The 144179-nt window shown below is 39.5% G+C and overlaps 1 protein-coding gene across 1 annotated transcript; it reads left to right on the top strand.

The window, feature by feature from the left end:
- Positions 1 to 81268: 81268 nt before the first annotated feature.
- MTAP (methylthioadenosine phosphorylase) lies at positions 81269 to 129607 on the top strand. Its single transcript, XM_033122113.1, has 8 exons — positions 81269 to 81474; positions 95751 to 95837; positions 97026 to 97084; positions 99574 to 99741; positions 114698 to 114800; positions 121902 to 122141; positions 125896 to 126018; positions 128878 to 129607. Exons 1-8 carry the CDS (start codon positions 81442 to 81444, stop codon positions 128914 to 128916), a joined length of 852 nt encoding a protein of 283 aa, XP_032978004.1. The 5' UTR covers positions 81269 to 81441; the 3' UTR covers positions 128917 to 129607.
- Positions 129608 to 144179: the final 14572 nt, after the last annotated feature.

The raw sequence follows: 144179 nt of genomic DNA, 5'->3' as shown, positions 1-144179 counted from the left end.
GTTTGCTGTACTTAGTGGGTATGTTGTACTTCCTTGGTAACCATTAGTACCCCATCTTCCATGAGCCATCCAAAGCATGTACTCATTACACTTGGACAACTCTTTTTGGCCTAGTCTTAATTGGCTTTTCCTGTCTTCCCATATTTCTATTCAACTATTGGGGACAAAAGGTTTCTTACAACTTGAGAGTAAAAAGTCATTCCTTCAAAGAACCACCTGGAGATTCTCTCTGTAGTTGATTCCTGGGGAGTCTTTTATGAAGGAGACATTTTTTCACTTCCAAAATATATTTTAAATTTAGGATGTGGCACTGAAGGCTTTCAACCTAATTTAAGGGAAAGGGCAATGCAAGAGAAACTACAGTAACTACTGCTAGTGCCTTCCCCACCAACTATTAGCTATTAGCCTTAGGCAGGTTGTGTAACCTTTCTGAGCCTTCTTGCCTCATCTGTAAAATGAGGATAATGATACTTGCCTGAAAGTTGGGCACTGCTCCAGACTGTCCCTTGAGATTCCTTCCAACTCTCAGATCCATGATTTCAGTATAGTGTCAAGTCAAAGTATATAACAGTAATCACCATTTTGTATTTCTACATTCCTGGATTCTCTCATTTCTTTTCCTCTCCAATCTGTCATGTTGAAATCACCCATGCACACCTCTCCCTTATAACTATTTCTATTAAAAATGAATTCAGAACATCCTTATCAGAGACATTTACTTTCACCAGAAGTTTAAAACAACTTTGTATTTAAGATAATTAACCTGTCACAGTTAAAACCCCACGTGTCTAGTAATTATCTAGTTAAGTGGGTGCAGGTAAAATGAATGGGTGGGGATAAATAGCCATATTTGAGAAATTTAATAGTAGCCACTTAATTTAACTACCCACTGAGCTTATCTAAAATGCATGAGAACAAAACGGTAAGGTGGAGCCTCAAAGGTTTCACCTGCAGTGGGAACAGTGCAGCAAATACCATTAATGAATAAGAAATATGTAAAATTCAGTGAGTCACTGGAACATTCCAACTGGACAGATAATTTTTTATGTTCCTATCCGTCAAAAATGACCTGATCTCATCAACATTTGCTGAGTTAAATAGGACTAAAAATCTCTTTTTTCATAGATTCTAACATTTGAAGATTAAATAAGTTAATGCATGTAAATCCTTTACAACAATGCCTGGCACACTAATAAAGTATTAAAGATTGTTTATTATTATAATATTATTATTATCATTATTATTCTTGTTATTAAAGATGCCACAAAGCACTTACCATTGGCATATGGAGAGAAATATGTATGAGATAAATAAAATGAACTTCCCTTGTATGGTATAGAGGAAATAATTCAAAACCCTGTGCATGTATCTATGTTTGGTTACCCTCTGCTATATTTTCCAAACTGTATTCCATAGGATGCTACTATGCCTTCCATGAAAAACAAAGTGTTCTATGATCCTGAATTGGAGAACAGCTTTCAAAGTTAGCTTTCTTACTGTAGAACTTCTCAGAGCATTTAGTAAGTTAATATACAAGATCATATCCAAGAAGGAAATATTTTCTTTCCCCAAAATTATTTTACTAAAGTCTTGAAGAGTTAGAGTGAAAGGAAATAAAGTTGGGGCAATAATGATATTGGGTGGGGAGGTTTACCTTGGAAGGAACATAAAATATCATTCTCCATTTCCTCAACTGTAAAAAAAAACAAACCAAAACAAAAAACTTGAACTGGGAAAGTGACATGAAACTGGTCAGAGGACAATAAGTAAAGAGGAAGGGCCCAGTCGTATGCTGGAGCCAGCTCATACTGGCTTGTGATAGTCAAGGGTTAAATTTTCAGAAATTTTGAGAGCCAGTTTTTTAAACAAAGCCATTTTTTCAGCTTTATTGAGATTATAACTGACAAATTAAATTGTAAGATATTTAAAGGGTACAACATGATGATGTGATGTATATATAGTTGTGTAAGAGTTCCCACCATCAAGTTAATTGACATATCCATCACCTCACATTTATTAATGTTTTTGTTTTGGTGAGAACATTTAAGTTCTATTCTCTTAGCAAATTTCAATAATGCAACACAGTGTTAACAACTACAGTCACCCATGTCATGCATTAGATTTTCAGATCTTAGTCACTTTATAACTGAAAGTTTTTGCCTTTTTACCCACCTCTCCCTATTTCCCTGACCACCCAGCATCAACTACTTTCCTATTCTAGACAGAGCTATTATTTAAAAATAAATTATGTAAACTTACAATTAAATACATAATATTAAAAATGAACAAAACAAATATTGAAGAGCAATCACTTCCTAAATATTTTACTGAATTTTCTTTTATTATCTATATTCTTGAGGTTATTTACTTTTATTGTATTTGTAGTAGAAATACTATATAATGCTGTGGTATCATACATCTCTTTCCAGCTCTGTTCAGTGACCTCATGTTGCTTATTGAAATTGGCCATCATGAGAGCATTTGTACCGTGGAAATGGACAAATGCTATGGGTCAGGGCTTGATTTATAGGTTGTCTAGACTTAAGGATACAATGGAGAAAATGTTCATAATGCAGATTAAACTTAAAAGTGTGTCAGGTCTGCAGTGTACATTGTCAAGGAAATAGTCCTTCTGATTTCAAAAACTATCATCTGTTTCAGCAAAGAAGTCTCTCAGTTTAGTTGTTGACCAATGAGTGAGGTTTTGACATACATCTTCATTGTTTCACTTTTGTCTTGCTCATTAACATAAATGAAAATATGAACCAACGTTCATTCTGACAACGTTCATTGTCAGAACTAGTTGTAGGACTGACAGTTTATAGCACCCAGTTAAGTTAGGAATAAAAATGTTATAAGAAGAAGGCAATGTCACTAGTTATATGGAATAGTAGTGTAGTCTTTCCCTAAAGTTGTTTTATCTAGCAAATATTCATTTGTTTTGTCACTCTTTGAAAGGCCAAGAGTAACAATAACCTGAAAAAGGGTAAGGCTGCTCTTAAAGAATTTATTTTAGGGGCTCATAAGATGTGCTATTTTTCCCTCAGGATAACCCCTATAATGATTAATTTTATGTGCCAACTTGATTGGGTCAAGGGATGCCCAGAAAGCTGGTTAAACATTATTACTGGGTGTGTCTGTTAGGGTGTTTCTGGAAGAGATTAGCATTTGAATCAATGGACTCAGTAAAGTACCTTGCCCTCACCAATGTGAGTGGGCATCATGCCATCTATTGAGAACCTGAATAGAACAAAAAGCTGAGAAAAAAGGATTCGTCCCCTTCTTACCTGTTTGCTAAGCTGGGACATCATCTTTTCATCCCCTTGGATGGAGATTTATACCACTGCCTCCCCCAGTTCTCAGGCCTTCAGACTCAAACTGAATTATACCAATGGCCTTCCTGGGTCTCCAGCTTGCAAACAGCGGATTGTGGGACTTCTCAGCCTCCATAACATGAGACAATTTCTCAAAACAAACCTCTCTTTCTCTCTTTCTAGATAGACTATAGATAGATAGATGGATGGATAGATAGAGAGATAGAGATGAGAAAGAGAGAGAGAGAAAAAAAGGTTGTATTGTTTCTGTTTCTCTGGAGAACACTGACTAATACAATTCCCTTTCAGGTCTAGCCAAATTTATTTTATATCCCAAGTTAATGAGGCTATGTCAATTTTTCGGTCTGATATTTTCTTCCAGTTAAAGTCATACTTTGGATTCAATCATATGGACCCACTGGGAAGCCTATAGATTAAAAAACAAACTTGTAAATTTAATTTAGAATGTTTGATTTGAAGGGAACCTGAAAGATAGTCTGATCCATTGTAGATACTGGTTGGATTCAAATTAATTTTCATTACCTGCTTTTATTTTGTCTTCAGGAAGACTAATGGACACCAGGGATTTATTATATTCTTTTCTTTTGGTTATGTCTAAAATATTTCTCTATAAAAGAGATTGAAAGAAATCTAACAAAATATTATTTTCATAGAGAGGGAATGTTAAATTGTTTTTAGCAGTGTTTGTCTACCCTAAGTTTGGGCTTTGGACAGAAAGCCAATTTTGGAGCTGAAAATTAAAAATGACAATTAATGTTGTGTAAAAGTCTGTGTGCTTGTGTAGTGTTAAACCTATTTCACACTAGCTGGAAGGATTTACAACATTCTCTCCAACTCTTACCATCCCTTCCACTCAAACTCATTTGCTCACTTCTCCATCACCCAGGTATCCCGTGGAGTTACTTCAGTGCTCAGATTTAAGACCACGGGACACCTCCCAAAGTTTGAGTCCACAACAGTTATTTTAACTCACAGCTTTATTGATGACTAGTTTAACTCTGGAGAAATTAATCACTTGTCTTCTTCCATCTTGCCACCAACCTACCACCAACGCACTCTCCTGTTTTAAGGACCTCTCGTGCATTTCTACCACTGATAATCTTTCTATGAAATGTGCATTTTCCAAATACACGTGCTCATGGAAACTTTTTCTTAAAATACTATTTGGAATTTGAGTACCATGGAACATACTTTGGTAACACATCCTTGTATTACAGAAAAGGAAAACAGGGTCTAGAGGGCAGCTGTAACTTGGCTGGAATCCCTGATGTCTATATGGTAGCATAAAGCTATATAAGGTATACATGGTAGACTAGGACGCTTGAGTTCTTTTTCTCACACTCAAGTTTTCAGTATCTTTGTGTGGATCCAGCCACACCGCTTTCTTTTTTTCTTATAATAATTAAGAGAGACCATATGTAGTAAGTAAATCAGATATAGGTAAGACTCAAGGTAAGATTTGTTCTGAGACAAAATTCCTCTCCAGCTGTGAACCAGTGAGACCAGTTAATTTATGTGCTTCCAAAATATAATAGTGGAACAGTCATAGGATAGACGTTCCCATTTCGAAAGGTAGAAGTAGAAAAGAAGGAAGGGGTAATGGGTCCCTAATAAGTTCAAAATCCAGCAAGACAAACTTTACAAGATCTGAAGGCTGGAGTATAATTCTTTTTGGCTCAATGCTCTGCTTTCCAGATCCACTGGGGTGGTGGCTTTGCCCCCGACACTCTGCTGGGCAGGGTCAGCCCCCACAGCTTCGGGTTGCACCCCCCTACCCCACCTGCTCTGGGAGGCCTCACTTTAGGCAGAGGTTGTCTGGCTGGTTAAAAGTGAAGTGAAGATCCCCCTTTCTTGAAACTGAGGAAGTAGCCCTGAGTTGCCTTTGGGATCATTCCTCCCTTGTCTTGAAGAATCGCACACACATTTGCAGCTGACTAGCTCTATGGTCATGAGTTATAAAATCCAAGAAGTACTATACTCTTCTTTCATTACCTCCCATCTCCTTCCTCTTCCGTTCAGACTGGCACTTTTCCTGCTGGGGTGGCTGATTAAGTCTGGGGTTCACACCCACATCCCTTATCAAAGAAATGTTTGGCCACATCCTTAGTGTTCCCTTCCAAACACGCTTTCGCATTTTTGCAATATGGACAGGCTGAGAATTTTCCAAATCTTAAAGCTCTAGTTCCTTTTTACTTAATAATTTTGTCTTCAAGTCATTTCTCTCTTCTTGAATTTTACTATAAGCAGTCGGGAAGAGCCAAGCTGCATCTTTAACACTTTACTTAGACACTGCTTTAGCTATAAATCCAATTTCCCCAACTCCCTGCCTTCCACGAACACTAGAACACGAACACTAGAACACGAACACAATTCAGCCACCTTCTTTGCAACTTTATGACAAGGATCTCCTTTCTTCTGTTTTCCAATAACAGGGTCCTCATGTTCATCTGAGGCCTCATCAGAATGGCCTTTCCCGTCACTATTTCTACTGAAATTCTATTCAGGATTATTTAGGTGTTTTCTAAGAAGATTGAGGCTTTCTCTGCAGCTCTCCTCTTATCCTCTGAGCCCTCACCACAATTGTCCTTAACAGTCCAATCACAGCAATGTGGGCTTTTTCTAGCTTCAAACTCTTCCAGCCTCCGTTCCAAAACTGCTTCCACAATTGTAGGTATCTGTGACAGTAGCACCCCTACTTCTTGGTACCAATTTGTCTTAATTAAGGCTGCTATAACAAAATACCATAAACTGGGTGGCTTATGAACAATAGAAATTTATTTCTCACATTTCTGGAAGCTAGAAGTCCAAGATCATGGTGCCAGCGTGGTGAGGTTCTGGTGAGAGCCCTCTTCCACATTGTAGACCACTGACTTATGTGTTCTCACTCGGTGTTTGGCGGAGAGAGAAACAGGAAGCAAGCTCTCTCATGACTCTTAAGAGAGTACGAATCCCTTTCATGAGGGCTCCACCTTCATAACTTCATCACGGCCTAATTACCACCTAAAGGCCCTGCCTCCAAATACCATCCTAGTGTGGGTAGCGTTTTGACATATGAATTTTGGGAGGACACAAGCATTCAGTCCATAACAGCTAGTGATCAGTCAGAGTAGAATGGAACCTTGTAAAGGAGACTCAACACCACGTGCGTCACAATTTTGTTAATATAGGGGATAAAAGTAGGGCCCCAATACATCTCAGAGTGTTTCAGACAGTCCTAGTTTCCAAGGGTTTCTCCCATTTCCTCCATGAGGATATTCATATTTTTAAGGTCATATTTTTTCCCTTTTGTTTGGGAAAATCAAGTCACTATAAACATAAGCTATAAGAAATTTAGCACTAACAAAAGACATTCAAAAACGTATCTATAATACGTCTGGCACTGTATTAGGTCCTGGGGTTAAAACCACAAACCAGATACAATCCTTGGCATCATGGAACTTACTGTCTAGTGAGGGATATTTGCTAGTGAACAGGTGACAAGGCAGTATAAGTATAGAGTGATGCAAAAGCACAGATGAGGAACAACAAATCCAGACTTGAAAGGGAGAAGGTTGAGGAAGACCTCACAGAGGAAGTAATGTTCAAGGTGAGCCTCCAAAGAGGAGTAGGGCTTAGGTGAAAGTGAAAGAAGTTCAGCAAAAAACAAAACAAAAAAAAAGGTTCTAAAGTAAAAGAACATCCTCAAAGGCCCCGAGTCTAATGAGAACATGATATATTTGAGGAATTGATAATGTCTGAAGTGGAAAGGGTGAGAGATGCAGCTAGAGTGATAATGCTGCTAGATCACAAAAGGCCATGTAAACCACATTATGGATTCAGAGCGTTACTGTTACCGTATAGACGGGATTGAGAGTCACTGAAGTGTTTTAATAAGAGGAGCTTTGCATTTTCATTTAAAAGGCTGGCTGGGACGCAGAGTGGAGAACTGATAAGAGGGAACCAAGACTAGACGCAAAAGAGCGGGTGGCAGGCAGATGCAGGTATCTTAGGAAGAGGGTAACAGTGTGGATAGAGAGAAGCAGAGAGAGCTGATGATGCGGACTAACAAGATTTGGTGGTTGATATGTTGGGAGAGGTGAGACAAAGCAAGTCAAAGATGAGCTGTGTAGATGATGGACCATTCACAGAAAAAGGATTCCAGTAGGAAGAGAACATTGGAAGGAAGGGAAATAAGAGTATATAAATAGATATGTTAAGAGGAGACTGCTACATTTCTTAAGTTAGCACTCTGTATAAACCAAATATAAAATATATATTAAAATGTATTTATGTATACGTCATACTGTCATACTATTGTTATGCATCACTAGGGAATATAATAATAGAGAATTATTTAACATAAGTTAGCAAAATTTGAGAATAATCTTTGTTCCTCTCTTGGAAATTCACAGACTATTTCTAATTCTCAACTGCCACTGTATTATCCTGGTTCTCCTAGCTTTAAATGTAGATTTGAAATAATAAGAGAAAGGAAAAGTCCAAAGTAAGCAGATAGAAACAAATGTAAATTGTGAGCTATAAACGAACTCAAATTTCTTCATTTTTGTAGACACTTTATACTTTTGTTTCATACTTCCAGTTGCTTTGTGCTCTAAAATATTTTTCTAACGGTTGGTAAGAATCCCTCATGTGGGAATACCTACAATTATAGCAGCTGGTGTTTATAGCAAATGACAAGGCTGAATTAAGCAATTATTATCTCCATTTCAGGATGGTTTATAAAAACAATAAAACATTTTTAAGAAAGCACTGACTTTTAAATGAGGCCCAACAGAATTTGTGTTCCTATTTGGAGCTATAATACTAACTAAACTTGGGACCAAAATAGCATGCTACTAACATGCAAAAATGACCCCCCCAAAAAAAAATTTGTGCAAAAGTTTAAACAGCTCATAGCAAAACATACTCTGAAAATAAATTAAAAATTTAATGTTCTAGCTAAATTGGCAAAAATCTCAAGAATTTTCATAAAAGAACCCTGGTAAATTCCTACCTTTGAAAATCAATCAGAACTCTAAACCTTTATAATCAAGGAAGGACATCAAAAACAACAGGAATCCATTTGAAAAGAAAAGACATATTCCAAATTGAAACAGTGCTTCTTTATCATAATTGTTTTTTGTTTATTTGTCCCCATTTTTGTTTTAAAAGGCATCTCCTAATATTTATTACATGTTTTAAATGAAAATGGTAGAAAAATTAAAGAAAGGAATTCTTACTCAATTTTTTTCTGGTTATATAGGAGGTAGCTCCAGGCATATTAGAAATGTTGTTGAATGGTAGACAGAGTATTTTTGTACATCTCAGAAGTGTAACAAGCACAAGTTGCCAGCTGCCATGAGGTATTATGTCAGCAGACATAGCAAATTTCCTGCTTCTCCAGCCCTATGAAGTGTATATGACTTTTCTACTCCCATTTATAATTAGTTATCAATCAAAACTTAACTATGGGTGTGCAGATATTAAAGAACAACCAAAGCGGTAAGGAATGCAAGATGCAGAGAGATGAAAAATGCATTGTGGTAATCCTTTATTTGCTGCTATTTTTTTTCTTGGGAACTTGCTAATTCACAGCTCAGACCGCCAAAGCCAGAGAAGGCAGTGTTGTAATGTCTGTGGCAGTCTCACTAGGCTGAAAGATCAAAAATTAGAGTTCAGAGCAAAATGAAAAATGAATCCAAAAAAAATGAGGAATTTAAGAAACCTCTGGGACAACATCAAGCATACCAACATTTACATTATAGGGGTACCAGAAGGAGAAAAGAAAGAAAGCAAGGAATTGAAAACCTATTTGAAGAAATAATGACGGAAAATTTTCCTAACCTGGTGAAGGAAATAAATATATAAGTCTAAGAAGCACAGAGAGCCCCATACAAGATGAACCCAAACAGGCCCACACCAAGACACATCATAATTAAAATTCCAGAGGTTAAAGAAAAAGAGAGAATCTTAAAAGCAGCAAAAGAAAAGCAGTCAGTTACCTACAAGGGAGCCCCCATAAGACTAGTCATGCTGTTTTCTTAACAGAACCTTTGCAGGCCAGAAGGGATTGGCACAAAATATTCAAAGTGATGAAAAGCAAGGAACTACAACCAAGATGACTCTACCTAGCAAAGCTATCATTTAGAATCAAAGGACAGGTAAAGAACTTCCCAGACAAGAAAATCTAAAGGAGTTTATCAGTTTATCATCACCAAACCAGTATTACCAGGAATCTTAGAGGGATTTATTTAAGACTAAAAGGAAAAAAAGATAAAAAATGTGAATAATAAAATGGCAATAACTACATCTCTATCAACAATTACTTGCAATGCAAATGGATTAAATTCCCCAATCAAAAGATATACCTTGGCTGAATGAATAAGAAAACAAAACCCTTACATATGCTGCCTACAAGAGACTCACCTCAGTTCAAAAGACACACACACACACAAACTGAAAGAAGAATGGGAAAAAGATATTTTATGAAAACAGAAACAAACAAGCAAAAACAGCTGGGGTAGCAATACTTGTACCAGATAAAAATAGACTTTAAAATAAAGGCTATACCAAGAGAAAAAGAAGGACCCAGTAATCCCATTTCTGAGTGTTTATCTGAAGAAATCCAAAATGCTAGTAAGAAGGGACATGTGCATCCATATGTTCATTGCTGCATTGTTACAATGACCAAGAGGTGGAGGCAGCTTCAGTGACCATCAATAAATGAATGGATAAATAGGAGGTGCTACATATATAAAATGGGATATTACTCAGCTGTAAAAAAAGAATGAAACCTTGCCATCTGCAACAACATGGATAGACCTAGAGGGTACTGTGCTGAGTGGAGTAAGTCAGACAGAGAAAGACAAATGTCATATGATTTCACTTACATGTGGAATCTAGAGAACAGGACAAATGAACAAATGAAACAGAAATAACCTCATAGATACAGAGAGCATTTTGATGGTTGCTGGATTGGGGGTTGTTTGGGGAGCTGGGTGAAGGTGAGAGGGGATTAAGAGAAACAAATTTGGAGTTATAAAATAGTCATAGGGATGTGTAGCATCCTATATACTCGTGTATAGCATGAGTAACATAATCAGTAGTATTGTAATAACTCTGTATGGTATCAGATGGGTACTGGATTTATCAGGGTGATCACTTTGTATGTTACATAAATGTGTAATCACTCTGTTGTGAAACTAATATAATATTGTATGTTAACTGTAATTTAAAAATTTAAAAAATTTTAAAACAACAAAAATTATAGTTAAGGACTGCAAAGACAACCATTACTTAAAGGACCAATATTCTAAAGGAAATTAAGCCCAACATTCTGCATGCATTTTACCCCTAAAACATTTGCCAATCCCTAAGCTATGCCTTGGCAATACAGAGACAAAAACTAGAGTTCATATCCTGTTAAGACAAATATTCCAGGATTTCATGAATATCCTTAAAAGCTTAGGCCCTGGAAATAAATACAAATTATAAATATACCAGTTTCCACAAATCTTGAAATATAACTTCAAATTAATTCAGTCCCTCATTGAATCCAGGTATCTTACTTGTACTGTATCATCCTACCAAAAGAAAATTAAAATCTCTTTGGAGAAAATTAGCATGTCCTACAATTTTTCATATGCAATGTCAAACACACAATAAAAAATTAACAGGCATACTTGTATAAAGAATCAAATGACTGAAGGCCAAAAGCAGAAATAGACAATGGAAATAGATCAATAAATGATACAGACACTAAATTTATCAAACACAGGCTTTAAAACAATCATGATTAATATTTTCAAGAAAAGGGATTGAAAAATAAGAGAATTTCACCAGAGAACTATAATCTGTGAAAAAAAAGCATCCAATTGAAATTCTAAAACTTAAAAATACAACAGCCATATTTAAAAATTCAAATTCAATAAATGGATTTAATACTGTAAACAGCAAAATACAAGATTAATGACCTGGAATAGAGTTTAATAGAAAATATACAAATTGGTACCCACCAAGACAAAAAGATAAAAAATGCAGAAACTCATAGACACAGACAATAGTTTAGTGGTTACCAGATGGTAAGGGGGGTGGAGGGTGGGAGACGAGGGTAAGAGGGATCAACTATATGGTGATGGAAGTAGAACTGACTCTGGGTGGTGAACATACAATGGGATTTATAGATGATGTGATACAGAATTGTACACCTGAAATCTATGTAATTTTACTAACAATTGTCACCCCAATAAATTAAAAAAAAAAAGAACATAAACACCTGGGACTCAAAGAAAATATCTAACATATGTGTAACTGAATTTCCTAAAGAAGAGAAGAAATAACGGCAAAAAAAAATTCCAAAACTCATGAAAGACACCAGAATTTTAAGAAACTCTTTGTACCCTAAGTAGGATAACTACAAAGAAAACCATGCTTATACACATTATAATAAAACTACTGAAAGCCAAAAACAAAGAGAAAACCTTAAAAGCACTCAGAGGAAAAAGACAATATTACCTTCAAATGACTAACAAAAGACCAACAGCTGACTTTTCAAATTTTTCAACAGACATGTTGGAAACTGGAAGAAAATGAAGTGACATCAATAAAGTGATGAAAGAAAATAACTGCCAACTTAGAATCATTTAGCTAGGAAAAATAGCCTTCTAAAATGAAGAAGACAAAATGAAAATATTTTCAGACCAACGAAAACTGAGCAAGTTTTCTTGCCATTATAGAAATACTTCATGGAATTCTTCAAACAGAAAGAAAACGACTCCAGATGGAAGGTTAATCATACAAGAATGAACGAAGAGCACAAGAAAGAATAAACAGGTGGGTAAACCTGAAAGAATATGAACAGTAAAAAAAAATAGACAAAATAAATAAAATGATGTCAAACTACAACTTGCAGTTTGAAAAACAGTCCCTACCAGACTTTTGAACCATATATTCTAATTGTTTGGGAGTGATGGAGGTAAGCACATGATACTTTGGGATAAGAGAGCAAGGACATCCAGACTCCTCGGAGGTGCAGGAAAAATTCTCCTGAGAAAGTAATAGCATATAAATTATCTCTGATTATCCCCTTATTAAATTCTTTGCTCCAACAAATTAAGTAGTCCACAGTTTCACACACACACACACACACACACACACACACACACACACACACACCAGATCTGACAATTAAGTTTGCAAACTTGTTACAACAATATTGCTAAACTTTTTTTATATGAGAAGGATTATTCATTATGAATTTGTACCAACTGGACAAACAGCTAACCAAGTTTACTATTTGGAAGTGCTGAAAGGGCTGCGTGAAAAATATTAGACAACCTGAACTTTTCGCCAGCAATTCATGGCTCTTGCATCACAACAATGCACCAGCTCACACAGCACTGTCTGTGAGGGAGTTTTTAGCCAGTGAACAAATGACTGTATTGGAACACCCTCACTACTCACCTGATCTGGCCCCCAATGGCTTCTTTCTTTACCCAAAGAAAAAGGAAATACTGAAAGGAAGACATTTGAATGACATTCAGGACATCAAGGGTAATATGATGACAGCTCTGATGGTCATTCCAGAAAAAGAGTTCCATAATTGCTTTGTAGGATGGACCAGGCGCTGGCGTCAGTGCATAGCTTCCCAAGGGGAGTACTTGGAAGGTGACCATAGTGATATTCAGCAGTGAGGTATGTAGCACTTTTTCTAGGATGAGTTCATGAACTTAATTGTCATACCTTTCGTGTGTGTGTGTGTGTGTGTGTGTTCACTGTTTCTTTGCTTAGGATGTTCACTCATGATGTTCTGACTGAAATGCAAACATCCTCTTTATCTCACCTCCCAATCTCCATGTGTTCAAATCTTTCAGTTTGAACTTCAGTGCCTCTATCACCTGTAAGCCTTCCCTGGCCACGCAACACCAACCATCCTTCCTGACACTCACCCCAACTCAAACTGTAATAACCTCTGTCTTTCTTTTATAACAGGAATGTGTTTTTGTATTACCTTCCTTATTATGATTCAGGTTTTTAAAGAATATTACCTTATTCATTGCTTACCCTCTAATAAACATTTGTTGAATAGATGGATAAATGGATGGATGGACAGATGAATGAGAAAGACTACAACCATTTCTCAGGTGAGTACGGAATTTTCTGTGGTTTGGCACTTGCTTCACTATCAGTCAAGGCCCATTTTGTCATATTCTCTCCATCCCTGCCTGCTTTCTTCTGGTTTTACTTACACGTTTGCTGGGTCATGAAATGCTACAGAAGGAACATATTGAAGCTAATAAAAATTCCCAATAACTATTTCTGACCTTGAAGTCAGTTAGAAGGGTACTATACAAGGAGAAAGTGATAAGTCGTCGATACTGTGATTTGGTGAGGCGGCGATATAAAATACAGAATGTTTTTAAACATATTCAACTGGATTATAATTTGCAGAATAAAACATCAGCAAGTGTATACCTTGAAATCAGTGTTTCTCTTACATCTGGATCAAGATAGGAAAAGTGAATAATATCCATGGTAAAATGAAAACAAAATACTGAATTGTTCTTTTGTGCAATGCACTGGCCTTCATACAGATAGATGACATTTATAAAAATAATCTATGTTCAGTCATGCATAGCTAAAAATTGCAGCTAACACCAGCAATGCAGAAGAGAAACAGCCTGGACTTTCACGTACACAATGCTACAAAACTCCTCAACTGAACACTATATAGTGTTCTTGATATCTTTCTGGTAAGTATTCAAGCAGATGATCTAAGAAGGTCAGAATTAATCAGCAGTAAGTCTTGATTTGCTAATTGAAGGCGTTTTTAAAAAGACTACATTTTGGCATATGTGCATTGAGTGGGTTTTCCATAGCCCTTAGAAGGAAAATTAAGCAGAATTGATAACATGTCCCAAGGACTTTAAGTTCCCTCAATAGACACGACTAAATGCCTACCTAATATTCATTCTCTACTTCTTTCTAATATTCATGGTTTTGTTGGAAATCTCAGTGTGCTTAGTTTAAAACAAAACAAAACAAAACATAGGCATCTTATAGTCTTTCTTGAAGCTAAGAATAGGTCATGTGACATAGGTCTGGTCAATGGAACATAAGCAAAAGTCAGGTGCAGATACCTGACAATTCTTTTTCCTCTTCTCCTTTCCTCCTCTCTGTAATATGAACACGATGACTAGAGCAGTAGCTGCAACAGCTATCAGTTAACCTTGAAGAAAAAGCCAAGAGAATTGCAAAGACTTCTGTCTGATCTCTCAGGGTATGGAACCAATGTTAACAACTGCTCACCTCCAGACTTAAATGAGAAAAATAAACATGTATTTTCTAAACCAAAAAATTTAAGGTTGTTTTTAGTTACATTTGGCTGAAATTTAATCCTAGAATGAATCACCCCTCAAAACCATGAACCACTTTTTTTTTTATCAATTCCAGCCCTTAACTATCTAGCATAGGAATTAATAAATGACTGAATGAACTAAGCCTTCTACTGTTCACGGCAACATGTGTTTGAAATGCCTAAAAGAAAGGGAGTGTGAAAAGACAGTCTCAAGCTCTATGATGAGCAATGTTACCCCAATTCAAAACAGACTACTGGGAGTCATGAGTCAGAGAATACACATTTGGACAAATCGAAAATTGTCCTATCTAAGATCTCTCAATGAGGCATAGATCCCTGTGACAGCCAGCTTCCTGCATGAGGAGGCATTAAAAATGTGGAATCAGACTTGTTAGAATTAACTGCTTTCCTGTGATCACCTAGATCAGAAATGGAGAGGGAAGTTAATCCCGCCAGGGGAGAAAATCAATAGAATCAGTCTCAGTCCAATGGGGGAACACAGAAGCAGAGGAAATACAGTGAGTGAGTGAAAGTTCAACCCTTCTTCCTTCAGGAAGATCTCCAAGCAATACTCCAAGATTGACAGATAAGGAAATGAAGTTACTTCCCATTCTATTCAAGAATTTTTTATGTCAAGAACCCTTGCCCCCACTGGTCAATTTTTGACTTCAGAAACATAAAAAGTTGTTCTGCCTAATAGAAAGCTCAGAGACTTCTCTACATCGTGATCTTTAAAATGCAGGATCTTGGACCCCACCTTGGACGACTGAATCAAGTGCTTCCTTTACATATTAAAGTTTGAGATATACTGTATTAGAAGGTCTTACTAAATATTGTCTGTCTTGATGTTTGAGTAGTTACTTAACTATATTTAAGCCTGTCCTGACAATAGAAAATTCCTTTCCCCTTTGGTTTTTAAATCTTTTCATTAATAGTTTGTTCAGGGATTATAGATTCTATAAACTTTAGATAGCAAATTTTTAGAATGTCTCTCCCACAACTTTTCCGTACTATTTTGTAAAATGACTATGTTAGAAACATAATCATGAGATAATTTTGATAAATGAAAACAAATGAGTCCCCCTTCTTCCCCTGGTGGTTGAGAGGGGAAGAAGTTTCCATGCACCAGGAACTGTATTTACTAAATCTATAAATTGGTCCCTTTAGTAGTACTTTTGTTGTCTATGTCAAGGTGAGGTTTTGACTGTGTCATTTAAGAGCCTACCAGACCTTGGGAATTCGAATCATCCTTGTCTCCCTTTTGCTAATGTATTTTCACTTGTAGGGAAGTTCTGAGTGAATGGCATGAGGAAAGGCCAAATGACTTGCCTGGAAGGCAGACAATGCATATTTACAGTCATTTTCAGACATTCTTAAAGAAAATGAATAATGGCAAGGTTAGGAAATTGGAACTGTTTCTGCTGACCATGCGTATCCCAGAAATGACACAACTGTAAGTTATTGTCTCTACATTTCTTTAAAGGAAGATGTCAGGGTAGGCACAGGGTGTTTGATTTCCAGGGTCTTGGTCCTCCTGACCACAGGTATGCACATTCTCAGGAGTGGTGGTTGCAGTTTTAGACATTACACCCCAGATGTGCAGAGAAAATACACTTTCTTTACTTTCAATAGGGAAACCTATTGAATTTTCCTTAATACCTAGAAAAGCGGAGGCTTCAGTTCAATCTCATAAATTTAGTCTCATCCAATAAATAGTCTATTGGGGTAAATGCTTAACCTGTTTTAGGTAAAAGGCTCAGTCCTGCAGGTTCTGCCCGTACTCAGCTCCTCTCTCAGAAGGCCCTGGATGCACATTTTGTGTTGTCGTTTCCTTTCTTTGTTGAGAAGTGGCTGCTCTGGGCTGCTGCCTGGTGACTTTCAGGAACCACTAGGTGTGACTGGTTCCATCCCTGAGCTTGCAGACAACTGCTGCTAAAGTTTGCAACTGGTATAGCTTGTAGTGGCTCTCAGTTTTATCACATCCTACTCTCCCTGAATGATTTGGTCTTACTGTGGATCACACTGGTACTGCAGACCCCTGTGAGACTCTGGCATCTTCTTCATCTGTGTCTTGGCCTGGGCTACTCAGCCCACAGCCTCTGTCACAGTCACTTGATGCCTTGCCTCAGGTACCCATGGTAGACTCACTGCCCACAATTCAGCTTTCTTCACCATCTGCCAAGGGACAGGCCGGCACCCCTCAATTGCCTCTTTTGTTACCTTCTTCCAATGAGATATGCCATTGCCTTTTGTCATGATGGAAGTAGATGACACTGGAGCAGAATTCAACAAAGAGGATGTGGGGCATGGAGGTGTGGGAAGAAGGAAAGAGCCCTGTCTTCTTGCTCTGCTTCTCTCTCCTCTCCTCTAAAATCTCTGGGGCTGGAGGGTAGAGATGTCTGGCTTTCCAATTCCTCTGCAGCGGTGCTACTCTAACGGATGCTGATCCACGGACTGTTACTGGCCCACAACAAGATATGCACAGAAATTGAGAGTACAGTTTTTTGATACACTTAGAGCAACTTATACACTTAGAGTCATTTTATATCTGTTATAGCTAATAAAAATTCAGGGCTTTTATTTTATTTGTCTTTATTTTTCTATGTGATTTTTTTCATAATTCATTTTTGTTACGTTTTATAAAATCATAGGTGCAAGACGTATTGGAACTTTTAAAAAGTGGTCCTTCCTCATAGATAGTTTGGGAGGCCCTGTTCCCCATCATAGCACTTCCTATGCAGGAAGCTTTATGCCTAGAATCCTAGATGGAAGGGGCATCCTCTCTGTACTATGGAAGAAATGGGTGTGTTCACCCGACCAGAGCCTGGATATGCTTAAGATTTATGACGATGTTTTTTTCCTCAACAAAGCCTATATTTTGAGCTTATTTGCAAGCTGTAGACACAAACTAAAATCTAATTTGACAAAGCTGAGTAGACTTCCTGTGTTCTATTGGGGACTGTTCTGACAGTTTTCCCCTAAAGCACTGAAACCCATTGTTTCAAGAAGTGAGAAGCCCTGCTGCAGTGCAATCTAGAGGATGAGGAGAAGACATAGCAAGGGAGGAGTTATGCTCAAATTGTCGGTGTAAAAAGGGTTTGTTGGACAATGGCTCTATTTCAAGAAAATCTGAAAAGAATTTTTTTCATACTCTTAAAAAAAAGCCCACATCAGTGATCAGTACCATGTATCCCATGTGTTCCTGTCCTTTGCGAGAAAAGAAAACCTCTAGCAAACCGTCAGCATTCGTGTACACGTCGTAATACTGGCAATCAATACTGGGTCTCAGTCTTTTCAAGTCCAAAGACCAAAGAAAAGAATTTGTAGACCACATTTGAAAAACCGCAGATTGAGTGCTATTCCCTAGAGAAAGCTCACGCAAGCTGAGACGCCTGAAGCAGTTCTGGTATTAACTGGGTGAATATTATTCATGTTAATATTCCATTAAGCTTCTGATTGTGCATCCTGCTGAAAAGATCTCTAGAAACTAACCTAGTAACATCATTCTTCTGACAAAATAAGACCTAAATTAGGAAACAGGAGAAAGCTGTAGTTATTGCTCATCATACTGAACTACTTCAGCAGTAATGTTGAATCTCCTTGGAGTTAGGTTGCAAAATACAGTTCCTTTGTCACCACCCGATTGAGAAAAGCCTAAATTGTGCTTGAACATAATTAATTATCTTGCGCACAACAGCCTCCCTTGTGACTGCTTTTTTTGCTCTGCTCCTTACCATCACCCCTTCTTCACGGACCCAGTTTCCTTCAATGCGCCTGCCAGTCTTGGACTCAACTCCAACAAAAATGGGAAGGATCTGACGTCAGTTATCTACCCAAGCTGATGGATTAGCCAACTATACTTTAGGATGACTGTCAGTCTATATACTACTCGAGGAGTATTTGCCTCTCCACTCTCTGCCTTTGGCCTATGATTGTAGAATGGAAGGCTTTTCTTCCTATTCAGTAGGCTTCAGACAACTGCAAGTACTCTCATGTGAGAGGAGAGGGACTTTTCTTCAAGAAAAATTTGTGTCCCCTCCCCCTTCCAGATGGGCCCCTACTTCTTGAGCAGAATCCATGCTGTAAATGATGTAGGTAAGAGGGCAGTATCCTTCCTCCACAGCTTCTGGAATCAGGCAGGGCTGCTACCGCCCTGTTGCCTTTGAGGATGATATCCCTCGTCGTGATAATATATTCACATTGTAGATGAAATATATCATCTGTCATTAATCAGCTAATTTCTGTTGCAACAGACTGGTTGATATACTGTCATATTTTGTAGGAATTTATTTCATTGGATAGTTTTATTTATTTATGTGTTTATGCATATATTGTATATGAATACATAATTGTATATTTATTTATTCCAATTTGGTAGTTTTCTTGTTGGGCTGTCAATTTATTTTTAGCTCTCAAATATTTTTATTAGTTGTCTTGGGCTGGGTTCCCTAGGAACAGAACCTGAGATGAGGATTCATAAACAGGTGGTTTATTAGAGAAGTGATTCCAGGAGTTGGGAGAAGTGGGTGGGCACAAGACAGGGAAGAGGAAAAAGCCAAGCAGGGGTGTGATTTCAGAGAGAGTCCCAGCCTCAGTGTCAATCCTTGGGGAGCTCTGGAGCATAAATGACATAGCAGGGTTGGTCCTACCTTTTGAGACAAAGGAGCTTGGGCTTTTGTACCTTCCCATTAGTCAGTCATTGGCAGGCAGCTGGTGGATAAGAATATTCCCAGGCACTTCTTTTACTGGTAAGGCAGCTTATGTGCCCAATGGCAGTCCTCTGACAGAGACAGTGGAGCCTTTAGCAGCAAAATATATAGATGCTAGGGGACAGGAGCACAGTACCAGTGAAAGAAATTGCGGAGGGGGTCATCTGGGCAGGACAGTGTCCAGTACAACAGGCATTGAAAAGATCACAAGCATTTGCCTGGAGCACCTGAAGGATGTGATAAGCCCTGACATTAGATGGTTTCTGGCATATCACAGGTCAGTCCAGTGATAATTCTCGCTCAACCTAATCCCATCTTTATCTTCTCCTTTCCTCCTTTAGCCCAAGACTTTCTGAGGATAGGTTTGTGGCGTCTGGTACACCTGAAGAAGCTGCTAGGTCTCTGGAATTAAACAGAGCAGAGGAGTGTTTTAGCATCCTATCTGGTAAAATGAAAGAAACAACATTTTTAAACGAGTCACCTATTTTTATTGTTATAATTTCATATTCGCCTGTCTTATTTTCTGATTGGTTCTTACTCAACAACTGTTTCCCATATTTTAGCCTTGAGTTGTTATCTCTTATTTAATGAATCCAAATCAAGATGCTGAGATCCATTTTATAATATCATGCTTGTACTCTAATTGATTCTTTTAAAAGTGCAATGGTCAGATACAGATGTAAAGTTTTCTACTTCAGAATGTAGGACTAGTCCATGAAGGGAGGGAGACTCCACAGAAAAAAATCTTTTTGAAAACCCCTGCCCCAGATAGTGGCCTGATGTTTTCTGTAAAGAATACTTGGGGAACTTCAATACTATTTTAATTAGTACTCAGTAAAGAACCAAAGACAGATAAAGAAAACAGCCCCTCTGTGGAGAATTTGATCACTGGTGTTCAGATTTGCCAGCAGATGGTGATTATATAAAAAGCACATTGACTTGGATGGCCAGATGGCTCAGTTGGTTAGAGCGCGAGCTCTCAACAACACGGTTGCTGGTTCAATTCCTGCATGGGATGGTGGGCTGCACCCCCTGCAACTAAAGATTGAAAACAGCGACTGGACTTAGAGCTGAGCTGCGCCCTCCACAACTAGATTGAAGGACAACGACTTGGAGCTGATGGGCCCAGGAGAAACACACTGTCCCCCAATATTCCCCAATAAAATTTATAAAAATAACAAAAAGAAAAAAGAAAAAAGCACCTTGACTTTTGGTCAGTTTTACTATCTTTTTAAATTTTAAACAGGCAATGCGTCCCCCATTGCCTGCACCTCAGGTGGATCACTCCCACCATCTCCATCTCCCTCCACTGTGCTTTGCCAATGGGTGATGCAGTTTGCATTAATACCTGTAGTTCTATGCATAAAATAAATTCTTTGGGTGGAGGCTATATTGAGAAGAATACCATAGCAGTAAATAAGGTACCCGATAATCCAGGAATGCTGGTCGAGGCAAAAGTACTTCATGGAAAGCAAATTTGAATCTGGAATACGTTATCTATTCCACGAGGACATGTCTCTGCCTTCTCCAGGTGGCGAGCTGTTTTCCCTATGAATAATGATACATCAGGGGCTCAGGGTGGGCTTCTGTGCGGTAGCAATGGCTGTAGCCAGATCAGCCCTGGTGGTGTGAATTCCATGGTGTTGGCTTCATACGTAGCCATAGTCCTGCCATTGGAAAAGTTATCTGGTTCTTCACTCCAGCTTTGAGTTGGGAGTTCAAGGCCTAAACTTATTGTTTTCTTTTTTGTAAGCTCTCTACCACAATCAGATGCAGTTAACACACTCTATAATCTGTTAATCATACTGTTGCATTGTTGCATAGCAATCGGATATATCCTCTTCCTGATCACTCAAAACCTTGCTCTCCCGTAGCTCGTCAATGGACACCATCACCAGTGATAATCGAGAAATCATGACACCACTACAGGCCCCTCATTACCAGGGTTCAATTTCTACCTGGCAAGGAAGTCATTCATCTGATTATGAAATACATGAGCAGCCCTCGTTTCAGAATCCCCTCCAGAAGGTCTGTTTCCTGAGGCACGCGCCAGAGTATTCTCTTGGCAAGGGAACAATGGTGCCGAGCAGGGCAGAGCAAGTGGATAATGGAGATGAGGGGACAGGGAGGATCGATGAGACACTTAACAAAGGCCAATCACCGAAAACTGGGATTATTACTGTCTTCATTTCAAAAACTTTATAGAGTTGTATTTACAATTAGCAGAAGAAGTGAAAGAAGGTTAAGTTTAAAAAAAAAAATCTATGAAAACCTCACCCTTTGAAAATGTATTTATTATTAAATGTATTATTAAATGTATTTATTATTAAATGTATTAAGGACTTTTCATTGGGTCTGCCACTCTTCCATGCAGATATATATACGCATGATTCCGTCTAACCTCTGCTTTTCTTTCCCATAGTTCTAGCTCTATTTCCATCAATATCATACCAATTTAACTCAATTCCTGGCTTCAGTGCTAGATTAATAATGCTATAGAGTGACCACTACAGAAGTCTCAGGTGTAAGCACCTGTAACCATACCCACTGTGTACCCAGGAGCTATTTATTTGAGGCTCTAGGACAGGGGTGTCCAAACTGCGGCCCACAGGCCAACTGCGGCCCGCGATCCATTTTTTATTGGCCCGCAGCAAATTCCAAAAATATATTTAGTTTACTTAAATAAACCAGGTGAGGCAATACGTACTTCACCTCGAGTGAGTGGCCCGGCTGTTTGTGTATTTTACCACATATGGCCCTTGGTGAAAAACTTTGAAAAAAGTTTGAACACCCCTGCTCTAGGACAAGCTCTACATAGACACCTAATACTCTCGTTTCCTTAAAATTGTTTTCCACCATGTTCTGGGATACTGCTTGGCCTAACATGATGAAGCATGACATAATGGGTATCAAGAGAGTCAGGAAAAGGTAGGGGGAAATTTGTCAAGGAAAAAATACATAAAACTTTCTGCCAGATCCTTCATTGCTGACTTGCTAGGAACTCAGACCTACCATCATAGGCTTTGGTAGTCAAAGCAAACTTTGAGTGGTGCTAAGAAATGTTTGACATGTGTGAATTAGCAGCCTGTATTGCATCTGATTCAGCATAATTTCTTAAGCTGCTTGGCACGTTTGTTAGGGGTTATGAGGTACAAAAGCTCAGATCTCTTTTAGAAGAGAAGAGAGCCTATTTAGTGATTGTGACAACTTCCATGATGAAGAGGGCTAGCAGCTGTCATTGGCCACAGCTGGCAGCTCAGGACCTTGGTGGGTGGGGGTGGAGACCTCACAGTCCTGTTGTCCCATAAAACTAACACGCAAACCTCTACTTAGGGAAATCATAGTTCTACTTTAGTCACATGTGATTGCCTTCTTGGAGATAGTTCCTTCTTGGTTCCTTTAGATCTGAAGTAGATACCCAGTGTTTAATACCAACTAGAAATCTCAATGGTATCAGTGACCAATTGATTTTCTTAGTGAAAAAAACAGTTCTCCGAAGGCAGGGCTATGGTTCAGTCCTTTTAAATTTTAAACTCATAGTCTTTCATGATCCTAATTAAAGCCATAAACCCAACTATCCAACTCCCAAGTAAATTGCAGAGATGGGGCAAAAGGGTACAGTGGCACTAGCACAATTCTTCCAGAAATTAACCCCAAGTGTTTGTTCTCCCGCTCTGAAACACGGCATGCCATAGTGGACCTTAACACACCATATCACATCCTGTCAAATTTCCTAGCTAGTCTAGGAGAGAGCGGAGGAAGGTAATTTTAATCTCTGGCTTTGCTCCAAAATAAATCTTCACTGGAGGTATCTAAACTGCAGTCAGAAGTAACGTGTGTCTGGAAAGCATTGCATTTCCCAAGTATTTGTTGAGAAACTACTACATGTCCAGCACTATTCTAGGCACTGTAGATACAACAATAAACACATGCAAACAAAAAAAATGAAGCCTATATTCCAGAGGAAGAAGAGGACATCAAAAAATAGATATGTGAAATGAATGAAGTATGTAAAATAATGGTAAGAGTAATAGAGAGAAATAAAGTAGAAAGAGCAGTGTCAGGGAAGTCGGTGGGAATCAGTTTTAACTAAGGTAGTCAAGGAGGACGCTACAGAAGAGAAGTCAACATTTGAATAAGGACCTGGAGAAGGTGAGGGCGAGGCCCCATGGAGATCAGGGGAGTCCAGTGTGACAGGAGCAGAGATGAGCTCAGAGCGAAGAGGAGCCATAGTGCAGGACACTGCCAGCCCCTGTGGCCTTTATTCTGTGTAGTCATGAGAAAGCGTTAGAGGATTTTGAGCACAGCAATGGCTCTTTTTAAAATACATGTTGGTACTACCACTCTGTTAGAATCACACTGGCTGCTTTGTTGGAACTGACTGCAGAAAAGCAAAGGTGGAAGCAGAGAGTCCAGTCAGGAGGTGAGTGCAATGATCCAAATGAGAGATGATGGTGGCTTGGGCCCCGGTAAAAGCAGAGGGAATGGTGAGGAATGGTCAGATTTCGAATTTATTTTGCAGCTAAAGCTGACAGGAATTGCCGATGGATAGAATGTGGAGTGGGAGAGAATGAGAGGAGTCAAGAGGGATCCCAGTGTTTTGGGACTGAACATCCGCAGGGCCAGACCCTAATGTGCATATAAAATCACCCAGCAGAGAAACCAAGATGGACGTATGTGTTTATGTCCACATGCAAAAGGGAGCTAACGTGTGGCTATTTTCTTACATCCTTCATAAATCGGCATGAATGGACTACTGGGGTGTGTCATTTAAAGGACAGGATATGGTCTGTACACATTTAAGTTCCATAACAGTCAATACTATTCCTGTCCCGTTAATTGGGAGTTGACATCACCCTCAGTCAGCCTGTGGTTGGGCCTTGCAGGGAGAATGCCACTGAGTTTTTCTGAGCTGTAAAAAAGTAATGCAGGCTTTTACATAATCTAAAATCAGGAGCTATGAAAGAGAAAGTGCAAACTTGGATGCATGAGCATAAATGAAATGATGTAACAGAATACTCTAATGCTGAAGAATTAATACCATAGTTTATCCTGGTATAAACTTTTAGTCATAATATCTTTTCTTTCAAAATGTATTTTTCTTTCTTCCCCATAGTTCTTAGCACATTTTTGCCCTCAAACTTTGGGTAAAGCAACAAAAACAAAACAAAACAAAACAAAAAATGGTTTAAAAAATTTGGAAAAAAAATATATCAATTATGTTATCTCTCTCTCTCTCTCTTTTTTTTTTTTTTTTTTTTTTTGAACCATTAGGTCACACTTTCCAAAAACAATCCCAATATGTCATTTGACTTTCAAGGTAGTACGAACCTCTGGGAACCTCAGGCATCCCCATTTTGCTTTACTATTCTCATGCCCTAATCAGTTTCTTGCTATGAATATCTAGTGCAATACTTTTGAAATTATGTGGAAGAAGTTTTTTTTTGTTGTTTTTTTTTCCTTTCTTTCCAATCTTTATTCCTTCTTTCTTTTGTTTAAAATCATGCTAAGTTCTCCAGTGCAAAACTGAACTTTTGAAAGTGGAAAAAACCCAAGCACGCAGACCCTATAGCAAATCAGAGTGGAGAAATATGACCATGGGAAAGTGATTAAAACACTCTAAGCCTCAATTTCTGTAAAAGATAATAATGGATAATATTACTAAATGATAATATAGGGCTATTGTAAGGCTTAAATTAATTAACATGTATAAAACACCTATGTAATGCTCAACTTCACAAGCTATAGGGAAATTAAAATCAAATCACAATGAGATACCACCTCACACGCCAGAATAGCTGCTATCAAGACAAGAAAATATAAGTGTTGGAGAGGATGTGGAGAAAACTGAACCCTTGTACACTGCTGGTGGGAATGTAAATTGCTGCAGCCACTATGGAAAATAGTATGGATGTTCTCCAAAAACTAACAATAGAGCTACAAAATGACCCAGTAATCCCTCCTCTGGGTATCTATCCCAAAAATTTGAAAGCACTTATTCATAAAGATATATTTATCCCTATGTACAGTGCAGCATTATTCACAATGACCAAGACATGGAAACAACATCAGTGTCTTTTGAACAATGATTGGATAAAGAAGATGTGGTATATATATACAATGGAATATTACTCAGCCATAAAAAAGAATGAAATCTTACCATTTGTGACAACATGGATGAACGAGAGGGTATTGTGCTAAATGAAATAAGTCAGATGGAAAAGGACAAGAACCATAAGATTTCACTCATATGTGGGATATAAAACACAAAGCAACAAACAAACAAACTCTTAGACACAGACTACAGTATGGTGGTTACCAGAGGGGAAGGGAGTATGGGGGAGGATGAAGGGGGTAAAAAGGGTTAAATATATGGTTTCAGAGGGAGACTAGACTCTGGGTGGTGAGCACCCAATGGAATATACAAATGATGTATTATAAAGTTGACACCTGAAACATATAATTTTATTAACCAGTATTATACCAATAACTTTAATTTAAATAGAAATAAAACAGCTATGTAAAAAATACGGATTTAAAAGGAAAAATATTGCTATCAGCATTTTCAGTAAATATAGAAACAAAACCTCAGTGGACATGGCCACAATTTTGAAGAAAGACAATTTTGAGATTAGCCCAAGTTGATAAAAAGGTAGTTTACTCTATCATAAAATAAGGCCTGGCTTTGAAGAATAAATGAATGACCATTATTCTTTATCTCCTGTTCCCTTCCCCCATTTTTATGATCTATGCAGGGCATCATATGTTTCACAAACATGATCTCTGTGTCCTATTTTATTTGCTAGTTCATGATTCCAAATGCAAAAGTCTAGTGACCACTAATCATTTCGTCAAGCCCTTGAATTTGACAATCTCAAAACACAGTATCATAAAGAAAGTAAGCAGATGATTTTATAATACTGAAAAGAAAGTTTCTTTAAAAATTTCATTCTACACCTCTAAAAGAAAGGGTATGGTGGGCACTGTTTTAGTCTACTCAGCATGCCTTCCCTGCACCTTTCTTAAAATAGACCCCACCACCTCACTGATTGAAGGGTCGGGCACTTATAAACTAGTCAGTTATATTCCTTCCCCAGAAGTTTTCAAAAGTTTAAAAAGTTAAGATGAGGCCATGTTTAAGGTGAAATGGAAAGACAGGGCTCGCATTCATTGTCTAGGCCAGTAATTTTCAAAATGTGGTCTCTGGACCAGCATCATCATAATCTGGAAACATATTAAAAATGCAAATTCTGGGCTTCACTACAAACTTACTGAATCAGGAGTCATAGAGATGGAGTCAAGGAATCTGTCTTAACAAGCCTTCTAGATAATATTGATGCATGCTTAACCTTAAAAAAAAAGCACTGGTGTAAAAAAAAAAAAAAACCCACTGGTGTAAGCTAAACCTGATACATGTGTCTTCATCATGTGAAAGTGCTCTGCTGGAGAAAATCAATGGAACCTGTGGTATATCCAAATATATGTAACTATACCATAATAGTCCTAGACTACTTGCCTAGATATATGATTTATTAAACTAAAAAGGAAAATGTCATGAATATATGCTAGTTTCTGATTTTAAGGACCTTTTGATTTAAATTTCAGATGCAAATTATTTGCTTATGTCTGAAACCTCCTCCTATCCAATCCTTCTTTGATAATAGAATTCATTACAGATTTAGATCTCGCCTATATTTATAACTTCTGTACACAGTCCAGCAAAACACAGCCTACACAGTAAGTTTCAATCCAAACTCTCATATAAGTGTTCCTCTGCACTGAGACTTTTAATCAGGAAGTCGTGAAACAGCTATTTTTTATAATAATGCTGTTTTAGATGTTCCAAAAGATGTCATGGTCTGTCAGTGTGTTTTTCCCCAATGTCTCAGACTTAAATGTTCAAGCAGTTAAAAATTAGTGCAGGGGCGGCAGGATGGCTCAGTTGGTTAGAGCATCAGCTCTGAACAACAGGGTTGCCAGTTCAGTTCCCACATGGGCCAGTGAGCTGTGCCCTCCACAACTCGATTGAAGACAACGAGCTGCCACTGAGCTTCCTTCCAGAGGGGTGGCCAGATGGCTCAGTTGGTTAGAGTGCGAGCTCTCAACAACAAGGTTGCCAGTTAAATTCCTGCATGGGATGGTGGGCTGTGCCCCCTGCAACTAAAGATTGAAAATGGCGACTGGACTTGGAGCTGGGCTGCGCCCTCCACAACTAGCTTGAAGGACAATGACTTGGAGCTGATGGGCCCTGGAGAAACGCACTGTTCTCCAATATTCCCCAATAAAATTTATTTAAAAAAAAAATGAGTGCAGCATGCCATGTGTAAGACAATAGGGGATGGTGAAGACTATAGCAAACTGTAGCATGCCGGCATGCTTTGAATTCAAAGATTCAGATTAAAAAATTGAAAACACTGTGCAAATTAAATAAAACATGTCAGTCATTGGATTCAAATTATGGGCCCTATTTTATGAATTTTGGTTTACTCCTTCTGTAGGCTTGTAGTTGCACACTTATGGTCTTAGGGGTAGAGTGAGCCCAGACCAATCAGAGAAGCAGCAAAGGACTGCTCTGTGGAAAGCAGGTGTGTTTCTTACTTAATTTCCTCTTACCTACCACGTTTCCCCAAAAATAAGACCTAGCTGGACCATCAGCTCTAATGCGTCTTTTGGAGAAAAAAGTAATATAAGACCTGGTATTATTATATTATATTATATTATACTACAGTAATTTACTATACTATTATAATAAAATAAGACCGACTCTTAATATTAATTTTTGCTCCAAAAGACACATTAGAGCTGATTGTCTGGCTAGGTCTTATTTTCGGGGAAACACGGTAGGTCAACCCTATCTAAGAAGCAGGCTCAATGACAGGGGAATATCTTTTTATAACACTTTTATTGAAATATAATTCGCATACCATATGTTATAGGCTGAGTTGTGTCCTCCCAAAATATATACTGTATTTTGCCGTGTATAATGCACACTTTTATGCCCAAATTTGTGAGGGAAAAATAAGGATGTGCATTTTACATGGGTAGTACTAATTCTATATCTATATAAATGTTTTTAATTCTTTTATCTATGCTTACGAGTTAAAAGTGTAACTCTAGAAATCAATAACAATATCCATATGCAAAATAATACCCTGGAATACGATAATCAGTTTTGTTGAGCTTACAAGGAATTTGCAACTACGAAGAGTTCTTGGCCTTCTCTGATGCATAAATATCATAAATTTGTTACCGGTACATAAAATTTCTTGTATCATAATATGTTAAAAAATAAATGCTAAAATTCCTTTATAATACAAAAAACAAGTACTTAAATGTAAACAAATAAAAATTTGAATTAAAAAATTACGACAAAAGACTTTTTTTCCCTGAAAGTTTGGGCCAAAAACATGGGTGCACATTATACACAGCAAAATATGGTGTGTTAAAGTCTTAACCCCCTAACCTAACATATGGTCCAGAATGTGACCATATTTTTGGAAATAGGGGCTTTATCAAAGTGAATAAATTAAAATGAGGTCATTAGAGTGGACTCTAATCTAACATGACTGGTGTCCTTGTAAAAAGAGAAATGCAGACACAAACACGTACAGAGAGTACATGTGATGACACAGAGAGAAACCAGTTATCTGCAAATCAAAGAGAGCAGATGAGAACAGGTCCTTCCCTCACGACCTTTGAAAAAATAACCCTAAAACACCTTGATCTCAGAGTTCTAGACTTCAGAATTGTGAGAACATAAATTTCTGTGGTATAATCCACTAAGTCTGTGGTACTTTGTTATGTTAGTCCTAGCAAGTTAATATACCATACAAGTCACCTACTTATAAGTATCCAACTCAAGTGATTTTAATGTATTCACCAATATATGCAACCATCATCACAGCAACTTTTAGAACATTTTCATCACCTCAAAAAGAAAACCTGTATCCCTTAGCTCTCAACGCCCTCTCACCCCATCCCCCTGGTACTAAGCTATTTTCTGTCTCTGTAGAGTTGCCTATTCTGGAAATTTCATATAAATGGAATCGTGCAATGTGTGGTGTTTTTTGACTTGCTTCTTTTACTTACCATGTTTTCAAGATTTATCATTGTAGCGTGTAGCATTCCTTGTTCTGGCCAAATGATGCTTCATTATATGGATATACTACATTTTGTTTATCCATTAATCAGTTGATGGACATTTGGCTTTTTCGTACTTTGGGGCTATTATGAATAATGCAACTATAAACATTCATGAAGAAAATTTATAAAGGGAAAACCTTGTATTTTGTTGGTGCTAAAACCTGTTCAAAATGGACATAGTGACAAAAACTCACAATTTCCTTGAGTTGGTTGCTGACAAATGTCCACCTTTCTCTTTTTCTCTCAGTCCCTCCCCTCATTCTTATTTTAAACAAGCTATCATCATTCACTCTCACAGCCTGATTCACCATCAATGGGCTCTGAGTTTACTGAAGAATATGCAAGGACCCTCAGGGGAGAATGAAAGTGTCATTGTAAACATAGCTTCAGGTCCATTATGAAGCTCGGGCTGGGCAAAGACAGAAAGAAAGTGAGTGGGTGGGTGTGGGTGGGTGTGAAGGGTTGTATTTCTGTTCAGAAGCATTTAAGGTCTCCCCAGGTGTGGAAAGGCTGGCCAAATCATGTTAAATGGAAATGCAGTGGTTGAAGCTCTGCCAGAAAATCAGAGGCATTTGAATTACTTGCAGTACACCTGGCCTATTAGCTCATCGGCTGTCCTTCAGTGCTCACATAAAGACATGATTTATCACAACGCTATTTTACCATTAGTTGTAATATAAGCCAATAAATGGTGGGAAAGTCACAGGAATCTTGATTGTTGCTAAATTATATCATAGAGCACCTGAAAGAGGAAATTTATAAGTACATGATGGAGCAGGTCACCCAGTCCCTATTTTGACTAAGGCTTACTTCCCTTTTTTGGCATGGGAATACATTTTTTTTTTAAAGAGCATTTTCATGGTAATAATATACAGGTAGGAGTGCACATTGTGTCTCCATGGCAGGCTTGTGTGAATAATGGTCTCACAAGGTTGGTTCAGAAACTGTGTAATGAGCAGACCCCTTACTATGCCTCAGACATGCTACGTGCCAGACATGCTTTTGTGAAATAAGATAAACATCGTCCATGCCCTCACACTGTCCCAGACAAGGTTATTCATGGATTTATGGATTAGTGAATGTTCCTGACACATGTACTAGACATTTCATTCCTATAGAATCTGATTAGATAAGTAAAACCTCTCTTACGCTTTTAAATATTTTTAGATTCTTAAATATCAGTCTAACAACCTGAGAATTTAGACGTGCCAGACACCATGGTTGGCACAGAAAATTCAAGAATACTTAAAATATATGATCATTGCCTTCAAAGAACAATAGAGGGTGTGCATATATATGTGCAATATCATATACCACAGGATGTGAGTATGCCATATACATGATAGAAGATTCTAGAATAAAGGTATAAAAAAGTGGGAGCACAGAAGTCACTTATTCTCTTAAAGAATACAGTTGGTGATTGTACAGAGGAAAAGGGTTGGGGAGTTTTCATGGAAAAAGTGAGATTTGAGCCAGATCTTAAAGATTAAAAGGCTCTGGGCAGATAGTGAAGGAAATTAAGAGAATTCTAGTTGGAGAAAACAGCTTGAGGAATGGCCCCAAGGCATGAAAGTGGTGTTTGAACAAATGACATTCTGTCTACTCTTTTCTCCGTCACGTCTCAAAGAGGAAAGGCTTAGATCCAGAAACAGTTCTCATTAAACATTTCAGTGGGACGCTAAGACCATTCTGTCACTTCTCATTTGAACACCTGGAAGGTCTCTAAGCACATCAAAGTGTGCACCACTTTCTGGGGCTTACCACATAGTCAACTTCAATTTCTATAAAAGCAGAAGGCAGGTTTAATAGGCAAATAACATTGATTGATAGGATTTCGCCATGTCAACGCTAAGTAGAGACTAAAGTTTAAGAAGTACAGTATGTCTTTTAGCAAAACTGGCACTGGATAGACCTCCAATTTCCTGCGATGACTTTAAGTTAGCTATAACTGGCAATGCTGTTTCTGTGGATTTCTGTAAATTTCATAACTATGGGTCAACCTAATGGAAGCATCACAGTATAGTGATAAGCTCTGAAATCTGATTGCATTGATCTAAATCCCAACTCTTCTACCTATGAGGCTTACTCTTTTTGAATCACACAAGCTCACCTGGCCTCCATTATTTTATCTGTAAAATGTGGGTAACAATTGTACCTGCCTTAAGGGGCTATTGTGAGGATTAAATAAAATAGTGCATGTACAGTATTCAGGCTGGCACCTGTATGGCATTGGCATATGTGAGCTGCTATTGCAGAGTAGTGGCAAAGAACCTAAGTGTCCTGTTTTTACCTGAATCTGAATCCTGTCTCTCTGGGATCTTTGAGAATTTACTTAGTTTCTAAACCTTGGTTTCCTCATTTTAACCAAGACAATAACAGAATTACTGTGAAGATTAAATAAGAATATCATATCTCAAGAAACCGGAAATAAAATGACATATCGAGGGAAAAAAAGTTTGTGTAAAGTGATAACAGTACCTGGCACAGAGTAAATACTCAGAGAAAACAGTACTTGTTATTATTTTGTAAATCATGCTGAAGGGAAATTTAAATGTTCTCAGTAGTCATATTTTCTAAATTTTTTAAAATTAATTTTTGGGGTAAAGTAATTTGAATACATTCTTGAATTTAGTAAGAATTTGTGGTTGGCCCTTTTGTGCAGTGAAAATCATTTGATCACAGTCTCTTTATTTGTACTAGAAATGTTATGGGGAGTTTCTGCTTGCCAGCAGCATTTACTCCTTTCTGTTTTAGTGTTTTGCCTTTATAGTTTTAATATCTGTTGATATATATGTTTGTTTGGGGGAAGCATTGGGGTTGGTTTCTCTGGGAAGGAGACCCTGAGATGTAGTGAAGAACGTGAATGGTTTCTTAGTGGTAAAATAGGAAAGAAGTCAGGATTGGGCAGGTCTAGCCTTCAGATTGTCAAGGTCTCCACCAGGCCACAGGAGAGCTCCAGATCAAGATTTGCTCATTCTCATCATCATGAACTTGGTGAAAAGGGCAGGGCCCTTGTAGATCGCTTTGATTAATTATTGGTCAGAGCTATCCTGAGAAGCACATCACAGCTACCACCACATGGCTTAGGCATTTTCCAGAGCATGCCAAGGAAAGCGTGCCCTCAGTCTGAAAGCTGAGATGGACTGTGCCTTCAGCTAGTGGAATTCCTCATAGGCAGTAAGTTCCTTCTTGGAAGTATATCTGAAGAGTACATGTCTGTGTCTGCTACAGGAAGATTTGGGGAAATAATAATGGGTGGCTATAACAGAATACCATGTTCTTCTCTGTGATGGGCTATCTGTGTTTGCTATTTACTGCCCTGAGGCTCCCACCTACCTCAGAATGTGGGAGGCGGTCGCTTCCTGAATGATTACATTTCAAAGTGTTGTCTCTCAAGCCATTGAGAAGACAGGCTGGGTGTAAAACTGGCAAGAGCCTTTTTAAAAGATTTTTTTTTTAAATTAAATTTATTGGGATGACCATTGTTAGTGAAGTTACATAGGCTTCAAGTTTACAATTCTGTAATATTTGTGTGAAACCACAAAAGATACCAAATAGCCAAAGCAATCCTGAGAAAAAAGAACAACGCTGGAGGTGGAGGTGTCACACTCCCTGACTTCAGCTCAGACTACGGAGCAGCAATAATTAAAAAGATTTACAAAGGGGCAGGGGAACAATTTACAATGACAAGTTTTCTTACGCAAATGCTCTAAGAAAAGAGAAGTCAGGGCTTAGAATAAGGAGGAAGCCTATCAAAAGTTTAGTCATGCTGAGGGAAACAGAAAACTATTTGGGACAATATGTATACACCCACACATACTAGCATATAATTTATCTTCAAAATATAGGCTATGCTATCAGTGTTCACAATGCTTCCTCTATTCCATCATTTAACAGAATCTACACAATAAGCATTTTTTTTTCCATGGCACTCTCTATTTATTTACATCAGTGATTTTCTCACCCAGTTACCAGAATCCTAGTGATCCCAGAGAGACCATCAGGATCCTCTTAGGAAAAAGTGATAAAGGTAATCAAAGTGAGGACTCAAAATACCAGATATGACTCTCTATAGAGTTGTGTTGTCTAATATGGCACCATTAGCCACAGATGGCTATTTATATTTAAATTATTATGAAATAAAAGTAAAACTTCAGATCCTCAGTTGCATTAGCAACAAGTCAGACACTCAATAGCCACATGTGAGTAGTGGGTATACAATAAGCATTTTTTAAATGTGTTTTATAATTACATGAAAGTTGCCTTATATCACAAACAATATGAGACAGCAAAAATAATATGCTTTGTACATAATCTTATCAGTGCTAATAAAATGTAGACAAGTCAACAGAGGTGTGACATAGATGTTTGACAAATGCTTGTTTGCTGATTGATTATTGAAATTCATTTGATTTCATGCTCTATTTCTTCCTGAAGTATCAAAAGATGTCTAATAAATGCTTTTCTATGTTTTAAGAGCGCCTGGGAAGTATTTTAGGATATTCCTTAAACCAATTGTGTCACTGTGGAATATCACATATAAAGCTGAGAATAATTTTTAAGGACTAATACCCCTGAACCTCTGCAGCCAAGGGGAAAATTCAATAACGTTTACGTAAGAAATGTCATAGAATTCATCTTACTACCAAATGGAGGATCCATTTTCAATTCAAACTCTGGACGTATTCTTTCTGAAGGAAGCAAAATTGAACAATTCCCTTCAGTTCTCTCATGAAGGAGAAAGTGAAGGGAGCAGACTGAATGAGAGATAGCAATCAGAGCCCCAAAATAGTGGAAAGTGGTAGATCCAGGCAAATAGAAAGAGAAATCCTTTCAGAGGATACCCAGAGGCCAGCAGTGTGAGGAAATGGCACCTTTCCATTATCAGTGCACTTGATGAGGACCAGAAATGAAATAATTCAATGACCAAGAATTTTTTGCTAGTACTAATAAACACTGACATACAAAGAAATAACCATTTTAGTAAGGTCAGCCAGGATCACACAGATGAGAATAAACAGGATCTGCATAACAAAAGAAAAGAAATCCAAATGAGACCCAACCAGAGACAGTTAGCCAACACCTACTGGCTTATTCTTAGAAAGAAAGTATAAGTAATCGTGCTTAAGCGAATGCACTGTAAACTCTATATTGTTTCCATTCCAAAGTGTAGTTTTAATTATTTCAACTAATCCTTTATTTTTTCATAAAGTCTAGAGATAAAAGACCCCTCCATGTATTGAAGATGGGGAACCAGGTCAGGGGAATCCCAACTGACCATTGTATTTAAGGTTCTGGAGCCCAGTAGGACAAGGAAGATAAATAGATCCCTCTTAGCAGGTCTTCTTCCTGTATGTGTGTACACCCACACAATCCTTAGCAGGTCTTCTGGTTCTGCTCCCATGACACAGCTTGGAATAACGAGGCCTACCAAGCCACCTATTTTCCCTGTACTTCAAGTAATGCCTTAATGCATTTTCTCACAAGACATACATGAGTAGCATTTAAGGATCCTTGGCAGTGCAAACTGAACTCTCCGAGCTTGCCATTGGAGAGCAACCATTTATTTTCTAAACAAAGGTCAAGATTAAGCTTAAAGGATTTAGGTAAATCTCTAATACAAGAGGATTCTCTTAAGATTGGAGCTCATCTCCTCCTGCCTAAACTTCAAAAGAGATAAAATCTGTCCCAGGCAGTGGGGAGCAAGGGTGCCTGATGCACAAATGCTACCTACAATATTGCCCTCTAGCACTTTGTGAAACTGAATCTACAGGAGGCATTAAAACTCCCTCCATTTTTTTTTCTGTCTGCTTTCATTTTATTTACTTCGACCCAGGATCATCACATGACTGAGATGATTAGGTCCAAAAGAGAAGGGAAATGGTGTGGGTTTCCATTTCATCTTGTATATATCCAGCTTGATCAATCATTTCAGTAGGGACAGTGTGTGTATTCGAAAATGCATCAGGCAGGCATCCTCTTGGCATTTTAATAAAATTATAAAATAGAAGGCATTAGATATTGCTTTTGCCTGCAATGGTATTTTCTTTAAAGGAAAATGATCAATTGAAAGTAGCACTAGGGTTGTTTAAAGCCAGTCCATTTGCAGCTCATTTAAGTTTCTATGTAGCTCTGTCAATGTTTTCCATTTCTGACGTTGGCATCTTGTCAACTACAGTAGCCAACCTCTCTCCTTGCGTATCTCTAGGTAGGGAATTGGCAGGCATGTGAATTTAGGAGACGTATGGTACCATTGGGTCATGGAAAATACAACAGTGGCTCCAGGAAGTGGGTATTAGTAAAATATTCTTTCAAAAGGCAGAAAGGGGTATCAGTTTCCTCAGCCTTAGTTTTGATTACTTTTTTTTTTCTCTCTTTTGAAAATCTGGACAATATGCAGACTTTGATATATCCATGTTTTTAATCCTACCAAGAAAATATTATACATTTGGAAATTATCAAAAAGACAGCACTGCGACTAATATCTGGGGGAAATAAAAGAAAAAACAAAATTAAATCATGGAGCTGATGAGAAGACCCTAGAGGACTCAGAGCTTGTAAATGAAACACATTGTTTCCGGTAGTTTGAGTTTTCCCTTTCATGAGGAAAACTCTAAGATATACAAAAAGAGTTCTTTATGGCTGAAGGCTCTTATATTACTAATGGCTTTTGACAGTGTGTTACAGTTTGTTTAACCCAATTGAATTTGATTATTCATGTCAGTAACTAGATAAACCAGTTGACAGAGGGAATTTTTTTTAGCCACTGGTTCATATCAAATCTACAAATTCAGTTGTCTAGAAAAGAACAGATAGGGCAGGAGAGAGGCCAGAGATGTAGTTCTAATTCTAAGCCAGGCTATTCCTTAATTTGAATTTGACTGTGGAAAAGGCATTGACTGTGGAGACAATTTATGCCCATTCTCTAAAAAAACAGGATGAAAACTTTTCCAGTAGAGTACAGCACACTCATTGAAATATAGATCCAAACTGTATTATCAACCATGTCCAGCCTATTGACACACACATACACACACACGCACGCGCACACACCTATGCTGCATTTATACAAATCCTTGAGGCTTCCTAAACAGAACAAATTCCCTCTTTCCTGTTTCCACACCTTTGCACATTGTATGCTTTGCCCTGAATATCTTTCTTTGAACTGACAAACTTCCTATCACTCAAAATGCAGCAAAATGCCACCTTCTAAATGAAGCTCTCCAGGATCCCATCAGTGTTCATAGCAAGTTGTATACCTTCTTACTTCAGTGTCCCTCAACCTTCTTTGCACTTCAGTAACCCTGGGATCTGGCATGATTCTATTAGTAATACTAGCAGCTGAATGGGATTCTATATGAGAACGGAGTGGCAGGATGAGAGGTAGTGGGCAATGTTTCTCTCCTATGGGGTGGACATTTCCAGGGTATGAGTGTAATTTGAAACACCCACAGTTCCCCTGACCCATCCCAATGGAATTCTAGCTTATCCACCCCCAAATCCATAGCCAATCATTGCTCCAGTGTGTGTGTGTGTGTGTGTGTGTGTGTGTGTGTGTGTATTTATATGTGAGATATATTATATTGTACCCTTTAAATATAAACAATTTTTAGTTGTCAAAAATTTTTAAAAATTAAACTATTGTCTGTGTCTATGAGTTTTTGTTTCTTCCTTTGTTTGTCTTGTTTTTTTGTTGTTTTCAGTTTTATATACCACATATCAGTGAAAGCATATGGTTCTTGACTTTTTTTAATAGTTGAGTGGTTACCAGAAGGTAAGTGAGGGAGGGGATGATAGATGAGGGGAAAGGGGATCCAATATATGGTGATGGAAGGAGAACTGACCCTGGGTGGTGAACACACAATGGGATTTATAGATGATGTGATACAGAATTGTACACCGGAAACCTATGTAACTTTACTAACAATTGTCACCCCAATAAACTTTAATTTAAAAAACACTTAAAAACGTAAAAAGAAGCAATGAATAAATAAATTTTTAAAAGCTCACTCTAACATAAAGGTGAGCAGATTATCTCCCATAATTCACATGCTTTCAGCCATTCCCTGTGAAGATAAATAGATGCTGAGGTAAAAGGAAATCTGCTGAAAACAAGAAAGTAGAACAAACACTCCCTAAGTATAACAAGCTGACAGAGTACATTCATTTCTAGCCTGAGGACTGCCTTCTGCACTAGTCTCCAGCTCTGGAAGAAATTTGTTTGCACTCCAGGTAGGTGAGGCTAGGATGTCATCTCCAGGTAGATTCAGAGGGATAATTGCCTGTGATCAAGTTGTCTGTCAGCTATCACCAAAGAACCTAATTCCTGACATTGACGCTTTAAATCAAGTAGAATAATAAATAGTTTATATTCTTTAAGAGGATTTAGAATAGATAAGACAATTTTTGTATAAATATTTATTGAGAATCTGCTATATGCCGGGCAATTAGAACCAGTAAGATGCTGTCCCAGCTTCCATGGCCCCTGGCAGTATAGAACCAAGGAGGCTAATTAAATAAGAAGTTATGACAAAGTTTGATGTGTTTTATGACAGAAGAAATTCAGGAAGCTCTGGTAGCAAAGTACAGTCAAGAAAAGACATTCTGGAAAAAATGCCCCCTAGAAAGGTACCTGAAGAGTGGGTGAGTTAGAGTTAGGAAAAGTAGAGGTAGAAGAATATATTTGAAACAGTAACCAAAGCATTCATTTGGTTGCGCAAACGAAAGCATAGTGAAAACATGGAATTGACAGAAATTCAGAATGGCTGGAATTCAAAGGGAGAGGGTCCAATGGCACAAGATGAAACAGAAACCTAAGGATGAGATTGAGAAGAAAATCGCAACCCACATTAAGGAATTTCCCCCCTCCCTAAGGAAAATAGGAAGCCATTGAAGGGCTTCGTGTTTTAGAAAAAATGTCGCTGGCAACAATAAGCCCAATAGTTCAGGGGCAAGTTAGGGTGCAGGAGGCTGTGAATAAAAGTAGCGATTTGGACTAAGTTGGTGGCAGAGGGAAGAGAGAAATGGATGGAGTCAGGAGATGTTTAGAAAGTCAAAGAGATTGGAAGGGAAGGGAAAGAAGAAAGAAAAGGAAGATGAGAAATGGATACTAAAAAGTCAAGAAAGTAGGTTGAAAGTGAGTCTATTACGGAGCTCAAAAATAGGATTCCAGGAACGTAAGCATAGCGCTCTATGTTCATCAAAGAATGAAAACGAAAAAATGGTTTAAGTTGAGTCAGAGTCTTGCTTCTTCAATTGTTTCACAAGCATCTCCTGATAATTCAGTTGTAAGAGGCAATTTAATTTTTCAAGTCATCTCTAGCTCTAAGTTAAATCCACAGTATTATCTGTGAAACAACCATCTTCATTCAGACTTCAATTAACCACCCCACATGTAAGAAAACTCCAATGTTCACACATTCAACACTATAAAAAAATCTGTATGTAAACAGTGATCTGCTCAGCATAATTTGAGAAAGGACAGTTTGGAAAACTTTTGAGTGAAAAATAGCTTAAATTACACAGCAATAAAGAATGTTTTCTATATGATATCTTGTATTCTCTAAGAGATATGAAGAGTTAAGATATTCTTTACGTAAACAATTGAAACAATCAAAATTTTAAGATTCCCATAGTTAGATTCATTCTTTACAATTACTAAAAGAATACAGAATATTAATCTATTCATCACATGGGGAATTTTCAGTATTTACATGTGGTTCTTTTAAAAATACATGTTCTACATCTACAGAAATTATTGATGAGAAAAAGATACTGGAAAGCAGCCACATACCAACAGTTCCTATCAGAGGTATATGTAATGAATGTTATAGAAAATTAAGTAAAATAAAAATACTGAAAATAACTATTGGAATTCTGTCCTGCTCAGTATCAATATGCTGAGAATATATTTTAGAAACCCAACACTACTAGAGGGGAACGTAATGAATTTGAAGTCCTAGTAAACAATATATCATTTTGAAATACTGAGCTATCTAATTTGTTTATTTGTTTTTCCTAAAAAAAGATTTATAGTGCACCTACAATGAGTGAAGTGTTTGGAAGCCTAAACTGGATATGCACAAAAATAACAAACTAATCAATTTCTTTGCCCCTCAATCTGTTTACCCTGCTATGTTCCCTGTCTCCGTGATGGTTTGTTCTTGCTAGTAGGCACCAAAATTAAAACCAGGAAAGTATACTAGACCTTCGCCCTGACATCTACCCAGTCTCTGATTTCAGCCAATTGTATTTCCTAAACATTACTCAAACCCATCTTTCATTCTCTAGAACCACCTCTAGCCCTTGATGGCTCTTACCTGAATTATTACAATGTACTTCTAACTAGATTCCCTGACTCAAGTTCTTACTTTTCTTTCAAATCCATCACCCACACCACTCTACCAGAGAAATCTATCTTAAACATAGATCAGACCAGGTCACACTCTGTCTAAACTCTTTCATCACATTGCCAGTGCTTCTTTCAGTATAGAGCTTTTATTCTTTCTTTGAAAGGTTTTACGGAATTTCAAATGCTAGTATCTCAGAGACTTCCAGCTTGACAATGACAGAACATCTCATATCAGACTAACTTTTCCTCAGAAAACAATTATAAACTCTGCACAAAATATTAAAATAGCAATAATTTAAAGGCCCTGGAGAGTGACCAAAAGGAGACAGAAACTGGAGATGATGTGACCCTTGAAATTAGGGAATCGCATCAGGTTTATATAGTTTTTTTCCCCCTGAGGGCCTCTTTGGTCTATGTGGTGTTTGAATATAGAACTGAAAAACAAAAACAAAAACTAAAACTAAAACTAAATCTACACTGTTATTGGCCTAAGGAGTCAAATTAAGGATTTCACTCCCAGAAAAAATGAAATCACAGAAAAGTAGGCCTCAAAAAATTAACAAACTTCAATGATCTGTAGGACAGTACAGATCACACACAATTACACAATCTGACATGTGTGTAATTAGAATTCCAGCAAAAAAGAGGACAATTAGTTTTTAAAAAGTGTATACAGTGATGGAAGGGGAACTGACATTGTGTGGTGAACACACAATGTGATACATAGATGATGTATTACAGAATTGTACACTTGAAATCTATGTAACTTTACTAACAATTATCACCCCAATAAACTTTAATTGAAAAAAATATATATACCTGTACAAACATATTAGCCAAAATTTTTTTCTAAATCTGATTGAAAGCTATAATACAAAGCTCCAAGAAGTTCAGTGAATCCAAACATAATAAATCTAAATATTATATTTTGAGTTTGCTTTAAAGAGGCTCAGGTAATGCTTGAAGTTGGAGGCTCACTTCACAGAGCTTGTCAATAGCTCTACAAAGAGTGCTCTCCTCTCCATAAGGACAAAGGTCTCGGTTCTTGGTTACACTAGTTGGAAAGAAAACAAAACAAAACAAAACAAAAAAACCAGTTTATCCTCAGTTGTCAAATTGGTATACGTTCATCGTTCACTGAGTTTCTACTATGTGCTAGGCCATTCTGGACACTTCAACGCTTTTAATCTACACAACCTTGTGTAACAGGTGAAGAACCTAAGGCTCACAGAGGTTTGTAACTAGCTTCAGGTCATAAATCTTACAACTTTTAGAAGCAGAATTTATATATAATTTTGTCTATAAGTGAAACCTATACTTTTTCCACCACTTTATCATTAGACCTCCTCAAACATACGTATGTATATACAAACACAGAACTCAATAACTATTTGCTAAATTAATGACTAATGTCAAACTATTATATGAATCTAGTAACATGTCATTCACTGTTATTCCCCAGGTTTGGTCACTGCGGCCTGCAACCAACAAGCAACCCCTGCCCACACGCTGAGCCAAATCTGGCCAAAGTAGTTAACTATTTGTAGCTTCAGTCTCATCTACTAATTCAGTCCACAACTTGTTCTCCTAAACAGAGTATTCAGGATAGCAAGATGATCCCATTGGGCTGCTTTCCTTGCTCAGCAATTGGCCTATTTGCTCTATGGTTCAATACTGAACTTGTACGTTATTATCCTGTATTGTATTCCATTTACCCATTTAGTCCTGGGGCTGCCCTTGGCTGGAGTCCAGTCATCAAGATACCTTTTAATATGAGTGGACACTATGCTTTTTATCTGCTAGCAGAGGCTCTGATTCAAACGAAACAGGCCACTTGGAGCCACACTTGGAAAATTACTCTATCTCCTATGGCTATCAAATACCAACTTGGATTGAGTACCAGTTTATTTATTGTTCCTCAGGGCATTGAAAAATAGACTACAAAAAAAAAAAGAAAGAAAAATGCACTACTATGCATGTCTACGATGAACATTCTATCAATAAAGGTCATATCCTGAAAATCATAGCATTTCCCAATGACCTGATTCCATCCTTTGTGCACCAGGAAGATATTAAAATCTCAAATGCCTAGCAACAGAGCCTGTTTGAGATTTTGGAGTTTTCAAAATCCAATCATCATGAATATTTACCTGAATGTGATGGGTGATAATATTTGTCATTGGTGAGCATTTAATCAGCGGTAACACACCTGAAACCATGCCTTTACAATGTAATAATAATGTTAACTAGGACTTATTGAGTATTTGCTATGGGCCAGATTTATATGTATATTGTCTCATTTAATCTTCACAATAACCAAAGAAGAGAAGTATGGTAGGCAGAATAATGGTCTCCAAAAGATGTCCACATTCTAGTCCTCCAAACCTATGAATATGTTATGCTACCATGCAAAAAAGAAATAAGGTAGCAGGTAAAATTAAAGTTGCTAATCGGCTGACTTGAAAATAGAGAGATTATCTGGATTATCTGAGCGGGCTCAAAGAAATCACAATAATTCTGAAAAGTGGAAGAGAGAGGCAGAAGAGTCAATGTCAAAGTGATGCAATGTGAAAAAGACTCAACTGGCTCTTGCTGGCTTTGAAGACGGAAGAGGACCAAAAGCCAAAGAGGGTGGACACCCTCTAGATGCTGGAAAAGACAAGAAACAGTCCCTTAGGGTCTCCAGAAGGAATGCAGCCTGGCAAAACTTTGATTTTAGTCAAGTGAGACCCATATCAGATTTCTGACTTACAAAACTAAAAGATAAATGTGTTTCAAGCAACTATGCATATGTTTGTGACAATTTTTCACAGCATCAATAGGAAACTAACACAGAGAGGTACTATTATTCCCCAGAATTTTTTATGAGAAATTTTGAGTCCCGGCTAAGGGGAGTTAATCACCTCAATATAGAAATACTTTGTTATAATTTCTAGTCAAAATGGTGAAGCAGGTAAATGTTCTGCTCACCTCCTCTCAGGACCACATTGATTACAACTAAACTACAGAACAACAATCATTGAAAATCACCTGAAGCCCTACAACTAAGTACATACAGAAGAAGCCACCTTGATATTGATAGGAGGGGTGGAGACACAGAACAGGCTGGTCCCACACCCGTGGGTGACCATTAAAATTGGAAAGGATATCTTGGCTGCAGAGGTATCCCCCCAGAGGAGTGAGGAGTCCCAGCCTCATACCAGGCCCTGCAGTCCAGGGTTCCTGTGCCAGAGAGAGAAGTCTCCATAAATCCTGGTCTTGAAAACCAGCAAAGATTGTGGCTGAGTGAGATAGAGGGCGGCTAGAGTCCTAGACGCTCCTATTAAAGGGATTGCACATGGAATTATTCGCTGACAGACTCACTCTCTCTGAGCGCCAGCACTGGGGCAGCAGCTCAAAAAACACCAGGGACGTACAGGGAGGAAGTGACTTGTCTGACGTCAGGGTGAGGGCTGGAAGAGCAGCTTTCCCCCAGACGGAGGAGCTGGTGGAAGCCATTGTTTCTTTGTTGAGCCCTCCCCCTCCCTGCACGCAGACGAAGGCAGAGGCCGTATCCGAGTCTCCATCATACTGGCTATCACCCTTCATCTGTTCCATCCTAGTGGTTCCCAGAGACCCTACCACACTCAACTTTCAGGTACAACCAAGCCGCTTCCAGTGGTTTTTCCATACAAGCAACCTATCTTAGCTCACGATGTGGATTTTCATAAAATCTCTCAAAGGTCCACAAAACCCAAACAAGCAGTATCTGGCTTTGTCATGTCCTATACCTCTAGCTAAGCAGCCCTAAGCTTGGCACTAGTGACAGCCAGCTTCATTTTGTAGATTGGCCTTCTGAGGCACCTCTTGGCCCACTGCAGGAGGCAGCCATCTGCAGATTACTTTGTGGCTCATACCAGGTGGCCCTGGTCAGAGCACAGGCAATGGCTGAACTTAGCCTGCAGTGCATTCCCTCCCAGGAGGCCCAAGGGCTAGCACACCTGGTGGCCAGCTTCAGACCCAGCTGGAGCATCACCAAGTTATCTCCAAGGGTGACACACCCAAAGGGCAGACTGGCAAGGCACCAGGGCTCTGTACGGCTCCTGCACCAAGCTCCTCCACTATACTCATAACCAATTCTCACAAACAATCGGCCTGAAGGGTAATCCTTCCCCTTGATGTGCAAACAGCAACCAAGGTTCAATTACAACAGGAGGGCACACATAACCCATACAAGAGACATACCTAGAGCACCTGTCTCTTGTGACCAGGGAGACTGCACCATTAGGTCCTACAGGACATCTACTACATAAGGTCACTCTACTAAGACAGGGAAGCATAGCAGCCCTACTTAATACAGAAACACACACAGGGAGGTAACCAAAATGGGGAAACAAAGAAAATTAAAAAGTAAATAAAAAGCAGAACAAAGCTTCAGATAAGAAGTAAACAAAACGGAGACAAGCAATCCTCCAGATGCAAAGTTCCGAACACTGGTTATGAGAATGCTCAGTGATCTCAGGCAGAAACTCAACCAAGAGGTAGAAAACATAAAAATGGAGATAGAAAACATTAAAAAGAACCAGTTAGAAATAAAGAATACAATAACTGAAATAAAGAACACATTACGAGGAATCAACAGTAGATTAGATGAAGCAGGGGACTGACTCAGAGATTTAGAAAATGAAGTAGCAGAAAACACACAATCAGCATAACAAAAAGAAAAACAGAATCCAAAAAGCTGAGGAGAGTTTAAGGGGCCTCTGGGACAACATCAAGTATACCAACACTCGCATTATAAGGGTACCAGAAGGAGAAGAGAGACAGCAAGGAACTGAAAACCTATTTGAAGAGATAATGACTAAATACTTTCCTAACCTGGCAGAGGACTAACCTGTGGTAAATCCTTCACCCAGGAACTGCAGAGTCCCAAACAAAATGAACCCAAAGAGGCCCACACCAAGATACATCATAATTAAAATGCCAAAGGTTAAAGAGAGAATCTTAAAAGCAGCAAGAGAAAAGCAGTTTAGTTACATACAAGGGAATTCCCGTAAGACCGTTTGCTTATTTCTCAACAGAAACTTTGCAGGCCAGAAGGGATTGGGACAAAATATTCAAAGTGATGAAAGGTAAGGACCTACAATCAAGATCACTCTATTCAGCAAAGCTATCATTTAGAATTAAAGGACAGATAAAGAACTTCTCAGACAAGAAAAAGCCAAAGTAGTTCATCACCACCAAACTAGTATTACAAGAAATGTTAGAGGGACTTCTTTAAAAAGAAGAAGACAATAAAAAAGATAATATAATATGAATAATAAATGGCAGTAACTAAATATTTATCAACAATTACTTTACATGTAAGTGAATTAAATGCTCCAATCAAAAGATAGAGTGTCTGAATGGATAAGAAAACAAGACTCTTACATTGCTAACTACAAGAGACTCACTTCAGGTCGAAAGACACAGACTGAAAACAAAGGGACTGAAAACAAAGGGATGGAAAAGAGATATTTCATGAAAATGGAAAGACACAAACAAAAAGCTGCGGTAGCAATACTTATACCAGACAAAATAGACTTTAAAACAAAGGTTCCAACAAGAGACAAAGGACCCAGAAATCCCATTTCTGGGTATTTACCTGAAGAAACCTAAATGCTACTTTGAGGGGACACGTGCATCCATATGTTCACTGTAGCATTGCTGACAATGGCCAAGATGTGGAGGCAACCTGCGTGTCAGTTGATGGTTGAATGGATAAAGAGTAAGCGGCACGCATGTGCAATGGAATACTGCTCAGCCATGGAAGGGAATGGGTTCTCACCATCTGCAGCGGCACGATGGACCTGGAGGGTATTGTGCCGAGTGGAGTGTGTCAGACAGAGAAAGACAGATGCAATGTGATTTAGCTTATATGTGGAATCTGAAGAACAAAATATACAAATAAATAAAACAGAAACAAACTCATAGATACAGAAGGCATTTTGATGGTTGCTAGATAGGAGGGAGGTGGGGGGGTGAAAATGGGAAGGGGTTAAGAAATACACATTTGGTTGTTACAAAGTGGTAATGGGACTGGAGGGTATAGCATAAGGAATATCATCAACAATACTGTAAAAAGTATGTGTGATGTCAGATGGGTACTAGACTCATTGGAGTGATAGATCCGAGGGGGCTTCGGAGGCAGGGTGAAAAAGATAAAGGGATTAAGAAGTACAAATTGGTATTTACAAAATAGTCACTGAGATGTAAAGTATAGGGAATACAGTCAATGATATGGTCATAACTATATATAGTGCCAGGTAAGTACTAGACTAGTCAGAAAAATCACTTTGTAAATAACATAAATGTCTAACCACTGTGCTGTACACCTGAAATTAATGTAAAATAATATTGAATGTCAAAATAAATAAAGTGTAAAAAAAAAATATATATATATATATGAAATACTTTGTTATAAGACAAGACAGTCTCATAGTTTGGACTATGAAGAAAACAATAAGGCGTAGTTTGTTTTCTTTAATGACATTTTTATTTCTGCCACCCCTCCCCAAAAATGGATGTGAAGCACTGGTTGACTGCACTTATAGAATATATGGGTTTAAAAACTGAAAAATTGGCCTAATAAAAGAATTTTTCTGTAAAGTGTTCTTCATCTCATAATTACAAGATGAATATGTTACATAACTCAAGTGGCAAAAGCAACCTCCCAGTTTAGTACAATTTTCCATGTAAGAAGTCAGAGAACTAGAAAGAGTCAATAAAAAGGAGTTAGCCAAGCAAAGAAATCCATTACAAAATGGTTTAACTCTATCAGAAAATGGCTTAAAACTGGGCACAGTCCCTGAATGTGTTTAACTGAGCTAAAGTGCTATTTTCTGTTGTCTGCTGTAGCAATCAAATAGTTGTATCTCTTGAAGTAAACCACCTCATATTCGTGTCTCTGGCATCGTGCAGCAGAGCTTTAGTGTTCGTGCCAAATTCCTCAGGGGTGTCAGACACATCACATGAGCATATTTCATGATAAGCCCCATTCGTGTTTTTATTAAATATTACAGTAAATCCTCACCTGCATAAGTCTGAATAATATATTTCTGTGGTAAATCCTTCACCAGGCAGTGATCTGTATTTGAGACTAAAATTGCCTGAAGCATCTTCATTTTTAGTACTTTGTTCCAGTGACTTTAATCTACAGCTTACTTCATGAGCAAAGTATACACCGATATATCTAATGAGGCCTAAGCCTTATGGGGCTTAAAATACCATTCTCTAGGGAAATAAAATGTGGTTACTATTATGAAGCCAGCTAGTAACATAAAAACTATGTTTAGCAATTTATTAATTTCATTTGTAAGGCTACAGAGCAGAGAGCCAAGACAAAAATTGCCTTAATTCTTTGTTCCTTATACTATTTCTACGCACTGACAGGCAGCGTCAGCTCCTAGGGCTGAGCTCAGGAGTCTGACCAGGGAAGAGATTCCACACTGGTGTGGCTTTCCTCCACCTCTCAGCTTCCAACTCTCCCTTGATCACACAAATAAAGACTCAGGAACAGTTCTCTCGCCTGTGCTCAGGTCATGTATTCAAGTCCCTTACTCATGGCCCCTTATTTCTGACATTCTGTTTTGGATGACTCAGACTGAAAATCAGGAAGAATATTTCCCTTCTAATTAATCTCCAGTAATGTTGTTTGCACATCATAGTGATATGAGGCACATTATTGCTGCATAACAAATGATCCCCAAAACTCAGTGGTTTACAGCAATAAACATTTATTCTTACACTTGTGGATCTGTATGTGATTTGGTTTAGCTAATCTAGCATTTCCAGGGTGTGGGTTGGCTGGCCTTGCTTCTGACTGTAAATTCAGTTCAAGTCTGTTCCAAGTGTCTTTGTTCTGGGACTAGGCTGATGGGAAATAGGGATCCATGTTCTTCCCTTGGTGGGGCATCAAGGGCAAGCAGAACCATTCAGGCCCACTTCTGGTCTCTGCTTGTGTCACCAACATTCCACTACCAAAGCAAATTATATATCCACGCCCAAAATCGAAGAGTAGGAAAAATACACTTCACTCATCTGAGAGCAAGGCAAAGGAGGGACTGATATAAATCTTTTATGAGAGAATGAAGAATTGAAACCAAAAATTCAGTTACCACAATGGCCAATATCCATAGGATATGTGAACCAATTCCTGCAAGATTGGAATAGAGGAGGGTTAAAAAAAAAAAGAAAAGAAGAGGAGGCAAGCAAACTGCAGTTAGAAGAGCAATAGCAATGAGTTCTCAGCAATAAATCAAATTAAGCAGTTATACATTTAGATAACATTAGATAGTTTTACTATCTAGCATCCTTAATTCTTGCATGTTTAGCACGATTACAATACAATCACACCTTCTTTCACAGTTATACTCCAATTTCCCCCTGTGGGGATATTCTGCTATTTGCACTGAAGTATTTAAAAATAGTGCTAGCTCTGAAGTTTGAAAGACCTGAATCTTAATTGCATACCTATAATGCATTTGCTAAGTAACTCAGACTGAGTCTTTCTGAGTTTCTTGGCCTAACTTTCATCATCTTTAAATTATGATAACTGTGCTGCAGAGTTCTAGCAAGGATTAGACATTACACATAGAATGCTTTGGGTAAATAATAGGGGTCCAAAAAATGGGAACTGAATTTCTTATAATTTGTCCTTAGTTTCTCACCTTTTCTCCATCCTTTCATGCAGCATCCACCACAGAAATTTGTGTATTTAGGATGGTCAATGGACATCTGACCATCTGTCCATTTTGACAATTTGTCAGTGGACAAATAACAATTTGAGGCCATGACATTAGGGTATTTCAGGAGCACACCACCTGGAGACCTTTCTCACAGGTCGGCAAATCCCTGGCTTTATTCTCATTCCTGCGATATGTCTCAAGGGAAGTATAAGTATGTAATTCCAAGCATGTCAGTGTCTAATGGTACAACCAGTTTTTAACAAGGCTACAAAGGAAAACACATCTCACCCTTTGCCAGGGTGCTTTAGGTCACTAGGGTTTAAAATATTTAAATATTCCTTTACAAGAAAGGATACTTTGTGGAAATTCGTAGCAATACAGGCTTACCTCAATTAACAAGAAAAATCTCAAATAAACTATCTAAACTTACACTTAAAGGAACTAGACAAAGAACAGCAAAAAAGCGCAAAGTGAGCAGAAGGAAGGGAATAATAAAGATCAGAGCAGAAATAAACAAAATAAATTCCAAAAAAAAAAAAAAATACAAAAGATCAATGAAATCAAGAGCTGGTTTTTTTGAAAAGATAAACAAAATTGATAAACCTTTAACCAGACTCATCAAGAAAAAAGAGAGAAAAACCAAATAAATAAAATCAGAAATGAAAGAGGAGCAGTGACAATGGACACCACAGAAATACAAAGGGTTATAAGAAAATATTATGAGCAATTATATGCCAAAAAATTGGACAACCTGGAAGAAATGGATAAACTCCTAGAAACAAATAATCTTCCAAGACTGAATCAAGAAGAAATAAAAAATCTGAATCAATTGATTACCACTAATGAAATCAAATCAGTAATAATAATAAAAAAAAAAACTCCCAACAAATGAAAGTCCTGGACTGAATGGCTTCACAGGTAAATTTTACCAAACATTCAAAGAAGAATTTATACCTGTTCTTCTCAAACTATTCAAAAAATTTAAGAAGAGGGAAAGCTCCCAAGCCCATTTTACGAGGTCACCATTACCCTGATTCCAAAACCAGACAAAGACATTACAAAAAAAGAAAACTATAGGCTGATATCCCTGATGAATACAGACACAAAAATTCTCAACAAAATATTAGCAAACCAAATTCAGCAATATATTAAAAACATCATACACCATGAAAAAGTGGGATTTATTCCTGGGATGCAAGGTTAGTTCTATATCTGTAAATCAATTAATGTGATACACAAGGTAAACAAAATGAAAGATAAAAATCATATGATCACATCAGTAGATGCAGAAAAATCATTTGACAAAATCCAGCATCAATTTATAATAAAAACTCTTAGCAAAGTGGGATTAGAAGTAAAATACCTCAAATAAAGACCATATATAACAAACCCACAGCTAATATCATACTAAATGGCGAAAAGCTAAAAGCATTTTCCTTAAGATCAGGAACAAGATAAGGTCCACTTTCACCACTTTTATTCAACATTGTATTGGAAGTCTGAGCACAGCAATCAGAGAAGAAAAAAGAAATAAAAGGCATCCAAATGGGAAAGGAAAAAGTAAAACTGTCCTTATTTGCAGATGACATGATAGTATATAAAAAGAACCCAAAAAATTCCACAAAAAATAACTATTAAAACTGATCAATTAATTTAGTAAAGTAGCAGGATAAAAAATTAATATTCAGAAATTGGTTGCATTTTTATACACCAATAATAAACTATCAGAAAGAGAAATTAAGAAAACAATCCTATGTACAATTGCATAAAAAAAATGCCTAGGAATAAATTTAATCAAGGAGGTAAAAGATCTCTACTCAGGAAATTACAAGACATTAAAGAAAGAATTGAAGAAAATGCAAATAAATGGAAGCACATACATAGCTCATGAATACCTAGGAAGAAGTAACATTGTTAAATTGTCCATACTACACAAAGCAATCTATAGATTCAATGCAATCCCTATCAAAATACCAATGGCATTTTTCATAGAACTAGATCAAATAATCCTAAAATTTATATGGAACCATAAAAGACCCCAAATAGCCACAGCGATCTTGACAAAAATAAATAAATAAAGTTGGAGGAATCATACTACCTGATATCAAATTATACTATTAAGTTCACAGTAATCAAAACAGCACAGCACTAGCACAACAACAACATAGATCAATGGAACAGAATAGAGAGCCCAGACATAAACCCACACCTATATGGTCATTTAATCTATGACAAAGAAGGCAAGGATATACAGTGTGGTAAAGACAGTCTGTTCAATAAATGGTGTTGAGAAAACTGAACAGATACATGCAAAAAAAATGAAACTGGACCACCTTCTTACTCCATATACAAGAATAAACTCAAAATGGATTAAAGACTTAAATGTAAGACCCAAAACCATAAAACTCCTAGAAGAAAACATAAGCAGTAAACTCTCGGAGATTGCTCTTAGTATATTTTTTCTAATATGTCCCCTCAGGCAAGGGAAACAGAAGGAAAAATAAACAAATGGGACATCAAACTAAAAAGTTTTCGCACAGCAAAGGAAACCATCAATAAAACAAAAAGAGAATCTACTGCATGAGAGAAGATGTTTGCCAACGATACATCTGATCAGGGGTTAATACCCAAAATTTATAAAAAAACTCATACAACTCAATACCAAAAAAGCAAACGATCCAATTAAAAAAAATGGGCAGAGGACCTGAATAGTCATTTCTCCAAAGAGGACATACAGATGGCCAATAGGCTTATGAAAAGATGCTAATTGTCACTAATTACCTGAGAAATGCAAATTAAAACCACAATGAGAGGTCACCTCACACCTGTCAGAATGGCCATCATCAATAAATCAACAAAAAAAGTGTGCGTGAGGATGTGAAGAAAAGGGAAAACTTGTGCACTGTTGGTGGGATTGCAAATTGGTGCAGCCACTATGGAAAATAGTTTGGAGGTCCCTTAAAAAATTAAAAACAGAACTACCTTATGACCCAACAATTTCACTTCTGGGTATTTATACAAAGAAATACAAAACACTGAATTCAAAAAGATATATGCACCCCTATGTTTATTGCAGTTCTAGTCACAATAGCCAAGATATGGAAGTAATATAAGTGTCCATCAATAGACAATTGGATAAAGAAGATGTGGTACATATATACAATGGAATGTTACTCAGCCATACAAAAAAAATGAAATGTTACCTTTTGCAACAACATGGATGGACCTAGAGCGTACTATGCTAAGTGAAATAAGTGAGACAGACTAATACCATATGATCTCACTTATACATGGAATCTAAAGAACAAATAAACGACCAAAATAAAAAACAGACTCATAGATACAGAGAACAAACTGATGGTTACCAGATGAGAAGGGGCCTGGGGGGCAGGGTGAAAAAGGTGAAGGGATTAAGACATACAAATTGGTAGTTCCAAAATAGACATGGGGATGTAAAGTACAGCATATAGAATATATTCAATAATATTGGAATAACTATGTATAGTGCCAGGTGAGTACTAGATTTATTGGGGGATCACTTCATAAATTATATAAATGTCTAACCACTATGCTGCAGACCTGAAACTAGTATAAAATAATATTGAATGTCAACTATAAGTGAAAAGTAAAAAACAAGAAAGGGTCCCTTGAGACCCTATAATCTGCCTCCAACTTAACATTTGACTGCACTTCAACTTCCTGATAAGTATAACTTACTGATAAATTATGTAATCAATCAACAAACACACAGTCTATTTCAAGAAGATAGGATTCATCTCTTTCTCACCACTGAATTCTTGGCACAGCAGAAGTCCTATAAATTGTGTCAAATAAATAAATAGAAGAATTAATAACTAAACCCGAATTTTAAACAAATCGAAGGACTTCCTAATGAAATACAAACAAAGCCCATTAATTTTATTTCTCAATTCAGAATGCATATTTATTACTCTCTTTCATTTCATCTTTAAGCTGGTATTACAAATAATTTTCAGTCTTAGGCCTTACTATTTGAATTATAATAAACTACTTTTTGAGATTTACTTGTAATAGCTCAATTTTCTACTTGTATGCATGCAGCATTTAGGGACTAAAGAAGAAGTTATTATAATCTAACCAGGGATATATTTGAATTTATAAGATGAATAACAATATTAAAATGAAGCTCTCATTATAACACAGTTTGATCTTTAAACAACTGTACTTTTAACTTTTAAATTCTCATAAAATGATATACTTGCACTTAGACTATTTATCTTTATTGTACTTTTTTTAGAATGAAAAGCAAATATTTGGCAATCACTTAAAAGGATTACCATAAAATCACACTTCAGAATTTGAACTAAAATAACTAGGGCTGCCAAGGAATTCACTAATCTATGAAGTTATGTGTGTGCATGTGTGCACCTGTGTGTGTGTTTGTAGAAATAATACATACAATATATTCTAATCCATTACTTGATATAAATATATGTGTAACAACTATATATAATATTTCATGTATATAATTTTATATATAATGCACATCTAATGCAAAAGTACAATTATAGTTTTTAATAATGCATAAAATCTTATTGGTTTTTTGTGGAAAGGTTTCTAAGTAATATAGTTTTTATTCTAATTAAATTAATTTCATTTGACAAAATTCAAAAAACTATAAGGAAAAAAATAAAATCACGTATAATGCGGATATTTCTACAATCCTCGTTAGCACCATCTGCGAAAGAAGTCTTATTAAATTTTTGGTAAATTGCTTTTGTGTGTGTGTGAAGAGATATACAGATAGAGAGAATTAACACAATTGAAGTCATACTGCATAAACAATTTTGCTTTCTGCTTCTTTCACTTGACAATACACATTATATAGTAAGCATATCTTTCAAAGGTCTTTATCTGCATCATTTCAATGATTGTATAATATTCTACACTATGTATTTTCCCAATCCTCTAATGTTGGATGCTCGAGGTATTTGCAATTTTCTAATACCATCAACAAGATAGTAATGATGGACTGCTGCCATTTACTGCATCCTTCCCAGAAGCAGGCTTCAACCTAAGTGAGTGGTAATGCCCCTTTGGCCAGATTTTCAAACAAAGCCGACTGTCTGGTCAATTATCAAACAAGAGATTGATGGTTCTTTGGCCAGGTGCCCACCCCTGTTTGAACCATCAAGGTCAGCAGAGATCATATATTCACAGGGTTCAGAATAGTGCTAATCAAAGTGTAGTAGCTGGAATGATATTATTCCAAGGAAGACAAGATGCTTTCAGGTGGTACATGAATACATGTTGATTCCTAATGAGTAATAAAGTAATACCAGTAAAGTAAACTCTTTGCATGAATACTTAAGTCATTTTTAGTGATGATTTACACCTTTCATTAATTGATTGGATAAATATTTGTTGATAATCTTCCAGATCCTAGGCTCTCTTTTTGAGCATTGGGGATGCCACTATAAACAAGAGAGATAAAAGTTCTACCCTCTGGAGGCGGGGTGTGGGGCTGGGTGAAATAGGATTAAAATGTACAAGTTGCCAATTATAAAAGCAGCGATGGGGATGTAAAGCACAGAATAGGGAATACAGTCAATAATATTGTAATAATTATGTATGGTGTCAGATGGGTACCAGACTTATCAAGATGATCACATCATAAGTTTTATAAATGTCTAATTACTATGTTGTATACCTGAAACCAGTACAATATTGCATGTCAACTGTATTGAAAAAATGTTTAATTATTTAAAAAATTAAATTTGAAAGAAGTTCTAACCTCAGGAAGCTTACATTCTAGCAAGAGAAACAAATAATTAAAAAGTAAATAAGTAAATATCTAAGTTCAGTTATTGATGAGTAATATGGAGTAAAGAAAGGAAAGTAAGGGAATAGAATATGACTGGACAGTGTTGGCTTCATTTTACATACGAAGGTCTGGGTATTTCTTTTCATAGAACCCCTTCATAGAACCCTTTTCATAGTACCCCTTCTATGAAATAAGGGAATGAGTCATGTGAAGATCAAGGGGAGCAGCATTCACAGCACAATGAACAAGTACAAAGATCTGAAAGAGAGAGCAAGCGTGGTGAATTCCAGGAAGCAAAATCAGTTGGCTTGTCTTAAGCAGACTGAGCAAGGGCGCTGGTAAGGATGATGTCAGAAAGGTGATCCAAGGGCCAGATGGCAGAGGGCCTTGTAAGCTTTGGTAAGGATTTACCTTATTCAAAGTGTAAGAGCAAGCCACAGGAGGGTTGTAAGCCTGTTTACTGAACAAATTTATATTTTGAAACATAATCTGCTGCTGTGTAGAGGACTGATTGGAAGAATGAAGGAACAAAAATCGGAGGACAAGTTAGGGATTTAATGCCACATCCAGATATAATAATAACTTGGACCAAAATGGCAGAGCTGAATATGGTGAGAATTGTCAGATTCAAGGTATGTTTTGAAAGTACAGCTGACAAGACTTGCTGACAGAAGAAAAGTATAAGTTTGAGAGACTAAAGGATGATGCCTAGATTGATTGTGCAGTGAATTCAGGCAGGGGTGATGCCATATACTAAAAAAGAGAGGCTGTGTAAAGAGCAGATTTGAGAAGAAAAAATTAGTAATTTTGCTTTTTATAATTATAAATAATTCTAATAATTAATAAATTGTTAATAATTTTAGTTATGCTTTTTAGACACACAAGTGGAAGTATCTAGTAGATAGTTAGATATTCAAACCTGGAGTTTAGGAGAGAGGATGGAGAGGGATTCTCATCATCATCAGAAGATGTTATTTAAAGCCATGTGACTGGATGAGATCACCTAGGGAGTGAGGACAGTGAGAAGGGCAGGACCAAAATTTGAAGGTGGAGTGCTCTAACACTGAGAGCTCTGGAGAAAAGGAGGAAGTTGCAGAGGAAACAAGGAAGCAACACCTGTGAGATAAGAAGACAACCGGGAGACTGTGGCATACAGGACTGCTGAGAACAAAATGCTTCAGACTGGATGATGATTGTGCCAACTTTGCTGGGAGGTTACATAAAATGAAGATTGAAAACTGACCACTGCTTTTAGCAATATGGAGATTGTTGGTAATTTTCACAGAGCAATCTCGGGGGAGTAGTGAGTACAAAATTCCAGTTGAAGTACGTCAAAGAGACGAAGGTGAGAAACTGTGACAGTGAGTACAAAAAACTCAGTAAGTCTTGCTAAAAAGAGCAGCCCAGGAATGCAACTGGTGTGAGCAGAAGTCTAGGAAAGGTTTGGTTTTTGTTTTATTGATATGATAGGTCTATTCATATGCTGATGATAATGACCTAGTAAGAGTGAAAAGTGGCTGTGCAGGAAGTAAGACCAGAGTACAGGGATTGTCTTTCAGAAGAGCAGGAGCTGCTCATCCTTTGTGACTGAAGGGAAGATAGAGCATGAAATGTATGAACAAGGTCAGTAGATTTGGAAAAGGGGAATGGAGTAGTTCTATTCTGCTTGCTTCTATTTTCTTGGTCAAATTCTAACAATTAAGGTTATCAGCTGAGAATGTTAGAAGTTTGGAAAAAGAGAAGGTATAAAACAGTCATCTGAAAAAGTGGACAGGAAACTGACCAGAGAATTCTAGTAGAATTATCCAACAGTGCTGAGAACCCATTTGAGACTTGTGGCCATATACGTAAAGCAAATGTGTTTTTCTCCCATCCTACTTAGTGGCTTGAATGCAGATTTGGAGTGGGCCGAATTGAATATAACTAGGTTTTGGGTTTTCTCAGGGAAGTACAATGGAGATAGAAAAGGACAAAAGGGTTCAGCGTGCATGCAAGGGTGACAATCTATAGAATCTAAGCTGGGTAAAGAAAGAAGTCAGGACAAGAAGCGAATATTGGACAGAGAAGAGGTCATTGGGTGGATCCATGAATTATTGGACTGGTGGTGCTCTGGAGTGACGAGGCAGGAAAAGATGCTATGGATATCAGAGAGTAGGATGATGGAAAACAAGATTTTGGAGGTTACTGATAATGACAAGATCTAGGCTGTAACTGTGGGAGTAGGGGAACATGGTGGGGCAGGGAGAAGAGGAAGAAGTGGTGGAGTGAGGAGGTCAAGGAACTAGAATCGATCTAAGTAAGTGGTTCTGAATCCTGCCTGCATGTTCAGATAAACCTAGGAGTTAAAAAAAAAAAATCTAATGCCTGAATCCTATCTTGACAAATTAAATCAGTATCCATGAGACTTGGGGAGGGTCTGAGCACAGGTAATGTGTAAAAACAACTCTAGATGATTCAAATATGCAGCTAAATTTGAGAACCAATGATATGTATATTAGGTTGGTGCAAAAGTAATTGCAGATTTGCAATTATTTTTAACCTTTTAAACCGCAATTACTTTTGCACCAACCTTGATGTTTGGTGACTTGATGTTTAAGTCACCAAAAATGATGTCAAGAGTAGTGGAAAAGGCAATGCAGTGAGTTGGTTGCTAAAATCTTCCAAGCCTAAAGCAGAATGACCTGGTGGGTAAGAAATGAAAGCAGTCTAATATAATCTCAAAGGAACTGAGGTTTCTGAAAGAGAAGCAAAGATGAGAGACAAGAAGAATGTCTGTTTTCCTATGCCCACCTTCAGGGTCTGGAAATGTGGAGTGTGGAAGCAAAAAGACAGCTACCCTTTGAAAGGGCAGCTAGTAAGCAGGATGCAGAGGGGGAGAGCCAGGACTTAGAGGAAGAAGATAACGGTCTTTCCAGAGAAGAGTTTGAAATTAAAAGAGATTATGCCATTCAACCTCTGAATTCCAATGACCACATTGGAAGGGACTGCAGCTTTGGAAGAGATGGGAGAGTGAGTCAGATAAAGGGATATACAGAAATGTATGGATGAGAGTTCCTGTTTTGCTCTTAGAGGCGTGGACTAACGGTGGTGACTGAGGCCAATGAGATTGTGAGACATGATTAGTCTCGTGGCCTCTTAGGAAAAGGTGGAAAATTAATTCTAAGTATAGCTTCCTTCTTGGGATAAGGTGCTTAGGTGGTATGTGATGATGAAGCAGGTGGAAGAACTGGGTAGGTGGGGTGGTGGGAAGGAAGCTTGTGAGACTCTGAAGCTCTTTTAAGTTGGACCAAGGACAGTGTCAAAGAGTAGGAGGACAGTCCTATGAGGAGTAAAGTGTGGGCCTCTGTTAAAATCTTTGACACAAGCAGTCAAACAATCTGAACCTCAAGGCTGATCAAATTATATTGAAATTATCTATTTATCTACAAATAGGCTTCAAGTTGTCCCAGCAGAATCATCTTATTTATCTTTTTACCCCAGCAACTAGCACAATACTGGTATAAAGGAGGTACTTAATAAATGTTTGATGTACTGAAATGGAGGTACTTAAAAAGCCAAAGACAAGGTTTTATTGTGTCTAGAGTGAAGTAATCAAGTGAAACACAATATTTTGTTAGAAATTCTGGATTGTAAACTTACCAGGCTAGACCTGTTGCTAAGTACACTTACATTTCTAACCACAAATAGCACTTTTACTTTTTACTCCTTAAAAGAATTAAATTAAAATAGTTTCTACCAGGAATTGGTGCCATAATATATGTGTTATGTGTTACATTAAGAAATCAATATTTCTATCTTGTACTAAGTACATTAAGCATACCTTAATTCAAAAGCATGAATAGTGTGTATGTTTAAGATTAATTTCATGAAAAGAAAAAATAAATTCAATCAGCTAGCAATGAGATCTTAACATTATCTTTACTTCTAAACTTTCTGCTCTATTTGGGGCACAGGTTTTTCCCTGTCTTTAGAGTTTGTCGTTTGGAGTTGGCGCAATCTAACACAAAGCAAAAGCAAAGAGACTCTCTACTCAAAGAATCTGCTGTCTACTCTACTCCTGTTCAGCTTTGTATAGAATCCTGTTCTATTTCTTTTATTCATAACAATGTATGTCAAAAAACCAAACACATGGTATTTAATCCAATGTGATAGTTTGCTAAAATATTATTATTTTTTAAATTTTCTTATGCTGTATATCAAAGTCAACCCCAAAGTTAAGAATTTATTTAAGGAAAAATAAAAGAAGAAATATAGAAAAACAAGATAGTCCTATCTGGATGCAACCCAGAGGCAATAAATAAAGATTCAGAGGAAAATATTCAAATATACAAACATTTGTAAAATCACAAATGTAAATCACAAAACAACAATTAAGAGAAAAAATATTTTCATCAAAGGTGAAAAGGGGTTAATATCCATGTTCAAGAATACAAGAAAAATAACCCTAATAGTTAAGTGGTCAAAGGATACGAACAACTTTACCCAAAAAGAGACACAAATTGTAAAGAAAACAAACACAAAGTAACAAATAATCAAAGTATTAATTTACACTTACCAAATGAGCCAAACTGGATTAATAACAATCCAAATGCCAGTGAGCATATGGTGCAAAATATTTACACAATACTTGTGATATTGTACTTCAGGGCAACCATTTTGGAAAGCTATATTGAAATACTCTTTTGGAGAGCTCCAAGATGGCAGAGTAGGTAAACACTGTGCCTGCTTTCTTCCATGAACAAATTAAAATTACAACTAAATTATAGGACAATCAACCTGGAGAACCATCTGAAGTCTGGCTGAACAGAAGTTTTATTACTAAGGATATAAAAAAGAAGCCACATCAGGATTGGTAAGACGGGTGGAGACATTAAACAGGCTGGCCCCAAACCTCCATGTGGTGCAGAGAATTAGGAGGGATATCGTGGCCACGGAGGTTCCCACCTGAGGAGTGAGAGACCCCAGCCCCACACGGGCCGCCCCCGTCTAGAGTACTGGTGCTGGGAAAAAGAGGCCCCCACAACATCTGGCTGTGAAAAACAGTGGGGATTCCAACCATCCAGGTGGGATGGAAGGCTGTGGAGAAACACAGACATCCTCTTAAACGGCCCGCACACCGACTCACTCACTCGCAGGCACTCACCTTGGGCTCCAGCGTACTGACAGTAACTCGGGGGTGTCAGAGGCATATGGAAGGCAGACTGAGGTATGTGGCTTCAAAGTGAGAGCTGGAGTACAGTTGCTATTCCCCCTCAGTGGGGTCTTCCTTCTGTGCAGCCAGCAGGCAGGTGCCATCTTGCCTATGTTGAGCCTGCCCCCACAGGCCAAATCTGAATCTGATTGGCCTGATGAGCTCCATTGGCCTACTGCCTCCCTGAGATCCTGCACCTCCCAACTCACCTGACACCTGAGGCACTTTCTCTGAGAGCAACCAACCTTGCCCACATTGCACTCTTCTCGAAAAACTATAAGAGTCCACAGGATCCAGGCGGGGGGCAGCTGGCCTCAGTGTGCTCTGAGATTTTTGCTGAGTAGCTCCAGCCTCAGCACTGGCACAAAACCAGAGTCTACATTAACCTATTGACCACAGTTCTTCCCACTCTTGGGACTCCCTGAGACCCTGCCTCACCCAACTCGTGTACCACATGAGGCTTTATCAGGAGCTGAACCTTAAGGGAGCCAGCAGGTGGCAGCAGGCCTCAGGGTGTCCTGGCTTTTTGCAGAGCTACCCCAGGTCTGGTGGCAGCCGTCTTTATTTTGCAGCATGGTCTCTCCCACCCACCTCCAGGGTTAGCACAGGCAGTGAACAACTGTGGATCACTTTGTAGCTCCTACCAGGTAGTCCCCGGCCGGTCACAGGCAATGGGTGACATGGGCCTGCACTGGAGCCCCTCACAAGAGACCCCAGAACCAACATAGCTGGAGGTTGGCTTCAGACCACAGTGAGCACCACACAATTAGCCCCACATATGACACACCCAAAGGGTCGTCTCAATACGCACCAGAGCCCATTGGGGCAAATCTCACTCTGTGGGGTAAGCCCCCTGCACAGTAGCCTGTAAGCTGTGGATATGGCCAAATCTCACAGCCAATCCGCCTGAGGGTCAATCCCACCCACTGAATTCAATCTGTGGCAACCTGGCTTCATGATGACAGTACTATGAATTATTCTTTTTTTTCAAGCTGTCCTAGACTATGGTTGAGATATTACTTAAAGATATAGAAAATTGGTCTCTTTATTTCTTTGCCAAATTCCATGAGGATTTCTCCAACTCTTTAATAATTATTTGTTTTTTAAAAGCTGGGGAAACAAAGACTAACACTGCATCCCTACTAGCATTCTTAATAAACCAGTCTCCACTATAACTTGATTCAGGGAGAGTTAATACAGCTGTCTCTCCAGGACAATCAGCTCTATCTTGCATTCTGGGATAAAGATTATGTTTTTGTGTTCTCGTTTACATGGCACTCTGGTGAACTCTGCACTCTACTGCAGATGAATGCTTCCATGCTGGAGAAAGAACTACAGTAGTCCTTGCTTACCTGCAGGGGCCGGGGGCAGTTCCAAGACCCCCAGTGAACGCCTAAAAACATGGATAGTACCAAACTCTATTTATACTATGCTATGTTTGTTCCTATACATACCGTCCCTGTGATAAATTTAATTTATAAATTAGGCACAGTAAAACATTAACAATAACTAATAATAAAAATAGAACAGTATACTGTAATAAAAGTTATATGAACATGGTTTTTCTCTCTCAAAATCTTAGTGTACTGTACTCACCTTTTCACTTAAAGGAAGCACTTGATGGCTTCCCTTTGGCATCTCTGAATGCCAACATCACCACTCTTGTGCTTTAGAGTCATTATTAAGTAAAATAAAAGTTACTTGAACACAAGCACTGTGATACAAGAGTCAATCTGATAAGCAAGGTGCTACTAAGTGACTACGGGTACAAAACATCTACAGCGTGGAGACACTGCACAAAGGGATGGTTCACCTTTCGCAAGGGACGGCTTGAGATTTCATCATGCTACTCAGAAACATGGGTGATTTAAAACATGAATTGCTTATTTCTGGAATTTTCCATTTAATATTTTTGGACCTTGGTTGACTGTGGGTAACTGAAATCGTGTAAAATGAAACTCTGGATAAGAGGGGCCTACTGTTGAAAGCAACAAATGAACAAGACAAGCAAACAAAAACTCATAGATACAGACAACAGTATATTGGTTACCAGAGGGTTAGGGGGGAGGGGAAGGTAGAAAGGAAAAAGGGGTCAAATATATGATAACAGAAGGCGATTTGACTTTGGGTGGTGAACACACAATGCAACATCCAGATGATGTATTGTGGAATTGCACAATTGAAACCTATAAAATTTTATTAACTAATGTCACCCCAATACATTTAATTTTTAAAAAATAAAGGAAAAAATAGTCATGGGGATGTAAAGTACAGTGTAGGAAATATGGTAAATAATATTGTAATAACTATGTGTGGTGTTACATGGGTACGAGACTTATCAAGGGCATCACTTCATAAATTATATAAATGTCTAACCACATTGTTATAGGTATATAACATATATATGTATATGCTCCACATATATATGTTATATACCTGAAACTAATATAAAATAATACTACATGTTAACTATAAATGAAAATAAAATAAAATTTATAAAAGAGGGGACTACTGGACAATTAAATAATAGAAAATTGGGTTTCCTGTATGAATAAATGCAGAGGCACAGGTTAGAAGAAAATGTGTTACAACAATTGTATATATATTTTGCCTCTCATAAGTAAAAGCCTGCAGGAAATTCTACCTTGAGTATTTTTGCCAGATGACTTAGCATTCTTTTTGCTTTCATTCAACAACAAAGTAACACCTCAGTGTCATCCCCACACACACCCAGTTTAGATTTCTGCTAGAGGACTAATCCACCGGTTTCTCTTGCATAGCATGAGACTACCAAATTGTGTTGACATTTTCAGCAGGCCCAAAATACTGATTCATCACCCCTAACTGTCTTTTTCTCTAGCTCATTCCGAAGAATCAATATTCTATTTTTTATTTTTACTATATTAAGATTTAAATATTTCAGGGACTTTTCCTACAGGCCTTCAGCAATAATGAGAGAGACCTGAGACAGAAGGAGGAAACAACAAATTTTCAGCTAAAACAAGCTCTGTTGAACTACTTTTGGGTTAGAAAATGCTTTTATTCTCTGGGAATATTTGTGACTATTTGGACTTTGTTGATTTTTTTTCCACTTAGATTTGTATCTAGGTGAACTGGATAGTGTACAAGATGTTCAGCCAATTATTCAGTAGGTAGGAGGAAGGCACTAATTTATTCTCCCTGCTTTACTAACTACCAAGCAAATCCACTTAGAGGTGAGGCTCCAGAAATGACTTTTACACACTGACCAGCAGTTAGACGATGTGGCTTCTGGGACAGCATGATGTCAGCAACCGAGTCAGGGCTAACCCCTGTTCATGCTTCTCAACTTTGCGTAAGTTACTTCAACTATCAGTCTTGTTTTCTCTTTAGTGGCCAGATAAGGAAAGGACAATGATTAAAATCTATGCCATGGCACATTTGTAAAACATTTTAAGATTTCTAATGGCATTTTTTCCCCTACAAAGTGCAAAACAAAAAATTACACTATATTTAATGCTATGGTGAGGGGGTATTTTTATATACTGTGTTTCCCCGAAAATAAGACCTAGTTAGACAATCAGCTCTAATGCATCTTTTGGAGCAAAAATTAATATAAGACCCAGTCTTATTTTACTATAAGACTGGCTCTCTATAATATAATATAATATAATATAATATAATATAATATAATACTGGGTCTTATATTAATTTTTGCTCCAAAAGACATGTTAGAGCTGATTGTCTGGCTCAGTCTTATTTTTGGGAAAACACAGTATAAATATGTATAATATATAAGGTGTGATCAAAAGGTACAGTGAATGTTCAAATAAAAAAAATTATTACAGTAAAAGACACATTGCCATTAATCCCCCTCAAAATACTCCCCCTCACTTTGAACAGACTTATCCCATCATTTTTGCCACTTTCTGAAGCAGTTCTGGAAGTCCTCTTTCATGAGTGTCTTTTCTTCATCCTCCATCATGACAATACTCTGTGTCACACATCGCTTCTGGTATATCACAATTTTGGTCAAATAAAAACATTATGGTGTGTCCTCATCCAACTTATTCACCAGATCTGGCATTGTGTGACTTCTGGCTCTTCCTCAAAGTCAAAATGACCATGAAAGGTAAACGTCTTGAATTGATTCTGGACATCGAGGCAGCCATGACAGCGCAACTAAAGATACTCATGAAAGAGGACTTCCAGTACTGCTTCAGAAAGTGGCAAGAATGATGGGATAATTGTGTTTGAAGCGAGGGGAAGTATTTTGAGGGGAATTAATGGCAATGTGTCTTTTACTGTAATATTTTTTATTTGAACATTCACCATATTTTTTGGTCATACCTTGCATAGTATAATAAAGTTAATACATTTAAAGAGGCATTGCTACATTGCAGGAGAAAATTTATGTATAATATACATGACACATATTATTTGATTCCAGTTGAGACTTCTTTTAAAAAAAGAACACAGTTTCTTAAGCTTATTTTTAAGAGAGTCTACCCAGAAAGGGCACAAAGAAAGTTTAATTGAAGTGGAAAATATTTTGTAAATAAAGTATGATTCAGTGTAAAATTTTTAATGCAATTTGAACAAAGAATTTCACACAGACCTCAATTTGAACGGCTTAAAGTCAGTGTGTTTCAGTCAGTGTTCTTAGTTTTCCTTCAAGTAACCATGAAGTGATATGAATGAGTCTGCTCCCTGGCATGTAAATGGGAATTTACTTCTTTAAAGATATGGGACTTTTGTTAAGATTTCATTTCTGTGTAAAGATGAAGGTTAGAATATATGAAGTTCTGACAATTAAGTTCGCGAACTTGCCACCGTGCACTTACATTGGCAGCACTGTATAAACAGCTCGGTAAGGTTTCATAACCTTGGTATATCAGTGTCTCACAGCTGCATTTGTGTCAACATGTGGCGGTGTCTTGCTGAGTGACATTCATTATTGTTGTTGTGTGTTTTTGTGTGTCGTTGTGAGAATATCTGAGCTTGAATTGGAGCAATGAACAAACATTAAATTCCTTGTTAAACTTGGCAAGAGCGGAAGTGAAATCAGGGGCATGTTAGTCCAAGTTTATGGGGATAATGCCATAAAGAAAATGGCAGTGTGCAAATGGATTAAATGTTTTTCTGAGGGGAGAGAAGGCGTCACTGATGAAGAGAGGTCAGGGTGGCCAGTAACAAGCAGAACTGACGAAAACAGTGCAAAAATTCATCAAATTATGCGTCATCAAAATAATCGGCTGACTGTGCAAATCATAGCAGACCAAGTAAACATTGATAGAGAAACAGGAAAATCTTAACTGAAAATTTTGGCATGAGAAAGGTGTGTGCAAAAATGGTCCCGAAGGAGCTCTTGCATCTCGACAATGCACCAGCTCACAGGGCACTGTCTGTGAGGGAGTTTTTAGCCAGTAAACAAATAACTGTATTGGAACACCCTCCCTACTCACCTGATCTGGCCCCCAATGACTTCTCTCTTTACCAAAGACAAAAGAAATATTGAAAGGAAGACATTTTGATGACATTCAGGACATCAAGGGTAATACAGCTCTGTTGGTCATTCCAGAAAAAGAGTTCAAAATTGCCTTGAAGGGTAGACTAGGCGCTAGTGTCGGTGCATAGCTTCCCAAGGGGAGCACTTCAAAGGTGATCATATTGATATTCAGCAATGAGTTATGTAGCACGTTTTGTAGGGTGAGTTTGTAAACTTGTCAGACATATTCACCTCTAGTTGGTCACATCTGACTGTAAGATTCTATTAGTGTCTCTTTTCCAGAAATTATTTCTAGGGCATACTCACAGAAATTGGGGGGGGGGATATATTCTCATTTGCTTCTTTCCAAAGACTAATGGTTTCAATCCCCCCACAAATCAGAGTTCATTGCTTCTGCTGGCCTGTGAGCTCCCCACTCAAGCCCCTCAAGGACAGTCTGGTGCCACTCTGCTCTGAATTACAAGTTATTTGTTTGCCGATTGATTTCCTCCACTAGACAATAAGCTCCTCGAAGGCGAAAATCTGTGTCTTACTCATTCAAGTGTACCATTTCTACAAATGTTTAAAATAGCAATAGACCCTCTAAAAGCAAAGAAGAATTGGCAAGAACATTGCACATAGCAGTTTTTCTACGCTTGTTCAATAAATATTAGATGTAACTCAGAAGTTGAAACTTGGTTACTTAGAGATGGAACATAGCTCAGTAGCAGTCTCTTTCCTCTCTCCAGCCCATGACACCTCTCTCTTTCTAGTGTTCTAATGTGATAGTGAGTTTTATATATTCACTTAGCTCGGCTATGGAGCCCAGTTGTTTGGTCAAATACTGATCTAGATGTTCAGCTAAAGGTTTTTTTGGGGTTTTTTTTGCATGTCATTAACCTTGAAATGAGCAGAATGGAAAAAGCAAATGACTTTCCATAGTGTGGATGGGCCTCATCTAATCAGTTGTAGTCTTAAGAGAAAAACTGAGGTTTCCTGAGAAAGAAGGAATTCTGCCTCCAGACCGTCTTCAGACTCAAGATTGTAACATCAACTCTCCTCTGGATCTCCAGCCTACTGTCTGTTGGCACAGCTGTCCTGCTAGGAACCAACTGGTGCTTTTTCAGGAAGCCAGAGCATGAATATATGATTAATTCATGCTTTTGTGATTAGCTTCCCTGACCCCACTCTCTGGACCAAAGAGAAGTGGATCTGAGATGTTTTGTGAACATCTACATCACTTTGAACCCAGCACACTCTGAACCCAGCACAGCTGCTACTACTCTGCCTCTGCTTAACCTCCCACGGGCTTGAACCACAAGCCAGAAAAGCCCTGGGTTTACTTGTACCACCCCAGTTTAAGTCACGTGTCTTTACCCCAGAAAGTCATGGATTATCTAAAGATGAGGGGTTATCTCTACTAGTAAGAGCAGTTGAAATGTATGCATTCCCTTTAGCCCTTTCCAGATGTATTAAGATCTGATTTTATTTCATTATCAATTCTAAGGAGGCCATCTATTGATCCTTAAAGGAGTTGCCAAACTAGATTGAGTTCTTCTTTTAAAATCCTAGACATCTTGCATACGTTTAAAAATAGAAATAAACACAAAGGTTACTGAAAGATTGATCACTCCTCCATAACAAAACTAAAGGTCACAATTTTCAAAAAATGGATTCTATTTTCTAATAAAATCTTACGGTAAAAGCCAATGATATTTAATTGCCCTGGTGTCTGTCCAGTCACTTCTGATAAAACTTTTGTTAAAAGCTCAAAACAATTTTGCATCTTGTCCTTCAATCCATTATCTACATGAAAATGCAAATGAGGTTACAGTAGAATCTCCTGCTTAAGACACTTCAATGCTCGGTATGCCCTATAAAATAAAATAAGAACTCCTTAGCATTTTATATAAAGAGATACAAATGCTGATGAACTGGAGGTACGGTTCATGAGTAAACTGGAGGGGGAGAGGTCCTGGACAAACTGAGCAGGGCACGTGTCATCCATTGTGCTGTACTGAAATTAAAACAGTATTGCCCGACCATCTACGTTTTTCCAGAAATTTTCTAGAAGGCCTGGACATCCATATTTTCCCATGTGAAAGGTCCTACATTTTAACTGTGGACACTTTATTTTTAAAAAATACTGACTGAGCTGAACAAAACCCATCTAATTTCCAAATTCCGTCCACAGGCCCCTCTTTGCAATGCCAGCCGCTGACGTTTGCCCACCTGTAGGACCTCCCCACTAACTCTGCCCTTTGAGCACAAGCTTTGTGCTCTGTCCATAGTCTGATAACGGTAGCGGTGCCAATGCATAGCACTGGTTATCACTTCCAGGCCTTCCGTCACTGGCTCCCCAGCCCCACCTTCAAGTTACATGTTTCCAAGCCCCTTCTTGCCCCACCCCCACTCTTTTTCTTACCTGCAAACACAGAGTCACATTTCATGATTCAGCTCAAGGGCCTTTCCTCAAGGCATCTGTCACCCCTCCCCACACCCTACTCACCACACTGTCCCTTGTATCCCTCTCCCCAAACTCTATATAACTTCCTTATTACACCGTAAGAGTATTTTCTTCTCTTTCATCTACCTGACTCCTTCTAAAAGACTCTAAGTTCCCCAAAGGCAGGGACGGTATCGCATCATCTCTGTATTCTCTGCACGTAGCGCAGTGCCTGATTCATCAGCATCATCCTCATCATTTAACACATATAATACTTATTGTGGTCGTAGTGCTTTACAAATATCAACTTGAACTCTCACACCAACCCTACCCTCTCATCCTTGTTTTACAGATGAAGAAAACTAAAGCAGAGTGTGACAAGATTCAATACCAAATAATCTGAGTCAGAGGCCATGCTCTGAGACCACATTTCCTCCCACAGGAAGCAGTGTTATTGTCACCAGATTGTGCCACCACAGAAACTTCTATTAACTTGCTTGTCCTCTTTCATTCTCCAATGTATATCCTGACAAAACAGGCTGGACTCATCAGGAAAGGGTGGAAATTCCAGAGCAAGCTAAGCCTCCTGGCAAAAACCAGATTAAGAAACCTAAGGACCACAGCTAAGAAACCGGTTTGCACTGTAACGATCCAAGATGGCGCTTGAAACACCTTCCCAAGTGATCTTTTGAGGAACTTTCCTTCATTAGTATGCTAAAAATCCCATCAAGAGTGGAGACTTAACATTAAAATGAGACATGCAATGTATGGCCAAGCAGGTTTAGAAACTGTACTCGCTCCACCTCAATTCAAAGAACTCTCCATCCTTTTCTTGGAAATCCCCACCCCTGAACTTGCCTATTTCCCACCAATCCTTTAAGACTTTTCTGATTTCCTCAAACTGGGGAGGAGGTATCTTTAGAGCATAAGTTTGTCCTTCTCCATTCTTTAATCAAAGAATAAAGTCTCTGCTTTACTGAACTCAGTCTCTTTCTACTGGTGTAAGCAGCACTGGGCAAAAGGACCTTATTTTGGGGTCGCTGATCCATAAGGGTCAGTGACATTATTCTTTGGAGATAAAATTAAATCTAAGGATAATTTCCTAATAATTGAGTACTCTTTGGTATTTCTAACCCCTTTCTTATGTTATCTTCTAGTTGCTAGTAAAATAGAAAGGCTCAGAGACTGTTTTGTCAAGAAAGCAAAACTTTATTTAAAAACAGGTGTTCAAAAAACCTAAATGCACCTAGCCTTCTGAATTCATCAGCCCTTAACTCAGTCTTGGTGAAAAACAGAGTTCAGCCTGACCCAATAATAACCTCATTAAGGAGTTTTCTTTTGGTGCAAACAGCAGTTTAAGCAAATATGGACTTCTGTTTTCTTCTAGCGTTCTTTGTTATTGTAAATAGTAAAATCCAAGTTGGGCTTCGTGTGGGAAATCAAAGAGCCAAAGACAAGGGGACTTTTCATTATACACAGACATGCAACAAAACGCTTTTTATTTCAATGCAGGCAGTTATTATTTATCTGCATGGCTAAGGAATGGAAGATCTCAAAAGAAACAAAGTGCTAGACTGGCTTCTGCTCCTTCACGCAGATGGAAGTTTCACAGGCCTGTGTGAAGGTTCAGGGCAAGTGCTGTCGCTCTGAAAAACTAGTGGAGTGGGTATGCATTTTCCTTTGCGTTAAAGTACTGAAGCTACAGACGTTGTTTCTGTTTTTAATCTGATTATAAATATTCAACTAAAGTAGTTAAATGTTTAGAGAAGGTGAAGACCTGATAATATGTAAGAGACGCTGAGTTACTCTGTTGACAATTAAATAATGTAGCCAAGGACAACGAAGGAAGTCATTTAGTGCCATTAATCAGTAATCTAAAGGCATTGTGTCTGTGCAAATGTCTTTCTCTTGGCTAACATCTGTGAATTGATCATTGAAAAATCTGATGAAGGAACATTCTTAAAAAGTACACAGTAAAGTCCAGTGATTTCCATCAATTACAGCTCACCTTTTGTAAGGCTCAAACTTGACATTTTAAAACATTTTAGTTATCACCTTCCTTCGAAAAGAACAATGTACCTGTGGTTAAAATTCTACCTTCCTTTCATCATGATATTTAAGACCTAGGAAGCTTAATCTTCTGCTTAATATTGATTTTACTCTGTCGATTTTTTAAATAAAGATTTCATGCCTAAATATGCTTTGTGTTTTCCCCAAAATCTTGTTCCATGTTCCTGACCCTTGAAAAGTGCTGCCATCTGCTGGTCAGTGATATATAACTCTGTAAGAACAGTTTGGGGTCCTTGAGGAAAGAACGAATGAAAAACCACACGCATTGTTCTAGAAGCTACTGAAGTGTTAATAAATTACAGTAGAGTAAACTTACCACTTTAGAATTGACCTTTTAATTATAACATCCTCCCTCTCTCTCTTCCTCTCTCTTTCTTTTTCTTTCTGATGTGAAGCCACCATGACTGAAGCATTCATTAGCTAATGTTGAATTGAATTGCAGGTTTAAAAAAAAAAAAAAAAAAAAAAAGCAAACCTTTGCTGCCCCCTGCTGTTCAGTGTCTTAGCATTTCTGAGTTTTCATTCTCTTGCTGAAAAGAGAATAATTCATGTGTTTATTAAATCATAATAAGTGGTTTATAAAACCAACATGGTTTATAAAACCATAATAATTAATTCATGTGTTTCTTCATTCTGTGAATTAACATAAGCCATAGTATCCACCTATGAACCATGCTCTATGCAATATGACTGGGACACAAAAGTGATCAATGTGACAAGAAAAGAAAAATGAAGAATTTCAAGGCAAAATTACATGAAAATATTTTAAAGTATCACCAGAATCCACCAGTTCGTTTGTACCAAATCTGTGATGCCTGGGCTTAATAATAGTCTGAGAAAGAGAGGGAATAGAAGGGGAGAACAAGCAAGGAGAAGGAGGGAGAGAAGGAGTGGACAGGTGTAGTGAACACGACGGAATCCAGTCGTGGCAGCACGGAAAAAAAACCAAACTGGTGGCTTCATCTCTATTTTAAGTTCATTATAAGCACAAAACTTTAAATAAAGAGCTAAATGAGTTCAACAGGAGTACGCTCCTTTTGGAGCAAGATTTGTGTCTAATGTTTTAACATGATTCTGGCACTTGTCACATGGTCTAGAATAAAATTTTGCATCTGGTACAAGATCTCTGGGAAGGCCTGTGAAACTCTCAGCAACACTACGCTTACTTTCTCTTACGTCTGCTCCTTTCAGCCTGCAAGAGGTGTTTTCATTTTGACCAGAAGCCACCTCAGTGATTGCTAATACTCCATATCTACTCTTCAATGCACTCACTTGGAACATGTGGTGACACCACAGAGATGCCTTATATCCAAGAAACACTACCCCGTGGCGTAAACCTTGGCTATTGACCTCTCCTTCCTCCCCGCTCATCCCTTTACCTAACTGGCTAGGAACTGTCTTTCAGAACCCCAATCACGCATCACCTCCTCTGGGAAGTTTTTCCTGAATCTTTCCAAGCTACTAATCTGATGAAAAACTCCCCTCTTCCATTTTCCCTCAGCATTTGATAAATATATTTTCCACTGCACTCTGTGAAATGGTTGTTTAATGATGAAGAAGCTCCTTTACAACCTCAACCTCCTTTCAGATCACCTTTTCTATTTCCTTGCCTCTACTGAAACCTAGTCACCATTTCCCTCCACAGCTTTCTGGTGGAGAGGTTGATATACCTCCTTCCAGATCATGGGACCACGGTGAAAGGTGGCATTCTCCTGGTTCCTCGCTGCCAATGCCAATTGCTTTGCCTCCATGACCTCTATAAAACTATGACTATGGTGAGGTCTCTGCCATCTTTGTGGCATCTCTGACCATCCTTGTGGCTTTGGTTTGCCAGCCCCTCCAGCAATTGGATCTTGGCTCACCGTCCCAAGTCCTGTCATAGTCCCAGGAGATGGAGTATGAACACAGACAACACACACACAAAACCCAGCTTCCACCCTATCTGATTATATGAATCAGTTGCTCACTTCCTGTATCTTGCCATAACCTGGGGTTACTATTGTTCTAAAACTTTGAGCTTCAATATCTCCCTCCAGGACCTTCCCTCCTTTCATCTTTCACACCCCTTCACACTAGCACCACTGTTCTTAGATTTCCTTGAAACTTCCAGTTCCGTAATTCTTCACTTTCACCCAAAACTCAGCTCCTTCCTGGCTTCTTTTCCCTATAAGACTGGACTCCCATGGTTGATAATGTGAACTCACCTCCCCAGCACTTTCATTCCTTGAGCCCCTATCTAAAAGGCCAATAGAGGCATATCAGGGAAAATTGTGAAGGGATTCAGAACAGGCCTCTCCAAGTTGTGCTGCTTTGACATGAGGCTTATTTTGAGCTGAAGGCAAGAGAGACCCTGTGGGCTCAAGAGAAACTTCTGCCCCCACCTTAACTATCTAGAAAATTTAAATTACTAGGAACCTGGGCCATAATAAGTTATTATCGGAGATAACTTTTTATAATCTATCTATGTCTGTGTGCAAATGTCTTTCTCTTTGCTAACATCTGTGACTTGATGGCAGGGCAAAAATTTAACTACTGAACATCTGCTCTTCTTATCAGTCTATGAATTTTCCTCCTACCCTCTAACACCCCAAGCCTCTTACCACATTCCTTAGCTCAGGATGTCATATATACCTTATTTTACCTTTCTGTCTCTGAACCTCTCATGTATGTGGGGTCTCTGACTCTCTGATGTATGCAGGATTCCTATAAGTAAACACGTAATTAAATTTGGTTATTTTCTCTTGTTAATCTCTCTAATGTAGATGTAATTATTAGACCAGCCAAAAGAAGCTAGAAGGGTAGAAGAAAATTTCTGCCACCCTCTAGGATTCTCTGAGCTCTTGTCCCATTAGCCATCCCTCTTCCAGTATCTCCCAGTTTTCCTTCTGTGTGAACTTCTCCCTCTTTGCTTACAAATGTATTAAAAACTCCCCTATAATTAAGTGGTGGGGGGAGGGGCAAACACTGACTTCCTTTCCTTTTCTTATCATGTTCCAATGTCTCCTTTTTTATCCAAGCTTTATGAAGGAGGTATCTGCTATCTCTTTTCCTCACCTCCAGACTATCCCTCTCGCTCTTCATTCTGGCCAGAGTTTTGTTTCAATATTTAGTATTCTGGAGTTGAGGGCTCTGTATGTATAAAGAAGTGTTTAAAAGCTATTTGGTTTTAAAATTAACATGCAGTTTATTAGGGTCACAAAATCAAAAACAAGTCTTCCTTAAATATTTATGTTCAACTTACAAATTTTGCTATTCTATTTCTAAATTGGGTATGATAAAAATATCACTCTTTGATTGATTATTGGATTACTTATTATTGGATTAATATATCTACATTGAACAGAATAAATTACTTCAGTCCTCTTTTATAATTATATTCAATTAAATATTTTAAGCATTTCTCAAATTTTTAACATATTTTCTTTGATTGTTAAGCATTTCAAATTCCTGACAGAACAAATCTACACCTCCTAGTAGCAAAATGTTTCCAAGAACCCAAATATTTTAAAAATAGAATTATTTATATACTTACAGAATTAGCTATATTACTCAGAAATATAGCAAATGATTTTTTTTAGCCACAGCTTACTATTGTGTCAGAAATGGAATGCAAGGACTTCACTAACAGCAGCTGCTTTTACACTCAGATGTTCCCTAAGTGTACATATCCATCCCATCAGAAAAATGACTACTTTTGTTCCACGAATAGTTGCAAGAACCATTGAGCTATCCCTTAATTTATAACCAGCTAATCACAAAGACTCATATGGCATTCTTTACGTTTCTCCAAAGCAGAATATAGATCATTGATAATCCTACCTGAGATTATTTCTTAGGAAACCTGATTATCTGATAAGTGTTGTCAAAAATAGGATGGTCACCACTGATGAGTCAGGGCACTCAACCACTTTAATACAACAGCCCCAGGGTGGCGCAAACACAAAAAGGACAATCAAATACCATGATAGAAAACCAAATATTTATGTCAATCACTCTGTAAATGTTTTATAAAAACTGTGGAGCCTTGCCACTTGAATTGTAAATTACCATATCTGAAATAAAGTGATCAAATGATTCAGTCATTAGTTTATTGCTTATATCTGGGTATCTTGAACCTACAAAAACCTTCTTCCCCTTGGAGCCAATGACACTAAGACAGACTCAGGAATACATCTGGCACCCCTTTTCTCTGACCAAGTCCTACTTGTCCAACGCCCCTAGCTCTGCATTGTAAATCTACTAGTCACTGATGACACCGAGGGTTTTGAACCTGAATCTACAGCAATTGAGACACTTCTGAGGACTTTATGCTTGCCTGGGCATTTGGAGAGGCAATAACTTTTAAAATTTATTATTATTACTATTAATTTTCTTACTGTCCTCTTAAGGTTTTTTTTTGCGTGTGTTTTTGTTTGTTTGTTTATTTTTGACAATGTTCTGCTATATCCAGAGTGGCTGCTTGCTAACAGAACTTTTAGTTTTTTCCCTAAATTTCCAATGTCAGACTCTAATAGACTGACAAAGTAGTGGCCCAAATGTCCCTATGCTTTGTATCTGTGATACAGGAGTATCATAAGAAAATCTGAGTCACACAGAATTAGGGATCTGCAAGAATACTTTCAGATTGTTAGGAATTTTTATTTTTGCCCAAATTTCTAGAAGGTGGTGGGAAGTTATGTGAGTTGCTTCAGCCATGACATCTTGACAACTTTAACTTGCCTACGTGAGGAGGGATTACCAACCAGCTTGAGTCTATTTTGTAGTACCCACCCAGCACTGACACCCTCAGGAGCAGAGATGGGACCATTCAGTGGGAAAGCTGGTATAGTTGTCTGAGATGATACATGTCACGAATTTGTGTGACTATTTCCTCTTGAATATTTGATGATCCTGGAAAGATTTGGAGAAGTCTTCAAAATTAGCATGTAACTTAGTCATGTTTAAAGGTATATATTCTCTTTTCAAGGGAACCACTGAACACTGAAGAACCATTGCTAAAGACCTGGTATGGACAGCTGTTGGAAACACCTTCTCAGTACCTTGTTGGCTAGGAGCTGGAAGTTGGTGAGGTATGTATGAGGGATTATACGAAAAAAGAAGCTATTAAACTAGCCATACAGTTTCACAATTACAATTGTTGTAAGGTGGCCTAGGTACTTCTTCAGAATTTCCTTTAGAAAAACTAGAGTCCAGGTGAACAAAGGTAATTTATAAGGCAAGAACAGAAAGGTCGGGCAAGATTCTTGAGATTCCTATCATCTCATTGAGGATTCCTTATACCAATCAAAAAGGGAAAAATACTGACTGCCTGAAATGTTACCTTTATTCTATTCTAGGGCTTGTTAAGAAAAAAAATTATCCAAAACTTGGAAATAAACCAAAATAATTACTGTCTGTCTTTTAAAATACACATTAAAGCATTGTCCAACAAGTCTGCCCAATGGTCATCTGCTTCTGGAAGGAAAGTGGTGGCAAACAATGGCCCACACCCTCAGCCAAACAAGTTCTCCCCCTGTTTTTGCATAGCTGCAAACTAAGAATGGTTTTTATAATCTTAAGTGATTGGGTGAAAAAAATCTTAAAAAGAAGAATATTTTGTCACATGTGAAAAGTATGTGAAATTCAAATTTTAGTGTCTGTAAAGTCGTATTAGAATACAGTCATGCTCATTCAATTAGATATTGTCTATGCTTTCAACCTTCATCCATGCCTTAATTTTTGCCCCTTAGTAGGCAATGTTTGCTACCTAAGGACTGTGACTTTGTTTTATTACCTAATGATAAGTGTTCAGGCTGCATGTTAGATATCTTTCTTGGTATAGCTCCCTCCCACACAGTTAAAGATGAAAATGGTATCTGTTCATGGAAAAGATAACCCAAAGTTTACAGTTTTATTGACTTTAAAACATAAATCACTTTTGTATCTAATTTTTCTCTTATTCTAGCATTCTCTTTTCTGCTGTTTCAGCTTCTTATATCTCACTTTGAATATGCTTTGCCATTCTGTTGATTCTTTACTATATATACAGGCCAACTATATAGTTGTTTGATTATTACATTTTTAACTTCCTGAAAACTTATTTTGACATATTCTTCTAAAACGGATGCTTTTATTCAGAGAATGCTGTAGTGGCTATTGTGAGTTCAATTCACCCATAATTGGCCAGTCCCATGCATGTAAGTATTTGTATGCTTTTTTTCTCATAATGCATGATTAAAACTGTTAGAGTCCCTGTGGGAGGTGGATTGATTTGTCTTGAACTACATGCCCCATACAAACAACAATAGTGCCTGAAAATCAGCTGGTCGGTGGATGCCTGGTTTCTTAGAAGAGGTTACATTTTAAATTTTATGCATAAATGTTAATTTTATGTATAAATGTAAATTTTATGTATAAATGTTAATTTCTTCCCAGAAATGGCTTGTGAATTACATCACTCAAAAAACCAGACCAGAGTTATGGTCAAGATGGCAGAGTAGGTAAATGCTGTGGTTACCTTTTGTCAGGACCACATCAAAATAATTACTAAACTACAAAACAACCATCATTGAGAATTGCCTGAAGTCTTGTTGAACTGAAGCCCTACAACTATGGACATACAGTAGAAGCCACCTCAAGACTGATAGGAGGGGCAGAGATACTGAAAGGGCTGGCTGGCCCCACACCCACATGTGTCCATTAAAAATTAGGAGGGATATCTCAGTTGTGGAGGTCCCCTCCAAAGAAGCAAGGGATCCTAGCACCACACCAGGCTCCCAGCCCAGGGTTCCAGTGCCAGGGAAAGAAGAACACATAATTTCTGGTTGTGAAAACCAGCCGAGATTGTAGCTGAGTGAGACAGAGGGTGGCTCTACTCCTAGGTAGTCCTCTTAAAGGAAATGTGCATGGACTTACTCACCAATGAAATCACTGGCTCTGATCTCCAGCACTGGGACAGCATCTGGAGAGGTGACAGGAACATACAGGAGGGGAACTGAGTTGTCTGGTTTCAGGACAAGGGCTGAAGGGACAGCTTTCTCCTGGATGGAGGAGCTAACAGAAGCCGTTATTTCTTTGTTGAGACTTTCCCCTTCCCAGCATGCAGACGCAGATGGCCGCCACATCTGAGTCTCCATCAAGCTGGCTAACACCATGCCCTGGTGATTCTGAGACCCTACCCCCCCCAACATTTGGGCATACCCAACCCACTTCCAGTGACTTTTTCATACAAACTGCCTACTTTGGCTCATGCTGCAGACTTTCCTAAAGTCTCTCAAAGGTTCATTGGATCCAAACAAGCAGCATCTGGCTTGAGTGTGTCCTGTACCTCTGGCTGAGTAGCCCTAACCATGGCACTAGCAGCAGCCAGCCTTGGTTTGCCATACCCTTTCAAGTATGGCATGGGTGGCAGCCATCTGCAGATTGCTTTGTGTCTCCTGTTGGTTGGCCCCAGGTGGGGCACGGGCTGGGGCTGAACTTGACCTGCAGCAGGTCCCCTCCCATCGCACCCAATGGCCAGCTTCAAAATGAGCTGGAGCATCACCCAGCCACCTCCAAGGATGACACACCCAAGGGGTGGATTGAGCAGGAACCAGAGCCCTGCTGAGGCAGGTCCTGCTGTGTAGAGTCAGCCCCTGCACCACAACTTCTCCACTGTAGTCATGGCCAGTCCCCACAACCCATGTGCCCAAGAGTCAATCCCTCCTACTGATGTGCAAACAGTGGGCAAGGCTCAAATACAACAGGAGGGCGCACAAAACCCACAAAAGTGACACACCTGGAGTGCGCAGCTCAGGTGACCAGGAAGACTGCACCACTGAGCCCCACAGCACACCTAATACATAAGGCCACTCTATAAGACCGGAAGACATAGCAGCCCTACCGTATACATAGAAACAAACACAGGGAGGCAGCCAAAAAGGAGAAACAAAAAACATTTCCCAAATAAAAGAAAAAAAACAAAGCTCCAGGAAAAGAACTAAACAAAATAGAGACAAGTAATCTACCAGACAAGGTTTCCAAACACTAGTTAAACGGATGCTCAATGATCTCAGGGAGAACTTTAACAAAGAGATAGGAAACATAAAAATGGAGATAGAAAACATAAAAAAGAACCAGTCAGAAATAAAGAATACAATATTGTAAATGAACAATACATTACAGGGAATCAACAGTAGACTAGATAAAGCAGAGGACCGAATCAGAGATTCAGAAGAGAAGGTAGCAGAAAATCCCCAAGCAAAACAGCAAAATGAAAAAAGAATCAAAAAAAAAAAATGAGGAGAGTTTAAGGGGCCTCTGGGACAATATCAAGCATACAAAAATTCACACTACAGGGGTACCAGAAGGAGAAGAGAGAAAGCAAGGAATTGAAAAACTATTTGAAGAAATAATAATGGAAAACTTCCCCAACCTGGTGAAGGAAAGATATATAAGTCCAAGAACTGCAGAGAGTCCCAAACAAGATGAATCCAAATAGGCCAACACCAAGACACATCTTAATTAAAATACCAAAGGTTAAAGACAAAGAGAGAATCCTAAAGCAGCAAGAGAAAAGCAGTTAGTTACCTACAAGGGGGTGCCCATAAGACTGTCAGCTGATTTCTTAACAGAAACTTTGCAGGCCAGAGGGATTGGCACAAAATACTCAAAGTGATGAATAGCAAGGACTTACAACCAAGATTACTCTACCCAGCAAAGCTCATTTAGATCATTTAGAATCGAAGGACAGATAAAATGCTTCCCAGACAAGAAAAAGCTAAAGGAGTTCATCACCACCAAACCAGTAATACAAGGAATCTTAGAGGGACTTCTTTAAGATGAAAAAAATATATACATATGAATAACAAAATGGCAATGCCTACATCCCTATCAATAATTACTTTCAGTGTAAATGGATTAAATGCTACAATCAAAAGATAGGGTGGCTGAATGGATAAGAAAACAAGACCCTTATATTGCTGCCTACAAGAGACTCACTGCAGTTTGAAAGGCTCACACAGACTGAAAGTAAAAGGGTGGAAAAGGCTATTTCATGAAAATGGAAACAAACAAACAAAAAACGCTGGGATAGCAATACTCATACCAGACAAAATAGACTTTAAAACAAAACTATAACAATAGACAAAGAAGGATCCAGTAATCCCACTTCGAGGTATTTATCTGAAGAAACCCAAAATGCTACGTTGTGGGGACATGTTCATGTTCATCCACATGGTCATTGCAGCATTATTTACAATAGCCAAGACATGAAGGCAACCTGGGTGTCCCTGAATGGATGAATGGATAAACAAGAGGTGGTACATATATACAATAGAATATTACTCAGCAGTTAAAAAAAAAAAAGAATAAAATTTTGCCATCTGTGACATGGACGGACCTAAACGGTATTATGCTGAGTGGAGTAAGTCAGACAGCAAAACGTAAATGTCATATGACTTCACTTATAAGTGGAATCTTAAGAACAAAATTAACAAACAAATAAAACAGAAACTCATAGATACAGAGAAAATTTTGATGGTTGCTAGATGGGACGGAGTTTGGGGGTAGGTGAAAAAAGGGGAAGGGATTAAGAAGTACGAATTGGTTGTTACACAGTAGTCATGGGGATGTAGGGTTTAGCATAAGGAATATAATCAATAATATTGTAATAACTGTATGGTGTCAGATGGGGACTAGATTTATCAGGGTGATAGATCTGAGACAGATTGGGGGTAGGGTGAAAAATGTGAAGGGATTAAGAAGTACAAATTGGCAGTTATAAAATTGTCCTGGGCATGTAAAGTAAAGCATAGGGAATATAATCAAGATTATGGTAATAATTATTGTTCCAGGTGGGTGCTAGTCAGGGGGATCGCTTTATAAATTATATAAATGTTTAACCACTATGCTGTACACCTGAAATTAATATAAAATAATATTAAATGTCAATAGTAATTGACAATTTTTAAAAGGGGGGAAGATAAAGGGGAATAAGAGGTTCAACATTCCAGGTGTAAAACAAATAAGTCTTGGGGATGCAAAGTACAGCATGGGAAATATAGTCAATAATATTGTGATAGCATCGTACAGTGTCAGATGGTTGATAGATTATCATGGTGATCACTTCTTCAGCATAGGGAATATAATCAATAATGTGGTAATAACTACGGCTAGTGCTATGTGGGTACTATTGAATAACTATGATGTACACCTGAAACTAATATAATATTGTATTTTAATAAAATGTACATTACATTAAAATAAAATGTAAAATAATGTACATTTTAATAAAAATCTTAAAGAAAATAAAGAATGGAAATTATTCACAATAAAAATGTAAAACTAAAACAAACAAACAAAAAACAGACCAGACTTGGGCCAACTTTTCCGTTCACCGACATCACATGCCCGAGAACAAATGCTTGAGCCCTGACCTGCAAGTTATAGTAGAAAAGTCCAGTCGTCCAATTTAGCCCCTTCCAAGTTCCCAATTCCTTCCCTAAGAGTCTTTAACGCTTACAGGATCTAACTTGTTAACAGGGTCTAATTTTGGGAAGAGAGGCAGTGCTGAGTAGAAACTGGATTTAATTATTACATCAAAGCACGTAAATTGTCAAGATCCTCTAATAATGTAGCAGCCATAAAACCCAGGGTGTCCCTGTCTCTGCAATGGATACCCTTTGATTAATGGGCTTCTGCTCCCCAATAGAGCAATGAGCAGATAGGTTCCTAGAAAACCGCATCCACGGAGGACTGGCAGCCTCCTGCCCTGTCAAAGGAACATCCTGATCTACTACTTTTATTCTTTTGCCATTTCATTTTATAACTTTAAGGAAATGGGTGATTTTTATAACTTCTAGAATAAAGAAAACTTTACTTGTAAAACTTAGACCTAAAGCTAATCATAACGGAAGAGTGAAAGCCTTTATTGTTTAAGTAAAGAGCCTATACGGGCAGCGTCTGAAAAGCGTTACTTTGATTGAAATGATGAGTGTGTCTTGTTTCAGTGTTTTGCTGCTGTAGGTAAAGAGGAAAGTATATCCTTCCACAGCCACCCTTCCACCCCAAGTAATTTGCAACATTTCTGTGTCTCAGAACACAGAACAATATTTTGTTTAGGAGACCTTAATCAGGACATCAAGGGAGATTAAATTGGATTATCCCAGGAGGGAAAGGATGGGGATTTTTAGAGTGAGGGATTATCCAGTGGAGGGCCGGTGGTGGTGGTTGTGGTTGGTGGTGGTGGTGGTGGTGGTGTGTTGGGGCTGACCAGCCAGTGCTGAAATGATGGAGACATGAGTCTGGATTCTGAATCTAGATGTATTGGATGGGTTAAAGATGGCCCTGGCCCTGTTGAGTCAGGCTGGGAGGTAGGCAGTGTCTCATCCCCTTTAAAGCCTCCACTCAAATTGAAGATGAGTAAGCCATAGTTTTGTTCCCTCTTGGTGACGATTCTCCCTCCCGCGAGAACTTCTGGAATGCAGACCAGCCTGATTTTACAGATGAGGCCGTGGATGCAGCTAGTACTTGGTAGAGCGGGGGAGTGCTGCTCTTCCTTGTAGGGTTCTTGTTAAAGTTAACGGAGCTGATTAAAGTGCAAAGCACAGTTAAGAAGCGCTCAATAAACGGTCTCCATTGTTATTGCTATCATTATCATGAACCCGTTAGTTATAGCTGGGGGTGGAGCAAAACAAAAAACGGAGAACCGGAAAGGTCTGCAAAAGGGGCGGGACGCGGGAACCTCGAATTGAGGAGGGGGGTGGTGGGGGGAGATTCCACACTAGCAGCCAATCCAGCTGTCCCGAAGAGGAAGAGGAGGAGCCAGAGCCGCCCGAGACCGCACTGCTCAGTCCCGCGCTTGGCGCTGGAACCCGCTCTGCTTCTTACCCGGCGCGTCAGCCTCTGCAGCCTTCTCCCAGCGCAGATATGGCGTCAGGTGCCACCCCCGCGGCCGTGAAGGTGAGATTAGCAGTCCTGGCGGCTGCGGTCAGCCCTGCACAGTGCTCTCTGGCTCCTGTCCCGGGGGACCGCGCCTCGGGGCTGAGCGCCCTGCTTGTGCGCCCACGCCGCGGCGGGATGAGTCTAAGACTCCGCACCCGGGCAGGTTCGCCCAGAGGCGGGGAGCCGGGGGAGAGGGAACGCTGGCCAACGTGCCCTTCACCGTTGGTCTCTGCTGCATCCGCACCGCGCGTGGCGTGGGCAAGCCCTTTTGAGAGGGGCAGTGGGCCGGCTCTCCGCGGGTAGCTGGAGCTCCATTTCTTTTCGGGGAGACGCATCCGGCGGTGTGCCTGCCGCTGGTGAGACCGGCTCAGGCTGCCCTGCGGGACTCATGCTTCCGCGCTGACTCGGTTCACTGACCGCGGCCCACGTGGGAGAACTGCGTGCCTGCTCTTTTGCAAGCTTCCGGCTTTTTTTTTTTTTTTTTTCCAAACCTAGGCCTTCCCCCTGAAGTTTTCCCTTGCAGCGCAGTGCTTCGGAGATTCTGAGACTTTTTTTGCAAACTGAAATGAAGTACAGAGCAGCTCCCTGTTTGGGGCCTCTGGCCTTAAAAGTGATTTGTTGGCAACCTTGAAAGTTAGAAATCAGTTTCCATGTGCTCTTGGGCTACTGAAGTCTCTGTGCAAGAGGTCATTGTGCGGTAGGATCTTTAGCCAGAAGAGGGTATGAGTTCTGAAGGGCGCGCAGCGAGCTTCCCCGTGGTTTTTAAACACTTCTTTCTTGGTTGGTGTGCCGGGAGAGTGTAGAATTACAGTGCATAAGGAAAAATTGATAAAACTTAAGATCTCTTCTGGGCTGTTCATGATTGGCTAAGAAATCAGTTAACTTGTTTGACTTTCGAATTCTTGGCCGGTCGGATAGGGAGGCCCGCCGCCTTATCTAAGTAACTCTTGGTTCTTTGCTTTGTGTTCATTTCTCCAGGGAAAAGGCAAATCTCTACGGTCAGCGTGTCATCAGCCAGGCCCTTGCAGCTCTTAATGAGACAATTGTGAAAGGGAGTGGGGTGGGAAGTGTTGCAGTCACACTTAGATATGAAACTCCGTTTGCCATTTTGAAAAGAATCTTATTTTCAAAAATATTTGTAGAGTGAGCGAGCCCATCTATAAAGTGGGGGTTTTACTGCAGGGTTTGCTGGGACGTTTAGAATTGTATTGTCTGTCTAGCACATGGTTGAAACTTATTAAATGGTATCGCTTATAAATGGGGGAGCAGTGGTTAATTTTGAATATCTTTTTCTCCAACAATTAAATTATGACGATAGGTATCATTACGCCATGGCTTTCCGTGGGCAAACAGGAAGCTATCACCTGTCTCTTACAGGAATACACTTAAAATATTAAAAACAGAGAGGGATAGTATTTAAAGCATCCTCATTTTAATCTGGTTCAACATTCTTCCTGCAACGTTTTCCCTGTAAAATTAGTGCAGTGCAGTAAAGTGCACAACGGGCACCGATTAGAGAGCCCTGATGTAAATATTGAAGGATGTGTATTTTTGGCGTTGGTGAGCTGCTGAATATAAAATTAAGAAGTACAAACAGTGCTAGGCCTGCCTGCTCTTTTCTGTGTTTGAGGTTAGAAAGGTAAATCTTTGCTGTTGAGAATCCTTGATGCCAACACCAAATTTCCCAAACTGCTGAGGCAACATCCTGCATGGAAAACATGAGGTGCTAGTATCCAAAGCAAAATTGGCTAATAAACCATATCCTGTCCCCAGATTATGGAATGTAGAGCTGGAATGTTCTTGAAGACCAGATAGCCACACAGATCCCTTTTTGTGGGCATAAAGCTGAGTCCCAGAAAGGTCAACTGAGGTGTCCAGCATTACAGTTTGCCCTAGATGGTGATAGAATTGGGCCTAGAGCCTGGCAATCCATCAGCTAGATGTTCCGAGGCATTTCTGAATCTGACATGTGGTTTCTGTGCTGTTTTATTGTGGGAGTAAAGAGATCATGCAGCCTTAAGGAAGAGGGAGTGGAGAGTGAGTGCATAAAGCAGGCTACCTCCCTGTGCCTGCTGGACACTCTCCCATGGTACTAATAACAGCTATTGTTTGGGAGGACCTCCGCATCAGCTGTAGGCAGGTGGTATGCTTAACCACACAGAGGGCTAAAGAGGCCTTTGGCATTCAGACAGGGCGTTGTGGAGGCCTCCTTCAGTGGCCTGTGGCTCCCGCAGGCAGCTTCCCAGCTTTTTTTTTTCTTTTTAAGTATTTTTTTTTTTTTTAATTGGGAAAGGCGTATAGGACTTTATTGGGAAACACTGTGTGCTTCCAGGACTTTTTTCCAAGTCAAGTTGTTGTCCTTTCAGTCTTAGTTGTGGAGGGCGCCGTTCAGCTTCAAGTTGTTTTCCTTTCAGTCTTAGTTGCGGAGGGCACAGCTCAGCTCCAGGTCCAGTTGCCGTTGCTAGTTGCAGGGGGCGCAACCCATCATCCCTTGTGGGAGTTGAACCGTCAACCTTGTGGTTGCGAGGATGCGCTCCAACCAACAGCCATCCGGAAGCTCAGCGGCAGCTCAGCTCAAGGTGCCGTGTTCAATCTTGGTTGCAGGGGGCACTGCCCACCATCCCTTACGGGACTCGAGGAATTGAACTGGCAACCTTGTGGTTGAGAGCCCACTGGCCCATGTGGGAATCGAACCAGCAGCCTTCAGAGTTAGGAGCATGGAGCTCTAACCCCGTGAGCCACCGGGCCGGCCCAGGTTCCCAGCTTTTGCTGTGGGGGAAATAAATAAGTCTGTTAACCATGGTTGCTATGATAGGGAGGGGATATGGTCCCACTGTAGGTGGGTAGTGGGCTATCAACAGAATGGTGTAAGGGGACTAGGTCTCATGGAGTCTAGACTATGGAGAATGGGCCTCTTAAGCTCTCCTCCTGGCTCTATGAGTATAGCTAGCAAAGGCCTTCAGACCAAAACTTCTTGAGTGACCCTCAGAAACTGGGGGACAACCCACAGCCCCAATTGGAAATGACCAACAAGCTTTTTTTGCCTGGGGATACAATGGCATTTTGGGCAGGACACTTCCTCCTTTTGTAGGCCTGTCCTGAGCATTGCAGGATGTACTCCTGTAGTGTACCCTTGGCTCCTCCCCATGAAATACCTGTAGCACTGCTTCCAGTCATTGTGGCAGCCAGAAATGTCTCCATGGGTTTCCAGACACCACCAGGAGAGCTGGTTCACAGTTGATTGAGGGACCCTAGGCCCAAATCCCTGAAACAGACTGCCTGGTGAGGAGGTAAAGGAGCAGCCGGGTTTGTGTCCTGACCAACAGAGAAAAACCAGGAGGTAAGGGGGCTTTTGTTGTTCTTGCTTTGAGGAAGTTTATATATTTTGCTTTTGTTTGCTTTTGCTGACGGTGAGAAGGTGTAGGGGAACAACGACAGATACTAATACATTATTTCATTTGATTCTCATAATTCTATGGATTAAGGGGAAATCTTAACCTTATACAGGTGTACCTCAGAGATAATATGGGTGTGCTCCCAGACCACCACGTTAATGTGAGTTGTAATCTTTTCACTGGTGAAGGGTCTTGCCTTCAATTTGTTTAAAAAAAAAAAAAAGAGGTATGCCTTCCAGTACAGATGAGGAAGCAGGTATATTATAAATCTTTGTGTGAGGTGGACCCTAGATCCTCAGCTGTGATTATAATTATGGTATTCTAGTCTGTACTTAGGAAGCCTCCAAAACAGTGGTTCTCAAAGCATAGGATGCCTCTGTGCCCACCTGAGAATTTGTTAGAAATGCAAGTTCTTGGGCCCCACCCCATTCCTTCTGAATCGACCTGGGTTTAAAGAAGCCTCAGTCTATTAAGATGTCCACTGACATGTGACAACCATTGACCCAGGGAGCTTTGAAAAGACTGGGCATCTGCATTTTAACAGCCCTTCGTGTGAGTCAGCATACTAGTTTCCTGTGGATGCTGTAAAGATTACCACACACTAGATGGCTCAAAACAACACACATGAATTCTCTTACAGTCTGGAGGTCAGAAGGCCAGAATGGGTCCTATGGGGCTAAAATCAAGGTGTCAGTAGGGTGGGGCAGGTCCTCTTGGAGGATCTAAGGAAGAGTCTGATTCTGTGCCCTTACCTTTTCCAGCTTCTAGAGGTCACCAACATTCCTTGGCTTACAGCCAGCATCATAGCCTTTTCTCCCTCTGCTTCCATCATCCCATCACCTTCCTGATTTCGTCACCTCTAAGGACCATTGTGATTACATTTAGGGCCCGCCTAGATAATCCAGGATAATCCCCAAATCCTTAATCACATCAAGTAACAGTCACAGGTTCTGGGAATTAAGACAAAGATAGGACACTCACCTGGCCCAGTTTTTAGAATTTCATGGTCTAGGTCCTAGAGTGGGGGTGCTCAATTCTGGCTGCACATTAGAACTAACCACCTGAGGAGCTTTAAGTAAACAAACTCTGCCTTGCCCAGTTCATTAGAATCTCGAGTCTGGGGCCTGGGCTTTGACACTGAAAGCTCCCTGAGTGACTCTGATATCCAGCAGCTGACCCAGGAAGTGCACTAGGATGGATCCTGCTGTTCCTCAAGTGAAGGAGAGCTTTAGAGAATACAATAAGCTTTGAGGAAAATCCTCAAAAAATAATTGACCATTTGAGGAGGTAAACTGTTATCTTCAAGAGGGTAATATCTTGACTTTGCAAGGGGAGGTTGGTTAAATAAAAACCATGGATGTTCTGAGCCCTCAGTTATTTCTGACCAAAAATATGGTGTTCCTTATTAGTTTGCTAGGGCTGCTAGAACAAAGTACCACAGACTGGGGGGCTCAAGCAGCAGAAATTTATTTCCTCGCATTTCTGGAAGTTGGAAGTCCAAGATGAAGGTGTCAGCAGGGTTGATTTCATCTGAGGCCTCTCTCTTTGGCTGTCAGATGGCTGTCTTCTTCCGGTGTCTTTACAAGGTCTTCCTTATACATGTCGGTCCTAGTCCTTATAAGGTCACCAGTCATAATGCATAACCCCCTCCCCCATCCCAACCCATGCCCCCTCCGCCGCCAAAGAGCTCATTTAACTTTACCTCTTCAAAGAGCCTGTTTCCAAAAATAGTCACATTCTGAGGTATTAGGGGTTAGGACTTCAGCATTACTGACTTGGGGGACACATTTGAGCCCATAACCATCACCCACAAGGGTAGTTTACAGAGGGGATGTCTTGTCAGAGATGGAGCCCCCAGCTAGGTTAATGGACCATATTGCAGGTTTTGAACAGACCTCCCAGACTGAGACAATTGGCCACTCTCTCCCCATAGAATTGGACTTCTGGGATTTTGTAAGGCTCTGGGAGGCCTCAAAGCCAGGACAGCCTAATAAGGAGACCTTCTGTCTGCTGTGTTTGCCAGATTTGTCAGTAGCAGCCAGAGCTGAAGGACTGAAATGCCCAGATCAGGGATTGTGCCAGCTCGAGCTCTGGCTCTTGGCTCATCATGAGCTTGAAGCCCTCAGAGGCAGCTCATCTCCTTGGCAGGACTGAGTCTCAACTGCTTGGGGTTGTGGTACTTTGAGAACGCCATCGTGGCGTGCTAAGTTCCTTACGGCAGTGTGTCCAGGCCTCAAAGTGATGAGGAGTGGCTCTTGAAACCAAGTGGGGTATGTGAAATCTGGGTCCAGGTACCAGGAGAAATAGACAGAGGGTAGGGGTTAGTATGAGCCCATTCAGCATTGCTGGAAGTAACCATTCTGCCCAGGTATGCGAACATTTAGATAAAATAATTTCACAGTCTCAGAAACTCAAATCCTCATCTTTTTTTAAAGTGATTTAAAAAAACACTTTTTTATTAGTTTGAGGTGTACAAAACAACGTAATGATTAGACATTTACACCCCTCACAAAGTGATAAGCCCAGCAAGTCTACTACCCACCTGACACCATACATAGCTATTACAAATCCACTGCCTATATTCACTATACTGTACTTTACATCCTGTGACTATATATATATATATATATATATATACGAGTATATATACAGAGGATTCCCAAAAAATGTATACACATTTTAAGAAAGGAAAAAACTGTATTAGTATATACCGATAAAAAATGATGAATACAAGTCATATTGGACTTCTGAAATTCCAAGAGGTGCTCAGAGTGGTTACCATCAGCGTCCAGACACTTCTGATTATGACGAACTGCTTGAGCAACGTTGACCAAAGTGTTAACATCTCTTAAAATGTGTATACATTTTTTTGGGCACCCCTGGTATATATTTTTTAAATGAGAGTTGACATTCAATCTTCTTTTATATTAGTTTCAGGTGTACAGTGCAGTGGTTAGGCATTTATATAATCTATGAAGTGATCCCCTGGATAAGTCCTATACCAATCTGACAACATAGATAGTCTTTACAACATTATTAACTGTATTCCCAATACTGTATTTCACATCCCGTGACTATTTTGTGACTACCAATTTGTACTTCCTAATCCCTTCACCTTTGTCACTCATCCCCAGCCCCTCTCCCATCTAGCAACCATTCTCTGTATCTATGAGACTTTCTGTTTTGCGTTTCTTGGAATAGTTGGAGGAGAATAGGTGTAAATTCTTTGAATGTTTGGTGAAATTCAACTGTGAAGCCATCTGGCGCAGTATTTTTGTTTTTTTGGGAGCCTGTTGATTACTGATTCAATTTCATTGGTAGTAATTGGTCTGTACAGATTTTCTGTTTCTTCTTGATTCAGCCTTGGAAGACTGTATGCTTTTAGGAATTTTTCCTTTTCTTTCAGATTGTCTATAATTTGTTGGTGTATCGTTGTTCATAGTATTTTCTTAAAATTTTTGTATTTGTGTAGTGTGTATTGTCACTCTTTTTCCATTTCTGATTTTATTTATTTGGGTCCTCTCTTTTTCTTCGATGAGTCTGGTTAAAGGTTTGTCAATTTTGTTTACTTTTTTGAGAAACCAGCTCTTGGTTTCATTGATCTTTTCTTTCTTTCTTTTTTTTGTTTTAGTCTGTATTTTGTTTATTTCCACTCTGATCTTTATTATTTCCTTCTCTGTACTCACTTTGCGCTTTGTTTGCTATTTTTCTCCCAGTACCCTTACGTGTAAAGTTAGACTATTTATTTGAGATTTTTCTTGTTTCTTTAGGTAGGCCTGCATTGCTATGAATTTCCCTCTTAGGACTGCTTTTGCTGTGTCCCATAGCTTTGGGGTTGTTTGTTTCAAGGTATCTTTTGATTTCTTCCTTGATATCATTGTTGATCCATTATTTAGTAGCACGTTAGGTAGTCTCCATGTGTTTGTGTGTTTTTGTTTCTTTTCTTGTAATTGATTTCTAATTTCATACCATTGTTACCAGAGAAGACACTTGATATGATTCAGTCTTCTTAAATTTATTGAGACTTGTTTTGTGGCCTCACATGTGGGCTATCTTGGAAAATGTTCTGTGTGCACTTGAAAAGAATGGGGTGAAATGCTCTAAAAATTTCAATTAAATCCATCTGGTCTAGTGTGTCCTTTAAGGCCTCTGTTTTCATGTTGATTTTCTGTCTGGAAGATCTGTTATTGGTGTCAGTGCAATGTTAAAGTCCCCCACTATGATTGTATTACTGTTGATCTCTGCCTTTATGTCAATCAATATTTGCTTTATATATTTAGTATTTATATGTTAGGTACATAAATATTTGCTATGGTGATATCTTGTTGGACTGATTGCTTTATTATTATGTAATGTACTTCTTTGCCTCTTATTATAGTCTCCATTTAAAATTTTATTTCGTCTGATACAAGTATTGCTATTCCAGCTTTTTTCTCATTTACATTTGCGTGAAATATATTTTTCCATCCCCTTACTTTCAGTGTGTGTGTTTTTCGATCTGGAGTGGGTCTCTTTTAGACAGCATATTCACAGATCTTACTTTCTTATCCCTTCAGCTACCCTATGTCTTTTCATTGGAGCATTTAATCCATTTATATTTAAAGTGATTATTGATAGGTACATAGCTATTGCCATTTTATTATTCATATTTTTGATCTTCATTTGTTTGTTTTCTCCTTTCTTTTGCGTAAAGGAGTCCTCTTAACATTTCTTGTAATACTGGCTTGGAATTCCTTTAGTTTTTCCTTGTCTGGAAAGCTCTTTATCTCCTTCAATTTTACATAATAGCCTTGCTGGGTAGAGCAGTCTTGGTTGTAGGCCCTTATTTTCATTACTTTGAATATTTTCTGCCACCACATTCTCGCCTGCAAAATTTCTGTTGAAAAATCAGCTGACAGTCTTATAGGAGCTCCCTTGTAGGTAGCTAGTTGTCTTTCTCTTTCTGCTTTTCGGATTCTGTGTTTGTCTTTAACGTTTGCCATTTTAATTATGATGTGTCTTGATGTGGGCCGTTATGGGTTCATCTTGTTTAGAACTCTCTGTGCTTCTTGGACTTCTATGTCTATTTCCTTTGCCAGGTTAGGAGAGTTTTCAGTCATTAGTTTTTCAAACAGGTTCTCAATCCCTTGCTCTTTCTTTTCTTCTGATACTCCTGTGATGTGAATGTTGTTAAACTCTTTTCCCCTAAACTATCTTTATTATTATTTTTTTTTTATTCTTCTTTCTTTTTGTTGTTCCGATTGGGTGTTTTCTGTTATCTTGTTTTCTAAATTGCTGATTTGATTCTCTGCTTCATCTAGTCTGCTGTTGATTCCTTCTAGTGTATTCTTTATTTCTGACTTGTTCTTTTTTATGGTTTCTGTCTTTCTTTATGCTTGCTATCACTTTGTTGAAACTCTCACTAAGTTCCTAAAGCATTCTTATAACCTGTGTTTTAAAATCTGTCTCTGATAAGTTGGTTGCCACCATTTCATTTAGTTTGATTTCTGGAGGTTTCTCCTGTTCTTTTATTTGGAACATGTTTCTTTGTTTCCTCATTCTGGCTGCCTCTCTGTGTTGGCTTCTATGTATTAGGTAGATTTCCTGTGTCTCTCAGTCTTTGCTGGGTGGCCTTATGCAGTATGTGTCCTGTATGGTCCAATGGCTCAGTCTCCCTAGTCTCCTGTGCGTGTGTTCTATGAGTGTCCCTTGTGTGTGTTGTGTGTATTCTTCTGTTGTAGTTGAGCCTTGATTACTTTGGGCACATCTGTGGGTAGGATTGCCTCCCAGGCTGACTGGCTGTGAGGATTGACTACACCCTTAATGTATGAGCTGCTATGTGAGGGCTGATGCCTCAGAGGAGGATTCGCCCCTGTGGGCTCTTGTGCCTGTTGAGACCCCCCTTTGGGTATGCTGCTTGGGGGGCTAACCACATAGTGCTCTGGTGTGATGTGAAGCTGGCCCCTGGGTGTGTTGTTACTGGAGTCTCTTAGGAGAATCTCCCATACTGTCCAATTTCAGCCTTGCCTCTGACTGGCCCATGGGTAGCTGCTAAGAAACACAAAGCTATATGTGGTTGGCTGCTGCCTGTGCTGGACCTGGAGGTGTGGGGGGTGGCCTTGCTGTGACCAAGGCCAGATGCCACCAGTATGGGGCCTGGGGCAGCTTAGCAAAAGGCCCCACGCCCCCTAGGGCTATTGCTACGGGCTGGTTGACCCAATGTAGAGTTCCCTGGGTGACATAGCACTAGCTGGATGGGGTGGAGTCCCGGGGGTCAGGACTTGTGGCTGGTGGTTTTTCACAAAGTTAATGCAGATTCAATTCTTGTGCCAGTGCTTGGCCTGTTACCACTTCGCATGTACCCCCGATAACACTACAGGCAGCCACCGCTCACCTCAGGGTAGTGCCTGGCCTGTGACCACTTTGCAAAATGTCCTTAGAACATTGCAGTTCAGCCACTGCTTTCCTCAGGCTCTCAAATCCCCAAGAGCTCCCCAAGAGTGGCTGTGGTGCAAGTTTTGGGTCACTGTCCACCACTGAGAGCTCCCCAGGCTGTCATGGGCCTTCCACTGCTGTAAAAGGCTTCCATGGCTCGTGGGGTGGGGCTGGCCACCCAGGTGCTAAGAGTACCCTGACAGTGCAGCTCTAAGTGGGCAGGGGTGGGTAGTTTCCAGGGAGCTAAGGTTGTGGGTGGTAGTTTCTATAAATTCAAAGCAGTCTCGGCTCCCACCCCAGTACCAGGCTGTGATTACCTCACAAAAACACCCCGAGAACACTGTGGCCATCCACCGCTCGCCTGAGGCCTGCAGGTCCCCGAGAGATGCTGTGGCACAGGTCTTGAGTTACTGCCCACCACCAAATGTTTCTTGGGCCATCCCAGGCCATCTGCCGCTGCAAAAAGATTTCTGCAGCCTGTGGGGCGGGGCCAGCAGCCCAGCAGTCAAGAGTGTCCCAGGCGATACAGCACCAGCTTTGCGGGGGTGGAGACCCCGGGGCATCACCTAGGCAGTGTGCATATGCAGATTCTGTCAGACCAATGCCATCCCAGACTTGGCCCTTTGAGGAAGGGCTCAACACAGAAAAGGTGGCGCCCTCCTGTAGGCTACACATGTGTCAAGCTCCAGCCACACCAGGCTTAATAATGGCTCCTATCCTGCCAGCCCTCATTTCGGAGCCACACAACTTAGTCTTTCCCCACACATCTCTGGGTCTCTCGAGTTGCGGCCCCTTTACCAGAGACCAGGTGAGTGTTTGCAAGGGAGTGAGTCTGTGTGCAGGCTCTGTAAGAGGGTGTCTGGGTTTCTAGCCACCCTGTGCCCCACTGGGATGGGCAGACATAGTCCTTGCTGATGTCCACAGCCACAGGGAAATCACCAGCAGGTGTCCCTCCTGGTGTTCGACCACTATGTGGATTCGGGGTCAGCCTGTTTCGCGTCTCCACCCCTCCTACCAGTCTCAATGTGGCCTCTTCTTTTATGTCCTTAGTTATAGGTATTCTGTTCAGCTAGTGTTCAGATGATTCTTGAGGTTGGTTGTTTTATAATTTACTTATAATTTTGGTTTGATCCTGGGAGGCAGTAGGCATAGAGTTTACCTAATCCGTCATCTTGGACCTTCTGATCAAAAGCTCTCATCCTTTTAAAGAGATGGACTTGGTGGTCTGTCAGAAGAAAAGTGTGGGATGGACCACTAGTTGTTAAAAATCTGGCAATGACCTTGATTGACCAGGGGTCCCTATTCAGAACTTTATCTTGTAAAATAAAGAAGTCCTGGCTGGGCAGAATTGACTCAGAAATTCTATCTCAGTGTTTTCTAGGCAGCATAGGATTGCCTGGACTAAGGGCTGATGCTTCTGGCCCAGGCGGCCTGGGAAGGTTTTGTCATTGCTTCCTGAGTGTGGATGAGGTCAACTGACGGAGAAAAAGCCTCCCCACTCCCCACCGCCCGATCCTCCGATGTGTTTCACGTAGACTCCAAGAGTCACTGTTTCTGTGCTCGCTCTGTGACCTTGGTCCAGAACTTGACCTTGGTCCAGAACTTGGTACTTTTTGCACATCAGTTTTCTCATAACATGGAGACAATACGACTTTTCTAATAGGATGTTATAAAGAACTCTGGGGGATATCGGTTGGTAATATATCATAGTTGTTGAGTGTGAAAGACCTGGATTCCTATTCCAGCTTTGCTCATTATGATTTGCTCTTGGACAAATTTCATAATTTTTATGCTTTCTCTTTTCTATTTTGAGAAAGAAAATTTCTCTTTTCTATTTTGTAAAATGGGTGTAATACTATATTGGGCCTATGTAATACTATATAGGATAGTTGTGAAGGTCAAATGAAGTGTGGCCGCTGAAGCAGCTAACATAGTGCCTGTGACATGTAAGTGCCCCAGACACAGTTACTTTATTACCATCGCATTACCACGGCAGGTACTGAGTTGAGTTGAATTTAAAGGCTCTAGAAGAACTGCTTGGGAGTTTCATCCTAGTGGTACTTTGCTGTGGAGCCAGCAGGTGGCGACGTTGCCACATCTTGGCACTGGTGGCTTCCGTCTGCAGCCACAGGAAAATCGCAAGAAATTCAGCTCCCTGGTGTGACAGTGCTCAGTTGCTACACTTGTCTTGTGTCCCTTGCAAAATATAGGTTTCCATAAACAACTAGAGCCAGTTGGGTGACTGGATGGGCTCTACTGCAGATAATTCCAGGGCCAGAGACCTCATCCTGGCTTTTCTGGCTAGCAGTAGCAGCTTTCATGCCCTGTCCTACATGTTTGTCGCTGAGGGCTGAGTTACCAGCTACCGAATGCAAGGTCATCATGCAGCCAGGTGGTGTGGACTGAAGCTTGGGGCTGCTGACGGTGGGTTCAAGGGCACTGAGCTTCAGCAGGATCCCTGGTCAGCATTTCTTATCCACTTCTGTGATGCCGGGCTAAACTAGAGCGTAGTTTCAAAACGAAGTCATGTTTGTTCTGTATAGGAGTGTGAGAATCCAGTGTTGGATCCAGCATGTGAGATGCGATGGCCCAGGGAACACCCAGAAACAGCCAAGTCAAAGTGGTAATAAGAGGGGGAAAAAAGAATCTTTCGTCAATGGCAGACTTTCTAAAGAGCAGGCTGAGAATAATTTCAGAATCAACATTTCAGTTCTGTAGTCTTGGGTGATGACACGGGCCACACAGTTTATTAGCCCCGTATGGTCTGTGGTGCTTCAGAATATGTGAAATGAAAGATAAAATGGAGAAGTCAGGCAGAGGAAGAGTTAGGATTGCATATGACAGTATGATTTTTTAAAAATTTCTATTGAACTGGCATGATTTAAATGTTCTAACTTAAGTGAACCTTTCTGTTGATTTGAAAACTAATATTGCTTAATCTTTACCTATGATGTTAAGTCTTAAGATAGAGAAAAGGGTTGCGGTAGAGTATGTAATCTACTGTGTTTTCAAGAATATACCACAAGGTGGCACTAACGTCAAAAACTGGTTTAGCCACTTGAGGAAGTTGTTGGGACACGTTTTAAAGTTCTAAATCATGTAACAGTCAGTTCTTCAGTTAAAGCTCACTAACTTGCCCTTATTTTCTGTTTTGTTGACTTTTTTCCCCAGGAAACTTAGGGCCAGAGAAGTAACCCTTTTCCCACATACTAATATAAGTCAACTTGCTAACCTGATCTGAAAATTATTTTATTCAGATGTTCAGCTAATTCCTCACTCTGGAATTTTTTCTCAAGGAACTGCTTTCTTTCGTTTAGTGGAAATTTTACTCAAGTGACAATAGATTTAAAGCTTTTCATTGAAAAAAAGTGCTCAGGTCACTTTCCATTAGGTTTCTTGGTAAAGTGTCGTCTCTGCTGCCTGTCCCTGCTCATTTAAATACTGTTTCTCCCTGAGGAAGTATCAGCCCAGGGAAATCTTTCTAACAATTTCAGTTATTTAATTTTTTAATTAACAGTTTAGTTAATATTTTAGTTATCTTTGTCATTGTTCTTGTTTGTGTTTCTTAGTCATCAAATTAGATTAAGTCTAGATGATAGTACTGAGTTTCTTTAACTCCGATTAGTCCCTGAAGACTAGGACTGTTTTTTTCCATGGAAAATGCGATACAACACTGGAACTTAAAGTAATTTAGAACTACCTTTGAATTACTTATTTACGTTTATACACACACGTGTGTGTATACATATATATGAATGACATTTGTATTTCCTAAATACATGAGGCTAACTATTCATGCTATTTCTGACTCTTTATATGTGATCCCTTAGAGCTCTGTGATTTTAGTGGCATAGGAAAGAAAAATCGCTTGTTTCTTCATCAAATGGGGTAATGAGGAGAAATCATTACAGAATGGCTATACAGAATATATTCTACCTCAGCAGTCTTTTGAACATTCTTTATTCCATAGCTCATTTAGTAGAGAATGTAAAATTGGTTAGAAAGTGCTTTCTACCACATTTCCCCCAAAATAAGACCTAGCCAGACCATCAGCTCTAATGCGCCTTTTGGATAAGGCCAGGTCTTATATTAATTTTTGTTCCAAAAGACGCATTAGAGCTGATGATCTGGCTAGGTCTTATTTTCGGGGAAACACGGTACAAACACATTTGCCTATTTTTAGGTTTGTTTTCTGCTTGAGCTAATTGAAGTAACTTTCGGTTCTAATTTGCTATTCAAAAATTGTCAGCAATAAATGTGATACGGTTCAAAGAAAGCGACCCACGCTTTGGTTGTTCCTATAATATAGAAGGCTTTCAAATGTCTGTTGAATAATTGTTTCTCAGTAATTTCAGATTTTTAAAAATAACTGGAGCTTAGCAGCAATGGAGAAGAGCATATAGAATAAGCAAATTTGCTTAAAATAATGGCTTGGTTTCTAATGAAAAATGATCACATGTGGTATCTTTTTATTGTCTCTCTTAGATTGGAATAATTGGTGGAACAGGCCTGGATGATCCAGAAATCTTAGAAGGAAGAACCGAAAAATATGTAGATACTCCATTTGGCAAGGTTAGTACTCAGTTAATGAAGATATACTAGCCTTTCCCTTTCTCCTTGCTGGCTTGATTTTTACGTTAAAAAAAAAATTGTTTTTAATTGCTTTTGTCTTCACAGCCCAGGGCTGATAGGGGCCAGGAATCCTGTCATTAGGTCCCACCAGCTGAGACAGTGTCCCTATGGATGCCTAGGGTTTCCCTATATTGAAAATACGGCTTTTGAATCTGTGCAAATAGTTTTTGCAATTTATATTCTTAGAAGCCAGATACTCATTTCAGACATAGAAACTGGACTCTTCAGGTCTCTGCATTTAAATCAGCTTCTAATTTGGGGCAGGTAGGTCACACCATACTAATTTAGGAGACACACTAGGAGGAAACGTCATACAAAGTAATCCCTGTCCCCAAAGGGGATTTCTCGGGGATCCATAAGACAATTGTATACTGAACTGGAAATAAGATACTCCTGCTTTTCTATTAAAAAGCAGCTATTTGTTCTCCCAGCCCATGTCACCACCCAGCTAGGGTAAGGGTGTCTACCTTCTAATTCCACTGTGCTACTAGCAAACGTTGCAGTTCCTTTGATTCTCCTGTGAAGACCTCTGCATCTGGCAATCCCAACCAAAAACTTTTTCAGCCAAGTCCTTAGATTGACTTCATGTCCTCCAAGTCCTGCTATAAGGTTGGTACTTCTTAGCTTCATGTTTTCTCATTCCCCGAGGGTCTCAGAACCGTTCGCTCCATGACCTCAGGTCATCCATGGCCTTCTTAGAGTTGGTTAACACACAAAAACAGTTCCAGTGCTGAGTTCTTAACTCCCACGACAGTGGCCTCCTTTCCTTTCTGCATTTCACTCTCACACCTGTTCTTGAACCTCAGAACTACCTCAGCACAGCTGTATTTGATCAGTCTACCATCAGAGAGCCCTCCTGCGCTCGCTACAAATAGATCACACTGCATGTGCCTACCCACACATCTGACGCAGCCTTCTGAGTCCTGTGAATCTCTGGGCTTGTGAAGGGCTCAGTACGTATTTGTTGATTCTCAATCAAATCTAGACTCTTTTAGCTCTTTAAAGTGTATCTCCGGACTCCAAGTTTCCATGAATCCTCTGGTGGTTGAACAGTTGAAATGGCAGCTTTTTAATTGTTTATCTATGTTTTCAAATCACTGAGTTATAACCATTGTTCATTATGTGCAGCCTTCTGATGCCTTAATCTTGGGGAAGATAAAGAATGTAGATTGCGTCCTCCTTGCAAGGTAAGGTATTTTAAGCCTTTGGAATGTTATTGCTAAAGGAGAGTTTAAATTTCACTTGAAATCTGGAAAGAGGAATGGTGCAAGTATGAGTTTTATGTGTTGGTGGAACTAAAGCGTCTTCGTCACCTTTAGTTCCCACTCAGGGTTTTGGGGTAAGTTATACTGACTGACATCTCACCCCTCCCCCACCCCCGGCCCCCATAGGCTGGGAAAGTGGTTCCAACAAGCCAATGAGTGATGAGATGAGTTTGACCAAAATTAAAACTCTGGTTTCCTTCAGTCTAGTTGCAACATGTTTTCTTCTGTGTTTTATTTTTCCCTTTGAATTAACAAAATAAACAAAAACTGCTTTATTCATGATCCCTTGTGGAATATTACTGTAGTTGTAGGTTTATGGTCCCTGAAGTAGGTTCCCTATGTTTTCCACACCATTATCTCCTTGACAGGGCTAGTGTGGTTCCATATTACAGAGGGGGCAAATCATTTGTATCACATAATTAGAAATTAGTTGAACTACATGTGTTAGTTTTCTATTGCTGCCTAACAAATGGCCAGAAATTTAGCAGCTTAAAAGAGCACACATGATCTCAGTTTCTGGGTGTCAGCATTGTGGGCACAGCTTAGCTGGGTCCTGTGTTCGGGGTGACACAAGGTCGATTCAAGGGCGTCTTCTCTCATCTGGAGCTCCAGGTCCTCGTTTAAGCTCATGTTGTTGTTGACAAAATTCAGTTCCTCTGGCAGAATTCAGTTCCTCATGGTTATAGAACTGAGGCCTTCAGCTCCCAGAGGCTATCCACATTTCCTGCCACGTGGCCCTCGCCATGGGCAGTTCCCATGGTAGCAGCTTGTTCCGTTAAAGCCAGCGGGAGGGTCTCTGTAGTGCGTGGTGTCAGGTGGAGCCTAACCATGGGAGTGACCCCGGTGCTTTGCTGTCGGATGGAAACAATTCTCAGATCCACCTACCTGCAAGGTGTCAGCAGGATTGGTTTCTTTTGTTCTCGGCCTCTCCCTTTGGCTTGCAGATGGCCATCTTCTCCCTGTATCCTCACATTCTGCCCTCTCTGCGTGTCTGTATCCAGATTGTCTCTTCTTACAAGGGTACCATTCCTGCTGGATTAGGGCCCACGTTAATGACTTCATTTTAACTTAATGACTTCATTAAATACCCTATCTCCAAATAGGGTCATATTCTGATGTATTAGGGATTAGGAATTCAACATACGAATTTTGGGGGGGACACAATACAGTTCAGCCCGTAACAGGCATCATGCATGAGGGGATCAGTTTTCAGACAGAGTTTGCTAATGTCACCATAAACAACTGGGAATGCTAATATTTTAAACATTTCATTAACTTACTTGAGTGACCAGGCAGAAAGGAATGGAGAAATTCAACTGTAAACTTGAGTATTTATTTCTATTTTGTGTCTTTCTTTGTCACGTCCTGTGCAACAAGAGTTGTGGGGAGCGAGGAGGGTGGCACAGGGTTAAGAAAGACAGTAGCCAAGAATATAGTGCAAGCCAGGCCAAGGGACTCCAGCCTCAAGGACTGAGCCCCAAATCGGGCCTACGCATAACTTTTATTAGTTAGGTGAGGAAGTAAAGGCAGTAAAGCTTGTCAATCTCAAGATCTGTGAGTCCTATACATTATAATAGGAAACTGATTCAAGCCAATCACCCTTGCTTGCAGGCAGCGGAACTGTAAGTCTCAGGATGTATGTACTTCCCCAAGGGACAAAACCTTTATGCATATGAATAGATGGAGACCACATCATTGAGTCACTTCCCCTGCAGGTTGTGGGAAGGAATGCAGCCACAGAGGCAGAGGCTCTCCTTAGCCAGGGGAAGGTGGGGGGCTGTGCCCATCTCTATCAACCCCGTGCGAGTTCCCCGGATGGTCCCCACGCGGCTGTGTCTGGCTTGGGTTGCCCCCCCCACCCCCCGTGGGGAATCTTACCCGTCATTGACTAGCCAGCCATCTTTCTGGGGCCAAACGGAGACATAAGGTGTAAACACAAAGATGAAGCAAAGTCCCTGAAAGGATCTGTCTCACAGACTCTCCTTTCTTTAGGGGCAGGTACGAGGAGACAGACGGGTAGGCTGCTGCGTGGCAACATTTCTTCATTTGGCAACTCTTGTTTTCCGTGTCATTGCTCATATAAAACCAGATGCCTCAGATTCTGGGGTTTTGGGGCCCCACAGAATAGACACAGTACATCTTCCTCAAGAGGGAATTCTAAGGAATTTATTACTTGCTCTTGATAGGAAAATAAATATACAGAATTTAAAGCTGGCCTGTATTTTAAAATCAAATAGTTTGTCCTTACAGTTGGCAGGTGATTGCTCTGCCTCCTGCCTCCTCTCATTCTTCCTCTGCCAATGAAAGCACTTTGGGACGGGCTGGAAGTCACTGCTATAACTTAGTTCTCTTTTCTAACGGTATTAAAATGTGCTGCTCACTCGTCTACCATATTTACTCTTCTTCCATAGGCATGGGAGGCAGCATACCATCATGCCTTCAAAAGTCAATTATCAGGCGAACATTTGGGCTCTGAAGGAGGAGGGTTGCACACACGTCATAGTGACCACAGCTTGTGGTTCCTTAAGGGAAGAGATTCAGCCCGGTGATATCGTCATTATCGATCAGTTCATTGACAGGTAAGCAGTCATCTAATACCCTTTAGGCGCCTGTGAGATCCTTCCCAGCTCAATGGACAGTGTGTGGGGACTTGAGAGATGGGGGAACAGGCCCACAGACTTGTTTTAAGCCTTTTATTGTGGGAGTTCTTAAACATATACAAAACAGAGTAATCATCATGAACTCTCGGGTTCCTAATTCCCAGCTTCAGCATTTAGCAATTCACTGCAATTTGTAAGTTGAAAAGAGAAGTGTTCTTTAAAAACACAAAAAACAAATTACTTAATAATTCCTCCGTATTAGGTTTCTAGGCAATGCTGTCCTTTTCCCTATTGTCTTACAAACCTTTTTTTAATAATTGGTTTGTTCAAATAAGGGTCCAGAGGAGGTCCACTCATTACACACGTGAGCTCATTAATAAGTTTTTGTCCAGAAGTTTCCATCCCCTTTTTTTCCCTATTTTTTGTCCTGTCGTCTCCCCACATGCTGTATTTTACTGATTGCATCCTCAAGTGTCACTTAGTGTGTTCCCTGTCTCCTGTGTTTTGCCGTAAATCACTGGTTAGCTCTGGAGGCCTGATCAGAACCAGGTTCAAATTCTTGGCAAGAATCCTGTGCATTAGATCAAGAGGCACAGAATGTCTGGTTGTCTTCTCATGATGCTAAGATCTATAGTTGGTGTAGGAGCTAGGCATTTTTTGTTATCTAATTAGACAAGTAATATATAATGTTTCTTTATCCAAAAAATTAAACAATAATAGGCTTCCAAGATCCTGGGCTTTTTATGCGTTTAGAAGTAGTTGAAGATATCACAAGGGAAAGTTGGGGGCGCAGCGGGGGGAAATCCTGCCTTTCCCACCCCCGCCCAATTCCTGGTGAAAGTAACCACCTCTCAGGATGCTCTGGATGGAGACAGGTGAGTGCACGCTGCACCTTGAACCAGAGTGCCACCGAATGTAAGCCATTTGGTGATTCCTGCCAGAGTCTCCCCATCTAGTCACCCCGACTACCTCTCAGTCATCTTGCCCTTCCCATCTGTTATCTCTGAGCTTACTACACCCAATCCCTCTCTTACCTCTTCTGTTATGAGAGGAAGGTTTATTCAACCCAGTTCTGTGTGTCTTTGGCCTTTTTGGGAATTGTTACAATGTCTCGTCCATCAGAAGCATTTTTGATTGTTTCCATATGAAAAGAAACTATCAGATTAAACCATATGAAGTTGCCTGTTTTGTAAATTGGAAATGGTCAAAGATCAGCAATTTCATGTAGTTCAACCTAATAAATAACAGAGGTAGACTAAAATCATGACATGCCCTCCCCTGTCATTTTTCCCATCATTTCTTAGCACCTGACACTCTATGTATTATGTGTCTTCCCCTCTAGAACGTAAACCATGTGAAGGCAAAGATCCTATCTGTCCTGTTTGCTACTTTATCCCTAACACCCACAACACTGCCTGGCCGGGCGTTGCTCAGGCAGTACTTTTTGAGTGACTGAATGAATGTGATCATTCTAAGGGAGAGGGAAGCTGGAAGTCATGTGTAAGGGACATCTTAGTCAAAATCTCTATGGCTGTCAAAGTCCACGTGTTTAGAGGTAATAACTTAAGAAAGTGGTTGTAATACAGTCGTTTATAAAGCAGAGTACAAAAGTCTATATTCACAATGATCTGGATTTGTAAAGTATCATAGACAACACTAGAAAGAAAAGGGTGACTTGGGTACTAAGCCTGGGGTTGATTTGTTACTGAAGTGTGTAACTATACTGTCACGTTTCCCAAGTTCCCAAGTCTTTTCTCACACGTAGATAATGTAGATGTTTCACATACTTGCTCTTTCAAGAAAGCAATTAAAGCAGAAGGATGGAGACTAGAAAGAGAACAGGTATTGCCATCAGATCTGGTTTCATTCTGTTTTGGCACTTCTTAGCTGTGTAACCTTAAAATCTTCTGATGTCTGTTTCCCTTCACATGCCATGTGGATAACCTATCTCCGTAGTCTTACCTTGGAAGTTTAAAGTCTCTAACAAGTGCCTTGTATGGGATCCAGCATATTTTACCTGCCAATACCTGGGTGCCATTATTGTGAGTTTGAGTGTGTTGTCTGACGGGGTCCATGGTTAACACAGTCTGGCAATGACAGAAAAGATCTGTTAAAAGAATCACTAAGGGAATATCATTTAGAATGAAATCTCACATGTTATGTTGATTATACGAGGTATGACCAACAAATACGGTGAATGTTTAAATAAAAAAAATTTGGGCCGGCCCAGTGTCTCAGGTGGTTGGAGCGCCGTGCTCCTAACACTGAGGTCGCTGGTTCGATTCCCACATGGACCAGTGAGCTGCGCCCTCTACAGCTAAGATTGTGAACAACAGCTCTCCCTGGAGCTGCGCAGCCAGAGGTTGGCATAAGGTGCCAGTGTGCTGCCGCGGGCTACGTGTGCTGCCAGAAGTGGCAGGTGGCCAGCACGAATGACCAGCAGCCATCGTGAGCGGCCAGCCCCCAGCGACAGCTGCCGTGAGCTGCTGTAAGCAGCCGACCGATGACTGGTGACTGACTACCTCAGCCGAGGGGAGCGCCAGACTCATAACACCAGCATGGGCCAGGGAGCTGTGTCCTACACAACTAGACTGAGAAACAACGGCTTGAACTGGAGTGGGGCGGGTGGAGGAAGGCGGAAGAAAGGAGAAAAAAAAAAAATTTATTTTCAAAATTTTAAATTTTAAAAATTTTATTGTAAAAGACACATTGCCATTAACCCCCCTCAAAATACCCCTGCTCGCTTTGAACACACTTATCCCATTGTTCTTGCCACTTTCTGAAGCAGTTCTGGAAGTCCTCTTTAGTGAGTGTCTTTAGTTGTGCTCTTGTGGCTGCCTCCATGTCCTGAACCGATTCAAAACATTTTCCTTTCATGGTCATTTTGACTTTGGGGAAGAGCCAGAAGTCGCACGGTGCCAGATCCAGTGAATAAGGTAGATAAGGACTCACCGTAATGTTTTTATTTAACAGAAATTGCTGTACCAGAAGCGATGTGTGACACAAAATTTCACATTAATGCATTGTTCGTGATCCGTGATTTATGGCACACTTTAAAACACACCTTCTCTTAACTGTAGCTGAAACCTGACTGACTGCACCAAACAAGTTGAAACTTGTCACACAGTTACTAAAGTTTGACGTGCCACTTCCCAAATTGAAGATCCCTGCCTTTTTCTGGGATGGTCTGCGGCAGCAGCATTCACCGTATTTTTTTTATCACACCTCGTATGTTGTAATAAGACTATTTTGGATATTTTCGGTTAGATAAGCTATTAAAGCTAATTTTACCCATTTTCTATTTTACTTTTTTAATGTGGCCCCTGGAAAATTTGACATTATCTATGTGACTTTTGTCACTATTGGACAGCGTCTTGTAAATGATAGTGGCCCTGGTTGAGCCACGTGGTTTCCAGTGAAGCAGGCTTGGGCATGTACGTGATTCACCATATGTTTGAATGTCTCATAGGAGAGGAGAGTCAGAGCTTTTCGCCTTGTGAGTAATGCCACAGGTGTTGTAGTGATAGGACACCTTTTTAACAAAGTAAATCTTGGGCTCTTGAGGCAGGAGGCTGTTACCTCCACTTGGTGCTGTTGTCTGTCACGGAATGGATGCTGTGCCGTTTGTAGCCTGAGGTTCCCATAGCCATACCCACAGCTCCTACTTTTTTGACAGAATTGCAATGTTTTGCACAGCTGCCCAGTGGCTTACAGCCAGGGCAGCAGGAGCCCTGGGTCAGGAGGTTTTACCTTGGCTCTGATGGGCCTCTGCCAAATCACTGTACCTGTGTGTGGCCCTTGGTCCTCGCTTCAGAATCAAGGGTTGAACTCCAACATCGCTTAGCTCCTTCTCCCTGCACTGCCCAGGAATTCCTCTCCAGGGACTGATCTCGAAACACACATGTTGGCCTGTTGCTATAACTTTGCCCGCACATCATCCTAGCAAAAAGGCCCTCATCCTAAAGTCGTCTTCAGAGGCCGGAGGGATTGTCTTAATCTCCCTACCATAAATGGGTGATAAAGGAAGAATCAGAACAGAAAGTATGACTATTTTTGTTCCATAGATGATAGCACTATAAAGCATGCCGCTTTCTCTGCCTTAGTGCCCAGCATGGGAGGGGTGGAAAACCAGCCCAGCGTATCAGCCGTGGTGTGCATACCTTAGAGATCATTAAGATTTAAAAGTGACAGGTGGCTATGATTTTTATGGTGGTTTTTAAAAACATCAGATTTCTACTCTAAAAATGAAGTATGCCCTTGAAGAAGTCTGACAGGCTAGAAGCTCTTTTAAGAAAATAAGGTCATTCTCTTCTGAAAATCGTTTTTTTTCTCTCTCTCGTGCTGCATAACAGCCTTTGAAAAGTTGAAAGTCTGAGCATGAGAAAAGGGGAATCCTGGGTGTGCCTGACCTGGAGAAAGCAGGATAACAGGTGGGAGGGGAGTGGTTCCAAGTATTTCTGGGTGTGTCCAGTCAGTTCTTATATCTGTTTCTCAGACATGAAAGGAAATGCCTGGGCTAATCTTTAAAGTGAAAATAATCTTTCATTTGTGTTTAGGGCAGCCGTAGAAAGCAAAATGTATCTTGATCTAGAGTTTACATGCTAAAAGAATGTGTTGTTTTTCATCATTTTTCCACTTCATTTTCCACTCTTCGTTGCCCTGGGTCCTGGGCTCTATGGGCTAGGTACTTCACAAACCCAAAATGAAATATAGCAGTTCATACCAAGAACTTGTAGGAGGCTTGTCCATAGTAGGTTTCCTCAGTGCCTTCTGCCTCTCGCCCTACTGGGTGTGATTAATTCATTTCTCCTACATGATGGAGGTGCCCATTGTCAGAGCCACAAGCAATTTAGGATAAAACAAGGACTTGTTCTATTTCTTGACAGTCATTAAGCAGTCCATTTTAACTGGGGAAAGAATATGCCTGACCTTTCATCTGTCCTAAGAGAAACATGTCCTATTTATACTTTAAAAGTATCTCATAAGGGAGAAGCTCTGAGATGCATAATTCGGGGATTCTTCTGTGGTACAAACCCTTGTCTACAAGGTTCACCTGGCTCTCACAGTGTCACGTGTGGGGAACTGAGTGGGAGAAAGGAAAAGACCTCGTAAGGGAGTCCAAGTCAATTCCCCTCCCCAGAACCTGGCTTTGCCACAGGAAATACAGCATTCTGAAAGCTCAGCTGCTCTTAGGGTTCCAGTAAGGCTTTTCAGATCATTTCTCTGTTGGGTTTTACACCTGCTTTCATCCTGGTGTCTTCTGACCTTCCATGTCTTAACTATTTGCCTCTGTCCCGGGAGCAGCTGAGAGGACCACCTGTCCCTTTGCTGGTTGGTTCTGCTGTTAGCACCTCTCATGATGGTAACTGTTCTTTCTACGAAGGGCTCTGAAGCAGCATGCCTGCCTGTGACCTGGCAAGGGCCTCGTCAAATTCTGAGACATGACTTAAAATTTAGAAGCATGACTATGCATTTACTTGGCTTTTGTTTTGCTTTTGCTTGTCAGGCCTTGCAGCTGGAAAGCATGACCGTCTCGCATCAACACTACCCCCCCACTTTTAAGAGCTTAACTTTAACGATGCGTTATAAAGTAGAGCATAGGAGCAAGTTCTAATGAGATTTTTGCCATTGGAGCAAGGGAAGACTTTGCCCACTAGCTGCTTTTTTCGAAGCATGAGACATCTTGTTGTCTCTTCCTGTTTTCTTTCTGTGATACACCCCCTCCCCCCCAATTGTTGAACCAGTGATTGTTGGATACTTCTCCAAATTCATTATATGGCCTTTTTTTTTCACCCCCAAACTACTAACTGTCCCTGCCAGGTAGGACACACACGGGCAGAGGGTTCCAGCAATTTCCACACATGGTTTTTCTCCCCTTCACCGCCGATCACGATTATCATCATTGAAAGGAGCCCAATTCACCGTATTTATTATGCATGTATTAAAAGGAAAGTGATCTATAAACTGTTTGGAAAGGTGCCCACATTATATTAAGTATTTAAACAAAAAAAGACGCAAGGCAGTAGGACCTCTTAAACTGCTTCTGTCACATCAGAAATCTCTCAAGGTGACGCTAGCAAACAATCAGGATAGGATGAGATTTTTGCTTTTTAATAGTGGCTGTTGTCAGGATGTTTTACACATCAGGTTTGGTTTTTTTTTTTTAACAAAGAAAAATACAACCACAAAATTAAGATTTAAAAAAAAGGGTGTGAGTCTTAGTGCCAAATGTTTTCTGCAAAATGCTGTCAACATGTTGACCTGTTGTGCCTGAGGCCCCCGGTTAGGTTCTGCTTGAAGAATGCAGTAGAAGAAGCCCCACCTAGGAAGTGAGGACATCCCAAATATCCTGGCTCTGCCCTCCAATTCCTCTGTCGCTTGGTGTGGTCATCCACTAAGTGAGGGTGTTGGATTTATCCGAAAGAGTTCAGATGTCTCCCCTCTCGAGAGAATTATTGTCTCTCTGGAATAGGGTGGGGTTGGGGGCTCGGGTGAGCTTTTTGCTGGTGAGGCACGCTTACTCATCAGGAAAGTCCCGCTGTAAACACACTGGGAAGGGATTATGTCAGTTTATTGCTCCCTCCCAAAGACATAGCCCTGCCTTGGGCTTCCCCCACGATGTCATGGTGTGAAGCTCGTCTTACCCACCCTGTAAAGCACCATCCTGGGAGGTTCAGGTGTGTCCTGGTGTCAGTTAGATCATCAGTCTTTCAGCCTTTTGGGCAGGGCATGGATTCTTAGCAATAGAATTGGGGACGGAAGGGGGTTATGGTTAGGAATTACATAGACTTTGTCCCATTCCTGTCAGCAGCTATTTTAAACCCTTACTGTTCTCACAGCATCCGGCCCATCTCCGGCACTCTTGGTTGAGAATGTCACCTCTTTACGAGAAAACAGAAGCTATTAAGCATAAAGTCATCATCTTCCTTCACGCTCCCTTCTTCACCAGTTACTTTCATCCCTGCGTCCTCCTCTGGCATCTTCCTGCCTATGGCTGTCCCAGAAGTGGGGGCAGGGGCGGCTACTGCCTGTAGGAGGTTAACTTGTGTTCTTGTGTTCTGCGCTGCAGCCTAGTTTTGTTACCACCTCGACTTATGTCCTCACTTAATAAAAATGGTGATAAGCGCCCAATGTTTGAGTGCCTAGTTAATTGCCCCCAAATCAGTTAATCCTGTCTACCATATTCAAGGGTAACTTCCCTAGTTTACACTTGAAGAAACTTCAGCTCAGAAATACTGCTCATTTGCTATGAAGTGGGGCCTGTGGGATTTGAATTCGGGTTCCTCTCCAAAGTCTGACCTCGGCCACCCATCGCATAGACTTCCAGCTTTGCCCTTGCCCTCGAGGTCCACACTGGCTACAGGACAAAGTCCCAAAGGTACCTCACACTTTGTATTCAAGATTAAATTATCCCCGTTGGTTGCCTTCTAACCCCACACTCCCTCCTCTCCTGAGCTCCTGCTTCTTCATTTGGTAAATAGCTAATTTGGTAACCCTGGCACTCCCACCCACACAGTAGTCATTGCTGTGGCTTTGTGTCAGCCCTCCACTTATTCATTCTGAGTCCCACCTGTGCATGTCTTGATTCCCACCCTCTTTTCTGTCGCCACTGCCCTTGTTTGAGACACGTCTTACTCCTTTTTCATCGCAGCTTGACTCCCCTCAAAGCCGGTCTCCATATTACTTCCTGAAAATACAATAGAAACAAAAATAAAGTCAGAAGAGGGCTGGAAACCAAGCACTCTGAGAGGGCTTTCCCCCGGATTTCACTCTCCGGGTGTAACTGTGCAATGCTGTGCCCCAGCACACACCCGGACTTCTGAATTGACAGTGCATTTGGGTAGGGGGTGTCCATATAGAATACCTCAGCTCTTCCTGTTACTAACGTAACTTTTTCCTAGTTCCTTTTCTCATTGATGCTGATGATCTTTGCCATGTACTTAAAAATATCTTATGACCTTGGTGGTAGTTTCTTGCGTTGCTTTTCTATGTCGTATCCCTGTTCTTTTCCCTCTACCCTGTGAAATATGAATGTTTATTATCTGGTCTTCTGCACATGAAGTCTTTATTTCTGGATAATTCTGAAGCGTGAGAAAATATTGAGCTCTTCCCACGTGTCAGATGCTGTTAGGCCCTGGATAATTAACATTCATACACCTCTTGCTGTCGGTCATGGTTAGAACCCTTCTAGGAGGCAGCCTGACTCACAAAAGTTTAAAACATGCACTTTGCACTTTGCAATCCTAAGAGAAGTATCAAACCTGCATGTTTCTAGACATGTGTATCAGGATGCTTGTATACTGTTTTCTGAGTGAGCAGCCTAAGGCAGTGGTTGAACAACCATCCTGTGGGATGGTTTGAAGCTGTAAATAGGATTTGTTAAAGCTACAGTGTGGTGACCTGAAGCAGTGTCCATACTTTACAGTGAAAACAGAGCTGCTTAGTCACAGTGCCTTTTCTAGCCCTGCCTGTGTTCCTGGTGCTGCTAATTATGATAGTAGCAAGAGGCATCCGGTACGTACCTTATTGTCACCTTTCACAGGTGAGAAGACTGAGGCCCAAAGAGATTGTTATTCACCACCTGGGTCAGAGCCGGGATGTTTTTTCTTGTCCTGTTGCTCTGTGAGCTTTGTTTAGCAAGACCTGATGAAAAATAGAAATTATGAAGGGAAAACGAGGTTACCTGTCTACTGAGCAGTGTTGCCTCATTGGACTATGAACATCCTTGGTTTTTCTCCTTCCCTGTGACATGCTGAGCAATTAGGGGATTCATTAAATCAGGGAGTGGGAGGATCCAAATTTGGTGTAAATTCACAACCTTTCAGTTTCTTCTGGTTAATCGAACAGACTCGTTCCACTTCTAAATTTGTTGCTATTCATACCAAAACCCCTGTACTTTCCCACTGTGGTTATAAACTCTTTTTCATTCTCTGACTAAGTGCCCTTTGTACCTTGACTCCCTGACCGGAATCTTCTAGGATTTGACCCTTATATTCTTGATGGCACTGTCCATAAATACGTGTGTGCACACGCACATAAATACACACTTAGAAATTCAGAAGGCGCATTCTTAATCCTGTTAATATTGAAATTATGCAAATTGCCAAGAGGATAAATATCCTTTTGTTCTAACCAGTTGGTGACCTGGCCTTACATTTTATTGCCAGCTGGACCCATTTATAATACTTCTTAAAAAATAAAAATTGTCTTTGGTGTTCTAACTAAAATGTTATCCGACATGCATACCTGAGTTTGAAAGTATTTGCGAGTAATGTGTGTTTGTGATAAAATGTAAATAATATAGGAGAGCATATGGTGAAAAGCAAAACCCTCCTACTACGTTTCTGGTGGGTATGCGCCTCGCCACAGCCCTTTGAAGGGCAGTTTGGTGAGATCTATCTGTCACGCTTGACAATGTGTGTGGTGATTGACCCAAACAGTTCCTTCTCTTGGTTTCTTGAGAAACGCATGCACAAGGGATCTCATGCAGGGGTACTGGCTGTAACGTTTTTAATTACCCATTCGTTGTACAATCACGAAAGTACTGCCATATCCATGACAGATTCCATGCAGCACTTTAAACACACCAAGTAGATTTATGTCTGCTGATATAGGAAAGTCTCCAAGATACATCATTAACTAAGTCAAGCACATTGTGAAACAGTCCATATTGTATGCTATTTTTATATTTTTAACACAAAGAAAGACTATGTGTTTGTGTGACTCTGTAGGAGTTCTAGAAAAGAGACACCCACCGTGTTCTTCCTAACAGCTACACACTGTTCTATGGCTGGACGTATAATTTATTTGAGCGCCGGAGAAGTGGGAAAGTTAGTGGTTTTCAGCTTCCTGTTAATATTAACTATACTTCAGTTCACATTTCAGTGTCCTGTTATCTTTGTATGACCATACGTGTTAGTTACATTGCCAGCAGTAGAACTACTGGGCATCCTGGTGGTCGTGGCAGACTTGCTGTTGAGAGCCTCCCCTCTTTCCCTGAGAGCTCAGGCTGTAGTGAAAAGAGCAGTTGGGAGGGTTATTTAAATTTTATTTTGGTTTCAAAAACTGAACTTTTCTCTTTCCATACACATTATTATTTGCATATCTTTAAAGTGACAATGGTCGAATCGGTTCCCCGAAACCACGCTCTTTATGAGCAGCCGTTGGCTTTGCTTGGCTGGTGAGGTGATGGACTCACGCTCCTGCTTGCCGGGACTTGCTGTGGACATTTGCCATGTTCTGCATCTCCTCCCAGGTGTGTGGCTGTTGGCTTCTGCTGTGGGACAAGCGTTTTTCCCTCAACTTACTTGCCACTCAGAATTTCCTCAAATGAAAAACAGTAAGAAATGGCTGTCTCTCAGCCGATTCACGAGTCTTGATCCAGAAACAACCCCCCAGTCTGTCTTTCCCTGGGCATTCTTTCCCCTCTGTCTGAAAGGGCCAGTGTTCTCTCCTTTGTCTTGAACTCATCCCTCTTGCCAGTACACATCCACATTTTGTCTCCTTCACTCTTCCGTGGGCAATTTTTTCTTTGTACGTTAATGTTTCTTAGCACACATTCCTGTTGAACAACCTCGAGCAGTGTTTTGGGTGCCCTTGACACAGCCCGTACATGTATCGTGCTCTGAGGTTGCCAGGGAGTAAATACAGAAGCAGATTTTCCGTGCCTGGTAGTAACTGGTACTGAGCACTTCCTTCATATCTTCTCATTCAGCCTTCACGGTGACCGTTGAAGGTGGTTGGTATTAATCCCCCATTTTAAATATGCAGAAGCTGATCTAAACAGGTATTTATAGAGAGATGAGAGTGACTTTCCAGAGGAACAGAGTGGGTGGTAAAGCAGGTCAGGTCCGTCAGTCTCTTCTTCAGTGGATGTCCCAGGCTAATGGGGAGGTGAAGTCAGCAGTCGCCTTGCCGAGCTGGGAGGGTTTACTGATTAAAGCAAGAGTCGGGGGCTTTTTTTATTACTGCAGAAACTATAACTGGGTTAACTATATCTTAAACCACATAAACATATGTATTAGCTTCTTATTGCTGCTGTAACAAATTACCACAAACTTAGTGGCTTCAACAATACAAACTTACTGTAATTCTGTAGGAGTCTAACATGGGTCTCACTGGCAAAAATCAAGATGTCAGCGGGGCTGCATTCCTCTCTGGAGGCTGGGGAGAATCTGTTTTCTTGCTCTTTTTTGCCACCTGCATTCTTTGGCTCCTGGCCCTTTCGTCTTCAAAGCCAGCAATGGTGGGTTGAGTCCTCCTTACATCTCATCACCCTGACACTGACTCTGCTGCCTCCCTTGTCCACATGTGAGCCCATCCATTTAATCCAAGATAATCTTTCCATTTTATTGTCAGCTACTTAGCAACCTTAATTCCATCAGTAGCCGTAGTTGCCCTTTGCCAGGTAAAGAAAGATATTCACAGGTTCTGGGCATTAGGATGTAGATATGTTTGGGGGGAGAGGGCCATTCTGCCTGCCACCACATGCCACTTTCACAAGTCAGTAGGACAGCCGCCACTCCAAAACCTTCTTGTCCTTGGTCTAGGTTGCTTCCAGGAGGTGTATGAGCCATCCAATTCTTCTTAGCCAACGCGGGAACAATTTCCCATCCGGTCTAGCCAGTTTGACATCATCTGAGGCGAATTTTATTCATGGGCCCGGGAATAGATTTCAATTTCTGTCTCTTGATGGAAGGAAGACCAGATTCCATTAAGGTTCCCTTTATCAGGGAAAGGTGCCTACTCAGGCACTGTTGCAGACCTAGTTTCTTCCTTCAAGAAACTATCTGCATCAACTATTTGGTGACAGAAGGAGATTTCACTTTGGGTGGTGAACACACAATGCAATGCATAGGTGATTATTGTATAGAATTGTACACTTGAAACCTGTGTAATTTTACTAACCATGGTCACCCCCAATAAATTTAATTTAGAAAAAGGAATGACAAAAAGATTATCTACAGGCTTCTTCCATTGACCTGTTCTCCATATGCTTCTGCGGCACCTGCATCTATCTCTAATGTGATTTGAGTGTGTTCCATGTGTTGTATCTTCGCAAGGAAATAGTAATAGTAGCTCTTGGCAACAATTACTAGTTATCCCCAAGTGCATGCATTTGCACATCTCTATAAAATAGGGATGTTATTGCCTCAAAGTCTATTGGGATGTAATCACTGGAGGGTTTTGTGGCCCTGCTTTCATATTTAAACAAGGCTATAAATGGAGATGTTGCTACTACTCGCGTGATGAAGAAAGTACTCAGGGAGGTTAACTAATTTGTTCAAGACCACCCAAAACTTCAGTCACAAAATCCAGATACAAAACTACATTTCGTATATTTTCTCCGTATCACTGAGAAAATTCAGCGTGAGGGTGAACTACAATTGTGATAAAAGAGCTGTTTTGGCTGGAAATTGGCAGTGAACAGGCAGTACAGGCTCAGTCAGATAACTGTCCTCACTGTCTGGGCGTACGCCTGGCAGACGCATTATACCTGGCATCTTGCTGAATTATAAAAGCTCTCACTTTTCTAATTAAAAACCCTCAGAGGAAGGCTAGGAGCTCTTAAAGTACAGACATTTGCATTTCCTTCGGGTGGTTAACTGCACCCACGGGTGGTTATAAACACCATTGCTCTTGATCTGAGTTTTCATTTATCGTCGATTGTGCTTCATCATTTTATGCTATACAGGAGTATTGCTATTTATAGTGATTTAACTTTAGGTCGTTAAACATTTCAAACATTTGTTGACACTTAAGTTAGTTATGCAAACAGAACACCACACATAAGTGGGCAGATTATGTGAAAAGGTATTTCTCATCCTCACCTTCCTTTCTAGGATCTTGACAGTATAGTTTAGAATCCTTGAGAAGCATTGATTTTTAAACCCCCTCATTTCTTCCCTGAGGCTGCCCGCTTCACCTGGCCCTTACAAGGTTGGGGATTCTGAGACCCCCAGTGAGGTCCCACAGCTTCCTTTTACTACTGGCTCCCAGTTCTGTCTCTAGGCCAGACCTCATTTGTGAGCTGCTGTGGGATATCTGAACTTCGTAGTTGACTTAATCCTCGTAATGTCCTTATGAATGCGTGGATGGATGCTACGTATTATGTTTGGAAAATGGAGACCCAAAAAAGCGGTGGCAATTTGCTATAAGCCATATAGCTAGTAGTTAGCTTTGTTTAAAGAGAAAAATGTGAAATGTGCCACTGAGAGAACCAAAACTGTAGTTAATAAGTATCACATATCTGTAGCATAACAAAGTATAAATAATACTTAAGGTAAAAAGTTCAGAACAAAGGAGTGATTAGGCACAGAAAGGATGGAGACAGAAGAGGGACAAAGATAGATAAGACGGGGGTGTTACCGCATGGATGGCTATTGGGGTATAGCAGCTGAAGTTTTTTGTGGCCCTGTTTTTATACTTAATCACGGTGGTAAATAGTGATGTTGCTAATACTTGACTCACTGAAAGCTGAAACCACGCCAGAGCTGAGAGTACCCGGCTTGTCAGTTTTACAAAACAAGAAAAGCCTCTGGGGCTGGAACAGTCATTTGACCTGTTCTTCAACCCCGTCTGGAATTGCTTCGGGGTTCAGTTAGCCTTTCTTTTGAAGACGCCTGTGACAGTGGACTGAGAGGATCGTGGGCAGGGTTTTCGTTCCTCCACAGCAGAGGCCTCGCCTCTGAGCTAGGTGGCTTTGGTGCCACCGAAGGTCACTGTTCAGTCTGTCACAGGGTGGAAGTAACAGGTTAATTTTGGTAGGTGGACATGCCAGCTGTGGAAACTGTACTGGGAAAACTATTTGTTAATACTGTTGCCCACCCTCCCGCTCCCGGAAATAGACATTAAGTGATCTTTCTCCCCCTGTTGGCTTTCCCTTGCTCTGTCCGTCCCCTCTTCTCCTCTCTGAAGGAAAGAGGAGGACTCTCTTTCCTGTGTGACTCATGAGTTCAAGTGTAGAACAATAGAACGGACTCAGAAAGTGGTTTAGTCTGAAAACTTAAAACTTCTGATGAGAAATTGCTGGGTGACTTCGCACTGGGTTAATTTTAGCTTCTTTTTGTAGATTCAAAAATGTTTTACCAAAAAGTGGAACTAAGAGACTTCAGGACTAATTATGGCAGGTAGAGGAGCAAGCTAAACAAGGTAGCAGAGAGATAGATTTCTAAATGTGGAGCAGGACAAAACACTGCCTTCTTGGGTCAAGGGCATGGAAAAATAAGATTGGGGATGGAGGAGAGGAATTACTCTAAATTTAAAAATATGTCAATCAAATGCAAGGTGAGGACAAAGCAGCTGTTTTTTCCAAACAGGACATTTTTGAGGACATCAGGGAAATTTGCATATGGCCTAAGTGTTAGCTGATACTGAGGAATTATTGTTACTTTTGTCAGACGTGATAACAACATTTCAGTGGAAAATAATCCACATATTTTGGTTCACCTGAAGTAGGGGTGAAATGGCAGTCTGGGATTTGCAATCATGGAAATGCTAACGGATAAAGCAAATACGAAATTTTGGAGATCGTTGAATCTAGGTGATGGATATAAATGGGGATCACTATATAGTTTTCTGTACCAAAAATGATTGAGAGATTTCATATTGACTTTTTAAGTGTTTCTCCTGTCCTCCTGAACACAGTTGAGTTGTACCTGCAATCCAATGTGGTTATCCTATCACAGCCACCTGACCACAGACACATACTTTCCTGTTGTAAAATATGTTGCCACCAACCCAGAGCCAGAGAAGCCAAATACCATCCCAAAACTGCTTTTTATAACAATTGCCTTCAGCTTATAGAGCTATTGATTCTGGAGTGATGACCAGGATGGAAACCTAGATACCGTTGATTTCATGATTTCACCAGTCCCCAGAGAATGGAGAGATGGCTGAAAAAGAAAACACAAAACCTTTTCACTTGATTTTGTAGGACCACCACAAGGCCTCAGACATTCTACGATGGGAGTCGTTCCTGTTCCAGAGGAGTATGCCATATTCCAATGGCTGAGCCATTCTGTCCCAAAACGAGAGAGGTTTGTAATCTTTCTGGAAGGTGCATGAAGATAAGTCATAAAGGCTTGGGGTGACATCTTGACTTAGATTAGTGGGCTAATACAAAGCATATGATCCCTCTTGTCTTTTCAAGTTTACTTCTCATGGGAGGTTTTATTAAGAGTTTCCCTTTGCTATTAACATTGCCTCCACTACTGTCCATCATTTATAAGCTGAATCACTCATAGTTGCAGCCTAACTGTTTTATAAGTTTTGATTGTTGCTGTCAGGATACCTTTTAAATAATTTAGTATAGACTAGCATAGCAGTCAAGAGTATATAGTCTGGAATCAGATTACATGGGATCAAATCACATCTCTGCTTTTCAGCTTAATAGTTGTGTGTCATTGGACAAGTTACTTAACACCTCTGGGCTTCAGTTTCCTCATTTGTTAAACGAAGGTAATGATTGCATATACTTCGTAGGACTGTATGGGGGTTACAAGAGTTAATACTTAAAAGTCCTCTGAATAATGCCTGTTAGTATTGAAACATCCAATAACTGGTAAGTGCTTTTGTGAATTAAATTATTATTACTGATATTCTGCGAATTGTCAGATTGGCATCATTAACCTTTGAGCTGAGTTTGGTCATTGCTGTCCAGCTTCGTCTCCAAGATTATCATAAAATCTCAGAACTAAGAGGGCAGCCCCACAAAGGTCAGTGGTGTTATAGGGTGAGGAATCGCAACCTTAGCTCTCAGAGAATAAAACATGGCTACCACAACTCAAAAAAGTCCATCTCTTGGTCCACACATGGTACTTCTCATATAATTCCAGATGCAACCCAAAGCTTGGAGGCATCATTCGAGGTGAACTGCCTAGTGAAATCTACTTTATGATTTAACTTACAGGCTACAAATACCTAGACATGTTAATTGTTAGGTCATCTTTAAGTGATTCAGCTAATTTTAACACCTTCATATGGAATTCAGAAGATGCTTAGCTTTTATGTTCACCCCTGCATAATCATGTAAAACTAAGTTCCTTACAGTTCATAATAAGGGCACCTTAACCTCACTCTGGTCTCAAAAAAAAATCTACAATGTAAAGCTGGGGTTGCGGGAAGCCATTTCAGTGTACCACTGCAGGTGCATCCCCTCTGACTTCCTTCAAAGTGCCTTTTTTACTTGTTTAAACAAAAATAGTTTAAGTTTCTATGGATGTGTTTAGATGTATGTTTCTGGATATAGTTATCAGCGGACTATATCAGAATATTGCTAATCTTTCCACTGAAACACAGAACTATCCATATAATAAATTTGCTCTCCAGGGGAAACTAGATGTGTGTAAAACTCTTTATCTATTTCAAAATGGGTGCAGCTTGGGAAGAAACAAACTAAGGAGAGCGTATGCGTGTTGGTAGGAAATTTAAGATCCTTTTCCAGGCAAAACGTAGTGACTTACAGTATTAAGGGTAGACATAGGTGGAGGAAGTGCTAGTGATGCATACAGAGCACATGTAAATGTGGTGACGGGGTGATAGTTTCCAATAATACAATTTGGCCTCCTTTAAGACCAAATTAATTCAGCTATTATTAGTCTAGCCAAGCCAAGAATCCCCAAGTAAAACCTAAGAGTTCTGGGGAAGGCATTTTAAGAAAGTGGGGAATGACATCAAAACATGGCAGTGTGAGGGGTCGCGCCTTGATCTCTTCCCTTGAAGTTAAAACAAGTTGAACAGCTATAATTCAACAAAAGATGCCCTACGCAACACACAAGCACGCCTGAGAGATCTGTGCATTGAAACATCTGAAAGTGGGTTGAATCAGGGGGAATGGGAGGAGGGAAGGGAGAAGTACACTGCTGTCTCAGGAGAAGGGAGGGTTGAGAGTGCAGGTGCACTCTGTGGCCCCAGCGATTCTGCGTGAGTGACCAGCGTATAAGTGATCAGCATGTAATACGGCTGATTGGGGCAGACACCTGGGACAGAGACCCGAATGTAGAAGTGCTACAACTGCAGTCTAACAGCCCTCACAGCCAGGCTGAAAAAAAGCCACGGAGCCTGGCTGCCTCGCCCCACACCCTCCCAGTGTTAGTGGCAGGCCCCAGAAAAAAAAACTGTAGCAGTTCGGATTAAAGAGCAGAACATCTACAGCCCTGAGAACTGAAGAGACAGTTCCTGAGGGGCAGATGCACACTGTGGCTGATCCCAGTCACACGGGAGGAGATACAGGAGCAAGGCTTCTGAGGTCTGGCGGTCGCCATTATTCAGAGGAGAACAAAGCCACAAACACACCAGTGGCCTCTCCCAGCCCACTTCACCCCCAGCCTTTCACGGCTGATCCCATCTGAAACAACCAGGGCTGCTAAGGTACACAGCTCTGCATCTGGCTGCAGGGACAGCACTGGGATTTCAGGGGCTCAGAACCCCATTACCCACCACATCCACCATGGCATGCATGGTGCCCTGAGACAGAGGCGACCTAGGCACAGATGAGAAGCCCACCTCCCCAGGAAATCTCCCACCATGCAAGATGCCAGAACAGGGAAAGAGAAAATAAAATGCTCTAGTGCTACCTACTGGAAGGCAAAAGAAAGCCCTCATCGTATCAACCCGCTTCAGAATTCATTCCTGGAGATGCCCAGGAAAAGAAGGAATTCACCAATCACCACGAATAACTAAAGTAACAAGACAGCTCAGAAAGAAAATGAAAAATCTCCGGAAAATAATCTTAAAGACATGGAAATACACAACTTAAATGACAGAATTCAAGATTGCAGTTCTGAAGAAATGAGTTACAAGAAAACTCAGGTAGGTAGTTTAATGAACTCAAACAAAATCAGTGAACAAAATGAATACCAAAGAGACTGAAATTTTAAAAAATAACCAAATAGAAATTCTGGCACCGAAGAACTCAATAAAAGAAATGAAGAATGAAATAGTGAGCCTAGGAAATACAGCCAACCGGATGGAGGAAAGAATTAGTGATATCGAAGGTGGAATCTGGAAATGACACAGATGGGAGAAGAGAGACTTGAGAGTCAAATGAAATGAAAGAACTATCTGACTCCATCAGAAAGAGCAATATAAGAATAATGGGGGGAAAGCAGTGCCTACTGCATCCCAGGATTACACCAAAATTACATATAAATTATAGAACAATCAACTTCAAGAATCATCTGAACACGAGCTGAACAGAACCCCTGTAAGTACGTTAAAGATATAAGGAAGAGGCCACATCAAGATGGGTAGAAGGGATAGAGATGTGAAACATGCTGACCCCAAACCCATAAATAGTGGTTCAACACCGGGAGGGACACCTCAGTGATGGAGGTCCCCCAGCAGAGGGAGGGGTCCCACTCCCACATGGGGCCCCCCAGCCCAGGGGTCTTGTGCTGGGAAGAGGAATTCCTACAACATCTCACAGTGAAAATCAGTAAGGTCTTTGTCTGCCCCTCCCAGTGAGATGGAAGGCAGCGCGAAACCCCCTCTTAAAGAGCCCCACACAGACACGCTTGCAAACACTCACCTGGTCTCTGGTGGAGTGGCGGCAACTCGGGGTGTGCGAGAGACATACAGGGAAAGACTGAGTTATGTGGCTGTGGGGCAAGAGCTAGAGGGATAGGAGCCATTAACCCTATGTGGAGCCTGACTCACGCATAGCCCATAGTAGGGTGCTATCTTTTCTGTGTTGAACTCTCCAAAGGACCAAATCTGAGACCACATTGGTCTGGGGAAATCCATGCACATGCACCTTGGTGACACCCTGGGTCCTCATTCTGCACAGCTGGTGTTACATCGCTTGGGGCACTTCAGCTGCCGAGCAGCCAGAACCACCCCCACAAGCTGTGGAGGCCTTTTATAGCAGCAGACAGCTCACAGCAACCCAGGAACAGGTGGTGGGCAGTGACCCAGAACCTGCATTACAGCCTCTCGTGGGCAGCTCTTGAGGGTTTGCGAGCCTGAGGCGAGTGGTGGCTGGCTGCTGTGTTCTCAGGGCGATTGGCAGAGTGGTCACAGGCCAGGCAGTGCCTCAAGGAGAGGGAAGACTGGCCGTGGTGTTCTCAGAGTGCTTTGCAAAGTGGTCACAGGCTGGGCACTGGTGCAAGACTTGAATCTGCATTAACTTTGTAAAAACCATCAGCCACGCCTCGTAACTCCCTGGGACCCACCCCTCCCATGTAGGGCTGCATCACTGAGGGCACTGAATTCCAAGTCAAGTAGCCCAGCCCCTGCGCCTAAGGAGGCTATTTCAACAGCTAAGCCTTACAGGCAGCCAGGAAGCGGCAGTAGCCCTGTGGAGCCCTGGGCCTTTTGCTAAGCTGCCCCAGGCCGCATCCTGCTTCAGTGCACAGCAAGGCCACCCCCACATGCCTCCAGGTCCAGCACAGGCAGCAGCCAACCATTACACGGTTTTGTGGCTTTTAGCCGCTAGCCATGGGCTGGTCACAGGCAAGGCGGATTGGCCTGTATGGAGACTCTCCTAAGAGACACCAGAAACAACAACACACCCTGAGGCCAGCCTCAGACCATACCAGAGCACCACCCGGTTAGTCCCACAAGCAGCACACCCAAAGGGTGGTCTCAACAGGCACAAGAGCCCACAGGGGCAAATCCCCCTCTGAGAGGTTGGCCCTCACACAACAGCTCATACACTGTGGGCGTGGCCAGTCCTCACAGCCAGTCAGCCTGGGAGTCAATCCCACCCACTGATGTGCTAAAAGCATTCAAGGCTCATCTACAACAGAAGAACACACACTGCACACTCAAGGTACACTTCTGGAACACACAGGAGACTAGGGAGACTGAGCCATTCGACCATACAGGACACATACTGCATAAGGCCACCCAGCAAAGACAGAGAGACACGGGAAATCTACCTAATATATAGAAGCCAACACAGAGAGGCAGCCAGAATGAGGAAACAAAGAAACATGTCTCAAAACAACAGGAGAAACCTCAGAAATTGAACTAAATGAAATAGTGGCAACCAACCTACCAAGGACAGTTTTAAACACTTTATAAGAATGCTTAAGGAACTTAGAATTTCAACAAAGGGATAGCAAGCATAAAGAAGGACATAGAAACCATAAAAAAGAACCAATCAAAAATACATACAATATCTGAAATGAAGAACACACCAGAAGGAATCAACAAATTAGATGAAGTAGAGGATCAAATTAGTGATTTAGAGAACACAAGGTAGTAGAAAACATCCAGTTGGAACAACAGAAAGAAAAAAGAATATAAAAAAATACAAAGGTAGTTTAAGGGACCTGCGGGACAACCTCAAGCATAACAACAATCGAATCAGGAATCCAGAAGGAGAAAAGAAAGAGCAAGGGATTGAGAATCTATTTGAAGAAATAATGACTGCAAATTTCCTAACGTGGCAAAGGAAATAGACATACAAGCCCAGGAAGTGCAGAGTTCCAAAGGAAATGAACCCAAAGAGGCCCACACCAAGACATATCATAATTAAAATGGCAAAGGTTAAAGACAAAGAGAATCTTAGAAGCAGCAAGAGAAAGACTAGTTACTTACAAGGGAGCGGCCAGTACAATCAATCTTCACTTGACCTTATCGATATATTCTTGGAAATTTTGACTTTATTTGACTTCTTGGAAATTTTGAACCTAAAACAAAACAAATTTTATCATAGACTGATAAAAACAAGGAGAAAGTTCCTGTGGCATATTTCTGGTCACAAAAACATCATCAAACTTCTGAACAAAGACCCAAAACCCTTCTATTAAACATTTAAATAAATGTGAGCTATACACACATTTAAGAAAGGTGAATAAAAACAAGGAAGATGATTATTTTCTAACCTGCTTGTTCCAGTTCAGAGTCACAGGTGGTCACAGCGTACCCGGTCAGCTCACGGCTCCAAGCCGGAACCCGCACTGGACAGAAAGACGCCCTTCCGTCTCAGGGCACACTCACACACACCCACAGTCACTCAGACTGGGACAATTTAGATACGACAATTTAGATACAGCCTATTGTCCCATCTTTGAGATGTGGGAGGAAACCTGAGTACCCAGAGAAAACCCATGCAGACAAGGGGAGAACAGGCAAACTCCTCACAGACAGTGGCCCTAACCAGGAGTTGATTGTTTTCTCATCAATGTTATCATGAAATGTTATTCGAGAACCGGCTGTATTGAATAATAGAAGACCAGTTTAGCACGTATATAGTGTTTATAATGTGCCTGACACATTTCTGTGCTGTATATCTTTAGCTCATGTAATCCTCTCAATATTCTATAATACAATTATTCCCATTTTACAGATGAGAAAACTAAGACAAAGGTTAAGTGAATTTTCAGCAGCGCTTAAGTAAGTTAACAGTGAAGTTTAAAAGACTAATTTTTTAATTAAAAAAAAAAGTAGAAGCACAGGCTAAGGAAAAAACGAAATTAGTGAATAACCTGAAGATTAGATGTGCGTTATTAAATAGATACTGGAAAAAGTGATCAAACTTTTAAATAAGGTTTCTAAAACCCACGCATGGTTTCTAAAACCTACGCATGGCCTTGCCACTGAAGGGATGCCAAGGTAAGTTTATCCCTGGACAGAAAAAGTCAGCATGGCCCCATTCTGTTTTTACTGTATGTCCTTGGAGAGGCAACAGGTAGAAAACATTATGAAGAAATCATGTTCTAACCAAAATAAGCTTTGAATAAAAGTCTTCAAATTTTGTATAAAGAGCAACGAGAATGAATTTCTCAGGAGCTTGGAAACAGTTCTTAGCACATCTCTCTGAGATGGGAATGAGGAGTAGCACCTCAGCTGAGCCTTGGAGCTTAAGAGCTCAGGTCCTTGTTCCCAGCCCAATTTAGTCTCTTCAAGCTGTTAATAAGTAAATGAGCTTAGAGCATGTAAATCAATTCCTGGTGCTTAGGCAAAAGCTCACTGTTTGCTCCTGTAGCTGTGAGCTGTATGTGCAGGGGGTGGGGAAACGGTATGGAAGAGGGTCTGGGAAACTGGGATCTCCCAGGTTCTCTGCGAGCCTGCAACTACTAGGCTTGTACAGCAAAAATCCTTAATCAACTTGTGAAACATCAGGAAAAAAATAAAATAGTCAGCTGTACTTAGGTTTCTATCTTTTGAGTTTGTGGTTCTTTCTTTTCTAGGTCCTCATAGAGACTGCTAAGAAGCTAGGACTCCGGTGCCACTCAAAAGGGACCATGCTCACAATCGAGGGGCCTCGCTTTAGTTCTCGGTCAGAAAGTATCATGTTCCGCACCTGGGGGGCAGATGTTATCAACATGACCACAGTTCCAGAGGTGGTTCTTGCTAAAGAGGCTGGGCTTTGCTATGCAAGTATCGCCATGGCAACAGATTATGATTGCTGGAAGGAGCATGAGGAAGCGGTAGGTGGGATTCTCTTCTGATCATGTATGGCCTGAGTTTCCTGGTGTCATGAGCACCATTAAGAAAGGATCTTAACCATTTGTTTCTATTGCATTCGTTCCAGAAAGTGCCTTTCTACCAGGTTTTAAAGTCAGCTTTTACTACGTTGTCATTAGGTATTACCAGATATTTTCTATAGAAGCAAGATCTTCCCAGGAAAGGAAAAGACTTTCCCAAGGTTCATCAGTGAACAGTACATTGTAGCCATATAGGTGTGTTGCTAATCATGTTGAGACTTGGGCCTTATTTTAAGGATAAAGGTGTCTTTTGGTTATAATTTCTTTGTGCTCTGCTAGGGTTTATGTGTTTTTCAAAGGGAAGAACTTACTATTTCTTACCTGTCCCTGGTAAGTGAACTCTATATTCACATCTGTCTGTTTAGCCCATTGTGACTGAAGACCATAGTTGGTGTAGGAGTGTGACAGCAAACAGACAGGTTTGTAAGGAGCCAACATTCTGGGTTCTTTGGCGGCAGGGGGTGGGATAGAGATTAAGCAAACCAACAACGTGAGAAAGCTCGGGACTGTAAAGAAAGAGTGTAGTGAGGAGTACATTTCCAGTTGACCCAACTGAATATTTATGGTCTGGGAAGCCTTCCTTAAGTGTGATGGGAAAGACGGGCTTGCTTGAGGAGGGAGTGAGGGAGGCAGAGCCTTGGAGACCCTGTACGTATTTCAGATGGGAGGTCAATGAGGAGTTTTAGGCAGCAAAGTCCCAGCTAGTATTTGAGGGTGCTGGACTACTGAGGTCAGGCTTCCAAAACATGTACTTTCATCGTGCAAAACTTCGAACATCTGCAAAAGTGGGGTCTAGTATAATGCACCCCAGTTACCCATCATCCAGCTTTCCACCGTTACCAGCCGTGGCCAACTTTGTGTCATACATATGCCCCTACCCATTTCCCTCTCCCTGGCCCTCATTATTTTAAAGGAAATATTTTTACTAAAAGGCCTCTTTTTCTTTTAAATAAAATAATAAAAAACATAAGAGCATTATGGTATCAAAAAATATTGCTATGTCTTTACATAACCAAAATATTTAGACTGTTCACATTTTCCCTTTTGTCTCATCATGTTCAACTGTTCAAATCAGCGTCCCTTATAATCCACCCATTGCATTTGAATGATGTGTTTCTTAAGTCTCTTTTAAGCTTTATATTCCCCCCTCTCTCTTCATTCTTTATATTTTCCTTGAAGAAACCAGATCATTTGTCTATTTTAAAATAGAGAAAGGGACGAAACTCCAGTGGAGGAATTTTGAAAGAAGGAAAATGTGTAGGGGTAGGATGTTATTTCTGTCAGTGCATCCGTGTATATAAGTTTGGGTCGTAGATGAACAACAGGATCTTTGTTTGGCATGAATGCCTTACCTTGACTCAATAAACTATGAGGATGCTTTGCATGTAAGAGATTTATAAATCCTGTTACAACACAATCCCGGACTTGGCAGCTTTGGTCACCTAAGGGACAGCTAGCTCAGCCTCTGCCACTTCGGGAGAACATATTGTTTCTTGCCTGTGGCTTTCTGCTCAGTTTCATAACATTTCTCTCCTCTGCAGAGCTAACGGTCCTTCCCGTTAGTACGCCATGTGAGGTTTTGAAATCAATCAGTTGGAGCTACTTCAGTTAAAAGTAAAGAAACTTAAGTTCTGTGTAAATGGTAAGGCATGAAGACAAATAATGGTAGAGGACACAAGAAAGGTAAAATAAAGAGGCCAGAAAATGGCTGGTGTTTGAGGACACTGGAGTAACGGAGGTCAGGCTTCCAAAACAAATATTTTCATTGTGGAAAACTTCGGACATCTGCATAAGTAGAGTCTAGTATAATGAACCCCATTTATTCGCTATCTAGCTTTCCACAGTTATCCGCCATGGCCAGCTTTGTGTTATATCAATGTCCCTTCCCACTTCATTATTAATCATCTCATCCAGCCATGTGTATCATTGTACTTCAAACCAGATGTGCAGCCTGGCATGATAAAAAGGTTTTAGAGTTGCCAAACCCACGTTCAGGTTCCTGTTCCTCCATTTACCGGTGCCACTGGGCATGTTATTTAACAAGTTACTCTTCTGTCGGATGGTGCCAGGGCTTGCGGGTGAGTGAGCCGTGTGAGTTGTTCAGTTACACTTCTGATATTGCTGGATGAGTGGGAGAATTAAGCCCAATGACGTACGTAGTACTAGCTCCTAGTAGGAGGGTTGTCATCAGATGGTACAAATGACAGAGTTGGGTGGAAAGACGAAAAAACAAAATCTGTGAAGAAGGAAACTTTTGAGGTTTGAGCTGGACCTTGAACAGAGGGTTAGATTTGATTGTGAGGTTAGTAGAAAGGCATTTGGGTGGAGTCCAATAGCAGGAACAAAGAGAAGAGAGAGAGGTCAAAGTCTCTATAGAAATATCAGGCACAGGAAAAGTAGAAGGAAAAGAGTAAATATAAGGTAAATCTCTTGGATGTTTTGACCCTACATTCAAAGACTTCACTTAAAATGTACCTGTACCTGGCATGCACCCGGCTGGTCACTGTTTTATGTTCCCACAGTAATGGGACTCCCTCTGCTACAGTATTTAGAATTTTTTCTAAATACATCTTGGTGTTTGTGGGAGGGGTCTGGACTTTATAGTCCAGGAAATTGAATGAAAGGTGTAATCATTGTGTCCCAGAGTCTTAGATTTCTTCTAAGTATAGTGAAGCATGACAAGTACTTTACCTCTGGTCATCCGTTTTATATTCACAATTTTTTCCACCTTTTCCTTATACAGCAATTTCAGTTATATACAAAAGTAGACAATAATACGAACTTCTGTGAATCCAACATCCATCTTCAACCATTATCATATCAACATATAGCCATTATATTTCATCTATTCTCTGATCCATAACTTTATCCAGAAACATTAGGCTATTTTTAACATAACCACTTTGTCATTGTCACATTCCAACAATAATTCCATAATATACCCAAGCAAAATTCCATTTTCTAATTATCTCAAATATCAAATGATTTTTTTTTCTTCCAGATTTTCTAAAAAAACACCAAGTCATTTGACTGTACAGTTTCCCACAGTCTGCATTGCAGAAATCATCTCCTCAGGGTAGTTCTCTGTCCTTTGTATTGTATTTTCTGTAAATTGGCAGCTGGATCAAGAGATTTGATCAGATTCAGGTGTCATAGGAAGTGTTTTGTTTTTCCATCAGGAAAGTGGGTTGTTTATCTGCTTTGGGGTTGCTTTGTTTTGTTTTTGATGTTAGCAGCCCCATCCCTTAATTCATTGGGAGCTCTAAAAAGAGAAAACGGTGAAACTTTGATTCCATCATTTTTTTTAATTTATTAGCTGGAAGACTTCTCTAAAGAGAAATGTGTTTGTCTTCTGACTGGTTGGTTTTCCAGTGTAGTTTTAAGATTGGAATCCATTCTGTGGACATGGGGAAAATAGCCACAGCTTTCTAGACTATACTGTAACACATTACACATCTGAGATAGTTTCTCAGACACCATGTTGAAAATCAGTGGTGCTATTCAGAGATGTCATTGCGTTTCTCCAAGACCTACCCCCTGGGGCCAAGACCATCTTGATAAATGTAGAAGTTGAGCCCAGGGGATTGAAGCTGGAGTAAACTGACTCCACAGATCAGCTAGGAGCTCAGGAAAATGTTCCATGAAAAGCAGTGGAGTTTTTCATTGCTGATAACATCCTGTACTGTTGTTTCTCTAGGTTTCGGTGGACCGGGTTTTAAAGACCCTGAAAGAAAATGCCAATAAAGCCAAAAGTTTACTCCTCACTACCATACCTCAGATAGGGTCCATGGAATGGTCAGAAACCCTCCATAACCTGAAGGTAAGTATGCTTAGTCATCTGCAAGCAGACTCTTCCACAGATCCTTAGCGGCCTTTCCTCTTTGATTTCACCTTCGGTCCATCTCCTTAGGCATTTTGTACTAGCCTAGATGTTTTCTACAAGTTTTCATGCCATGTACTACCATAGTAATCACGTGTGAAATTGGGTAGTCCTATCTGGCTGGTAATGCAAGACCAGTAGAATTTGAGGTAGGGAGAGTTTTATTATCTAAGTTACCAGCTTCTTGACATTGTTCTGTTCTGCAGAGTATCTCTAAGTCTTGTTTCAGAAGATGGCTTTTGCTTGTTCTGCACGTGGCCTACATTGCTGACAAAGCTGTTTTCTCTTTGGCAGATCCATGCAAATGTTGGCAGCCTTTAAAGCTAAAACTGACACAGCAACACCAAAATGGTGCCAGGGAACATCTACTTACTGTTAATGCCGCATCAAACTAAGACAGTAATTATTGACAAACATCGGATGGGTTGCACATTGGTAGCTTTTCAACTCTAGTATTAATTCCCAGAATATAACTTAAGAATATAACTTAAGCTGACTGCCACGCTCAGAGATGCATGATTTTTAATTGGACATTTTGCAACTCTCTTGTTATTAGGATGGAGTTGCCTCAAATTGATTAGATATTACATTCACCCACTATCCAAAGAGGGTAGCCAGTGTATTCTGAGGTCTCACCTAGGACATGCCTATACTCTTGGGTTTTATGGCAGTAGCTGATAGTGTGTGAAAGGTTAATATAAGCCCTCCCTACCCGAATGATCATCTAGGAGCCCTGGAATGAGAGCCACAATTTTAGTCTGATGAGGACACAATATGATAGTAAATGATTGACAACCCCTGCCCATGGAGGAGCCAGGATTTATGTTTTCCAATTTACATGGTATAAATGCTCCAGCATGGCTGATTTCAAGTTGCCTACACGAAGCCACTGATAAGTTAGGATGTGATACACATAGTTGGTTCTTGCAGGCTGCTAAAAGCAGGCTCCCATATGCCACTGTAACTAAGGTGCCTCTCAGCCTTTAGAACTGGCAGGGTCGGAAATATGGGAATTTATAATCTACCTTCCCTGCTAGACTTTTAAGTCCATAAGGAGCAAGAAACACATCTGATGGTTTCAACCTGTAGACCTAGGAGATAGGTCTTCTTTAATGAATAAATAATAGTCCGCTTTTCTCAAGAAGTGTTTCATCATAATTGAAATACAGGAAGTCCTTATCATTAGGAAGAAAAGGGGAACTGAAAATAAATGCTAAGAATGGGGGAACGTCATTTCATAAATGACTACATTCAGCTGAATGTAATGAGTTTAATGCAGTAGAGTGGCATACCTTTAGTTTCTTTAAATAAACCCACTGGATGGGGAATGTGACTCATACTTTTTGTTTTTTTAACAGCTACCACAGCTACCGTTTATTCTGTGTCTACTTTGAGCCAGGTGTAGTAGGGCAGGCTTATTTTCCTTGCCTTACAGAGGTCACACAGCGACCCAGAACCTGTGTGTCGGAGCAGGTGCTCAGGGAAATAGCTGATTTCCGTGGCCCAGAGGAGCCAGGATTTAAACCCACATCAGTGATACTGCCAGGCCTGGGAGCCACCATAGACCCATAAGGGGCTTTTATAAAAAAGAATTAGAAAAAGATGTCTCCTCTGAGTGGGCAAAGCCCACAGCCCTAAGCCAGAGTGCAGGGAGTGAGTTTCAGCCCCCATTATATACTTTTTGAGGTGTTCTATGCAGGTCACAAACCACGTAATAGTCCATGGTGGCCCCTCAAGCCTCTGTGCTGTATCGCCCCCCTTGGTGACTCATACTTTTGCTGCTGCTAAGGTAACTTTTACCTGCAAGACGTGATGGGTTAGATCTTTTTGTTGTTGTTTTTTTAGGTTTCCCAGCTGACCCCATTTTGATCATAGTTTCTTGAAGATAATTTGTCAAATAGTAAATTTATTATTTCAGCTTCATTTTTAAGTAAAAATGCTAGATGTTATAAATCAGTGTTCTTCTCTCCTTCTTTGAAGCTTCTGAAAGTATGTGTAAATTTGTGTAGTTTTCTATGTATACATTTTTTAAAAGGGATAATATGTGTGGCTTTTATCAGATTCTCAAAGGGATAGATGACCTAAGGACAGAAAATGAAGAATTGCTGCTCTAGACAAAATTGAGACTCATAGCCTTCCTTCATAGCATTAAGGAACACCTTACAATAATTCTTATTCTGGGATAGTATTTTTCAGTCGTCTCAGCACTGAAATGTGTATCATTCATTCATTCAGAAATGTGTACCATTCATTCACTCAAAAATTCATTTCAGAAACAGTGAGTGTCCACTATGTCAAGCGGAGATACATAAGACTTGCAAAGAAGTGCTGTCATGAAGAAAACCCTATTCTGTTTGCAGATACTAACATATCAAAAGTTCAATGATTTTTTTTTTTAATGGGATAAAGTATAAAATGGAGGTTGCATAAGCAGAAATTTAGGCTGTGAGTTGGTGTATAAAAAGTGTCCTAGTGGATGTAAAAGGGTGTGGAGATAAGGGAGAATCAGAGCATTCCCCTGAGATAAGCATTATGAACTTCACTTTATAGGAAAGAAGAGTGCAAGTTAAGAGTTATGCAGAAAATCCCATATCTACTTATTGATTTTTACATTGGTACACATGAGAATTTACAAATTGATTAAAAGTGGATTCCCCATGAGTTCTCACTCTATAAAACCAAAAAAATGGTTTTTAACAGCATTGCAAATGATTATCAGGCAGGAAAGTCACTGCCCACAGTGAGATCTTAGTTAATTGTGATCTTTGCCTACTTTCGTTGTTTTTTTTTTTTTTTCAGAATATGGCCCAGTTTTCTGTTTTATTACCAAGACATTAAAATAATGTGGCTGCTCAGAAGACAAGAGAATTTTCCAATTGTACTCATTTGGGGAATTCTCACTTAATTTAAAGAAACATGGAAAAGCTTTCATGCCCTTCCTTGCCTGCTAAAGAAGAATATGTGGTTAGACAAGACATTGCCAAGGTGAAAGATACTTTCTGAAAGACATGGACTGCTTCAGAAAACAGGGAAGGCAAATGAGCAGTAAGGATGTGGAAAAATTCCTGCACTTTAGAAAAAAGACAAGATACCATTCGCCCTTCCCTCATTAAATTCCTAACAATAAAGTTTGGGAGGTAACATCCAGCTTCCTGTATTGCCAAGGAATATGAAGACGAAATGGGACTCTTAGGCTATTTATTGGTGTCACTGTAAATTGGTACAACTTTCTGGAGGGCAAATGTATCAAAAGGCTTAAAAATTCTTACACCCTTTGTTCAGGTTACTCTACTCCTAGGAATTTATCTTTAAAAAATTAGGGACATAAAATGGCATCATAAGATGAGCCTCTTGAAATCATAAAAATGGCATAATGGCATATGGCAGCATAAGATAAAATGGCAGCATAAGATGAGCCTCTTGAAATCTGCCCTGGAATTTACAATAAATCAAACAACTATAACTCCACAAAAGGACTCCCTGCACAACAGACAGGCAAGACTAAGAAGCACACTACTGAAATCATCTAAAGGTGGGTAAATTGTGCCAGCGGGGGAGGAAGGAAGGGAGAATTGCGGAAACGGGCACAGGACGCAGACCTAGCTTGGTGGTCCGAGCTCGCTGCATTCCGGAACTACCGCAGCTGTGGGAGAGGGAAGAACTCGGACTGCTCTGCTTATGGCCCACAGGGCTGAGGGGGACAGCATATAACATGGTTGAACCCAGCGCTCATGGCAGAGACCTTGGAGAAAAGACTGAGGGAAGAAGGCTGAAAACGGTGGTTTAAGCCCTCACTGCCAAGCAGAGAACGGAAGCCTTAGGCACTGAGCCTAGCTGCCCCGTCCCTATCCTCCCAGAGCTCGCCCCGCCCCCACCTGCCCAGTGCTAGAAGCGGAACAGTAGCAGTGTCACATCAAAAGAACAGAGTATTTACAATTCTGAAAACTGGTCTGCAGACACAGATTCGCAGCCAAACTAGTTCTGCCAAAGGGGAGGGAACCATGGAAGCAGGACTGGCTATGGTGGTGGTTGCCGCCATTGCTCTGGGTCACCTCTCACAACCCACCCTGCCCCGTCCCCACCTATCTGGGCAAATCCCTGCAGTGGTAAACAGAGCTGCTGAAACACCCGGGCTCTGAATCTGGTGCAGGAAGAGCTTTGGAACTTCACCAGCTTTCCACATTCCCCCACAGAGGCAGCATCCTATGACCCAGGCAAACTGTTCACAGAGAAGAAGCCCACCTTCCAGGGAATCGCCCGATTGTGTGAGAAGCCGGAATAGTGCAGAGAAAATATGACACTACAGTGTGAGAGAGAATAAAAGGCTGCAGTTGGAGAGAAATAAAACATTCTACCAACACATACTGGAAAACAAAAGAAAGACCTCTTCCTATCAACCTGTTGCAGAACCCACTCCTGTAGATGTCTAGGAAGAGAAATAATAAATCATTAATTGCCATGAATAACAAAGGTAACAAGACAGCCCAGAAAGAAAATGAAAAGTCTCCAGAAAATGAACTTAAAGACATAGAAATATGTGACTTAAATGACAGAATTCAAGATTGCAGTTCTTAAAAAACAACGAGATGCAAGAAAACACAGGCAGTTTAATGAACTCAGAAACACAATCAAAGAACAAAATGAACATTTTACCAAAGAGATTGAAATTTTATAAAAGAACCAAATGGAATTTCTGGAGATTAAGAATTCAGTAAAAGAAATGAATGAAATAGCCAGCTTAGGTAGTAGAGTTGACCAGATGGAGGACAGAATCAGTGACATCGAAGATAGAAATCTGGAAATGACACAGATGGAAAAAGAAAGAGACTTGAGACTTAAATGAAAGAACTCTACAAGAACTTTCTGACTCCATCAGAAAGAGCAATATAAGAATAATGGGCATAGCAGAAGGAGAAGAAAGAGAGAAGGGAACGGAGAGTATATTCGAACAAATAGTCCAGGAGAACATCCCAAACTTGTGGAAAAAACTGGATCCTTGAATCCAAGAAGCAAATAGAACACCTAATTAATGAACCCCAACAGGCCTTCTCCAAGGCACATTGTATTGAAGCTGTCAAAAATTAACAACAAAGACTCCTCAAGACAGCCAGGGAAAAGAAGACGGTAACCTACAAAGGAAAGCCCATTAGATTATCATCAGATTTTTCAGCAGAAACTCTACAAGCCAGGAGGGAGTGGAATCAAATATTCAAATTATTGAAAGAGAAATTATGAGCCAAGAATAATATATCCAGCAAAGATATCCTTTAGGTATGAAGGAGGAATAAAGACCTTTCCAGACATACAGAAGCTGAGGGAATTTTCTAACACACGACCTGCACTACAAGAAATACTGAAGGAGGCTATTCGACCAGCATAAATAAGGATAATTTGTGACAACCAAAACATAAAAAGGGGGAGAGTAAAGCCTGAACCGGAATATGGAAATGGAGAAAGTAAGCATGATGAAGAAACTGGAATACTCTAAATATGAAACTTTCTTTTACATAAACAAATGTAATGGTAACCACTCAAAAAAAAATCCTGAACTGAAATACATAATGTAATAAAAGAAGAAACAGAGGGAGAAATTATAGAATACCACCACACAGAAGTAATAGACAAAAATAAAAAGGCAGGGGAACAATGGAGACAAAGTCTTAACCAGAAAACCAAAGCTAGAATGGTAGGAAATCCTCACATATCAATAATCACCCTAAACGTAAATGGACTGAATCACCAATAAAAAGGCACTCCAATAAAAAGAGATACTCTAAGCTAATGGTGTCCGGAGAAAATCAGGTGTAGCCATACTGATATCAGATGAAACAGACTTCAGGATAAAAAAGGTAACGAGACAAAGATGGACATTTCATAATGATAAAGACTGTACAACAAGGACTGTACAACAAGAAGACATAGCAGTCACCAATATTTGTGCCCCCCAATCAGGGAGCTCCAAAATATACCAAGCAACTACTAACAGAACTAAAGGGAGAAATTTACTAAAACTCAATTATAGTAGGGGACCTAAATACATCATTGACAGCTATGGATAGATCATCCAAACAGAAAATAAATAAATAATGTCAGCGCTAAATGACACATTACATGAAATGGACATAATTGACATTTATAGAGCACTTCATCCTGGAACATCAGACTATACCTTTTTTTCTAGTGTACATGGAACATTCTCAAGGATAAACCATATATTGGGATGTAACATTAGCCTCAGCAAATTTAAGAAGATTGAAATCATACCAAGCATATTCTCTGATCACAAGGCTTTGAAATTGGATATCAACTGCAAAAAGAAAGTAGGAAAAACCACAAATACATGGAGGTTAAACAACATACTTTTAAAGAACGACCGGGTCAAAGAAGAAATAAGAGGAGAGTTCAAAAGATACATAGAAACAAATGAGAATGAAAATACATCCTACCAAAATTTTTGGGGTGCAGTGATTGCAATTTTAAGAGGGAAATTTATATCATTACAGGCCTATCTCAAGAAACGAGAAAAATCCAGATAAGTAATTTGACATTACACCTTAAAGAACTATAAAAAGAAGAACAAATGAAACCCACGGTCAGCAGAAAAAAGGAAATAATAAAAATCAGAGCAGAACTAAATGAAATAGAGAACAAAAAGGCAATAGAAAAACGTAATGTGACAAAGAGCTAGTTCTTTGAAAATATTAATAAAATTGACAAACCCTTGGCTAGACTCACTAAGATAAATAGAGAAAAGACACCGATAAACAAAATCAAAAATGAAAGAGGGGAAGTTATCACAGAAGCCACAGAAATACAAAGAATCATCCAGGAATACTATGAAGGACTATATGCAACCAAATTCAATAACCTAGAAGAAATTCGTAGAATTTCTTAGAAACATACAGCCTTCCTAGGCTGAATCACGAAGAATTGGAAAATCTAAGTAGACGGATCACCAGTAAGGATATTGCATCAGTCATCCAAAAGCTTCCCAAAAGCAGAAGTCCGGGACTAGATGGCTTCACTAGTGAATTCTACCAAACTTTCAAAGAGGATCTAATGCAGGTCCTGCGCAAACTCTTCCAAAAAATTGAAGAAGAGACAATATTCCCTAACTCATTTTATGAGGCCAACATTACCCTGATACCAAAACCTGCTGAGGATAACACAAAAAAAGAAAATTACAGACCAATATCTCTGATGGCTACAGATGCAAAAATCCTAAACAAAATTCTAGCAAATCGAATGTAACAATACATTAAAAAGATTATTCATCACGACCACGTGGGGTTCATCCCTGGGGCACAAGGATGGTGCAACATATGCAAATCCATCAATGTGGTATACCACATAAACAAAATAAAGAACAAAAATCATATGATTATGTCAACTGATGCAGAAAAAGCGTTTGACCAGATACAACCATTTATGATTAAAACACTTAATAGGTATAAAAGAAAAATACCTTAACATAATAAAGGCCATGTATGGCAAACCCTCAGCTAATATGATTAATGGTGAAAAACTGAAGCCCTTTGCTCTACATTCAGGAGCACAACAGGGCTGTCCCCTGTTACATCTGCTTTTCAACATAGTGTTGGAAGTCCTTGCCAGAGCAGTCAGGCAAGAGAAAGAAATAAAAGGCATCCAAATTGGGAATGAAGAAGTTGAATTGCCACTCTGCAGATGACATGATGCTATATATAGAAAATCCTAAAGACCACCAAAAAGCTATTAGAAACAATAAATGAATACAATAAAGTTGCTGGCTACAAAATCAACATACAAGTCCATTGCATTCCTACATACTAACAATGAAATCTCAGAAAAAGAAATGAAGAAACAAATTCCTTTTGCAATTGCAACAAAAGAATAAAATACCTAGGAATAAACTTAACCAAGGATGTGAAAGATCTAGATGCTGAAAACTAGAAGACATTTTTAAAAGAAATTGAAGAAGACCCAAAGAAATGGAAAGACATTCCATGCTCATGGATTGGAAGAATCAACATAACTAGTTAAAATGGCCGTATTACCCAAAGCAATATACAGATTAATTGCAATCCCCATCAAAATCCCAATGGCATTTTTTAAAGAAATAGAACAAACAAATCATCAGATTTGTATGGAACCACAGAAGACCCCAAATAGCCAAGCAATCCTAAGAAAAAAGAACAATGCTGGAGGTATCAAACTCCCTGAGTTTTAGCTTGTACAACAGGGCAACAGTAATCAAAACAGCATGGTATTGGAAGGAAAACAGACACAGACACCAATGGAATAGAATTGAGAACCCAGAAATAAACCTACATAAATATGGACAGATAATTTTTGACAAAGAAGCAAAAAACATACAATGGAGAAAATACAGCCTCTTCAATAAATTGTGCTGGGAGAATTGGAAAGCCATGTGCAAAAGAATGAAACTGGACTCCTCTGTCTGTCACCATGTGCCAAAATTAATTCAAAATGGATCAAAGACCTAAGCATAAGATCTGAAACAATAAACTGCATGGAAAAAAACAGTTACTAATGTTATGAACTTTGGGTTCAAAGAGCATTTTATGAATTTGACTCCAAAGGCAAGGGAAGTAAAAGCCAAAAATACTAAATGGGACTATATTAAACTTAAAAGCTTCTGCACAGCAAAAGAAACCATCGACAAAATAAACAGGCAACCAACTGATTGGGAGATTTTTGCAAACCACGCCTCCGGTAAGGGGCTAATATCCAAAATATAGAAGGAACTCATACAACTCAACAACAAATAAACAACCCAATTGAAATATGGGCATAGTACCTGAAGAGACATTTCTCCAAAGAGGACATACAAATGGCAAATAGACATATGAAAAAATGCTCAACATCACTAATCATCAGAAATGCAAATAAACACCACAATGAGATATCATCTCAGAATGGCTATCATCAACAAGACAAATAGTAACTAGTGTTGGAAAGGCTGTGGAGAAAAAGGAACCCTTATACACTGTTGGTTGGAATGCAGATTGGTGCAGCCGCTGTGGAAGACAGTGTGGGGTGGAAGTTCCTCAAAAATTACGTTTAGAATTGGCATATGACCCAACAGTCCCTCTCCTTGGTATCTATCCAAAAAATGTGAAAACATTTATCCATAGAGACATGTGCTCAGATGTTCACTGCAGCTTTATTTACGGTGGCCAAGACAAGGAAACAACCAAAATGTCCTTCAATAGATGAATGGATAAAGAAGTTATGGTGTATATACACAATGGAATAGTATTCGGCGGTAAGAAAAGATGAAATAGGACCATTTATGAGAACATGGATGGATCTTGAGATTATAATCCTAAACGAAGTAAGTCAGAAAAAGTAGAGAACCATGTGATTTCACTGATATTTGGTATATAAAACTGAAAACAACAAAAGAACAAGACAAACAAATGAAGAAGCAAAAACTCATAGACAATAGTTTAGGTGTTACCAGAGTGTGTGGGGGGACGGGTCTCTAGAAGAGAGTAAACGAGGTCTAATATATAGTGATGGAAAGATAACTGTCTCTGGGTGGTGAACACACAATGTATTAACAGAATTGTACACCTGAAATCTATGTAAGTTTCCTAACAATTGTCACCCCAATAAACTTTAAAAAAAAATAGAAATACTAAAAATTATGTACAAAGAAGGATGTTTAATAGTGTTAGTTACAACAAATATTCAAGACAATCTGAATATCCAAAATTTTGAAATAAATTATGGTTTCACTCTCGTTGGATTGTGAAGCAGCCAACTGAAGATGTTTTTACAGAATATGTAATGTCCTAAAGAATTGATTGCTCTTTAGGACATATTTAATGCTGTAAAGAATTGGTAATATGAAATGAAAAAAGGATATGTAAGCATTTTACAGTACTAATTTTGTTTTAAAATTCTATGTAAATGTACAAAAAGACTAGAAAGCAATATATAACCTTTTGTTATATTACTTGGAGGTATACTGGATAATTTTAATTTTCTTTATATTTTTCTGTCTGCATTTTTTTCTACAATGAATATAATCAAATAGTAAGTTTGTTTTGGAAAAAAATGACTTAGAAAGATCTGGTTTTTGAAAACACTGTTCCTGATAATGAAACAAAATTTAAGATTGTAGTACTAAGAGTTCTGTTTGAGTTCCATCTTTATTTTGTTAAAAAAAAAAAAAAGAAAGAAAAAGAAAAGAGGATCATTAATGACTTGTACATCAGAACAATACTTGGGTTTGCAACTTCTTCAGGAAAGCTAGGTGTTTGAAACCGCGAGTCTGAAACTAAGAGAAAATATACATACATACTGTGCCATACATATATTTTTTAAATTAATATTTTACTTGTTTCTACTTTTTATGAGTTGATGAATTATTTTACAAGTTGATGTTTTTTGTTTTTTTCAATAAAATGGAAGCTTGCTTTCTTTATTGTTAATTTTATAGGAATATATAATATTCCTATATCTTTTTTTCCTCAGAATTTTTGATTTTCCTTTCACTGATCTTTTCATTGTGGTTCTTTAATGATGTATCTTTCTTTGAAAGAGTCAGTAAAGTCAGTGTGTTTGTGTCTATGAGATTGCCTTCAAGATAATAATCTACTAATTGTAAATAATAAAATAAACCAGTTACCCTCCAGCATTAATACTGAGCGATTTGGGTTACGTGTGATCATGACTCTTGGATTCTCTGGTGCAGTGGTTTCAACTCTGGTTGCACATTAAAGATCCACAAAGGACCTAGTGGATCTGAACCCAGGGTTCTCTGGCTCTGTAACCTATGATTGTTTTCACTACTCTGTAATATATACTATACCTCTCTTTCTTTCATTCTTACCGTAGATGTCTAAAAATGCCTTGGCAAAAACATGTGGGCATTTTTCTTGCTGTCTTCAGAAATACAGTTCTCCCCAACTTAGGTATACTTTTCTTTATCCAGTAGCAGGTATACTTTTCTTTATCCAGTAGCCTTTTCTAGCAACCTCATTTCCAGATTGCTCAAATGGAATATACTCCAGTTTTCTGTGTTACCCATCATTCATTCCATATACCAGTATTATTTTCCTCGTACCTCATTCTTGAGGACTTTGCTGACCCTTTCTTCCTGGAGCACTTTTCACTTCTGTGATACACAACTACTTTTTCTTTCTTTTTTTTTTTTTTAAACTATGAAATTAAATGAACACCATTTTGAGCCTTTGGAAGTTTCCCTAGTGGATTATGGGAATAATGGAAATTCTAGCTTAGTGATTTAGGCCCTTGGAAGAATGCTGAGTTACTGATTAGTACATTTGCATCTACTTAGAAATCTTTATTGGCAGTATGAGCTGCGTATTTTTGTTTTGCATTGTTTTTTCATGATTTTTGAGGATGAGACAACCAAAATAGTTCATATGGAAAGTATTAACCAAAAAATTGTGAAGAGGCTAGAATAGTAGGATTACATTGTAGACCTAAAAATATTTTGCAGATTAGCCGCAGTACATCGTGGAGTTTATACTAGGCAACTGGAAAAGATAATGGGTTTGATTAAATAGGTATTTTGTTGCAGAGCACATTTTTTCAGAAAAAAAGTATTTGATGATTTCATTTACAGAAGGTGTAAAGGAAATTGTCAATGTTTTCAAACTATCTCCTCAGGATTGACTGAGGGATAAAAAGTTTACACATGGGAATGTGATGACACATTCGTGAACTGCTCTTTTTGACCTCGCTGTAGTTTACAAATCCACCCATAATACAAGATTACAAGGCTAAAGCTGTTAAGTAGTAGGAAAGCCAATTCCAAATATATACAAAAGTACAAAGAGCAGTAATGAACCTTTATCCATCACCCAGCTTCAAGAATTATCTCAGCCAACCTGTTTCTTCTAAACCCCCACCTATTACCCTCCTCCCATGTTATTTTGAAGCATTTCTCAATATAGTGCATAATTTCATAAGTATTTCAATGTTATTTCTATAGGACAAGTATTTTTAAGATTAACGTCATCAAATATGCAGTGACTATTCAAAAGTTCAAATGTCTCATAAATGCCATTTTTTTACACTTTATTTGAATCAGGATCCAGTACAAGTTCACACATTGCAAGTGGTTGATATGTATTTTGTATGTCACTCTCCTGCTGACTCCCCTGCCCCCTCCTTATCTTTCATGTCCCTCCTCTCTCTCTCTCTCTCTCTCTCTCTCTCTCTCTCTCTCTCTCTCTCCCTCCCTCTCTCCCTCTCTCCCTCTCTCCCTCTCTCCCTCTCTCCCTCTCTCCCTCTCTCCCTCTCCCACCTTAAAGTTTATTTGATGAAGAAACCCAGTTTGTCCTGGAGAGTTTCATGTAATCCAGATCCCCATAGTGCAGTTCAACATAATCCTCTGTATTTCCTCTAAATTGATAAATCAAATCTGGACAGATTTTTTTTTCAAGAGTACTTCAGAGGAGGCGTGGTATGTCTTCCATTAGGAGAGTCATAATGTCTCATGTCTTGGATATTAGCAGCTATCTATCAGCTTTCAATGCCTCTATCCATTAATTTAGTATGAGTTGCAAAAAAAATTACATTCCAATTCAGTTACCTCCATTTAAACACATGAAAATAAAGATGACAACATTCCTGTTTGAATTAAGATTTAAAATAATATGCACAGAGTATTTTATACAGTTTAACACAGTAAACAAGGAATCAAAATTCCCCAGAGTTTAAAAATGGATCAGATATATACTATGAAATACATACTGGATAAATGATTAGGAACAAAGCCACAGGAAGAAAAAAATATAAGAACAATGAGACTATCTTAAAATACAAGAAGAATTTTTTAAAATAATGGAAAATGAAAAGTTAAAATCATGGCAATAAAATTAGAAACAATTATTTAGAACATTAAAATTAGAGAAAATTGGGGAGCTGGATTATGAACTCAAGAAAAAGACCAGGATGTAGAAAGAAATAAAGAGACTGAAATTATAGCTTAAAACATAAAATGTAGCAGAAGTTCTAACAAATCAGAGAATACATATTCCAGAAGGACAATAAAATGAGTGATGAGACTCTGACTTCCAGCATGACAGATGAGGAACTCTGGACTCGCTCACCAGCAAAACTAGTGAACATTGTTTTAAAACAACCAATTAAAACCTTGTTATGGTCGAAGGACATACAGCAACTAAAGAAACACATTCAAGAAAACTTAACTAAAATTTGATAAAAACAGTGGGAGACTGGAATTTGAACTGAGATTGCTTCTTCATTCCCTTCCTACTCAGCAAGATGGAAACCTCAAAGTGGTGCAGCCAAGAACATAAGGTTCCATCTCTTTCAGCTCCCAGTTGGAGGGCTATCCCAGGAGAGGCAGGATGTCAGTATTTCTCATCCTGCCCCCACCTATCTGTTATTGAATCAAAGTTAGGGGTAAGTGTGGACAACAGGTAGGGTTACTCTTTCTGCCCAGCCTCCAAGGAAGCTCTACCTTAGGTGTGGTGCTGCTGAGAATATTGGGACCCCAATGACCTTTCTTCCGGCTGATCAGGCAGTGATTCCTTCCTGGGAGAGTCAAGCAAAAAAGCGCTAAATGTACTGTCCCCACCACCACTATCACTGAGGACTCAGGTCCTAAACTGGGAGTGTTACTCAGAAGCTTGCCATTGTCCCCCTCTATAGACGTAACTCAAAAACTTTGCCTGGAGTGCAGACTCCGAGGCCATAAACCAGAGAGCTCCTGTTCTCTTCCGACACAAACTGACTGCATTTGGAACAATGTGGAGAAGTTCGAGCCTCAGGGTGCTCTCAAACACAGTGGAGGTTGTGGTGAAAGGCAATTGGGATGATATTGATAGAATCATTGGACATAATGAACTAAACTGTAGACTGGCTAGTTTGCATGAGAGAACCTGGGAAGGGCAAAGCTTAGTCTGGGGTCAGAACTAATCTCAAGAACTGACTTCCAGAACTATCCTTTCAAAAGAGTCTGAACTTCCCTGGTTTATTGGTGAACAATTTATGCCCCAGGAGATTATTGAAAGCCATAAAGCAAACACCCAGCAATTAGTCGAGTTTAACAGCTTGATGTGATCAGGAAAAGAGACAGCTAGAGAACCCTGTGAGAACCACTGTTAACCCAAGGTGACTGTGGTCATAACGCAAGGATAAACTCCCTGAGAAGCAATATCAGAAGCTTACCAGTGCAGAAGAGAAACAGACTTGACTCAAATAATTCAGCCAGTTACTAAACAACACCCTCCCCCCAAAAAAAAACTAGCCAATAACAAAAAGCACCAGAGGGGAGGCACCAGTACCCAGAGTTGCTACACTGTATTTTCTAAAATGTCCAGTTTCCAACTGTCCAATTTCTAAAACTTATTAGTCCTGCAAGGAAACAGGAAAGTATGACACACAGGCTAGGGGAACAAAGCAAACCACACAAAATGCCTGTGAAAGCAGCTAGATGTCCAACTTAAGTCTTCATAATAGCCATTGTAAATATGTTCAAAGAACAAAAGGGAACCAATGATTAAAGACTAGAAAAGGTATGATGAAAACGTTGCAGCTAATAGAATATCAATAAAGAGATGCAAATTATAAAAAATAAAAATCCTGGAGTTGAAAAGTACAATAACAGAACTGAAAATACATTGAAAGGGCTCAAGAGTAGATTTGAATTAGCAGAAGAAATAATTAGCCAATTTTGAAGAAAGATCAGTAGTGATTATGAAGCCTGAAAAGCAAAGAGGGAAAAAAATAAAGAAAAATGAATAGGACTTCAGAGAAATGTGGAACACTATTAAGTGCACCATGAAGAAATCATGGTGACAAACCTCAGATTTATTGAAAAACAATAATTACACATCCAGGAAGCTCAACAAACTCCAGGTACTGGTAGGATAAGTAAAGCGATCTACAAATAGAAACATGATAGTAAAACCGCGTAAAGCCGAAGACAAGGACAAAATCTTGACAAGAGCAAGAGAAAAAAAAAGAAAAAATGACTCATTACTTACAAGGGAACACCAATAATATTAAAATCTGACTTTTTAGCAGAAACAATGGAGACTAGAAGCCAGTGAGATAACATTCAAACTGCTCGAAGAAAGTATTACTCAATAATCCTATATTCTGCAAATATATCTTTAAAAAATAAAAACAAGTAAAAGGTACTCCCAGATAAACAAAAAGAATACTTGTTGCTAGCAGACCGTCCTTACAAGAAATTCTAAAGGAAGTTAGACTGAGAGTAAGTCTGACCCCAAATGGTAATTCGATTCTTATGGGGGAAAAAAACCAGACACTAGTAAAGGTAATTATGTAATTATAAAACAGCATAAATGTATATTTTTCTCCTTCTCATACCCAATTTAAAAAGCAATTGTATAAAATAATATGTATGTAATATGTTTTTGAACTTACAGTATATAGAAATGTAATATATTTGCTGATAACAGCACAAAGGAGGTTCACGGGAGCAAAGTTGTATTGGGCTAAGGAAATAACTCCAGATGGTAACTTGACTCTGCAAACATAAATTAAGAGAACCAGAAATTATAAATAAGGTTAATATAGCAAAAGCTATAAACATATATTTGTTCTTATTTTTTCTCTTAGCTAGTCTGAAAGACAAAATTATATAAAGTAATAATTAAAACCATATATTGTTGGGTTTATAATATTTATATATGTAATATATATAACTAATAACAGAAAGTTATGTAAGTGTAATGTTTATAAATCTCAGTGGAATTCACTTAATATAAGTTTGAAGCTGATTCTGATAAATTAAGATATACATAGTAAGTAAGCCCCAGAGCAACCACTTAGAAAGTTACTCAAAAAATACATAGTGCAAAAATTATTAAGGAATTGAAACTCCACATTAGATAACATTAACTTGATGCAAAAGAAAGCAGTAAGAGGAATAGAGGAAAAGACATGGGACACATAGAAAACATAAAGTAAAATGGCAGATAATAAATCCAACTATATCAATAATAACATTAAATGTGATTGGCTTAAACTATCCAATCAAATGACAGAGATTATCAGACTGGATTTAAAAAATAAGATCCAATTATATGCTGTCTACAGGAGACACATTTTAAATTCGAAATACAAATATATTCAAATATATACAAATATCAAATCATTATATTGTACACCTAAAACTAATATAATGTTACATGTCAATTATACCTCAACAAAAAAAATACAAATCGATTCAAAGTAAAAGGATGGAAAAAGATACATTATGCAAAGAGCAACCACAAGAAAGCTGGAGTGGCTATACTAACAGAAAAAATTCGGCACTAAAAAAATTATTGCTAGAGATAAAGAGGGACATTTTACAGTGATAAGAGTCAGCACATGAGGAAAATATAACAATTATAAACATATATTCACCAAATAACAGAGCATGAAAATACATGAAGCAAAACTAAGGCAAATGAAGGAAGAAATAGACGAGTCAACAATAATAGTTGGAGATTTCAATACCCCACTTTCAATAATGGATAGGATAGAACAGCTAGCAAGAAGATCAGCAAAGAAATAGAAGACTTGGACAACATTATAACCCAACCATTTATAGAACACTCCACATAACAAGACAAGAAGAATATTCTCAAGTGTACATGGGACATTTTCAGCATAGACCATAGGCCATAAAAGAAGCCCCAATGAATTTAAAGTATAGAGGATAGAAATAATTAAAAGATTGTTTTTAATAAAGTATGCAGGATAAAAATAATTATAAGATTAAAAGGACAGAAATGATACAAAGTATGTTTTCCAACACTAGAAATCAAAACAAGGAAAATAGGAAACTTCACAAACATATGGAAATTAAACAATACACTCCTAGAAAACTAATGGATCAAAGAAGAAAGCAAATCGAACTTAAAAAAACCTTTGAGATGGATAAAAATGAAGACATGTACCAAAACAGGAGATGCAGCAAAAGCAGTGCTTACAGAGACATTTTTCTATTTTTTTAAACATCTCAAATCAATAGTGTACCGTCTACTTTAAGATACTAGAAAAAGAAAAGCAAAATAATCCTAAAGTAAGAAGCAAAAAAATAGTAGATTCAAGTGCAAAATAATAAAATAGAGAATAAAAAAATAATAGGAAAAATCAATTAAAAAACCTGATTCTCTGAAAATATCAACAAAATTGACAAAACTTTAGCTTGATTAATCAAATGAAAGAGATAGGACACAAATTACTAGAATTATAAATGAAAGATGGGACACTCCTACTGATCTTATAAAAATAAAAAGGATTATAAAAGAATATTATGAACAATTATATGCCAACAAATTAGGTAACCTAGATAAAATGGCAAGTCCTAGAAATACACAAACTTCCAAAACTGACTCAAGAAGAAATAGACAATCTGAATAGATCTATAATGCAACAAAAAAGTGGAGATTAGTAATAAAAACACTACTCACAATGATCACTTCAATAAATGCAGAAAAACCATTTGACAAAATTCAACATGCTTTCGTGATAAAACTTTCATCAAACTAGGTATAGAAAGAAATTATCTTAACATTATAAAGGCCATATATGAAAAGTCTACAATGAACATCATACTAAATAGTGAAAAACTAAAAGTTTTTCCTCTAAGATCAGAAACAAGGCAAGGATGCCCATTCTTGCCATTTCTATTTGACATAATACTAGAATTCCTAGCTACAGCAATTAGACAAGAAATAAAAGGCATTCAAATTGGAAAGGAAGAAGTAAAATTATCTCTGTTTGCAGATGACATGATCTTATATGTAGAAACCCTAAGTACTCAAAAAAAAAAATAACACTGTTAGAAATAATAAATGAATTCAGTAAATCTGTAGGATACAAAATCAATATACAAATATCAGTTGCGTTTCCATAACTAATAACAAACAATACAGAAAGAAAACAATCCCACTTGTATTAGCTTCAAACAGAATAAACTGTTTAGGAATAAGCTTAACTAATCAGGTGAAAGACTTGTGTAATGAAAACTTCAAAACATAGATGAATGACATTAAAAAAGACACAAATTATTGGAAAGACAGCCTGTGTTCATGGATTGGAAGAATTAAGAATGTTAAAATCTCCATACT

This window comes from Rhinolophus ferrumequinum, chromosome 12 (genome assembly GCF_004115265.2).
Source record: "Rhinolophus ferrumequinum isolate MPI-CBG mRhiFer1 chromosome 12, mRhiFer1_v1.p, whole genome shotgun sequence".
Lineage (NCBI taxonomy): Eukaryota > Metazoa > Chordata > Mammalia > Chiroptera > Rhinolophidae > Rhinolophus > Rhinolophus ferrumequinum.
This window is presented reverse-complemented; position numbering and strand designations above follow the sequence as displayed.

Excerpts from the sequence above, each read along its gene's own strand:
- MTAP (XM_033122113.1), top strand. The coding sequence starts at position 81,442 with ATGGCGTCAGGTGCCACCCCCGCGGCCGTGAAG. Across the intron at positions 97,085-99,573 it reads GATTGCGTCCTCCTTGCAAG|GCATGGGAGGCAGCATACCA; the intron begins GTAAGGTATTTT and ends CTTCTTCCATAG. Across the intron at positions 114,801-121,901 it reads TCTGTCCCAAAACGAGAGAG|GTCCTCATAGAGACTGCTAA; the intron begins GTTTGTAATCTT and ends TTTCTTTTCTAG.